Genomic DNA, 114,920 nt, shown 5'->3' on the forward strand with positions numbered 1-114,920 from the left:
CCAGAGGCCCATGTGCATCACTGAGAGCGTTACTGTGCGGCAATACTGGCCTCGAGCCTTGTAGCGAACGTTGTTAAGGTCAGCGCATGAGTAATCGAAGCATCCAGATTGTTCCATTCTCGGATGGCTACAGGAAAAAAATGAATGTTTAAGTGCATCTGTGCGATAGGAATAATCAGTCAGAGTGAGTGCATGTTTGTGACGTGTCGGTCGAGTATGGGACGGGCAAATATATTTTGACACATTGATGTTATAATCGTTATGCAACAGTTGGTATAAAAATTTTAAACGCGTGTGCTTTGCTCTCATTGATAGCGTCGGGAGTCCTGAAATAGCTGCAAGGTTCGATGGGGAGTCAGTACGCTTATATTTGTTATGGATGAACTGTAGTGCCTTTCTTTGTAGTTTTCTAGTTTTGCTATGTTAGTGGTTGTTTCCGGAAACCAAACAGTGTGGGCGTACTATAAAATAGGTCTTATGAAAGTTTTGTATGCTAGGAGTTTAGTAGATGCTGGTGCGAGTCGGATACATCTTCTAAAAAAAAAGTTATCGTAATGCTGCCGATGTTACATTAGCGATGTGTACGTCCCATCTAAAGTCAGCGGTTAGTGTAATACCAAGATACTTTTGCTGGGAGACTTTCATGAGTGGCGTACCGTGAATGCTGTAAGGGAAAGATAAGTACTTTTTTCCTGGTTACTGACATGCACACTGATTTTTTAGAATTAGCGGTCATCTGCCATCTGTCACACCAATCCACCACAGCGTCAAGTGACTGGGAAAGCGCAATGTGGTCTTCCGGACTTTCTATTTTCCTGTACATGATGCAGTCGTCTGCAAATAGCTTAATGTTACACTAATTCTGAGCGGTTATATCGTTAATATAGATAAGGAAGAGAAGTGGGCCAAGAACGGAGCCTTGCGGAACTCCCCAAGTGACCGCGGTTATTTTAGAAGACATATTTTGAAAGATTACAAATTGAGAACTGTTAGATAGAAACTCTTGGATCAAACCCAGAACTTCCCCCCGCCCGATCATGCATTGCAGCTTTGCGATTAGTTTGTTATGGCACACGCAATCAAACGCTTTGGAAAAATCTAGTAGTAATATATCAGTTTCACTGCAGGTATCGATGCTGAGGGCCAAGTCATGATCGACTTCGATTAACTGAGTGATAGTCGACAGCCCTCGGCGGAAACCATGCTGGTCAGGTGATATCAACTTATTATGCTCTAGAAAATCTGTTAGATGTTTTGAGATTATGTGTTCGAAAACTTTACATGCTGTGCTAGTCAGTGAAATGGGCCTGAAGTTTGATGCACTACTGATATCTTCTCCTTTATGGATCGGAATGATTTTCGCCAGCTTCCAGTCATCCGGTAGTTTTGACACAGCAAGTGATTTGCGGAATATTATGCCGAGATATTTGCTGCACCATTCGGCGTATCTTTTCAAAAATGCATTGGGTATGTTATCTCGCCCGCTGGCTTTCTTCGGGTCGATGTTCAAGAGAAGATTGAAAATTCCGTCATCAGTTATATTTATTTCTCTGATATCTGAAGTTCGGGATGTTGCCATCTGGGGAATAACGCCATTATCGGTGGTAAATACGGACTGAAAAAAGTCATTAAAGTAATTAGCCTTCGCACTGTTTTCCTCTGGAGTCTGTTCGTGTCCTGCTGTGTTTCTATTGCGGAAGTGGTTCCAGAACCTGTGTGGGCTACAAGTAAGGAAGTCAGGCAGCGTAACACTAAAGTAGTATTCCTTTGATTTCATCATTTTATCCTTGAAGATTTCAACTGCACTGGCTAATTTTTGTGTTCTGTCGGGGTTAGTACCGTTGGACTTAATAGAGCGACGCAGCAGTTTCACTTTGCGTTTTGCATGAATGACCTCTCGCGTGATCCACGGGTTCTTTGTTTTAACGCGCTTGTTTTTTGAGGGGACATATCTGAATATACAGAAAAAGATGATTTCCTTGAACTGAAGCCAGAGGGAGTTTACATCTGAGCTTGCTTCAGATGCTGCTTCGGCAAACATCTGAAACTCGTGTGCAAGATTGATATACTAGCGTCGTCGGCTCTATTAAAATTACTTACAGTCGATTGGGAGGAGCGGGTTATTAGAATATTGAGTGGTAGCTCGCAGACAGGTATACTGTGATCAGAAATTCCGTCGATTATGTCAAGCTTAGTCTGGTGTGTTGGGAAGTTCTCGCTTACAAGTATTAGGTCGAGAATGCTTTTTGCTGTGCCTAGTATGCGAGTTGGACGGGAGACTGTTTGATGTAGGTTAAAATTCAGCATTAAATCAATGAGCGCATCTGAGGCCGGATCAGTATGGTGCAAGGTATCCCAGTCAATATCCGGAAGGTTAAAATCTCCCATGATGATTAGTCTAGAGTTCCGTACGTGCACCTGCATATAATCGTGTACAGCACTCAAGCAATCATGTCCGGAAGAGGGGCTCCGATAAACACATCCTACGATAATGCTGACGCCATCACATAGAATCTTGCAAAACACTGCCTCTGCTCCCGGGGTGTCCGGCAGAGGGATAAAGGAAAAGTGGTTCTTTATCAATAATGCAACACCGCCACCCCGGGAAAGCCGATCTTTGCGCATCACTGAGTAGTTCGGAGGGAAGATTTCTTGACTACCAATATCACTCGAGAGCCACGTTTCTGTGACAGCCACAATATCTGGATCTTGGTCAATGTGGACAATTTCGAGTTGCTCTACTTTATTCACTACACTTCTGGCATTTATGTTCAATAATTTTATTTTTTTGATTGTGCTCTTCGACGTGTCATTCGGGGGCTGGAGACGTTGTCGTTTTGGCTTTCTGGGGTAGTGGCTTTGTCGTTTTTTTTTTCCCAAATGGCACTTTCACTGGGTTTTCACTGTCCCAGACAAATGCTTGACCATTAATTTACAATTTATTAAAGGAAAGGGACACTTTGTCGCCATTGTCCCGGTTAGGCTTCGAGCTGTCCCACAACTTTTTCCGAATATCTCTAATTTTCCGCGAGAAATCTTCGCCAATGAACAGATCGGAATTTTTAAGCTTGAACCCTCGTTTCAGTATTGATTCTTTCTCTCTGTAGTCTAAAAGCTTCATAACAACAGGTCTAGTTTTGTTTTCAGCAGGCTGCCCCAAACGGTGGATACGCTCGATGGCCACTGCGTCGAGATCCAGTTTATCCTAAAAAATATCTTTATTTACCCTTTCTGTAAGTGTCTCCTTGATCTCTTCCTCTCTCTCCGATAGGCCATAGACAATTAAATTACATATTCTACTTCGGTTGTCCAAGTCGTCTATTCTTTCCTCTAACCTTTCTATGACTTCGCTCATCTGAGCGACCTGCTCCTGGCAGGAAGTGACCTGTTTCTCTAGTCTAGCAAGAGCATCGAGTTTATTGTCTATGTCCGCCAGCCGCTTCTCCTTTATTTCTTTTATGTCTGAGGCAATTTCTTGAAGCTGCGTAAGTATCTGAGCTGTGTCCGGTCCAGGATTGGCTTCGATATCACCCCCCAACAATAGCAGTTTGCGCAAGCTTACAGTACCATCAAACAACAGCCGCGGGCACGGCAGCACTAACAAGAATGGGTTGTTAGAGCGAATACAAACGCCGTAGCGTTTTCTCACCTGCACAAGAAACAAGAACGGATTGTTGGTGAACCGCATCCTGGTAGCGCTGCCGTGCCCAGTGGCCGCCGCGCGCGTGGCGTGGCAATATATAGCCCAGTCTGGTGGTGTCGCCACTTGTCCCAGATGCATGTAGTGGTCTGCGCATGTGGTCGCTGATTGTAAAATCCATCGGTGATCCCATGCGGGCGCGTGTAGCTGGTCTGGTGGGGGTACGTCGGCAGTGTCTGATCCGTGAGTCATTCTTGAAGGCAGCTGCATGCTTCTGTCACTGGCATGATCTAGCAGGGCCAAGAAAAGCTGCACAAGAAACAAGAACGGATTGTCGGTGAACCGCATCTTGGTAGCGCTGCCGTGCCCAGTGGCCGCCGCGCGCGTGGCGTGGCAATATATAGCCCAGTCTGGTGTTGTCGCCACTTGTCCCAGATGCATGTAGTGGTCTGCGCATGTGGTCGCTGATTGTAGAATCCATCGGTGATCCCATGAGGGGGCGTGTAGCTGGTCTGGTGGGAGTACGTCGGCAGTGTCAGATCCGTGAGTCATTCTTGAAGGCAGCTGCATGCTTCTGTCACCGGCATGATCTAGCAGGGCCAAGAAAAGCTGCACAAGAAACAAGAACGGATTGTCGGTGAACCGCATCTTGGTAGCGCTGCCGTGCCCAGTGGCCGCCGCGCGCGTGGCGTGGCAATATATAGCCCAGTCTGGTGGTGTCGCCACTTGTCCCAGATGCATGTAGTGGTCTGCGCATGTGGTCGCTGATTGTAGAATCCATCGGTGATCCCATGCGGGCGCGTGTAGCTGGTCTGGTGGGCGTACGTCGGCAGTGTCTGATCCGTGAGTCATTCTTGAAGGCAGCTGCATGCTTCTGTCACCGGCATGATCTAGCAGGGCCAAGAAAAGCTGCACAAGAAACAAGAACGGATTGTCGGTGAACCGCATCCTGGTAGCGCTGCCGTGCCCAGTGGCCGCCGCGCGCGTGGCGTGGCAATATATAGCCCAGTCTGGTGTTGTCGCCACTTGTCCCAGATGCATGTAGTGGTCTGCGCATGTGGTCGCTGATTGTAGAATCCATCGGTGATCCCATGCGGGCGCGTGTAGCTGGTCTGGTGGGCGTACGTCGGCAGTGTCTGATCCGTGAGTCATTCTTGAAGGCAGCTGCATGCTTCTGTCACTGGCATGATCTAGCAGGGCCATGAAAAGCTGCACAAGAAACAAGAACGGATTGTCGGTGAACCGCATCTTGGTAGTGCTGCCGTGTCCAGTGGCCGCCGCGCGCGTGGCGTGGCAATATATAGCCCAATCCGGTGGTGTCGCCACTTGTCCCAGATGCATATAGTGGTCTGCGCATGTGGTCGCTGATTGTAGAATCCATCGGTGATCCCATGCGGGCGCGTGTAGCTGGTCTGGTGGGCGTACGTCGGCAGTGTCTGATCCGTGAGTCATTCTTGAAGGCAGCTGCATGCTTCTGTCACCGGCATGATCTAGCAGGGCCAAGAAAAGCTGCACAAGAAACAAGAACGGATTGTCGGTGAACCGCATCTTGGTAGCGCTGCCGTGCCCAGTGGCCGCCGCGCGCGTGGCGTGGCAATATATAGCCCAGTCTGGTGTTGTCGCCACTTGTCCCAGATGCATGTAGTGGTCTGCGCATGTGGTCGCTGATTGTAGAATCCATCGGTGATCCCATGATGGGGCGTGTAGCTGGTCTGGTGGGCGTACGTCGGCAGTGTCAGATCCGTGAGTCATTCTTGAAGGCAGCTGCATGCTTCTGTCACCGGCATGATCTAGCAGGGCCAAGAAAAGCTGCACAAGAAACAAGAACGGATTGTCGGTGAACCGCATCTTGGTAGCGCTGCCGTGCCCAGTGGCCGCCGCGCGCGTGGCGTGGCAATATATAGCCCAGTCTGGTGGTGTCGCCACTTGTCCCAGATGCATGTAGTGGTCTGCGCATGTGGTCGCTGATTGTAGAATCCATCGGTGATCCCATGCGGGCGCGTGTAGCTGGTCTGGTGGGCGTACGTCGGCAGTGTCTGATCCGTGAGTCATTCTTGAAGGCAGCTGCATGCTTCTGTCACCGGCATGATCTAGCAGGGCCAAGAAAAGCTGCACAAGAAACAAGAACGGATTGTCGGTGAACCGCATCCTGGTAGCGCTGCCGTGCCCAGTGGCCGCCGCGCGCGTGGCGTGGCAATATATAGCCCAGTCTGGTGGTGTCGCCACTTGTCCCAGATGCATGTAGTGGTCTGCGCATGTGGTCGCTGATTGTAAAATCCATCGGTGATCCCATGCGGGCACGTGTAGCTGGTCTGGTGGGGGTACGTCGGCAGTGTCTGATCCGTGAGTCATTCTTGAAGGCAGCTGCATGCTTCTGTCACCGGCATGATCTAGCAGGGCCAAGAAAAGCTGCACAAGAAACAAGAACGGATTGTTGGTGAACCGCATCCTGGTAGCGCTGCCGTGCTCAGTGGCCGCCGCGCGCGTGGCGTGGCAATATATAGCCCAGTCTGGTGGTGTCGCCACTTGTCCCAGATGCATGTAGTGGTCTGCGCATGTGGTCGCTGATTGTAAAATCCATCGGTGATCCCATGCGGGCGCGTGTAGCTGGTCTGGTGGGGGTACGTCGGCAGTGTCTGATCCGTGAGTCATTCTTGAAGGCAGCTGCATGCTTCTGTCACTGGCATGATCTAGCAGGGCCAAGAAAAGCTGCACAAGAAACAAGAACGGATTGTCGGTGAACCGCATCTTGGTAGCGCTGCCGTGCCCAGTGGCCGCCGCGCGCGTGGCGTGGCAATATATAGCCCAGTCTGGTGTTGTCGCCACTTGTCCCAGATGCATGTAGTGGTCTGCGCATGTGGTCGCTGATTGTAGAATCCATCGGTGATCCCATGAGGGGGCGTGTAGCTGGTCTGGTGGGCGTACGTCGGCAGTGTCAGATCCGTGAGTCATTCTTGAAGGCAGCTGCATGCTTCTGTCACCGGCATGATCTAGCAGGGCCAAGAAAAGCTGCACAAGAAACAAGAACGGATTGTCGGTGAACCGCATCTTGGTAGCGCTGCCGTGCCCAGTGGCCGCCGCGCGCGTGGCGTGGCAATATATAGCCCAGTCTGGTGGTGTCGCCACTTGTCCCAGATGCATGTAGTGGTCTGCGCATGTGGTCGCTGATTGTAGAATCCATCGGTGATCCCATGCGGGCGCGTGTAGCTGGTCTGGTGGGCGTACGTCGGCAGTGTCTGATCCGTGAGTCATTCTTGAAGGCAGCTGCATGCTTCTGTCACCGGCATGATCTAGCAGGGCCAAGAAAAGCTGCACAAGAAACAAGAACGGATTGTCGGTGAACCGCATCCTGGTAGCGCTGCCGTGCCCAGTGGCCGCCGCGCGCGTGGCGTGGCAATATATAGCCCAGTCTGGTGTTGTCGCCACTTGTCCCAGATGCATGTAGTGGTCTGCGCATGTGGTCGCTGATTGTAGAATCCATCGGTGATCCCATGCGGGCGCGTGTAGCTTGTCTGGTGGGCGTACGTCGGCAGTGTCTGATCCGTGAGTCATTCTTGAAGGCAGCTGCATGCTTCTGTCACTGGCATGATCTAGCAGGGCCATGAAAAGCTGCACAAGAAACAAGAACGGATTGTCGGTGAACCGCATCTTGGTAGTGCTGCCGTGTCCAGTGGCCGCCGTGCGCGTGGCGTGGCAATATATAGCCCAATCCGGTGGTGTCGCCACTTGTCCCAGATGCATGTAGTGGTCTGCGCATGTGGTCGCTGATTGTAGAATCCATCGGTGATCCCATGCGGGCGCGTGTAGCTGGTCTGGTGGGCGTACGTCGGCAGTGTCTGATCCGTGAGTCATTCTTGAAGGCAGCTGCATGCTTCTGTCACCGGCATGATCTAGCAGGGCCAAGAAAAGCTGCACAAGAAACAAGAACGGATTGTCGGTGAACCGCATCCTGGTGGCGCTGCTGTGCCGTGCCGTGCCGTGCCCATATGTTACAACTCAGCCGTTACACATTTCTCGTATACCATTGTGGGATGCGAGCCAGTGGGCTACCGGATAAGGTGGACCACCCAAGGCTCTTGTAATTGCCATTTTTTAAATAAAGTTTTCAATCAATCACTTGCGGGTGAGGCGCGAGCAGTTCAGAAGAGGGCGTTTCACCACGCGCCTATGGGCGCATGCTGCTGATTAATTTAAACACTTTGCCCTGAGCTGCAGTGCAGAATAATACGTTAACTATATAAAAAAGCGCGGGAAGTGATTATAGCGCATTTCGCATCCATAGTCTATTCAGAAAGTTGTTTAATGATACAAGGTGCATGAGCAGTCGAGCACAACCCGCCAATGGATGAATAGTGCAATCAGACAGTATACACTGGCTCTCAGGTGAAGTATTACTAGGGTACTATTCCATAAGGTAATATTACTCAATAAAGTGCGCAAAGCCCCGAAAATCTGGGATCGCCACGCATATCCAAGCATAATGTGTGGAGCGGATAGTCTGCGATGTGAGCGCCTCCTCGCGGTGAGCTTCTCATTTATTGTGCAGAGCGAGCATTTCCGGCACCTAATTTCCGCTCTCGCTGCGACCAGGCGCCCGAATTTCAGACTTCAAGAACATCGGCCGACATCCTTTGATCTTGGCTCCGACGGTCGGGAATAGACAATGGGAGGCTATGGTGCTACGAATTTAGGTAACATGGAGAAGAAAGCGCAGTTTATTTGAGGGCCAGTAATTCGGAAGGGAAAGTCGCAAAATGTGCTGGAACCGAGATATCGCGGCATGTGCAAACCAAAGCTAATTTCAGTGCAGGGGAAGATTCCGCTCTAAGGTCCTGTAAACTTCTAAATGGCTGAGGTTAAAATGCCAGACATTCGATTAATTTCTTTCATATTGTTTTCCACAAGGGGTCTTAGTCACGCTTCAATTTCCCCGCAAATACGCTGATGTCGTTGGCATTTCATTAGGTCTGCTTTTGTTTATGTCACTGTGACTTTTAATTGGTAATATTTCTAGCGCTAGAGTAGAAGTCGGCACGGCTGTTGACGATGGACTTAAACCATGTTCCTCCAATTGCAATGCAGTTGTGTCAGGTGGCAATTAAAAACAAGCCCACCTTTCTGTCTCCCTGTTTTTCATTAGCTAGCCATCGCGTCTCAGTATTTTCAGCAGCCATTGAATAGCGAGATAACGTGGGAAATGTGTGTAAGAGATTGTCATCTTTGTTTTCTTTATTTACTTCATTTTCTTTGTTTCTATACTCTTCTACAGAGAAAGGTTCACTATACTGCCCGGAGCATTTCTATTATGTAAGCCAGCGATCTCCGCATGTGGCGCCGTACTACGGCGATCAAGAGAACAGAAATGTCCAGAGCGGTCTTGATGACAACCCAGTAATTTTACTAGCAGTAAAAAAATATGGGGCGCGCTGGCTGAAGTGGCCGCATTCTGATATGGCTACAGGCTTCGTTCCCTGCCGTTGCTGCAAAAGCACGCGCGGATAGCGGCGCTTATCTGCCATGCGCGTTTCCTGGGTGACAATCAGCTCCCCGACTGGAAACGGTCGGCGGTTGCTGGCTTTCCATTCCGCCTCGCTCGTTGCCGCCTTTGAGGGAGCACGGTGCGGCGAGAATAATACGGAGCACGCGAAAGGCGGCCAAGCTAGCAGAAACTGCATCTAAGCGCCACCTATCAGCACGACAAAGACACCCCTGGCTATCCGCGCGCAGCGAGAGTGCCTGCCGCCGAGCCCCCCTCTTTGCTGCAGCCCTGCCGTTATCACTGTTCGAAAGATGCTGAGCTGGTTCTGGCAACACCGCCAGGTGCTGCCTTCATCCAGGCGTGCTCACTTCAGCCTCGGTGGCAGCGCGGACTGAAGGGCCGAGATAACATGTAATGCCAAATCGGCCGTCTTGCGCCCGTTTACAGCGCGCGCCGCTCCTCGATGTGAGAAACGGAACAACGAAGCGCATGGCGCTGTCAGCAGAGTATCAGTCGATCATAGAGCAAGGAAGGGACTGCATGCTACGTGCAGTGAGGTTGATAGGCCTGCAGAAAAAGTGGGTCCGTGCTACCGGCGCCATCTCGCCGCGTCCAAATTAAAATAGTTCCTGTCGCCGGTGCTAGGCAGCGTGCATAAGCACGTTTCCGCTGCTCCGCGACCCTTCCTGTGCTCCGTATTATTCTGGCCGCACCATTACGTGGCTCATAGAAAAGTGGAGAATACGGCGCAGAATGCTGGAAGCCAGATGATTACACCAGCTGAGCGTGTGATCAGCGCCAGAAAGGATTGCTATGCAGCAAAAGCGGTGAGTGGAGCGATGAGCAATCAATCCCAGTTATGTCCGCCTCCCTGCGGTCTTAAAATGGCGCGAGGTGTGCTGACGTGTCTACCTCCGCGTCGATTTCACGTGTAATTGCAAAACTCCTGGCGAGCACATTGATGGCGTGCAGCGCAAGGGTGAGGGAGTGCGAATCTCAGGGATCAGAAGGGTTTCAAGTCGCGGGCACTTATTTACAACGGGCTGTTGTAGGAGTGCTTTTCGTACAAGAACCGAAGGCTAATATGGCGACGCGAATTCCGCTGAAGCGCTGCAGAGCGAACGAGATCAGGTTTTCAGGTTTGCTGCCGGACGCAAACGGTGCCGAGGAAAGCAACCGTCAACGAGCTAGTGGCGATTCGTTGGACATAAGGGGCTGGCGACGTCGCACACTCAGTATGCATACAGCAACACTGATTGGGAAAGATCGAGACTGAAATCCCGAGGATACGGTCAGAAACAGCCTTGTTTGTTTCGAGCTATTGTGAACTAGACTGGAGCAGTGCGCGCTTGAGTCACAGTAGTTGTCAGCGATAACGCGTGTGCACAAAAAAACGGCAATCCTGAAGCCGGAATTCCTCCAACTGTAACTAAATTGCTTTTTGTAGGTATCAGCGTAGGAGAATAAAGCAACGCCCTCCCTAAGCTCTAAGTTTCGAGTCACTGTCGATTAGCTTTTGTAGCAGTTTTGCTTTGTCAAGGTTATAATTTTGTAGCATTTTAATTTTTTAAGCGCAAAGGAACGCTTTGGGCTTTGAGGCAGCATGCACTGATATCAGGTTATTGGAATTTTTGCTTCTCTTTTTGAGAATCCGCCTTAGTTATCCATTGTCAATATAGATCTGAAAATAAGTGTCAGGGTGCAAAATGGGAAAGTATATCCACTATAACTGCGTACCGCTAACTTAGAGCGGCACCTGTCAATCGCACAGGTGAAAAAAAAATTGAGCCAAGAGTCATTGGAACAGAAAATGTTGCTAATTAGTATACATGAATTTTCGCTAAGAAACACAACAGCGAGAGCACTTGGGCTGCGTATTCGTCTAACAATGCACGAGTAATACACCTATTACTTGCGGAAATAGCTCAGCTTCATACCTTATCATGTATTTGCCTATTATGTATTCGGCTTCTGATCCAAATCTCGCTGAGACTTATCGCGGCTGCGGCAGCTCTATTTAAATGGAGGCGAAATTCAAAATGTCAGGGCAAGTTAAGGAAGGCCAGCTAAATTAAATTAATCCTCATCCCTGGCTATATGTGTTTAACAGTTTGTGTTGCTTGGGTAAGTTAAACGTCAAAAATGAAAAAAATAATTATAGTTACTTGCTTAATGTCCATTTTAGAATGTTTATGCGAATTGCAGGCTGTGGGTGCAACACCTAGATTAATAGTTGTGAACGCACTTTTGGGAGCAACGTATTGCTTGGGCTGTACTTTTACACTGTATTTACTACACGAAACATTTGACTGAAATTAACCCAAAACCTAGAGTGAGAACAATGGCATAAAAGACGTCAAACGACTAGCCAAAGCAACGTTTGTAGCTTTACTGGTAACAAAGTATGCACCAATTCGATCGGCTCTTGCACGTAGCCAACGCCTGTACCACTGGGCCGACCTCTTGGCGCATTGAAGAAAAAACATGGAAAGCAAGGTATCGAGTTTGGGTAAACTACAGAGTTACGATCGACCAGCACGGAATAAGAGATTAGATGCAATAAGTCGCGGCGAGGGATGCACTGGGGTCTGGGAGATACTGTGCCGATAAAAAAAAGAATCCGATCAGCGCGACCCCTCCTTGCTCCGCTGATTGCATTTCTTTTCATCGCGATTGTGTCTAGGCGGTAACAAAACCACGCTAGATTAGTTCATGATACTATTCTGGACTGTTCAAGTGCAATCATCGACGATTGTATAGCCCTTTTACAGCCCAGGTGCAAGCTCGAGCCGCCTCGATGGGCCATTGGTTATGGTGCTCGGTTGCTGACCTGAAAGACGCGTCTTCGATTCCGGCCGCGGCGGTAGCATTTCGATGGAGGTGAAATTCTAGAGACCCGTGTACCGTGCGATGTCAGTGCACGTTAAAGAACCTCAGGTGGTCTAAATTATCCGGAGCCCTCCACTACGGCGTCCCCCATAACCTGAGTCACTCTGGGACGTTAAACCACCATAAACAAAACTAAAGATGCGCGATGAAAAGAAATACGAAGAGCAGAGTGCATTTGCGCAACGGTGTTCGTCGTTCTGTTTATAATGATACTACGAGCACGACCATAATATAACCACATCAAATGGACCTCCACAGTCTATTTGCAGCGGCACGCACTTTCGGCACTGACCTTTTAAAAAGAAACACATTCTTCTAATCAACCGTATACTTCAGGCAGATAACTATTTGGCTAGTGTTTTCACCTGGACCCGTTGTTCTCTACAGAAGAACGTAGATTGGATCGCTATCGCGGTCGCATGCAGTTCCAACAAGATATATTTCTCTTTCACCCTCCTGTGTACCATGCTTTCATAGGAATCTCGAGGCTGGTTCTTTCAAGAAGATTCCATTACACTGCGTTCGTAAATGCTGCTTGCAAAACGCGACTTCCAATTAAAAGTAGCTGACTGCTTCCGTATTGTAGCGAACACTCCGCAGTGTGTCATTGGAAGCACCGGTGTGACTGCAAACACTCATCCACTTTGCAGATTTAAAGACTAGTTAGTTTTGAGGCCTCTCACATTCTCATCGTTACGCTTTAAAGCTGTGCCTAATTGAAGGGTTGTGCGACCATTCATCACCTGCATCATCTTTAAGTTTTGTGGACTTATTGTTCCAATATACGCGTTGAAGGAATAAACGTCACCCTCGCAAATCCGATAGCACGGAAATCAAACGCCGAGTGAAAGAAAAACCGTAAAGAAAAACTCGCAACGTTCTAAACTCAAGAAACAGATGTGGGATCAGTGCAGTCTCAATTTCACGAAAACAATGAATTAGTGGTGTTTACGCACTTGGTAATACAGATGGCGAGCGCCAGCTATGGGATTGCAGTCCCGTTTCAGTTACATTTATTGATTCTCAATACCACTCGTGCAGGCTGCTGTGGCCGTCCTCCAGATTTATTGCCCTAGGCACTTCTGAATCCTGCGAAAGTCAGATCGCGGGTACAGAAGAAAACAGTGGTATAGCAATGCTATTAAGGGGTTGCATACTTCTGCTTTCGGAGCCTCACCATCTGTTCCACTACCCACCCCCCTCCTCCCTTCCCTTCCCATTAAGGAGCCCCCATACGTTCACCTGGTCGCGTGTACTAGTTCTGACAGTTTTATAGAGCTGAGGGCGGTCGACAATTCTCCCCTTTGCAGCTGCAAGGTAGAGGCCACCTCGAAGAGCGGGAGGCATGATGTTTAATCCTGTTCGTTAAGAGTTCTTTTTGTTGAGGACTCCTGTTAAAAGTTCCTGTTGTTTAAGTCTTTCGCTCCGGCTTGGCTGTTTCTTGCGCTTCTCCTTCAGCTTTGAAGAATCTATCAGGAGCATTAGCACATAGTTTCTTTATATTTGCTTTTCTTCAACACGTCAGCTGCGGCGAAGAAGGCATGCGGATCGTTGTCTTTCGTCTTCGCCGCGGGCTTTTGCAGGATTTCAAAAAACTCTTATATCGAGGGGACATCCCAAGCAGCACCTTTAATCATCCCGATATTTCAAATTGATGGTCTCACTTTGGTCCTTTAGAGGATCGGCATTTGCCAATGAATTTCCAATATTGGGCCAATTACCAGGAAGAGGACTGTTGGATGGGTGTTTTCTACCTAAGAATTCCATTGTGAAAATGAATATCAAAATGTTTACTTTTTTCGATCTGCTCTTCATGCGTTGATCGTGTTTCACTGAATTTTGTTTTTGGTTGGTTTATTGGTGCTTAACGTCTCAAAGCGATTCAGGCTATGAGGGACGCCGTAGTGAAGGGCTCCGGAAATTTCGACCACCTGGTGTTCTTTAACGTGTACTGACATCGCACATTGCACGGGCCTCTAGAATTTCGCCTCTATCGAAATTCGAACGCCGCGCCCGGGATCGAACCCGCGCCTCTCGGGTCAGCAGCCGAGCGCCGTAACTACTGAGCCACTGCGGCAGATCGATTTATTTTTGGCTACACTGGCCTTGACACAAGTACGTGAGCGTGAATCGCCAGATTGATTGAAGGCATGATTGGCAAGGGGATTTTTCGACGCTAGAGCTGAACGTTCAGTCTTTTTCCTTCCATGTTGCAATTTTGTGCTTTTCAACTTTTGAGTAGTTTGAGTATTTTGCTTAGCTCTGTTGACGGTATAAGCAACTCGCACGAATTGTAACACCGTTTGCATTGATCCTTACTCAACCTGTAATATTGGTGAAGAATTGCGGGATTCTCCTTGAATTTCTTGTAGATATCTAATAACTGACCAGAATTCGAGACTCCGTAACCTCTAATATAAATCCAATGGGTCATGGACAAAAAATACACGGCCATGTAGAGGAGAACACCACAAGTAGAGTCGACACGAGGAAAACTGGCAACTTAATTCTAGAAATCCTTAAGGTTAAGAAGGCGTAGATATGCTTCACCCTCGGTGAATTTTATGGCTTTCTTTTTGCTCTTGCCAATAGTGTTCACTGATTTCTTCTTGCTGCCTCTTGCTATCTGCCTATGAACTGAGACTCGTGTTCGATATATTTAAATTGGATAGAGCGCCTTGCCTGCGTGAAATTCGCCGTTCTTAATTCCTACTTACCAAAAGCTTCTTATCGTGATCTTCCAAAGGCACTGTTTTTTTAATATTCTTTCCCTTTGCTTTCTTTCAGTTTCGAAACCAGAAAGCCCGCTTCGTGACAAGGAAACGTTAACAGCATTGCACTAAGGGATCTACACAAAAAAGGGCATAATGGCGGCACTGGTGATGTACCGGGATCTCCCGGGCGGTCCGAGAGAGATAAAATTTGCCTATGAGCTAAGCCGCCATGCCCTATGCGGGCAATGCCGCATGTTTTCCATGGCCATGTACAGAGACCCCAATGGCCATGTGTTCTGCGAAGACTGCTTGAATGCGCAGAGCATGCAATATGGCAAACACTACATTTACTGCCAATACGACGGAGAAAACATCGATATTCACATGGTAATGCACTTGTGTGTTTGGCAAGAGCTTTTACATCTATTTACGTGGCATGCGTTTTAAGCGTATCAATATTACATTTACTGTGAATTTAATAGGCGCACTGTGACGCATAGATGCATAACAAGAGACATACTATGCGTCTCTCAGTTTGAATATGAGCGAAGCACGGATGTACAGCCTTTGTCAAAAGTTTGGAGCCAGGGGGTTTGCTTCTGAAGCACACTGACTGGTTCGTAATGCATCTCCAGGGCTTCAAATTTGCTGAAGATAAGAAGATTTCTGGTCTTGCCTCCCCCAATGGGTAGGACTACCACGAATGCTACAGGAGTCCCACTGCGAGGCTTAGAAGCACACCCCCGGGGCTCTAAAATTTTGACAAAGACTGTACTCGAACGGTCAGTTGTAAATTAGCGAGCAGTACTTTTAATATGCACACGCAATTAAGTATTTGACATAAAATGCCTAGCGCTGAGATTACAGCCTTTCGAGCCCACGTAAAACTGCCTCGCGGCATAGAAAATGAGGAATTCGGAAGTGTAAAATTTTATAGTCCCGTAACCGGAGATTTGAGTTTTGCCGAATTGTAAAAATACTACTCAATAGCGCAATCGCGTCCTCATCGCGAATTTAAATCACTCTAGTTAGGTTGTGTGCAAGAAAACGTGCTTTCTGATATCAGTTAAGAAAAGCGTGCTGAATATCCTTGAGCAATCAAGACAATATTACCATTTCTTTGGTACCAGCACCAGTGTAAAATCTCCAGGTAATCACCATTGTAACGTGCAATGCATTGCCTCTTTTTCAATATTTCATACTTTGGTATTTTGCTTTTCCTCTTAAAAGAAATATCCCAGTGCGATATGGACCAAATAATTAATGTACTCTTAACCTTATAATAAACGTTTCTCAGAACGCTGTGGAAGGTTGTTGGCGGCTTACCTAAGAATGGAGCGCCTTGAAAGTTCAATAATATTGGCTAAGTGGGTGCCATTTGAAAAAATGGTAGTTGCTACTGTGCTCGACGTTTATGTCAAATCACTTAACCGTTTTTTTTTGGCGCGTGTTTTTTTTTTAATTTCGTTTTATTGACTAAGTGTGTCTGCAAATCCCTAACTTCCTTAAGTGATCACCAGGTTCTAAAGCAAGTGAATAATTGGCAGTCCACGGTTTCTGATGGCTTCCGAAGGTCAGGTAAACGCTTCATCTATTTCTATGCCAGCTACGTTGCTCGCTTCAGAGTTTAGACACATTGGATGCCTCTGACTGTTGACATGTCAACAGTCTGACGCTCCTAAAGGTCAGGAATACCTTTGCGCCATTTCCTGAGCCATTTTCCTAGCGGCTGGCATAGCTGGCAGACCTACCTTTTATAGCTCGACCTCTATCTATTGCGGTTGAAGGGGTGTAATGTGACAAGCCGTTGAGGCAGTCAAGCTCAGGTACTGAAGCACTGGAGTCAGCGAGAGAGGGAGGCGAAAACAGTCCTCGCCGGCCGTAGCTCTAAGTTCCTCCAAAGGTCCACCTTCTGGAGGGTTCGTACCGCGTGTTCCCGCACGTCCAGCGACTCCGTGATGACTGCGTGCCAGTATAATGTTCTAGTTCTAAAACACTTCAGTGCCCCTAGCTAATTTATCGCAAAAGCGTTTCGCCTCATCCCCTTTACCCTCCCGCCTCCTTGGCCGTGGCGGCGGCCGGAGTGCGGGGAAGTGTCACCTGTCTTGTGGCTAGGAGAAGGACGGCAGTCGGCTACACGGGAGGTCTCGAATCCGTCGAGCGAGCCTTAGGCCGAGCTGCTTGAGAAGCCTTACCGCATGGCAGGCGCCTGTGTGAGGCTCCCCTAAGCGGAGTGCTCCGAGTATGAGCTCTTGTCCCCGAAGGCGCCATGTTGGAAAGGCGAGCAAAGCCGGCGCCAGCGTTCTCAGCCCACCTGCGGACCAACATGAAGCGGTCGCAGCGTGAGCAAGTGAACTTAAGGCCTTTGGGCCGCTAATCCTTAGCTCTACCAATTTCAACTCTACATCGTGAAGCAAAATGGATTTTAGACTTCTTGGCCCTGTTATCCATCCAATGGTTTGCGATTCTCTTGTACGGGTATGAAGACGTCATGCGAGAAAAAAATTTCGCCCATTTCTTTTGTCATGCATGTGGTAATGGCGTCTTCTCTCTCTCCCGCTGCACGTTCGCAGTGCGTACGAAGGCTAGCGAATGGGAAAGCGTAAGAAAAAAATAGGAGAGGGTTTGAAGTTCCATGTGCGCAGCTGGCTGGCATCGAATTCAGAAGACGTCTGCCAGACTGTACCATAGAAATGAAAGCCTCGTAGGTTATTCGCCATATCAAAACACAATACTGCGAGCGTCTTGGTTTTAAATGAATTTTTCGCCTAGAGACAATATCAAAGCATTTTGTTCACATTTTCACTCCATTAAATTTCTTATTCTGAATGCGGGACAAGCCAGTACCACTGAGAAGTGCACGCTGAACGCGATAGCTAGAGAGTATACGGCTCACCCCTTCAACGGCACGGTGGGTTCGTGTTGACGTTTCCTCGTATATAAAGAACAGTTGAGCACACATATAGACACCGCTAATTAGTTCCGTGCAGGATATGTTAGGGCTCATGTGCACATATGTAAGATTATACACGTCCATCTCGACACAGAATAAAGGTTGAAAATTACGTAGCACTCACGTGTAGTACGACGAAGCAGTGGAGTTCTCCTGTACAATGAGTGCAGGCCGGTTTTTGAGGTTGCAATTTGTTGCAGATGTACCAAGACCTCGATATCGCGACGCTGCTTTGTGACCTGTTCGTGGAATGTCCAAACAAGCGAGACTGCGGAATGGACCTTCATCTCAAGGATCTGAAGGTACGTGATGTCATTGCACAGGGGCAACGAGCGTTATACGATTGTACAGCCTTTGGCAGAGGTTTGGAGGCCAGAGGATAGGGATGCGGTGCGAATCCGAGCCGAATGGCGGCACTGCCTTCATCCAAGCCCGCTTGCTCCGAGGGGATAAAGGGTGAGGGGAAGATAGTGGCGCGCTGGTTTCGCGGAAGTTTGTGCGGCGTTCGCGTTGTCGATCCATTCGTGGTAACTCTGGGCGAGGGCGCGTGCATCTAGCCAAGGCACAGCGCATGGCGCAGCGTAACTCTTCGGGCACTCTGTAGCCGGCGCGCGCAGCGCGAACACCTAAGCTGCTGCGTCCGCCCGACAACTAGTTGTAAAAACTGTTTCGCGTTGTAGTTTCCAAGCCCTGAAGAATCCAAGTGGTCCTGACATCTTCAGCTCAAGAAACAACGGCCTCACGCCAGTTTCGAGTATTACAACGGGAGGCGCCCGTTTTTATGCTCCTTACCTGCTCATGGCGTTTATTTCCAGCCATAAGATCCGAGAACTTACCTTTTGCTTGTTTCTAAGCACCACATACACACTCATTAAATGTCGCTATGTCCAGCGCACTGTACCGCCTTTGTCAAAAGCTTAGATACTACGGTGACCGAGCCAGAAGTGGGAGCAGTGCAGTCTTAGTCCTAAGGTTCTGATCAATGGTGCCCTGTGCTTATCCGCTTATGCGCTTATCGAGAGACGCCATTTGAAGCTCACGCGGACATTTTGAGGTACTCACTACTGTAGGCGACGTTAGGCCGGCTCGAAGTGTATTTCATCGCTTCTGAAAAATCGACCTGAAGTTGCGCATCCGGGTGTGAACAACGGCCTGCTTCAAGCTCTCTACTTCTTAAAGTGTTTTAAACTGTGTGTTACGTCGAGCAAATGAGCTCGCCTCCTTCCTGCTGTGGTTTTGGAGTGCATAGGGAATGGGAAGCGCCAAAAGCGCTCATCTCGTTCTAGCATTCACACTGAATTGCCGCAAGATGCCTAACATAACGCTGGCCGCCGTTCGTGATGAGCGAGCGTTTCTATTCATTGCGTTCGTTCTCTGCAAAAAGCAAGATTTTTTTTCTCTCGCTTGAATAAGATCAAGAGGCTTATTCACCCGGGCAACGCGACGAGTGGAAGAATCTTGTATCGTATGCTGCCGCCTCAGAGTTAAAAAAAAAAATTTGAAACAGCCCCAGCATTTAGAGAAAAGTGAAGAACACTATTATAAATGTGCGAGGAGCAAACCAAAGTTGGCAGGTGGCGAGCTAGTTTCCTCGACGTATCACAGAGTGATGGCGCTTGGCTGCTGATCTGAAAGACGCGGGTTCGACCCCGGCCGCGGCGGCTGAATTTCGACTGAGGCGAAATTCTAGAGGCCCGTGTACAGTGCGATGTCAGCGCACGTTAAACAACCCCAGGTGGTCGAAATTTCCGGAATTTACTACGGTGTCCTTCATAACCTGAGTCGCTTTGGAACGTTAAAATCTCCTAAATTAAACTATTACATCCTGGTAAGTAGGCTACAAAACTGGTTCATTTTGCTACAAAACTGGTTCATTGCAGACTCACTATATTGAATGCCAGGCGGAGGTAAAGTGTCCCAAGTGCGGCGATGATGTCCGATCCAGTGAATGGGAAGAGCACAAGAATACCTGCGCACAAAGAAGCGGTTCCAGAGCGACTTCAAAGGTGATGACAGTGGTGATTGGTTTCCTAAACTGGTATATATATATATGTATATAAAACCATACCCACTGAGATGTTTTAGTTTTCATAGGTTTGGCCACGGCTCACAACTTGCACAAATTGCTCATCAAAAGATCACCCAGCTGAGGAACGTGACACCGCCCCCCTCCGCAAACTGTGAAGGAGATCATGCTTCGTACAGCACAACATGCATGCAGCATGCGGCATGTGCAGCTTGGCATTATTCATACCACGCAGTAAAATGCAAGAAATGAGCTCACTGGAGGCACTTTCCAATGCTGCCCTGCAACCAGAACCACTGCCACCTTGATATACTTTTCTTTCTGTATGCAATTTTACATTGATTCTCATGCACAAAAAGAAAAACTCCTCAGGAATATATACAGCAAGATATTTTTGCACTGAGCGAAAAGTGCAAAATGTACACACATTTCTACATACCCGGGTAACACAGGTAATCGGCTCAATAATGGAAGCGTATGGGCAACAGCCGTCCTACAAAGCACCAGTGTGAAGCTATCCGTTTGCAATAGTGGACCGATTAACTGTGCTGCTTTGGTAGATGGTTCTAACAGGACGCAAATTTAGTAGTGCGATAACAGAAGGATATGGGAAAAATTACAGCCTCAATGCGCTTCAATTCTGGCAGCAGAACGTTACGGCATAGCTCGAGCTGTAAAAAAAAAAACAGCAGGAAAACGTTTAAAACAGTGTTATCTACACTCACTCAGCTTGAATAGGGGAGTAAACACCATAAATGTTGTGCAATTCATAATAGGAGGCATAATACATAACTCAGTCAAAACTGAAGCACAAGGACGTCAAATAAAGTTCTGTTTGGTCCATAATCACGTGGGAATCATCAAGAAAGAGAACGCTGATGCATGCGCCGCACGTGCCCGTAATCAAAATGTTAAACAAGTCAACACACCCCATAAAGACTACATGAATTTTGTACAAAATAAACTGAGCGAAAAATTGCAGGCTGCGTGGGACAATGAAGTTAACAAACTGTACTCTGCAAAGCTCGTCCTGGGTGAATGGAAGACTTCTAGGCACCAGGAGCATTTTATAGAAGTAATTCCCTCTTCTCCGCATTGGACGTACACACCTTACACACAAATTACTACTGATAAAACAAGAAAACTCTTCGTGCAAAATCTAGAAATGAACTAGCACTTAATCACAATTTATTCTCATGCGCCAAAGTAAAAGAAGTCAGAAGAAAGTAATTTATTCAATTTTTTTATCAATGCATTATTTTTCACGCAACGCCTCTCTTAGGTGATTATTGCGATGTTAACATGTCTGGTGTTTTTTGCTTTTAAAAAAAGGAAGGCCTTTTTGAGCAACTGTAAATTTTGACCTACTGCTTCGTTTTACTCTATGACAACCTTAGCGTCAATCGCATGGCCTAGTTCTTTATATGATTTATTGAGAGCCCCCAGGTAATTGCCCAGCCAGGGATGGTCGCTGAGGTTACCCGACATTCTTTAATGCTGGCACTATTAGCCATTTCTAAAAATTTATTCGCTTTGGAAACAGTAGGTAGCGGAAATAGCTTTTTACAGCCTGTAAGTTACTGTTGTTTCTCTAATCTTTACAAAATTTCAGAGGAAACAATTATTATACACATTGAGCTTTGGGCATGATAGCCTTACATGCTGATGCACCTGTAAAGCCAACACAACAACGCACAACACATCGTTATTCATAGCAATGCGACATTAGAATTCCTTTTTTGCTGCGCTTGCACGAGACGACGGCATTCGCGCTAAATAAGGCACCTATATTCTGTTCACCTGCATACTGTTTATAATGAACCCGTTAGAATTTCGTTAGGGTCTGAGCTCATAATATGACTGCTACTAATTCTTACTTATGTAATATGCATTTTAAAGTCTTCAATGACCAAGTTAACTTGCAGAGCACAAGAATGTCTTGGCCAGCGGCTCAATAGAAATCTGAGCAGGTAAGATCGCAACACAGCTCCAGTGTTCCGCAGTACAGTAGGAATCGCATTTTGTACCATCCTCTGAAAATTTTTTTGATGCCATCAGTTTATGCTTGATTGACTTCCATCGTTTACCAAAAATTTCAGCAGTACATTTTAAGCGGTGAGATAATCGCGGAGATACCAACATAAAAGGATTAATTCGTGGACACGCCTCGATGCGAGGCAAAAAGTGTTGTTCACACCTACTGCCGCGACTCTTGTTCCCTGAAGAGACCGGACAGTGAGCAGAAATTGAATCGTGCAGAGAATTGCATGTTTAAATCGGAAATTCTTGTGTGGTTCATGGGGAACGAAACCCGGCATCGGCGTTGACCAGATTACCCGTGAATCCGTAAATGCGTAAATCCCGTAAATCCGAGATTACATCACTCCGGTAAGAAAGAAAAATAAGATTTCCTCCGAAGGTGCTCCGAACTGCATCCAGTATTTTCAGATTGCGAGACGAGCACGCAAACCACAGACTACAAAAGCACGTTAGTTCATGGCGAACAAAAATGAAGCTAGTATATGGTTGCCTTACGACTTTATGCTATTGAGAAGATTCATCAGAAAGGAAAAGAATGTATATGAATAGAAAATAAAAACAAAAAGCATGTAAGTAGCCTTAGGTGCCCTCCGTAAATTTTTTTTTGTTAAGCTTGATGCCAAGCGAGTAGCTCGCGCTGCCATGAATGCGAAAAATTTTTAGACCCATTCTTACCAAAATTTAGGCATTAATTATTGAAATCTTCAATAGGTACAGTTTTGCCCTTCAGCCGTCCATTCGGCAATGCAATCAGCTTCTTCAGGTGTAAAATAATTGTTGTTGGAAGGGAAATAAATGAAATCTCGCCTAGCCTCCCGTTATCTCCCACCCTAGGATAAGCTTTATTTGAAATGAATTCATTTAAAGTACCAAAATTCACTTTAACATAAATAGGTAAATTACTTTAATTTGCTCAATAATTAAGCTCTCACGGCGAACGCAGCACACTCCGCGGTAGAATGCAAGGCTGTAGGATTAAAGCAAAGCTAAAACAGCTGTAGATTAAAAAAAATGGTGGAAACCACTCCGATGGCTGTCTAAGAACTGCGAAAGAAATTCACATGTTGCCACGACTATAAGTTTTTGTACAACCTCGTAATTTCTACATTTCAGATTTTCGTTACTCATCTGTGCCTGCAATGTTCTTGTTGCTTTTGGTTCGGTTTCCAGTATCGAGACTAGCGTTTTGTGTAAATTAAAGGAGAAGCATTTGGTGGTCTTCAACTGGACTCCGCTAGTGAAGACGTAGTCGACCTCCATGTGTTTTTTTGCACCTAGTCTGTTGCGCTTTTGTCACATTATAGCCCTTACTTGTGTGCTTGATGAACCATTTGTTCTGCTTTGTGAATGCCTACGTTAAGATGCCCATATCACCAGTGGCTCCTCTGTGTCCTTTCAATTATTGTTGAAAGGTATTTGAGAACCATAGCATCGAAACAAGGTTGATTTAGCGGAATTAATTTATCTGCTTGTTTGTGGCACAGAGAATTACTGCACTGCCACGCGAACCACAACGATGCCATTAAACCTCCAGAGGGACTGCTGAGCGAGTTGGTTGTGTATACTTCAATTTCCCACAGCGCACAGTATCACACTTACATGGAAAGAAACGCAGCCCAAATCACTGTGGTGCGTTTCCGTGCTTGTCTTTTATGTTTGCTGTGGGGAATTGAATACATCATACTTGATCCCTGCGAAGCACACATGGCTTACTCCCTTTAGAGATATTCTTTCATTTTCATTATGAAGGGGAATTAAGATTTCACTCGTTCTGCAATTTTCGATGTCACTGTTTTTGTAAAGCTCAACTCTCGTCGTTCGCACGATATCCGACGCAAACCACAGCCGATCGCACACGCTGCACTGCACTGCTAACAAATATTTCTTGATGTGCTTCGTAAAGTGCGCTTCAGCCCAGGCAGTGCGCGGTTGTTCTTTCTTACGACGTTGTATAGCCACACGCATATTTACAAGCCTGGTCTCGGGTTACTTGGCTCTTTCACTGGTGTGACCTTGTCGGACGGCCTAACAAGGAGCATCGTCAAGTTCGTTGCGTAGCGGTGACGGTCGGGAGCTGCACGTCGACGTTAAGTTTAATTGAGCTCCTCTTGCTATGGGTCCTGACAAGCGACCACCACCCACAGACATTTCTTTTTTCTTATGTCTGTCATTTTTTTTTCAGCGCCTGCCGCTGCTCCCACCGGCCGCTTGCTCGTCGAGCGCGTGCATTAGCGGCAGGCATATCGCGAAATCGTGCGGAGGTAGTTAAATAATGTTTAGCACTAACATAAAAACATGCGTAATTGAAAACACTAAAGTGCAAAGTATCCTCTTCATATCGTACATGTTTCTCAACGGGCGGTCTTGCCTTACTGCAGCAATACCTTATGTGAGCGCCATGAGATATGCCTTCGCTATCTTCATGATACGGAGTGCAGTACGTTCTTCCGTCATCCTGTGCTCCATAGCCTCATCAGCTCTTCTTGTCGTAACAGCACACTCGGGCAGCATTTTCGAAGCCGAATGTTTCGCCGTATCTCTCTCTCACGCAACACTCTCCTATTTCAGAATGTTTCCACTACGCAGCAAGCGGAGCGACAACCACCTTGTACACCAGCATCAAATCCCGATGCTCCAAGCTCTATAAATACCAAGAGGTTTCAAAATGAATCAGGTGCTGGGACGAATCTGTACCCTCATGCCGAGCTTGAAAACGCTGCGAAATACACTTTAGGTGATGCGCAATATCAGAAGTTCGTGCCGGCCGAGAGAGATGCCTCGCTGACAGATCAGGTGAGTTGGCGGCCCAGATTTTCTCGGTCAAATCTGGTAGACCATTTTGAGTGTATCGGTAGCAGTTCACTGCGTAAGTCCGACCCGAAACTCTTCTTGGCACACATCCCGGCAAATTTCCCTGCACACTTTCCGGCATTATTGCACGGCTTTCCAGTGAGAAGATATCGAACTATAAATGGCAGATAGCGGCGAACGGTAGAATTGTTGTGAAATACACACTCTCCCCTCCTGCTTTTCCTGACTGAAGGGGTATTCAGGATGCGCTGAATATTTTTGTTTAGAGGTGGATATAAGAATAAAAATAGAAATTGCTTGCAGTGTAACTCAAGCGGGGCAATTAAGAGTTGTACAAAGTTAATATGATTCGGACAAACTGTTAGCCCGTTGAATGTGAGTCACAAAGTTAAAACGATAAATTTGTGCTTGATGGAGCAGCGCTCAACATTTATTTGAACTAGTCGCCCGTCCTGTTCACCTGAGCCACTTCAGATGAACGTTATTTTCTACGTCACTTCAACCCCTCCTCACTATTACACCTCTCACTTCTACAACAATGTGCCACCGTGGTAGCTCAGTGGTTATGGCACTCGGCTGCTGACCCGAAAGACGCTGGTTTGATCCAGGCTGCGGCAGTCGAATTTCGATGGACGCGATAATCTAGAGCCCCGTGTACTGTGCGGTGTCAGTGAAGTTAAAGAACCATAGGTGTTCGCGCCTTCCGGAGCCCTTCACTACGTTGACCCTCATACCCTGAGTCGCGTTTGGACGTTAAAGCCCCATAAAACGAAAACCATAACACAACAGTCAGATGAGTCGGCCAGCTTCCTTCTTTCCCCTCCAAGGCAAACAAATTGGTTGGTACGTACCTGTCAAGCATCAAATTAAAGAAGTAATGTTTTTGTTTAGGCTCCACTTGGATATTGTTTAAACCTCTTCTTCACTTCATATCGAGGTACATCATGTAGATCATGCTTCTAAGTTCCTAAAAGGTTTTATGCGAAGCATATCAACGTAGGTTTCGGGCCTTCGCGCGACGCCCGGCGGTGGCCACCATGGAACTTCAAGTGACCTTCGAGTAGGTCACGCGACATGACGTCACGTGATGACGTCACACCGGCTGCAGATGGGGCCTCATATCGCGCCGTCGGTCGCCTCCCGGCGGTGGCCACCATTGACCTTGAAGTGATATCACACGATGTGACGTCACGTGATGACGTCACACCGGCTGCAGATGGGGCCTCATATCGCGCCGTCGGACGTCGCCCGGCGGAGGCCTGCACGCTTCGGTTCGCGCCGTCGCGCGCGACGCGGCGGCGGCGCCACCATCGCTGCATCACGTGATATGTGACGTCACGCCAGGGATGAGGCGGCGCGCGCCCGCCGTCGCGTCAGTCTCTGTGCCCGCAACCGCGCCAGCGTCTTTGCGCCGGGCGTGTATGCGGTCAAGATGCCTCCAAACGCTAAGGACGTTAATAATAAGAATGCAAAACGAAGGCTGCTTCGCATCCACTGGGCTTAACCTTGATAAGCCTCCAACTTTTTTTGGTTTACTTTCTAATGTGAATGAATTTCGGATAATTTAAGAAATGGTGACCTTCTTCAGATCTAAGACGCATTTGACAATGAATTCATTTTTTTTTGAAGCGTGCGTCATCGTTAAATGCATTTCTACAAGTGCGTCCTTTTGAGCAAGGCCATGTATACTTGGGGAGTCGGTTTTTAATTTATTGGTTCAAGCTGCAGCAGTTTAAAATACTTGCAAATTTGACGCTCTCATTTCTAGGCAAGAAGGCCCGAGACATCCGATACGGAAAATAGGAAAAACTGCCAGTTTTGTGGCAGAAGAGTGAAAGCTGCGAACTTCGAAATTCACTTAACGAGGTGTCCGAAATCCCCGGTTACTTGCGTTCACTGCGGGGGAGCCTTAGAGAAGGCCGATAAAAAGGTAAGCCACTTTTAATATCTCTCTGTGAGAAGAAACACTTTTTCAGGCTCGCATGGATGACATTTTTTGGGTGGATACAGGAAGGACATTTTGAAATTATAGCAATTGTATTTGGAGTGACTTGTTACGTGAAAATGAAACTACTGCCGGTATGCTAGGATAACTGAGTGAGTGCATTGGAAGGCAACACAACAGGCTTCCAGGAAATGTTGCCAGGAGAACCGATCACTCATATTAAATGGTTAGGAATCAAAATTAAGAAATATACCGGGACGGGGCAGTTGAGCATGGCACAGGATGTTGGCCACTGAAGACCGTGAAAATCACAGCAGTTCCTTGAAGAATTGGGGGCTCATTGAGTATCGCAGCGTTTAGGAGAAGAGGCGAGGCTTTCTGCGCCAGGATGACGAAAGAGTTTGAATGCCTTAGGAGATTTCTGACATGAGAACTCATGCACTAGCGGAGAGCCGTAATCATAGAACAGCAGTTTGAGGACATCGCCCGTATTTAGCCTCTGCTTGAATGTTGACTACTGCAGGTACTGACAATGAAGAGACGAAGGCCGCTTGAACGCGGCTTTGCAGAGACGTTGCAGAGACGTTGCAGCAATGCAGAGACGTTGACCCCTTGAACGCGGTAGCTCGCGGTGATCATCCACTCTGTTCATGCAAACTCAAAGAGGCGCAGATTCGATGCACGTGCGCGTCCGATCGCGCACTCAGTCCAACTGGCGTGACCCCGCAACCAATGCGGCCTCTCGATAGAGGCAGTAAGACGTGGTCGCCGGAGCAGCAAGTTTCCCAGGCACCTTCGGCGATGGATCGAGGTCTGCGTACGAGTTCACGACCTGATCTGACTGGCAGTAGCGGAAAAATTGCTTCTGGTCACATGTTCACTTGATTTGCATTGCGCTCAATGCCCATTCTCGTGCCGCGCACTTCAGCTCATTTGCATGCTCGTGGCCCGTGCTCGATCAACTGATTCTTTTATTTAGATCATCAAACACCCCATAGGCTCCATTAAGTAGGAAAATGTTTAAGCAGGGGTGTAGACAAATAATAAGTGAGTAGGAGCACGTGAGGAAAACTATGGAATTGGAAAAGTGCTCACAGTTGTGATTAAAATAAAAAATACCGCACAAAATATGCTAGTAATAATCACCTTTTCAGAATCGGTAATATAAGACATAGGAGAATTCAGTATAACATTTAATCAAGAATATGAAGGAATGATTGGTTTTCAAAACGTAGCTTACTAGCTAATATTAGTAACCCGATTGCGATAATCGTTCTACACTTAAGGACGTGTGCTAACAGTAGCTTTAAATGCATACGTGCCGCCAAACAGGCGCGTCAAACTTTCATGGGTAAATAGGCTTCCGGAGATGCCATAAAGTTGCGAAAGTGCGAAGGTTCTCTCTGGTTGCAATGAATATTGTGCAGCAAGCGCAGCATCAGGACCATTTTTCGTCACCTAAAACATGGAAGGAACACCAACGACTTCACTTCAGTGACACTTGAATGCCGGTATGTTGGAAGACGCTGAAACACGCCACTCGGTTGAGAATGGATTCGAGCAACTCGACCAGATATGACCGGTGCGGGAATGAATTAGAGGATATGAATTCATGTTCAGGGTGAAGACATAGAAAATGCAATATTGTTCGGTTTGTTTCTTGGCGTTTCACATAGCCGTGCGTACGCGAAGTCTTTACAGCGATTTTTTGTAATGTTGACTAAATGTTGACGACGTTTCGGCTGGAGGACCAGCCTTTTTAGAAAAAGGCTGGTCCTCCAGCCGAAACGTCGTGAATTAAATCTTGTTAGGTTTTTCAATTTCTGGTGACTTTATCTGATGGTAATCAACCAATATATATATATATATATATATATATATATATATATATATATATATATATATATATTGTCTTTAAGCGGTAACATATCAAGTAATATTCTTAATCGAACAGGAGCACAAAATAAATAAATATATAAATATATATATATTGTCACGACCAGAGGAGCCGTGAAGGTAGACGTCGGGAAGAACCCAAGACCGGGAGCCTTCTTTTTAATTATCGAGCCAGCTTCCACGACACAGAACAGAACAGCGCGCCACGAGAGCCCACCGCCGCTTCGTCGTCGTCTTCGACTCAGCGCGGAGGCCGCGCGGCGCGTTAGGCGCGTGCCAATATATATATATATATATATATATATATATATATATATATGAAAGAAGCCAACAGCCACAGAAACCAAGGGGCACAGGGGATTTTTTTTTTTTAATTAATTTATTTATTTTGTGGTGTTGATCAATTTAGAATATTACTGAACATGTTATCGCTTAAAGCTAATTGATTAGAAAAGCAGAAGAAAAAACAACCACTGTCGCCGTTGGGATCCCAACGTTGGGATCCCAACGTTGGGATCCCAACGGCGACAGTGGTTGTTTTTTCTTCTGCTTTTCTAATCAATTAGCTTTAAGCGATAACATGTTCAGTAATATTCTAAATTGATCAACACCACAAAATAAATAAATTAATTAAAAAAAAAAAATCCCCTGTGCCCCTTGGTTTCTGTGGCTGTTGGCTTCTTTCATATTTATAACGAGCCCCTCATTCCCCTCCCCTATATATATATATATATATATATATATATATATATATATATATATATATATATATATATATATATATATATACATATATATATATATATATATATATATATATATATATATATATATATATATATATATATATATATATATATATATATATATATATATATATATATATACATATACCGTATTTTCCGGTGTACAAGACGCACCCTTGTAAAGGCTCGCGCCGAACTTGATACGTTATCACATCGCAGCAAACTATCACGCTTGACCCTTTTCCATAAACTTTACCATCATGTTCTGCTCCATAACGATTTTTTTCAATCATCTGAATCTTTTTTTCCACGTCGCGACCACCCGCTGAAAGTTAAACGCATATCATGCCACACTTCTTCTTTTGCTAACTCTTTCGTACCACGTACTATAGTCGACTGGAATAATCTACCATCACACATCGCTTCTGAAAGGGATCTTAACAAGTTTCACGACCTTCTAACCCAAATGTCTGTTTAGCTTTACTAATTGATTGTACCACTTGCTGCATTGAGCTGTTTTATTATGTTGTTTTGTTCCTGCGATTGTTATTGCCTCTAAAACGCTATCTGTTCTTTTTTCGTGTAAATTACAATGTATACAACAGGTTTTTGTTTGTTTCTTTTGTTTTCTACATGTGCTTTTTGTATTTATGTTTTGCACCTTGGTGCTTGCTCATTCTTATTTTGCGTTTTGTGTCATTGCTCCCCCCCTATGTAATACCCTCGATTGAGGGCCTTTAGGGGTTTATTGAATAATAAAATAAATAAATAAATAAATAAGACGCACCCGTGTACAAGACGCACCCCAATTTACCCAGTTAGGCTAGTGAGGCTTAATTAAACATGCTTATGCGACCATCGCAAAATCCACCGTACGTGTGAGAAGTTCTTCAGCAACGCTAAGTGATCGAAAAAGGCAACACTCACGCCATACCCGCCCACGTTTTAGCACCAAATAAAAAAAAGCGAAAGAACTATCTTTACGTTCATAAAAATTATTTTTACATAAAACCTTCAAAGTCTTCACCTTCGGATGCGCTATCGGAAAGGCAACCCAGCTGCAGCATTCTCTTCGCACTACGTACTTGCAAAGGGTGACTAAAAAAACGTCGGCTTCTCTTGGCTGTCTTGACAATGGCGAGAAGCGCGACTGTCGCCATCTTTTATCATTTTATATTACCTTTGCTGGGGCATGGAGGATCCTTCCTCCAAGGCTTGGGGCATGGAGGAAGGAAGTTTTCCTTCCTCCATTGCTTGGGGCCTCCGAAACGGCCGCGTGTTTAAGATCCCGGAAGTGGTCAACCCCGTCGTTTCATGATAAAGTTCACCTAAAAAAGCTGCTAACGGCGGTCTCCGTATTGAAGTATTAACCATGTTACAACCGCGTTATTGGTAGTAATATTTTTTCGGTGAAAAAAGCTTGAACATGAACCTGAGTAATTTCTGAACTCGCAAAAAAAAACCTGGAAAATTCCCATATAAGAGGCATCCTTGTATAGGACGCACCAGCAAGATTTTTGAAAAAAAACCCGCGTCTTATACACCGGAAAATACGCTATATATATATATATATATATATATATATATATATATATATATATATATATATATATATAAGGAAACACGGTGGACCGTCCTTCATCAGGGTAAGGTTGTTTACAACCTTACCCTGATGAAGGACGGTCCACCGTCCGAAACCGTCGGTAAATAAATGTTTCTCTAAGAAGTGTACTTCAATTCTTTCCTTATGTTATCAGCAGTCGAGCAAGTTTTTTCATCGTAATATATATATATATATATATATATATATATATATATATATATATATATATATATATATATATACATATAAATAAAGAAATAGGCGGCAAGTGTGAGTCTATCATTACAAAAGTTTTGCAAGCCGTTTTCTACTTTCCCAACACCCCCAAGTTTTCTTGACAGCCTTAATCGGACGAGTTTTATAAATCGAAGTTTGGTGTTGACATCGCAGAAATCAATGCTAGAGGTTTTAGAACGTAGAATTAAAAACATGACCGATTGGTTATAATTGAATCCTCATGCGCGGCAAATCGTGTAGTGAAAGTAATTTGAGGTGGAGCGCATACTTTTCTGCAGAGCTGCAGTACTGCAGCGCAATATTTTTGCTGTGACAGATCTTTGCAACAAAATTACATCATAGTGATTAGTAATTTGATGCACCGAAAAAGTTGGTGAGGTTTTCAGTGGTTCTTGAAGAAAAGGACAGCGAGCAGATATGGAGCAGTTCGGGCAGAAATGAAGAATGAACGATACGACTGGGCTTGTTAAAGCCCTGAAACATTGTCGAAGAGACAGAAAACATATAGTCCTTGCACTTGCTCCTTTATTTGAACCAACTGAAGCAGGATGAGAAGGTTGAGCATGCTGGTATTGGTTCATAACCGATATGCTATAGTGCAAGAAGAATGATGCACTGAAAAGTTGAACATGCATTGTGATCTTTCCTCCAAAGTATCAATCATCAACCAGTTGGATTCGCCGGGTGGCGAAAAGAATTTACAGGTAAACTTTTTTAATGATAAGATAATTTCCTCCTTGTGGACACGCTTTCTGTTACGAATAGATATGCATTTGAGCCTCTCTGGCATCAATCGTTTGTAGCTCTTTCACGGCATGAGAAGAGGGGTGCTACGCGTCGCGTTCGTCGTCTAGGGCTGGGACACGTGATCAGGTAAGGCTAAAGTGCAAAGGTGCCAGACTCTCCCAAACGCCTCTCGGACGCAATAAGTAGTCAAGAGGTCAAGAGCGAAAAGAGAGAAAAGAGCAGCATGGGACAGGTAGGCAAAGTGAGCACGAGTTGTGAACGATGCGCGAAAGCGCGTTGCCTTCAAGCACCGACAAGTCTGCGCCCGCAAATTTGTAGCGACTGAGAGGTTTAGCTGTTAAAAAAAACTGTGCGCACCGCACACAGCTTAATGCTACGCGCCACATCACTCATACATTGGCGATTTTTTTCTTTAAACTAGACATTTAAGCTAGACATTTCTTAGAGACAGTGAGGACTGAGGCCACTGAGACAAGTGCCTCCCTGGTAAAGTTTCAAAGTTTCAAAGTTTATTTCCCATCTAACACTACAGATGGAGGAATCGTAGAAAAAAGCTGCCCTTGGGCAGCTAGAAAGGCCCTTAGGTTCAAGGCATTTACGGTAAAATGCTTTGCTGTAAGGCAGTTAGTTCAAATGTCTTTAGGTCGAAGCTATTTATGGCTAAAGCCTTTAGTGAAACGCTCTTTAGGTGAAAGGACACTTTCAGATTCACAGCACGCATGAATATTAAGTGCCCACCTTAAATTTATCATGTGGTTGTGGACGGCTTTTCAAGTGGTTTGAAAGCCATTAGGACCTCACAAGGCAGATATTTTTTTTTTATTTTCAGATCCATGAAGACAGTTGCAAATCAAACCCAGTGGACAAAGCGAAGGAGGTAAGCAGATTTCAGTTTTCCTGTGGCGTGATACCTGGCATCGTAGTCCGCGTTAGCGCACGTTGATGGCTTACGTTTGCAAAGCCGCTAATGTCTCAACATTGGTTATGTATTCTGCTAAACGTGTTCAGATAAAGAGTACGCATGCACTTAATTGCGCTTATTATTGCTTGGAAGTCTGATGTTGTTGGAAACGCTTCTAAATTTTTAGTGTGCTATAATTAGAAGTTAGGAGGGCTCAGTTTGTGACAACACATACGTACAAGCGCATAGGCGCGGACACTCACATACACACGTATACAAACAAGCATATATATATATATATATATGCTACATATATATATATATATATATATGTATATATATATATATATATATATATGTGTGTGTGTGTGGAGAAGAAGGAGTCACAACTTTCTGATTATCTTCATTTAATACCAACAGTTTCGAACGGAGGACCGTCCTTCATCAGGGACGGTCACATAACACGCGCACGGGCGCATGCACGTGGAAGCCCCCGGTCGCCAAAACCATGGAGCATAGGCGATGATTATTTTCTTTACGGACACTATGTGATAAAAGATTACAGTATTAACTCAGAAGTACTTGTATTTGGGCGTGTTGCTTCATAACTTTTCAGGAGGACACAGGGGCGCAATAAAAGACACGGACATAGAAGTAGACAGGGACGAGCGCTTACTATCAACAGGCTTTATTCGACGTAGACCGTTAATATACCTTCGCTTTAACCAAGCGCCACTGTGCGAATAACAAGCACGTGGGTACCAGAGAAAACCAAGAGAAATCCTAAGGTAGGCGTTCGCCTACGAAGTCCGACCATAACTAACCCTTTGACCTTTCACCCTTCACCGCGAACCTCGACTTTTGAGATCACCTTAAATGAGTTCAGTCAAGGTGGCGTCACTGTCAGGCGACGGAACGTCAGCGTATGGCGTGCATATAAACGCCGAATTGCAGCGCTTGCCTTATTAGCCATGGTGGAAAAGGAGTCGGAACCATCTGCCATGCCATGAGTCAGCTATCGCTGGAGCTTTGGGTATAACCGATGTTGAACCCAGCGAAATTTTTATTGCGAAAGCAATACTGCTGCACTTCTCTTCCGTCGGTGGAGGTCGTCCCTTCGCTCACGTGACAGCGTGACGTCACGACCAGAGGAGAGCAGGGGCCCCAACTCGTCTGTTCAGGCGTAGTCGTTCCTTCGCTCGGCGCTGCGGCTACCACGTGACGGCCTCCTCGGCCCGCCGCGTGAGAGCGCTCGCTAGGAGAGGATAAACAGGGCGCCGCAGGCGCGCTCCGCTTAGTCATGTCTGAAGAAGAGTTGTACAAGGCGTCGCTGGAGCGACGTGCTGCCGCAAACGCCGGCGCCGTGCCGAGGAGGCAGATAAAGAAGGGCAAGAGCGGTTGGCTAAGAAAAGCGCCTATGCCGAAGAATGGCGAGCCCGGCGGCGTTCTACGAGTTCTCTTTCTTTCAGTCGCAACAACGAGGCATCGCGCCGAACGGGTGGTGGCGTTCCTCCCTTCCTTTACGGTGCGGTTAGGGTGTCCACCGAGATGACTGCGCCATTTCCTTTCCTCAAAAAGCCGGTAGCCACGCGTGACCTGTAGACGCGGCGCACCTCGTTCCTTCAGTTGGAGGCGCTGCGCGCTTTCGCAACCTACCAGGCTTAACCAAAGCTACGCCCCCGCCAATTTTTTTCTTTTGCTTTGTATTCAGTTATCTTTTAGTAATAAAAAGGATCACCCTATTAATCTCCACAAAAATAAACATCCCTTTGTTTCTTGGTTTCGGAGACTGTTGGCTTTGTTCATATATAACAAGCCCCTCTATTTTATTGCCTTATATATGTATATACTCTGTTAATACACCACCCACGTAGACATGACAGAAACCTTAGTGTTTCTCATTTGCAGTGTTTGTCTCGTACTGTTTTGCATAAAGAAATTTTTGTAACTTTAATGTTTCGGTTTTCGTTTCGCGATCACGGGTGCTGTGAAAAATTCAGATTGTTTGGCCTAGTACTTCTGTTAACCTTCTCTAATGGGCGGTAAACCTATGGAACCCATCTGCTTTCTCCAGCCTTGAAATTTTTAAACACTTCCCTTGGATTATTTTTTTTCATGACGCATCCAAGATTTGCATGCTAGTTACTGTACTGGTGGTAAGTAACTATTATACTATTTATGAATGGTTGGACTGTGGCCAGCGGAAGAGGTTGAAAACAAGCGCAGCTAGCCTGATCAATCAAGCTTTCAAGAATTCGCGTAGTTATTTGTACGTATCAGACAGGTGAAATGTCAAGTAAGCAATGAATATGTAAAGAGCACTGCTGTATGGCGCATCCCAATCGTACGGCTTAATGGCTACCAATTTTTTACCGCCATAAGAGTAGAACTGTTTTAGTCAGGCGAGGTTCAGCGCTGGATGCCGCATGGCTTGTATAACTGCACTAAGAGCTTTGCTTGCATTTGCAGGAACAGAAAAAGCAACCAAAGAGACCCTTGACACCCCCTACGGGGAGGCGGAAAGACTAGTTATTTTCATTTAAACGCAAAACTAAATGTTTTTTGCATGACCAACACATATCAGAGCCTTTTCTTCAGCCCACATTACAAGGAGGGTAGGTTTTCTACAGCTTCGGTAGTGCTGACTAGAAACTGTGGAAACAATAATTGCATCGTTTTCACAACTGAAGAGTACATAGCTCGAAAGTCTAGATTGGATCTTTTAAGTGTTTTTGGTCTTATCACTTTTTACTGGCGGCTAGCTTTATATACCAAGAGCTACGTCTTTGATGTACCCAATGTACATCACCCTATCTCGCCCTATCCCAATGTGATCAATTACTTCAAAGCGAACCTGCTTCGTAACGGTGCGTTTTGTTGAAAAAAAAATGAAAATCTGAGGACATATCCAGAATTTCCAGCTTCTCTGCATCTGAAGTACGTGTTTCTGCAGTTTATGACTATCTGAAGTTGAAAGACCAGTTCAGTTAACTGGTGGATAACTGATTTTTTTTAAGAGGTGGGAAAAACACACATGCTTAAAGAAAAATGAATGACGCTTATGCTTCGCCTATAAGACCACAACATGTATAGACCACAACACATATATAGACCCCAACGCATATTAGACCACGACACATTCATTAGGTCCACTTTTATTTAGTTTGAACCAAAGAGCCTTCGAATGTCTTCTGCGTGTGCTCGCCTCGCAATCTGAAAGACCTAGGTTCGACTCCTCGCATCTCCACAAAATCTCTTTTATTTGGAAGTTATCGTGTTACCACGCCGACAGCGCCGACACCAGCTTTTCTGCGAAGTACGCAGTACATCATCTTGGTATTCTGTTGCGGCGAAGGAATGGTGGAAATGGACAATCAGAGATAAGAAAATGAAAAGCACACTCAGGAAGCACATCTGTGAGAAAACAGATGCAGCTCTATGTAAGACCGGCTGGCACCTGCTTGCTCTACGGATTTGTTTGTCTGTGCCGTTCCCGATAGCGGAATTTCAGTCGCGCCGTGTATAGTCCCGGACTTGAAAATAGGCGACCAGAGAATGTGAAAACCGCGTGCGTAAGAAATAAATTTCCAACAACTGAGCACCACTCAAGAAAGCGCACAAACTTCCGTTTTCGCATGGCCGCCGGGCGCCTTGCCTACCCGGAACCTCTGGTCTATATCTCGCACTACGGTGGTTGAGAAGGCAGGCAGCCATTTGCTGTCTGTAAAATGTGAGCTGGGCGGGTATCTGGGCTCCACAGCCCGTGGAATGCGCTGCGCGCAGTCCTTGATAGCACGTCCGCGCATCTGCTGAGAAAGCCAGGTTATTTCAATTTGCCGGTTTTTATCTGTTCTATTTTCAGCAGCAGTAGACACAGGACTTGTGCCGGCATGCTTAAGCTCGTGCCGCCTGTGTTCACCCTGCTGTTTCTATAAGAATCTCATTTCGCATAATGTCGATGATGCGCCACACTTGTGCTTTTTTGAATAAAGGTGATTTTGCGGATTCGCAACCGCTTTGAACTGGGTCTTAAGGAAGAATTGTCTCCTCCCTATTTATTCTGAAGGTCACAGTAACAGCCCAGCTTCGTTAGCTTGCGCTAGAGCTCAATAATCGTTCAATATTGAGCGCGCTAATATTATTATTGTGGTGAAGGTGTCAATGACAGTGCACATTGTTAGTCATGTAGCTGCCCCTAGAAGAATACTCCATGCCCATTTCCACAAACTGTGTCATTCGCAACGAATGCACCCACCTTCGTTTAAAGCGAGTAAGAGCAGATCTTGCTTTTCAAACGGCAACAGCTGTCATTCTCAGGAATCAAACATTTCCTGCACATCACGCATGGTTTAAGGGTCCAGGTGCGTGGAAGCTGCAGCAGTAAGCTCCACCCCTGCACTTTCTACTGCGGAGCCATTGTGCCTGGCTGCGCGCTTTGGTTGCCCACGGCGGCGCTGCGCAGACCACGTTCGCCTGTTCAGGTGTTGACTGCTATTCTGAACCGAAATGTATAGCCGCCCATAGTGTGACCTCTAATTCATCAGCGGCGGCTGGGTTGCGGCTTGCGCTTTACAGCAGTGATGCAAATTGGAATGCGTGCAGCTTGTATTAGAAACTTTGTCAATTGCAGCTAAAAGCTCGACTTGAACGCCTGGTTTCGTAACGGTTTCGTAAACGATTCGTTAACTGTTTCGTAAAGTAAGCTTTATACCCACTATGGCTGCTGCCAGGCATAGTTATCGTAATTTTTGATTGAGTACTTCTTACGCATCGCCCGTATAATTGAGAATAGAAAGACAGTACCTTCGAAATTAGGGGTTTAGGAAATACAGTGCGCAACACTTGGCTGGTTTGGCTTTTTTCAACGATAGGGAACTTTGTGTCGCTGACAGACAAAAAATGCAGTTGAATAACAATTAGTACAGGGAGCGCTAGTTTGCTCAAGCAGACAAGAGAATTGCAAAAGGAATCGAGCTGTGAGCAATTCTATACTACTGCACTGCAATTGCGTAATAAAAGCAACCTATATCGACATAATGCTCGCTTGAAGTGCATGCGTTTACGAACATGCCATGGTTTATGTACATAGGCGTGAAAAGTTTTTGGTGTTAGCAAAACACAAATTATATGTCTGCCTTCATACAGAGAAAAAAGGTAGAGAAGCTAGAATGTAGTTCAAACGTGGTACCCACGAAGGTGACAACGATGGTGTCGATGAATGACTAGTTGTCTCGACATTTATTAAAAAATGACAGTGTCATTTCGCTTGAATCGATGACCGTATTTGGGTGTCTGTACATCAACTGCAAGAACGAAGGAGTGCTTAAGCGAACAACTCTGCCACGCTCCTTGAATCTCAGATTAACTGATGATTAAAAGAAACCGCTGGTCATTACCAAGCATATAGCAGGTGCATATTATCTACAGCTTAAACAGCCAGTGAAAAGTTTTAAAAACATCTTTAAAGATAATGACATCAAAGCTATTGCGTCCTATAATATCGGCTCCGAAAAAAAAAAAGAATCGATTACGTAGTTCGTGAGCCGCCGCGGTGGCACAGTGGTTTTAGTGCCCGGCTGCTGACGTAACAGAAGCTGATTTGACCCCGGCCGCACAGGTCAAACTCGCATGGGTTCGAAATGCTTTGGGCGCATGCACTCTGCGATGCTAGTGCATGTGAAAGAACCCTAGGTAGCTTAATTTAGCCAGAACCCTCATCTGCAGCGTCCTTCATAGTCTGAGTCGCTTTTGACACGTTAAACCCCACAAACCTCACATCGGTCGTCTTTGTTTTCAACTCTCGGCTCTGGCGGGTTCTTTTTCTTAATAAAGAGATTTAGAATAGGTTGACCTTTACAGCAAGCTGGAGAAAGGAATAGCTTGGCGCTAGTGCGCATGCGCAGAACGTGAATACCTCTTTTGCCTTTTGGTTATCAGTGGACGCTAACCCGAATCCGGCTAAACAGCGTAGAGCCCGTAACGATGGACGTGGTTGGAAGAGAAGGCGGCATAAGTCGAAGCCAGGGCTTTGGTTTAAGTGCGGCCACACGTTCAGCCATCAATGCGTCATTGCCGCTTTACACTATCTCGTGGTAGAGCCAAATTAGCGTTGCATGAAGGTTCTCACTATTCTCCTGATACTTGCGTTAAAGCAATCAAGGGTTTAAATTCTCCAATTTTTACCTCTGGATTTGAAGAGTTGCTAAGCTTAGAGAAAACGCATTGCTCGTAGAGATAAAAAGCCACAAAATGAAGCATGCTCAATCAGGCTTGTGGTGCTTGCTTAAAAATAAATGTTAGAAATTATTTATTTCCTAGGAAAATGCATTGTTTTTATAATAATTATGGCGTTGTTCGTACCCTACCCGTATGCAAAATATGTGGAAATAAAAATAATTTCCCAAGATTTTAACTGTGCCCATAACATATCAGCCGCAGAGCTCTCCGGACGGCTGATGCAATCTAGATCCAGTAGGCAGTTTTTCGGAATAGAAGCTTTCGCAGTTTCGCACTGCAAGCGGCAAAACCCAAATTGTGGTCCGCTAGCTTGGCTCTCCTGTTCTAAAACTTTTTAATGTAACAGAACAGCTGTTAAATTTGAGGCGATTTGAAACATTTTTTTAGCATATCTGCATGGTTAAGGAACAGAGAAAAACAAAACGTTTGGAAACAGTTATCTTACTGTTTCAGTGCCACAAAAATCGCAAACTCCTGCACTTGCGAGACACATTAAACGGGTGTTTTCAATTGGCGCTATGCTCTGAGAATAATAATTCTTGTGCTAATGCAGACATTTCGCTCTTAAGCAGCACCCTATTCAATAAAACTACTGCGGAATTACGTTAAAAGCACCGGCGACTAAGACAGAGATTTTAGTTGCCCTTTAAGTTTAGAGCAGTTTGGAGCATTCCAAGAAATAATTATTGTCACCAAGTGCACCTTACTAAAAACTGTACACTGCCGACTCTTTCTTTCTAGAGCAAAACTCCACGGTCGACAGATATGAAATTGCTCTTTGCGAAAGACCGCTCAAGTATCGTTCAAACTCCAAGCCAAGACAGCCAGACATCAGCGAGTAGCACCACCTGGCGGGATTACATGTCCATGGGAGACTGGTTCAGTGCGTTCATTGTGATGGAAGAGTGGTTCCGAGCGAACAACACTTCTAACGAGGAGAAATACGCCAGCTTAGCTACAGGTCTCGTTGACTTGAGGCTAGATAGCTTCGTCTTGGACTTTTTGGAAGATCCTTCTGAAAAGAACCCCTTCGAGTGCTTATTGATAGCTATATTTGCCAGGTTTTGCCTCCCGAAACACCTTTCGACGAGAGGAGAGCCGATTACTTGGGATATGGTCTTTGAATACACACCTCCTGTTCTCTTCAAGCGGCTAGAAAAATCAGACAAGTCTTACCTGAAAAGACAGCCCGTTTCAACCAGCCAGATTGCCTCGACTGAAGCGAATGAAGTTGACGCCGACGACGCCAATGTGGAGCCACCGGTCGTTCACCCATCAAGCACCGCATCTGATCTACATTCAGCTGAAAGTACGGTTGATAATGAAGAGGCATGCAAGAAGAAGTCATCTCCAGATGGACAGGATACTTCCGAACTCACTGACCAGGTAGGTGCTTTGATGTTTGAAAGGGCTTCGCACCAGCATAAATTAAAGGCTCTCGTACAGCCGTGAATATCGGCGGCTGCGCGGGCTATATCAAGGAGAGCTTATTCATGTAATGCGAAGGCAAGATAACCTGGTAATTAAGGCTAACGGACTGGATTCAAAAGAAGGCAAGCGTAGCAGGGGGCGGATAAGATTAAGAAGTTTGCAGGGATAGGGCAGCCGCAGTTTGCAAAGGGCAGTGTTCACTGGAGAGACAAGAGGGAGGCCTTTGCCTGACAGTGGCCGTAGTGAGGCTGTTGATGATGATTCATGTCAAAATACTGGTGCACCTCGAAAGCAATTCCTTAAGATTACTGGTTATTGGTACAGTAAACTTCTCAGCACCATTATCAGTTATGACTAACGCATAGTCATTGTCTCAACATTGATGGCCTCTGTGAGCCTTTCTGCCGCACATAGAAAGTCTAGATAATAATTCGAAGGTTTAAGACTCAATATTGTGCGTCCTTCGGTGAACCAGTCTTGTGCTTCTTCTATATTCGATGCAGTCGCAGCCATTTGCACTAAAAAACACCTTAATAAGAAATATTTCAAACTGGTTATTTGAAACCGAACAAATTCAGTACCTCCAGCAGTTGAACAAATCAGCTTTGGAAGTGCGAAAATTGCCACCAGGAAAAGGCAAGAAAAAGGGTGACGCCTCTAGCCTTGCGATCCAAAATAGAGGTTGTAGGCCGCGAAAAGCACAGCGAAAAAATAATGGATGAAAAATGCGGTCGGGAAACTCGCGTTGAAGTAAAATATTCATGATAATTATCACTTGCATACCCTTCCATGAATTTTTGTTTATTAAATGATAGAAAGGAAAATTTTTTGTTTATTTTGAGCTTTTCTTTCTTGCAGTTTTGAGTAAGTAATCATGATCTATACATATCCGCCCCCCCATTACTGTAGGACAATCTACATTCACATCCTTTATCAGGCGCGTAAAGGTCGCGGTGACGTCATATCTTGAATTCAGAATACAGGAGACATACAAAATATTCCATGAAAATATTTTTTTGTTGAGTTTCCGTCAATAAAAGTGCTGATATAGGTTAGCGTAGGGTCGGTTCAAAACAAAAATACGGCAATATCGAGCGCTTTCTCTCTTACTTAAATTTTCTTTATTTGCGATGATACAGCCATTGCTCCAGTGCTCAAATTGAAACCATAACTGTAATGGAGAAGACATTCAAATAAATGTTCTATATGGCTTATTGAATCTATGTACGGTTACGCCTATTCACGTATTTTTCGCGTGCCATTACAAACAAAATAATTTGGTGTGGACAAATTTTAAGAATACCTTAGAATAACCCAAGCATTGTTTTTTCTCAAGTAACATGATGTGGTGGCATGGTTTAGATCTCACATCTGTTGAAAAACTTCACAGCGCTGGCTCAGTTTTTATAGCATTCGGCGGCTGACAAGGGTTCTATCCCTGCCATGGAAGTGAAATGAAAGTGAAATGTTGAGGCCCGTATACTGTGCGATGTCAGTGCACGTTAAAGAACCCCAGGTGGCCGAAATGTCGGAGGTGTTCACTATGGCATCCCTCATAGCCTGAGTTGCTTTGGGACGTTAAACCCCATAAACCGTAGAGCATTCATTGAAAAACTTGTAAGAAACAACTTAAACAGACATAGAGAACGACTTCAATTAAATATTTTTTTCAGCAAACATTTTCTGGTTTTTTCTGGTGGTGCCGAAGTCTCGTCCAGGTGCAAAAGACGCCTTGGTAGGTGAAAAAATAGGGTTTAAAATATTTCATCCAGTCGATTAAATTTCTTGATGCCCTTACATAAACAGGCTGGTACAAAAGCTTTCAACTGAATGGCGATTAGCATAGACCTTTGGATCGGTGATAAAAATTATTGTGCACGCATTCATTTACTTGCGTTATAGGGCGCTCGGCAGCACCTGTAATTATTTTCTTGGACTTTCTGAAATATAGAATTTATATCCGCTAAGAGTGGTCTGTTTCTGAGTTGGAACACGGTGAATTATTAATGCACACCGCCCTCTGTTGGTCATGACTGCACCTGTAAAGCGCTGGCAGGCTTCACATTTGCTTCACAACGATGTCTGGCAAACGCAACTGTAAGTAATTCGAAATTAAATCAGTTTATTTTCACTTACTTGTGAAAAGACAGATAAATTTTCTTCGTACATTCCCTTCATCTGCACAGCGCACATAAGTGTAATATTAGGGCAACAACGGCACTTTGAAATTTCTAATGGCTGCGACGCTGTCGAGTCTCACATATAAATGCAGACCATGTTTCATAAAGATACTCTTGTTGTCGTCTTAAGATATTTTGTTATGCTGGCTTATTTTATTTTACATATTGTTGTAGAAAAAGTCGCTTCCAAACTCTAACGGCGGAATAAATCTTCCTTTATTCCACTTTATTATTTTTTTTTCAGAACATGAATCAACAGAAACCAAAAGGAGATCGCAAGCCATCCAAAGGTGCAAATCTTAAAAATATCCTCCTAGAGTCTCACAGTTTCAAACCCGCTTTGAGTTCCTCTGACGAAAGAGGGTTTGAGAGCGACAGCAACGACACGAAAATGGCAGCAGGCACACGCGGCTCAGAATCGTGTCAAGAAGCAAGCAGCCCGCATAGTCAAGAAACAGTCAAGACAGAAAATGTTCTCAACAGTGAAGCTGTCTCATCATCCCCGGAAGATATGGTAAGGCATACCAGGGTTATTCATTCGCGACGCTCTCGAAGAAAAAAAAGCTCCCAGTTCTCGTCACGGGAAACAGAGAAGTGACAGCTGTAGTTGCCCGAAACTCTCCCTTCCCGCCCAACGGAATGACGTGTTAAGAAAAGCCACATAGATCTATTTACCTCTATGAACTTTCTGGAGAACATGACCCCATTTTCTTTGCTAGAATAGCTTTCGCATGGGCAGATGTTTGCGGCGCGACAAATGAGAGGCCTCATCAAACTAAATATTTTTATTGACGCATTCATCGTCAGTATTAGCATAAGTCCCATTAGAGAAAAAGGCTGCTCTAAAATTAAATTTAAAACATATACTAATAATGTCATATTAATTTTTTATTTTTGTACCTATGTTTATATTGCAATACGATTCTTTTCTAAGCATGCCCGGAGCAATATTTTGAATATTGATAGAAATAAGCCATAAATACAGCATTGGCCCGCTTAGTATAATTATTATACATTAAAAATATGCTAATATAAAAACTAAATGTATTTAATTATATTTAGAATACACTAAAATTATGCATTTATTACATTAAAAATATACTGGCTTTGGCTTAAAAACTGTGTACTAGTTGGTTTTACCCGATGAAATAGATTAATTTGTCAACAGTAGAACTAATGACTCACCCACCTATAAGCTAAAGAGAAAACACAGAGTTGTCATTAGATAAGAGGTCTATGACATTTCAAGGTCACATCACTGAAATGTGGCGGCAAAGGTGTCGACACGCAGCAAATGCCGGAAGAACAGGAAGAGCTCCAACAGGCGTTGCACTTCGCTTCCCTTATATATACCACCCCAGAGGCGACACATTACCTTTCCCGGTGAGGCGTTTTTTGCACAAAGACTGTGGGTCTCCAAATGGTCTCACAAGTGCCGAACTGGTCACATTCGAATCTGGGAGCGATCTAGAACAGAACTGCTAATGGTAACTTGCGTCAGGCGTCGGTCAGGAGTCGAACTTTCAACGAACAAATACATAGGCGTCTATGGTAGACGGTGAACCTTGCCAATCGGGATCCTTTTCGCTTGCATGTTCGGGCCCGGAAGCGCCCAAGGTGCCCTGCCGGGATTTTGCTATCACGTTCTTCACATGGAGTGCGAATAAGTCGTGATTACCTTTCTGTTAGAAGTTACCATAAAGGAAAGGACGAGAGAAAAGGCAGACTTTTCACTGATCCCCGAAACGTCATTTGGAGCGCAAGATTGTTCCACGGTAGTTGGAGGTGTGCCGAAAATATGTCGACTCGGACTGCTCATTTGTCAAAATTGAAGTATACTTTCAAGAAATTCCAACACACCTCCAACCAAAAACTTTAATTTGAAACCCAGCGTTTCGGATCCGGCTCGGCTACCTTTTCCGGGGCCACTGGGGGCAGTAGCTGGTGTGTTTAAGTATGCATGTAGGGAAGCAGGAGGTCAGAAGAACGAAAGCTGCGTTACGGAAGGCGTGGGGGAGGTCTACAGGAGCGGTTGGGGGGGGGTTAAGGCTTTGAGTCACGTTGGCGGGCTGTGGGAAGGCGGTCAATGGCGACTTTTCTTCTTTGAGCGGCAGAGTAGTACCCCTGTATAGTTTATTCGTTCAAGTGTACTTTGAACGAATTAATATTGTATCTAAGAAAGTGCGCTTTAAACACGTTGCCAACTTGCAAACCCGATTTCAGGCACTAGATTGTTCCACAGCAGACTGAAGCGTGCTGCAAAGAAGCTTATACAGATTACGCTATTTGTTCGAATCGATGTATATTTTGGACGAATTATTTTTTTATTTACGAAAGTGCACTTTAATTATATTGGCAACATGCAGATGCCATTTCCCGGAACGTGTTTTCATGCACAAGATTCTTCTACGGCAGTTAGATTTGTGCTGCAAATATATCTAGAACTGCCCGTTTGTTATAATTCAAATATACTTCGGGAGAATTAATTTTATATTTACGGAAGTGCACGTCTAATGCATTGACAAGAGGCTAAAACGGAAACAGAAACGGAAACGGAACGGAGTTCGAGTGTTCTGGACAGGTCTGTGGAAGATTGTACACCCTAAACGCTTCTCGAACCGTAAGAAACGTTACTTTGGAGCAGCTAACGAATCACACATTGAACATTATTGGTGCCGTTACCTCTCTGCAGCCAACACAAACGCGCAGTCAAGAACAAAAAAAATTAAAGCAAGATTTAACTCCGCATAAACCGATGTGACATGCGAACGATCAGTGACGTAAATGGTAGCGCCACAAGTGATACCGTGGCAGCGATATGGCGCACATCGAAACTGAGAGCATTACATGGGCAGCCCAGACCATACTTTTGGAAATGACCCGGGTCATATTTGCAGCTCGTCGTTGTATCGTGCATGGTCATTTAAGGCTGGACTTCAATTTTGGTCCAAATGAAATGACCAGGGCCAAATTTGTAAATCGTCATCGTGTTGGGCACACAGAATTGTGATTAGACACTGCTTTTTGGCGAAATCGTGCAAGGCCAAATTATGAGAATCGCCGGGCCAAATTTGCAGGTTGTCCTGGTGTCTGGCATGCCGAACTATAGTTGGAAATCGCTTTGGTCCAAATAGGCCAAAGACAAATTTTAAGGCTGGCTTGGGCCAAATTCTTGCCATTGATGTCACGGTTGCTATGCCAACGAGTGATGCGCGGTGAGATCCGCAATCAAGATGCACAAGCAAGATGCGCAAGAGAGATTTTTGCTCGCCTGGGACGACCGTATGTGTGCTTTTATACTAAAGCAAATTACCTGCATAGCCCACTTCCTGGTGTGTCGCTAAATGCCCCCCCCCCCCAAAAAAAAAAAAAAAAATTTCGCGCCATCATTAACCATCTGAAAAGTCTAGGAAAGTAATAAAATTGAAGGGGCAAGTCTGTATCTTTCAGTGCGTATGTAAATATACTGAAAGGTGTATTTTGTGTGTTTTTTCAAGTTATAAAACGGCGGATTTGCTTGAACCTGCTCATTAAGACCACATTGCACTGTATCCTCCAGTCATATATCCTTACGGCATAGCTGAAATAACTGAGAACCGTCAGACATCCTCCGCTGCTGGAGTGCCGCCGTGGTTGCTCAGTGGTTATGGTGCTCAGCTGCGGACCCGAAAGTCGCGGGTTCGATTCCGGCCGCGGCGGCTGAGTATCGATGGAGGCGAAATCCTGGAGGCATGTGTACTGTGCAATGTCAGTGCACGTTAAAGACCCCCAGGAGGTCGAAATTTCCGGAGCCCTTCACTGCGGCGTCCCTCACGACCTCAGTCGCTTTGGGACATTAAGCGCCCATAAAACCATTACTGTACAATTCCTAAAAAAATAAGGTGTATTATTATTTTTTCATGTATTACTATTTTTGTACAATGACTGGTGCAATATTTCAGCATTGGCTGTAATATGGACATTGGACATCTGTGAACTACCAGCTGATTAGAAAATATGCAAGGTACTTGATGTGTGTAAATCTGGCAAAAAATTATCGCCTATCAGATGTCGGCCAGTATCTATTATCTAAATCCCGTACAAAATGTTGCAACACTTACAGTTTTCACAAATTGCCGCTTTCCTGGAATCCTACTTGTCTCACAGTGCGAAAGTCTCATTATGCGAAACACTGCTGTTCTTACACACAAATTTCACGCAATTTTATACCGTCGCTCAAATGCCGATTGTAGTTTTCTAGATTCCGGAAAGGCATTTTATGAGATTTCCAATCACTTTTTGGCACTAAAATGGTGCAAGGAAGGGTTAGGCACTGACACTAAAATGTTTGCATTTTTTTAATTTATCTTTGGCAATTTGTTGCAGTCGGCGCCGTTATTACTCCATTCGAAATGTTCTTTCCGACGTTCCCCAGGGCACCTTTTTGGGAACCCTGCTTGTTACTATGTTTTTAGCAATTTGTTTGTGGGCTTTAACGTATCAAAGCAGCTCAAGCTATGAGGGACGCCGTAGTGAAGCGCTCCGGAAATTTCGACCACCTGGCGTTCTTTAACGTGCACTGACATCGCACAGTACACGGGCCGCTAGAATTTCTCGTCCATCGGAATTCGACTGCCGCTGCCGGCATCGAACCCGCGTCTTTTGGGTGAGCAGCCGAGCACCATAACCACACAGCTACCACGATGGCTTTCAGAAATTTCCCGAGTAATCTTTCTGCAGTACATTTTTTTGCCTGCGACTTCTTTTTTTAGGGAAATAAAAAGTGATAGCTTTGAGAGCATGGTTCAGTCCTGACTTTGCACTAGCGCATCATGGTGTAAAACTTGGCATATGGCATTGAATGCTATAAAAAGTGCAATCTTATGCCCGTTTCTGGTGTTAATAGTCATTTGTCCATACATAACCTTAAATGTATGTTTCTTTAACTAGTTAGAGCTTATTAATACCTCGGAATTCACATTACGTCTAACGTTTGCAGTTGCGCGCTCATTGAGATCATTAAAGAGAAAGGTAATCGCATGTTTGGATACCTGAGACAAAATTTTCGCGCAGCCCCAACAAAAATCAAAATTGAAGGTGCAGCGCAATACAGCATGGTTTATGCTCTCTGACTTTTAACGTAGATAAGTCTTAACTGCTATCAAGACTCTCTTGCGCCAACTTTACTTGCATCACGACCCAAAATTGCATCTTTCGTCTTTTCCACAAAATGTTTATCATGAGTCCATTCGCTACGAGCTGCTTCTCTTTTCACATAGTTCGCGCCACAAAGATCGCATATACAGGGTGTCCCAGCTAAAGAGAACCAAGCTTTTAAAAAAGGCGAGGTGCCCTAGCCCAGTGAGACCAGTTGAGCGTTGTTGCCATTCGCGTGTCCTAGTCTGCAGCATTTTTTTATTCTGCAAACGCACGTAATTATCAGAAACTAATTAGCTAACTTTTTAATTAATGCCTTCAGGAAGAAATTTTCAATGCAGAAATTGTAGATCCCATACAAAAAAAACCGTTTGCCGTGTTTGCAACGAAATGCCACTTATACAGCTTCTTTTATCTGCCTTAAAGGAAAGCCCGCGAAATACAAAAAGAACCACGTGATAGGCAAGCAGTTTCAGCGCTCTCAAACGACTGGACAAGCAACGAGATCGCTTATGTTTGCAACTCTGTCCCGAACAGGGTTCGGCGTTTTGAGGTAGTGGCGAAATATGCGCCAGGAACTGATTATGCGTCATAGAAAGTATAAACAGGCACTGCCTTTCAAGGTAGTGAAGCGCGCCTCGCATGGAGCGCTTTTTACGCGAAACCTCCCCTCGAATGATAGGCATGTGGCCGAGCCGCCGAACTTGCACCGTCACGCGCTGAAGAAGCGGTCGAATTAGCGCCCTTGCGAGAGCTGTTTGCGTATATCTCGCAACCATCGCAAAACGCCGAACCTCGTTCGGGACAGCGTTGCAAAGATAAGCGAATGTCGTTGCTTGACCGGTCGTCTGGGAGCGCTGAAACTGCTTCCCTATCACGTGGTTCTTTTTGTATCTCGCGGGCTTTCTTTTAAGGCAAATAAAAGAAGCTGTATCAGTGGTACTTGGCTACAAACACGGCAACCGGTTATTTTTCTATGGGATCTACAATTCCTGCATTGACACTTTCTTTCTGAAGGCAATAAATAAAAAGTTAGCTAATTAGTCTCTGGTAATTAATTGCGTTTGCATAATAAAAAAAATACTGCAGACTAGGACACGCGACTGGCAACAACCCTCAACTGGTCCACGCTTCGTCTTTTTTAAAAGCTTGGTTACATTTAGCTGGGACACCCTGTATGAGGTAGGCATATTGAGATGCAAAATTAAAACCTTCTTGGATTCTTTTTTTCCCTCATGTGTCATAAGACTGAAACCACATTCCTCTTTAACTGCGGGAATTTGTGACCCTCGTTTGTTTTGTTCTGCTGTTTACGTTTCTGATGCGTAACCTATTGCGTCCATCGCTTCCTGTAACTGTTTTCTTTGATTTGGTATTTTATTGTTCTCTGCTCTTGGCTCGCACCGTGAGTGTTTTGTATTACCTTATCCGATCTGTAATGCTTTGCCCAGAAGGTAATTTCAATAAATAAAAAGGTATAAATATCTTAAAAGCTCTGTTTTAGTCTCGCGTTAACCACGGGTAGCCTCCTGCAATTTTTCTTTTCTTCTTTTACGCTGTTAAACACGTTGCTTTTTTGCTTTGGATATCATACAAATGCAGTAAAAAAGATCATAAGCACGCTTGTATCTTATCGCAAATTGTTTGCTTTTTCCACTTGTTTTTCAGACCACGAAGGATGAGAAGTCGGTCGCAGAAAAAGCACCGTTAGAAACCACAGCTTCTTTTGATATTTTTGCTAAAGTCTTCAATCTAAAAACAAGCATGTCTTCAGAGGTAGGAGAGTCTGCCATCGAAACATCAGCAGTGTCAGCCGATGCAAAAAAATTAGGGCCGGTATGCGGCATGCCATCTGAACAAACTCTCGAAACAAACAGTGGCACGAACAACAAAGCACGCTTTACACCTTACACCCGTCATAATAGCAAGCATGGATCTTCCTTGCTTTCTCAAGAGTCAAAGAACTCTACAGAGAAGGCGGTTGTGACTAAGCGTAAAGTCTGCTAAAAATCAGAATATAACAAAGGAGGAGTATAAAGAATTGGATGACAAAAAGACAGAAGACGTATGTGCGTCTGACGGACCTTCGGCTGTAGATCCCCTTGAACAACATATTAGCGGTCAGGAGGAGTCTTTAAAACATGATCACCCAGAAAAGGACGACAGAGCCAGCGAGGCTGAGGTGAGTACTTGCCTTTCTGAGGCAAGAAGGAAAGAACATGAGGCCCACTCATCATACTCCGACCACATCTCGACTGAATCAAGGGCTTTAGTGGCTCCTTCTGAGGTACGCAATAGCGATAAAGCTAGATCATTATACATGCGTGGAATGCTAGAGGGAACGACAGAAGGGGCTCCACACTTAGTACCCAATGCTTCAGACACACATCGCAGTGGCGAATGCCGAAGTCACCGTTCACGCAATCCCAAAACTGTCCCCCAAGAAAGGGGTGGCACTGTATGCCAAGAAGCACAAAGACGCGTTCGCAAGGATGACGCAAGAAGTTCAGCAGCAGACAGAACACTTCATAAAGCAAAAAAAGAAAATGTTGATCAAGCACTTTTCAACCAACAAGGAAGCCAAGAAAAACCTACTGAAGGTAGTGAGCTGCTCAAGAAACAAGCTGATTTATATTCCTCAGAGACGGGTGACACGAACTACCATAGCACCTGCCTTGAATCACAAAACAAAAACCACAAGCATGAAGCTGACTGCCAGTCAGATAGTGCACACGGAAGTGTAACCATTGCACGCAGAGCTGAGAAATCGCCCGAAAAAGAGCGATCTGTAAGGCCGCTTAGTGAAGCGTCTCAGTATGACCAAGACAGGCCTAATGTCTATTCAAAAGCGCATCGTTCAAGTCAAGCGCAGAAAACGGTAATTAAGGCTGGCGAAGCATTCTCAAATTCATCCAATTCGAAAGCTCGCTCAGAGCGCCTTCAATCTCCAGCAGTTCCGGAGTCTTCGACCAAAAGGAGGTTACAGAATTTAGATATGAGTGAAGGGAAGGTGGCGATGAAGCTAACCTCATCTGAAGATCTGCCGCCAAAGCCAAATAGCGATAAACGCGCTACAGCACTAGGAAATTACCAAAGCACAACAAAGCACAAAGCAGGTACCGCTGCCCTTTCATTGCGCAGTAAGCCATATGAAGAAGTAAGCAGTCGAAACAAGGAAGGTCAACGTACCGAAGCAACAAGGAATAATTCAAGGCGTCGAGGTGATAGGTTCGCGGTGGACATTCCTAGCGCAGTAACAGGTATCGCTTACTCAGAAAGCCGAATGTGAACCCATGCCTCGTACTAACAATATGCGTGATCTAGAAAAATAAAGACACGTAGAGGAAGAAAAACGTGTGTCTTTACGCCGTGTGTCTTTACGGACCTGCTAAATGCGTTGGCCATGCACTCCAGCGCTCCTTCTAGTATTTCTTTTAACTGTACCTGTTTGAGAGTGCTCTAAACATTGAACACCTAAGGTACTACTTTTAATAAACTGATTGTATTATTAAAAAGCTCGCTGTACCTACAGCTATATAGTTCGCTGAGGAACCCTTCAGTGTACAGAGTACGCTGTGGAGTTTCACTAAAAGTGTTTCGAAGATCGCTTGTATAAACCGCACTTATAAATTAAGCTTTGCATTGATAGCCGAAAGTTTTGCGCGATGAAATCGCTTTCTTGATAGGGATTATAAAAGCTTACACAAGCTCTTTCACAGCAGCGCTCGTGTCTAAGCTCCGCTGAAAAATTTTCACGAATGCCATTTAAATGGCATGCCTAAAAATATCCATGACACAGTTTTGTCGTCAGCACAAATGTCGACTGTGATTTGTCAAGAAAATACATTTTGATGTGTGGCTAGAGGGTCCGCAACACTGCTGGAATTTTTTCTTACTTTTGCCTCACCTGAGAGAATACCAAAAACCATCATCAGCCTGACTGCGCCCACTGCTGGGCAAAGGCCTCTCCCATGTCTCTCCAATTAACCCTGTCCTTTGTCAATTGCCACCACTGTATCCCCGCAAACTTCTTAATCTCATCCGCCCACCTAACTTTCTGCCGTCCCCTGCTACGTTTGCCTTCTCTAGGAATCCACTCCGTTACCCTTGAGGACCACCGGTTATCTTGCCTTCGCGTTACATGCCCTGCCCATTTCTTCCTCTTGATTTCGAATAGGATATCATTACCCCAAGTTATTTCCCTCACTCACACATCCCGCTTCGGGTGTCTTAACGTTACGCCTATAATTTTTCTTTCCATTGCTCGTTGCGTTGCCTTTACCTTAAGCTGAACCTTTTTTGGTAGCCTCCGCGTTTCTGCCCCCTAAAAGAGCGCCGGTAAGATACAGCTGTCGTATACTTTTCTCTTGAGGGATATTGGTAAACTGCCATTCATGATATTAGAGAACCTGCTATATGCGCTCCACCCCATTCTTATACTTCTAGTTATTTCCTTCTCAAAATCCGCATCAGCAGTCACTACCTGCCATCAGCAGACGTGATCCCTCACCACTTCCTGTACCTCACTACCACTTATGAGCTGCTGTTCTGTTGCGAGAGCGTTGAACAGTACCTTGGTTTTCTGCATGTTAATTGTTAGACCCACCGTCCTGCTCTGCCTAACTAAGTCATCCTGCTTTGCCGTTTATCTTCTAAGTGACTTAGCAAGGCAATGCCATCAACGAAATCGAAATTACTTGGGCATTCTGTAATAAATCTTATGATCAAGCGGTCCCAATCGAGTCCTCGGAATACTTCCTGTAAACAGTCAATGAAAAGAACTGGCCAGATCGCGTCTCCCTGCCTGACGCCCTTGGATATTGGTATTTTATTGCTGACTTTATAGAGGACTATTTTAGCTGTGCAGTTGCTATATTTATCTTCCAGTATTTTCCCATAAGGCTCTTCTAAACCCTGATTCCGCACTGCCTGCATGACTGATAATTTTTACACTGAGTCAAATGATTTCCCGTAATAAATGAAGATTATATAAAGGGGTTGGTTATATGCTCCACATTTTTCTATCCTCTGATTGCGTGTGCTTCTCATACGCTTGAGGTCATGAGGCATTGGGTATATAACGCGGCTAATTTTTCTAGCACAATCACACCTGCGTCCTTCATAAGTAGCGGTAGCATGGTTCGACAGGATGCCGGCAAGCTATCTCAGGATACGGAAGGTCGGATCAAGAAATGAGAAACCATGAACACGTCTAACGCTACGGATAGATAAGAACTGGCAGGGCTATCAGCCATGAAATAGGCGCAAGGTAGCCGACATAAGGAAGTTTAATATGTAAAGAATCGAGCATGCTCTAAAGAACGTATGCAGCCTAAAAGCAGAGAAGAGGAAATTAGGAATTGGTAAAAACAAGATATATGCGTCAGGAGCCGAAGGGGGAAATGTCAATGGCAATATGGGTAATAAAGCAAAAATAACCGAAAAGTTTTACACAAATCTATACAGCAACCAATGTAATCAGACCCTAATAAGAGAGGCAGTAGCGCGCAGCAATGAGTCATCCCGTCAATAAAGAAAGCGGAAGTAAAGAAACCCTTAGGAGCAATGCAAAGGGGGAAAGCAGCTGGTGAGAATTATGTGCGGTAATGAGTACAGCCGTCATTTTGACCACAGCTGTATGCTCAAAATCCCGCGGATGAGCTACTTTACGACCGAAATGCCAAAGAAACGGGTATTAGGGACATGGAACATGTTTCAAACCTCGATCTGCCGCCCTGAAGGATTAAAACCGAGTGGGCAAAAACCGACACATTCAACCCGTAAATGCGCGCACGACCCGATCATTCCACAACAGAAACGTTAAGGATTTCACGTGCAAAACCAACGTGTTCAAGAACTCTTTTTTTCCCTAGGACGACACGTATCTTGAATGCACTGGACGACCAAACTGTTGAATTCCCCACTCTTGATTGCTTCCCAGACGCACTCCTCAGTAAAAAACAAAATGTATTGTAATCTGCTCTCAGCCTGTTCTTGTGCCCCGTGTTCACCTCTTACGCCCTCTACTCATTTTCTTTCTTTCTTTTCTTTCCGGTCACAATAAAACTCTGTAAAAAGAACCGTGGGACCATCTGTTGTCTTGAAGTGCGCTTTCTTGTCATGTGCATATATTCTGTTCGGTCGTGGCCACCCACTCCTGCCCAAGACCTTGCATAAGGTTGGCAGTACCTGTAAAATAAATAAATAAATTCTGACAAATTTATTCTTGCATATTTTTTAGCAGGCGGCTTTTCAAGAACTAGAAACCGGCATAACAAAGCTCTAGACCTCTCGCTTTTCTATAGCAGCACAAACCATGCCTCTTGACAACCCTTGCAGGCCCCTAACGCGCACGAATACCCGTGCTGATCAAGTCATTGTTTAACGCACTTTTCCGAAACAGTAGTGCATTCTTCTGTACGCGGTACATCAATTAGATAACGGTTTAAATAACTGTATCAAGTAAGTACAGTTTTTATCTAAGAATTTTTTCACTCTCCTGGGTATTGCCGGTAGCGCATGCACAACGTACAATAAGCAACGGACACTGTCCTTCGCCAAATGCATGTGGCGAGGTTTTTCCGTGTACCCAACCGCATCTCTTTATTTTTGAATGAAACAGCAATGGCGAAAAGTTCCATTACGGCAGCATCATAATGCGATAAAGGAAGCTATATGTAAACGTGGCAGCGGTTGCGCGTTATGAGACGGACCAAAAATAAAATGCCCCATGATGCTAGACAGTAATTAGCGAGTTTTCAAGGAGCACAATGTCCACTTCTGTTTTCAACACCCTAAGTTTTTATGGGACGCAGATGTTATATTTCGACGAGGCAGTTTTGGTGAACCGCCGAACTCAGAGCTCTTGGCGCTCTCTAGCGACAACTCAAAGTACTTCTGTAGGCATTCTAATTCAGCGCCACATTCTAGCACATTCCTTATTTCTATAAAAAAAAGCAATTTAACAAAGCGTATTTATACCAAATATCATGAGCACTTTCTTTAAAAAAGGAACGCCGTATGTTAAATAATGTTAGAGGAGTATTTTAACTTGGCGACGCTGTAATAGGACGCAGAGTTTAGTTATTCAAGTGGTCCAAAGATTTCAAAACGTACCAAATAAAAGGACAAACCGATTTAATATAAGTTGGCAATCCTTTCAACGAAACAAGAGCGCCTGATACTATTGGCGCAAGCCCATGCCTATTCATGTCCCGTGCAATATCATAACGCGTTTTGATGAACTTGCGATAACTTGAGGGCGCTGCTGTCGGTAGGAGAAACTTAGGTGCAGCCTTCCTTTGTGTTAGCGGAGCGATAGCAGGGACACCAGTTCCGCCCCTTCTGCGACTGTCGTCGCGCGTGCATCCGCTCGCTGTTAGTTTCCCGCCCGAGTGCGGAATCGGTTTTTGACCTTCGTACTCAGCCGTTATCACAGCGAGCGCTTGACGTGATATGGCTCTGGGCGGTCGCCTAGCAACTTTTTGGATGGCTGCCATGAGGCAGTGTGTGCCCGGCATCAGCTCCTTTTGACAAGGCTCAGCGAATCTTCGAAGGGTTTCTTTTTTTTTTCGCCTTTCTCTCTACGTTCACTTCATAGCAAGGCCTGCTTCTGCAGTAAAGGTACGTTTCGATTTCTTCTATACCATTTAAAGGTCGGATACAGTTCATTTTGAGCCTGCATAGAACTTTAACTGCATACAGGTCGGATGACTAGGTGCGGGCGTGCTGGAATATGCCTCATTCCTCATTTTCATTTGAAACGAAGGCTCTGAAAGTGTCAGTGTTGACTTTTGCGCATTTATTCGCTAAAGGATATTGTATGAATTAATGACTGCTCGTTAATTTTCACAGCCCTTTTTGAATATTGGAAGTCTGTAACCTTGTCTGCACTTCCAAAGCACAAAAACTTTTTATTTACTTCGGATTCTCAGTTCTTTCTTCATCATATATGCTCTGAGTTATGATGATGTTGTTTTGTAGATAAGGACCTGAAAAATAAAAATCATCGTTGCATTGTACCACCGCCCGCAGGCTTGACAAGAACGTTGCAAGGCGTAGCTTGCTCAGATATTGGCGCTGCTGGGCGTTAGGTTCTGGTTCCGAGACCATGCGGCATGGGGTTTTCGCAGCGGTTAACAACAGCGAGTGGCCCCCAGCCACACCAAAGTGGTCTCGGACCCACCGGCCTACGCTCAGCGGCTGTGTCAGTCCAATCCATGGGCTCTAGCGTTCATGTCAATTCTGCGGGCAGCGGTATGCGCCGTCTGTATTTCCTTGAAGAACCTTTTCCACACCTACATTTCTGAGAATACAGGCTGCGTTCACAATGTAGTAAAGACATCGAGTGTGCAGTGTGCGCAAACTCGCAGTTCCCCTAAAAATGTCATTGTATTTTTTCTGTCACCGAAAAGTATCGGTAAGTGTGATTTCGTTTTGAATCGAACAAATCAAAACCTAAACCGGTTAGAAAAGCGAGGTAGCGGCCACTGCTTCCTCATGGTTCCAAAACCAGTCATGCCGGTTGTTTCATACTACGCAGTGTCTGAAATTGCACAACTACTCGACCAACATTTAAGTTGTACGAAATGTAAGAGGGCGGAGGCGTTCGCGAATATACATTTCGGCGCAAAAAAAATGAGGAGGCTTAGTTTAGTGCATTGAACGCACTTAAGAAGTCTTATCGCCCTCGTGAATCATTTGCACGACATGGAGGAAAACCCTTTTTAAGACTCATGAAAGAGGAATGGTCTTATAAAACAAATCAAACTTGCACTGCCCGCGTTTAAAGCCCAGCGATGATTGAGGGACACAGTGTTTCTTGTGCTCAAAAGGATATCATTCGTTCAAATGTTGGCAGCAGCAAGCTCATTTCAATGCGCGCTATAATTACATCGATATTCAGAGCATTTAAAGAAAAGCGGTGAGACCCAGTAATTACTTGCCGTACTCCTCAACTTGCTTCCTAGCAAAAATATATAAATCCCGCCCTGTGTCTGCTCATTCTTGATTCTATTCGCGATGTGTACAATAACAGACGCGCAAGCTCTCGCCCTCACGCTATCGTGTTAAGGTTCCCGAGGAACAGAAAAACCGGTGCTTCTCATAGTTGTTGCAAGAAAAGTGTCATTGATCGAGAGGCTGGTGACGTCGGAGAGAAATAATTTTCCCTTAAAAAAACTGGTTGGTCAAGTGTTGGATTCAAACCCCTGTCTCTTGTTTCACGGGTCGTGCGCCAACTGTACATAATGCTGACAAGGCAAACTTGATTGTCCCCCAAAGCCTTTTACGGTTGTCATCAAAACGGCCATTTTTTTTTCCGAAAACAAAATCTAACTTCCAAAGCAAGTATCTGGGAAACGACTATCCTAAGTCGCTTTTCAAAAATAGTATTCACGTCCCTAGTACGCAACCTAACTATAAAGGGTTCCGTGTAGGTGCCGAGTTCATTAAGTATATCTCGGCTACTTGAACTGGCGCACAATATTCAGCGGGAGAGATCTTGAGCACGCCGCCTCCAGTAACATGCGGCTGCAGATTAAAAGTATTAAGCCTGTGCCTTCGTCGTGCTTCGCAGCGCGACTGTATAGCCAGTCATTTACTAGGGCCATGTATTGATTAGTGTTTCGAAATTGAAGACAGGCGCACTTTTTATGCTCGCTACTACCTTTTCACAGTGCCGGAGCTCAACATGAGCTAAAAGATTTATTGTGATAATTACATTCGGTGGTTTTCCCGTGTACATTGTGTTGGTGGTGAAGTAAACAAGTGGTCCAACCAGGCGGATTTTGAAAACATCATGCGATATAGCGGCTACGTATTAATGCGTAGCGCATGCGCCCTGTCACATAAGTGTCCGTTGTTACGTTCTTCTGGCGATAACAGCCTCTGTCGCGCGGAGCGTATTGCTGATTGCTTGTTCATCGTGACGCGTATGAAAAACGCTTATATCGCGGGCTATATAAGCGCCACGACAGAGCGCTGCGCCGCTCTTTCCTGCCCGGCTGCAGAGATGGAATAAAGGCATTCCAGACAACCTTCGATGTCGCCGCTTGCTCGTCGTTCGTCGAAATGCCCAGAAACGTAACACCTTTGAGTTCCTGTCGTATGCAAGCGTGAATTATGTTTCACTGTGCTTTCATTTGCCAGGAAGGTTACGTCACGGTGCATGCGAACTATGAAATGACATCAGACAGCTGGCCACACCTGTTACGTTACAGGGCCTTGGCAACTAGCGGATGTATTATGTAATTCTGCGGCCCAGTGAACGAAAATGATACTCTTAACGGCTACCTCCACTGCTCAGTAATGCACGGTTAGGGAACAGCGCAGGGACATCACATAAGGGACATTCAGGGACAACACACGGGCGCTGTGCTTGAATATCCTGTCTTTGAATTATGTCTTTGAATGTTCCTTGTGTCCTGTCCGCTGCTCCCTAACTATGCAAACGAACCAACCAGCCCGCCAACGCGCTGTTCAAAATGCTCAATAATGCCGATGAGGGTGAACATTTCTTCAATAACATCATACTACCGCTTTTTGACACGCACATCTATCTAGCGCCAATGGGAGCCGATGTGGACTACCGAGATTTGCCGGGAGGCACTCGCAAAGTGAGATTCGCCGACGAGCTTCCGCGTCGTGTGATGTGTTCAACATGCGGCATGCTTTCGATGGAAATGTACCAGGACGAGCAAGGACATGCGTTTTGCAACGTGTGCGTTGCTATGCAAAGTCCGGCCGCTGTGATATTCTGCAAGTACGAGGACAGGGACGTCCCCTTGGATCAGGTGGGCCTTCTTTGCTGGTTCTTGCGAAAGCGGAAGAAGCTGTTTAGAAACATTTTGTTCTTCTGCAATTTCTGTGCTAGAGGCGGAATTGTCTTGCCACTGCTTTTTTTATCTTTTTATTGCTGCTGTTTTTTTTTCTATGAGCCGGTGCAGGGCCATCGATGCACTTAATTTCTTCATAACCCATACCGGTGGTCAGATGTTGAAAGTGTGTGTCTAGTGCAAAAGTGGCCAGAGGGAGGAAAAACAGTTCACCGCAGTGGTGTCCGACTGGTTCGAACACCCACCTCGCATGCGGAAGGCGCGGAGTTCGATCCCCAGTGCCACCGGGTACCCACTGTTGATGCAATGGGTGCAAACTTTCCCCTGTCTGGGGCTCGGCTTCTTTGGAGTGGTGCTGGGCCTCTCAATACCTATTGGGAAAGGCGTGTTTAACCTCATATTGAATCAAAGAAAAAAATCTTCTGCCTTTGCACTCTTTGGCCATAGGTGTCTACCATCAGAAAAACAACTCAAAGAATCGATGAGACTTCCACAAAGTTATTTCTTGTGTACTTTTGCATCTTACTTGTGATATCACACCGATTTTCTTTGCCCGAACAATTCATGCGCAATGCATTTTCTGTTCTTCGTTGGGCTAAATTATTGAAAGAAAACCCGTGCGCCCCAACACATGAACGGTGTTTTGAGTCCTTACTGCAGAGGCACAACTGTTGACTGTTGGCTTCCGTCATCTATTGTGTTTCTAGTAATGCGAATTGGATCTTTATCACATACTTTCAGAACCTAGCAATGTTTTTCAAGAGAAAAATGTGATTTATTTACTCGTTTTCAGCTCCACGAAGCATTCGATATTGTCCAAATTATAAAAGACCAAGTGGTGTTCTGCCCGAACGAGGAGCTCGGCTGCACGGCTTACTCTCCTTTACGGACAATAGAGGTAACCATTCTTTAATATGCGGCGTCATTTTCAGACGACGTCGCGATGCAAGCCGTGTATTTTTTCTTTATTCTACTATGCACTTGCACGATATATATGCAATCGTTAATCTTACTCTTCATCTTTGTTAGCCTACCATCGTTCTCGCTGGTCCACATTTCACAGCAGCATGTACGAGGGTCATCTCAAAATTAAGGTCTCCAGTTCTTGTATAAATCGAAACGAATGCTTATTTTAAACAATTTACAAATCACTTAAAAAGCAGACAATTCTTGTACTTTTCCACATAATCACCGTTACGGTCTATGCAATTTTGCAGGCGCTGGGGCAGTGTTTGTGTGCCCATATCATAACAGCTCGCCGCCATGCCGTTGAGGAAGCGTTTGACCGCATCTTTCACTTCGTCATCATCGCTGAAGAGCCTTCCAGCGAGATGTTGTTTTAGCTTTGGATACAAGTGGCAGTCGGTGCCAAGTCCCGACTGTAGGGTGGGTGGCTGATGACGTCCCATCTAACCTTTTGCAGGAGAGAGACGGTTTGGCAGGCAACGTGGGGGCGAGCGTTGTCGTGGAGAAGACTCACGCCCTTGCCCAGTATTCCTCTTCTGCGATTTGAAATCACCCGTCCGAGTTTCTTAGGGGTCTCAAAATACCTGTCCGTTTTTAATGTGATGCCAGGAGCCATGAAGTCTACCAACAATACCCCTTTTAGATCCCAAAACACAGTTGCCATTACTTTGCCGGCAGATTGTGTTCGCTTGAATTTGAGTTCGCTTGAAGAGGAGTGCCGCCACTCATGTGATTCTTGTTTGGTCGCAGGTGTGAAGTAGAATGTCCAGGTTTTGTCACCCGTACCAATGGAATCCAAAAACGCCTCCTTTTCATCTCCATAACGCCGAAGAAATTTGCGGGAGGAGTCAACGCGTTGCTGTTGATGGTCGTCTGTGAGCATTCGCGGAACCCATCTTGCGCACACTGTCCGATATCTCTACTTTGCTGTCAAAATCCTAATAACAGTGCTTCTAGAAACGCTAGGAACCCAAATGCAGAGTTCGTCCAGTGTGATCCTCCGATTTTGCCGCATGATTTCTTCGACTTTCGGTACTGTCTCATCAGAAATGGACCGTCGCCCGCTTCCTTCTTCGCCGTGAATTTCAGCGCGACCAGCTGCGAACTCCCAACCCAACTTGCTCACGTTTTTCACATCCTTGTATGACTCTCCGCATACCTCCGTACATTGACGATGAATTTTGATTGGTTGAACACTTTTTGGGTTCAAAAATCGAATAACTGCGCTAACTTCGCATCTGGTGATAGTGGCAAGCGGGAGCCCCATTTCAAATGGCCGCCGTGCCAAGACAGACCGTCCCTTTCGCGCTAAGTCATGGCTTGTTTGGAAGGCGGGGAACAATGAGCACAGCAGTGTGGCAAGCAGCCACGCAAATAGTTTCCCAGCGAGCGCAGCCCTTTGGAGACCTTACTTTTGGGATTACCCTGGTAAATGGATAGGGTGCTGCAAGGCTATCCGAAATGCATTTAATTAAGGAGATCACGAAGTTTTTGTATTTTTGTTTCAGAAGAACATATTGTTCTTTTTGCGTTCAGTACAGTGCCGGTTAAAAATTGCGCGTTGTCTTTTTTTCATTTTCACCCGCCAATTTTAACATGTTTGAATTCAATGAGTGTAAATTCTGATCAGCTTCGACAATAAGGAAATCATATGGTAGGCTTTGGTCAGGGAGAAATTCGGATAAAGTAAACTTAGAATGTAGCCGCATGGCTGTGCTTGTGTGGATTCTGAGAGCTCATTTGTTTTCTATTGCTAATCTAGTGCAGACAAGTGGTTCTTTGTAACGAGTTGAACTAACAGGATTCGACTTTGAGCTGTCTATCAAATCGCTCCTGCATACCATCGTAGCAGCCCTTGTTAGTTTAGCTGCTAGAGCGACTGCCCGGGGTATGCGTTGGCTCCGGACTCTGTTGTACCCTGGTCAAAACGTACAATGTTCTCGCTGGCATAAAGTTTCCTTGAAAGCTGTATAGCTTTCCTTTCTGGATGTTTTTGCGGCGCCCAGGTGGTTGTTATTGTGGAATTAGTTGCTCATTATAAAGACTAAAATGACTAATGCTAGAATGTGGATCCTGCGTGGTTTCTGTTTTATAAACTGAATATTGCACACCTCCGGAAAGAAGTCGAAATGCATCTTCATTACCAGTGTGTGATTTGCATAAATGGCGAGAGGAATATCTTAGCGACGTTAATTTAAGGGAATGTATATATACCACCCACAATTCTGAACACCCAAATGACGCCGTTAAAAGCGTTTTTTTTGTTATAAATATTTACTAGGCTCCTTTTGAGCAGCTGTGGCTAGCATTACTATGAGATTAACCACTTGAACTGCTAGATTCTGAAGCGAGTGTCTTCCTGTTTTGGAAGGAGTTCACCTGAACCACGGAACTTTGCACGTAAAATGAAACTGTTTTCATGCTACTGCTCGAATGATCGTAGGAAGCCTGGCATTGAATTGGTCTCTTAAAGCCCGGTGCCCTAACACACAGCCTTGAGAGAGGAGCCATCGTTTCTTCAGCTGCCCCATTAAACCCAACACACAATTTTTTTAGGCGAACCCGTAACGCTTCTTCACACCGCCTTCGAGCCCTTAGATGCACGCGCTTCGCGCGCTGGCGAAGCCATATGTAGCGTGCATCTGCTCGAGGGACCAAATCGATAGCGCCTTGCAAGCAATGTTATCAGCTGAAAGCGCGCCCTCTCGCGTTTAGCGGCACCTAAACGGTGGACAACAGCAGTTCTTAAGCGTGCTGTGGAATAATTATAACGCCAAAGGTTGCCTACGTCAGCACCACTTTATTCAGTTGTTGGCATTTTTAAAAGAATAACAACAATTCGTGACGATTAGACATACTACGCTAAGGCTTCGTATTTCAGGCAGGCCATCGGTAGGATGGGATAAGGCTAACTAGAGGAGACTGAGTAAACTACTTATCAATCGAACATGCGAGAAGCTGAGCGGTGAAATATGTAATGAGATCGTTTGCAGGATATACATTTTTCAATCATGACTTTAATCTGTTTTGTCGGAAATATTTCCTTCCAGGATCACTTTCTCAAGTGCGAAAAGACAAAACTATTATGCAGACAATGTCAACACCACATAAAAGGAGTCAACTGGAAGCAGCATAGCATCAAGTGTCCTCGTAAAATTGTGCAATGCTGCTACTGTGTAACCGCGTTCCCGCAAATAGATCTTCAGGTACGTTTCTATCGTTGTCTACTCAGTTTAGGCGGGTTGAGCAGGCTTGCATCGGTTTATAATGGCTCGTCATGTGTACAGTTCTCTCCAGTAATTCATAAAACACAAAAAGTAGATGCCCATAACCATGTTTTGCTTCAGGCTTGATAGGTAGCCTTGGCGTCTTTTTTAATTTCCGCTGCATTGATTATATATCGCATACAGGCATGAAAAACCGCAAGTACGCGAAACTCCGCAGAAAAAATTAATGTCTTCGCTATATTCTGATTTAAAAAAACGTTTTTTTTATTACCCCCTACATGACAAGCCACTCAAGCACGAATCTCTAATCAAGCTTGACCTCCGGGAGGATCTAGATAGCTATTCACTGAATGGTTCGTAAGGAAGATAATAAAGTGTATATGCATTTATCGCTCTACTTCCCCGGGAATAAAAACATCGGCACTGCGTGTCATTTGGTGGTATCTATCCTGTCGAATCAAAGAGCGAATAAACAACAAGACTGCATGTTTACGGTATCTCCCATGCTATCCTGTTTCTCCGTTACCGCTGGTTTATTCGCAACCTAACTAAAGAAATATGCAGTTGTCATCTAGGTCATATGGCACTACATACGGCACTGATACTTAGACTGTTGGAGTGGCAGAAATTAGTAGCTACCTTCCTCCAACATACTGAAACTCAGAAAGCCGGGCTGAATCACGCATGCAACGATATTCCTATCTGCTGGAAACTTCCGTTAGGGGAAATCTGACCTGCAATATCGCGCCGGTTGTATAAGCAGGGCGTATATTGGTAAAAAGCGGTCAGAGTCTTTAATTTTCTCAAGTATGCTCTCACCACCAGTCTCTCCTTGATTCAGGCCGTCGCGGTGGCTCAGTGGTTATGGTGCTCGGCTGCTGACCCGAAAGACGCGGGTTCAAACCCAGCCGCGGCGATCAAATTTCGATGGAGGCGAAATTCTAGATTCCTGTGTATTGTGCGATGTCAGTGCGCGTTAAAGAACCCCAGGTGGTCGAAATTTCCATAGCCTTTCACTACGGCGTCTCCCATAGCCTGAGTCGCTTCGGGACGTTAAACCCCATAAACCGAAATCATCTTCTTGATTCAGAACAGAACTCGAGAACCCTTACTGCAGTTTTTGGCAGTCAACGTGGTGCAAACATTGGTCTGTAGTTTGGCCGTGGAGATGGTGCCTCGGGTGAAAGCAAAATTCGTGAACGCACGTCTGCTGTGAAATGTACAGGCGCGGACAAAAGTAAACGGAGCAAGCAATTGTGTTCGAATATTTTTCACGCGTCACCTAATTAAAATTTCCAGCAGTGGTACGCGCATGCTGGTAGCGGAGGTTAGTGGGCTTACATGTAGACAAACAACGCTTCTTCATTACCGATGGGGAAAGCGTGATTGCACATCGAACGCAATGACGTGCTCCGTTTACTTATGGCCGAACCTATACGTTAACGAGCCCAGGTGTTAGATGTTATTCTGGAACCCTTCTCTGCAGTGTCTGTCATTGCGTATGTGAAGCTTTGAAGCAACTAAATCCCACATACCAATACTGATAGTTGAGAGCATGACTAGCAGTCCTTCTAGAGAAAATGAAATTCCTAAGGTGCAGATCTGAAAATACAGCCTAGAGTCTATCGGCGTACTTGAGGACCATAAGCGTTATGTGAGCAAGGATATCGGACTTCGCGAGTTAACATCCTTGTGGCGCGCAATTTTCAGACGCACGAGGCAGTATGTGCAGAGAATCCATACGCCGTGAGACCGGAAAGCCGACAGCAATCTTCCTCAAGCAGCTCGCCTGTGGTGACACCTCCCCACCCGAAAAAAAATGTTACTGTTGACGTAAGTATGCGAGCTATGCTTTCATGTTGTTCTTGGCATGAGCTAACGAAACAAAATTCCTTGTGTGTGTGCACTGTAGGACCAATTTTTGTGGCGCGAAGTGCACTTTGATAACATCTATAACGCGGAACATACCCGGCAAACTTCAGGAGCAATACATGACAATTATGGCTTGCTTTGAGCTCTTTGTCTAATAGGTATCCTCAAGCTTACTTCGACTTCCCAGATCTATAAACTGCACACCGCTAAAGTAGGAAGTCATTGGTGCATCAAATATGAAAATACGCTTATCCGCCTCATGGAAATTGCCGCCCTCTCTTCACTTCCAGTATACATGCGATATCAGTGCACGTTAGAGAACCCCAGGTGGTCGAAACTTCCGGAGCCCTCCACTACGGCGTCCGTGTACTGTGCGATATCAGTGCACGTTAGAGAACCCCAGGTAGTCGAAATTTCCGGAGCCCTCCACTACGGCGTCTCTCACAGCCTTAGTTGCTTTGGGACGTTAAACCCCCTAAACCAACCAACCAACCATTTGCCCAGTGCGCTGAGGAAATTTTCCATGCGGTTCACTGACTTCTCAATAACGGAATCAATGCGGTTCATTCCGGAAGGAGCAACCACATGGCTGGAGAAAGGTCTTTCAGAGGAGCTTTTCACTTATGCGCTAAGAATGTGTTATGTTTAATAACAATATCAACTACACACTCTCGGTCTTACGCTTTAAAGGTTTTGTATTTATTTTACCGTTAGCTCGCATTCTAGAAGACGTCCAAATGCAGAGCACGTGTTCTGTATACCGAGAAGCGGGTTTTTTGGTTGCGAAGCTGCTATTTTTGCTTAACATTTCCCGAACGCCTATGTGAAGCTACACGAACAGTGCAGCGAAAGGATGTCCAAGACTGAGAAACGCAATAGCCAGTATCTTCATGAAGTATTTCATTTTGTTCGTATTTCTCTACTATAGAGGACGGTCGTAAACTGAAGTTTTACGTTCGGCGTTTTAATGTACCCGAAGGTTTTCTTGCACCACATTGGCTCGTTGCGGCATTTTTAACCGCTATAGATAAATACCATATATCCGAGCATTCCAAGAATGCAGAAAACAAGCGGATCTTAATGAAGTAAGGCTTGGCGAAGTAACGGTTCTGCCGTTATTGCCCAATTCTCGCTGCGAACCCGAGCGTGTTTACCACGCCTGTGAAGGCAGCTCAAAACTTAATGCAGGGCTGTAAAACAATAACTGCGCGGCGTTAACCAAGTACATTCGTAATATTAATTGCTGCAAATTTCATCGCATTTGTGGTCCAGGTGTCACTAAGAATAAACTTATGTGCACGGTGGCATCTTAGAACCCAATGAGTCATATATTTGAACTGTTTTTCAACGTTAGTGGACAAGATTTTACTCCGTTCGTTTCAATTCTCATTTTTTTTTCTTTTCTTTTCGGCATGTCTCGGCGCAGCTCACAGCCGCAGCAGCATCTAGTCCTGTAGGGACTCAGCTGGAGAGATCACCAAGGTGTATCCAGAAAGCAATGCTTTGTTTTTGCTGCCTTCTCTTCTTCTCATTTGCCTGCTTTGCGTTCGCTATGCGGATAGCAAGGAGGGCAACATATGCATTCTGGAAAGTAGTCAAATTGTTTTTTTGTGCAGTTTTTCCGCTCGTATTTTTGTCACGGAATCCCTCGAATGAAGCAGTGTGTCGTGATCGCCAAGCCCGTGGCTTTTACTAGTTCTTCTTCAGTGAAAGAGTTTTTAGCTACAGTGAAGAACACTTTCCACCTTTGCTGTTAGCTCACTCGACAGAAGTGCGTGATACTAAGCGCTGGATGAAAAATAAAACAGGCCCATTGACTGTATAGTTTAAATCGAAGTTTGGGCATCGGAAATGGAAGACACCACTGGTGAAACGGAGGCTTCATAGCTGCGTGCTGCAAGAATCATTACAAACTTGTTTTTAATTCGCCATCGCTCTGTGCCGAGGAAAATGAGTACACCGGTGTTTTAAAATTTTGCAAATAAAGTTTGAAATTACTGTTCTGATGACGTTGTAAAAATGCGCTTGGTATTCATCATGACACCCGATCAGAATTGCTTTCCTTCTTATCTGTCTATTATTGGGTCACTGAAACACTTTTTCTGAAAATTGGGCTTGCTGCAGCGTCTTAGTTTTTCATGTTGCATACTCAAATATCGAGCCCAAATTATGCAAAAACAAGCGCGAATCGTCTGTTTTTGGCAGAAGTATGCAGCCGGCGCCGCGGGCCACACTGTGGGTCGCGGCGCGGCTTTTTAATAGTCAAGAGGTTGTGACGACACATTGATGACCGGAGAAGCTGCTAATATGGATCCGGCGCTGCGTTGAATGCAGATCGCAGCTTTCAGTGGTGTTGTAAAAGCGAATATGGCGACTAGTTTTTCACTGACCTCCAAACAAAAGGATACTACAGTTTGTTCTTTCCAAGTGTCACCTGAAACAAAAAGGACGCAATAAAAAATTATATGCCTGCCACAAGGATACGCACGCGTGAAAGACGCGTATGCAGCCCACCTTTAAGAAGCGTCAGCCGAGTAATATGAGTTCTGGAAGCTCAAATTGACTTCTGAACTATGTAATGTGCATACAGTATCATTTGAGCTCTCGCTGGCCAAGCTAGCCTTGCTTACTCAATCTGCTGTTGATGGCAACGCAACCATCTAAAAGTAAACTGCAATAAACTCTGACATCATTCTACATTCATCATATTTGAAGCCACCTTTTTTTAAAGGGACACTGAGGAGAAATTGAAGTTGGCTTGTATCCACAGAATACCAGCTCCTGATTACAAAAACGCCACTCATACTGACAACAAAGCTCTTGTAACGTAGAAAAGAGCAAGAACCAAAATACAGGTATCGCCGCCACAGGCCAAACTCGCAAGTACAAGCGTGATGAGATCATAGAACAAAACAGTGTTGCTAGAACGAATGGTTCTAGCAACACCAGGAACCGAGAAGCCATGCATCACTGAGGCGCAGCCAATGCATGCGCAAATCTCCTTGACGTCGCCAGATGGCGCCACGTGCCCGGCTGCTACGCGCGCTCCTGAAGCATCGGGACAAATGAGCGCCTGTTTTCCGGCGGTAGGCGGGCTCCCGGTATTCCGCTAGCGGTAACAAGGTACACGGTATGCTAAAGGTGTCTATTTGCGAGAACTTCGTTGACGACTTCGAGAACGAGATCCATCGTAACGCTGGCAAAACGCCAGTGCAAACGTAATCGAAGCGACTGTAGCGACGGCCGCAATAGCCGATAGATGCTTCAACGTGCGGCCGGCGGTAGCTTTCTTTTCGGCTGCTGCTAGGCCGCACTGCTGGCAGCCAGAAATCACGGAGTCTGCGTTACGTCATGTGCACGTCATGTTTCACGTCTCTTAGTCCTCTGTCGTCATAGACGAATCCCAAGTTTGAATCAGAGCGGCGGGAAAAACTTTTTCAACTTCGAATCCAAATTTCTTAGAAATAAATGCATCTTTCGCTGCCGGCTAAGTGGCAACAAAGCCATGACATGCCGAACTATCTGATTTTACTATAAAAAAAAATATTAATAGTGCTCTCCTCAGTGTCCCTTTAACTCATTCAAAACCGAAGCCAACAGAGTTAGTGCTTGCTGAAACTTCCGCATTCTTCAAAGTAACACATTCTCGCTACCTGATTTTACCCGGAAAAAGATGTTCCATTTCATTTTCGTGGTCGCAATAGGACACCAACGACGTTCTTTTTATCACTCTGAGTGTCGTTCCACAGGCACCGAGTCGAGGCGCATTGCAAGAGGCTCAAAACCAGTCCTTCGTGCTATTTTGCTGTCATGCCAGTGTCTTGAATGTCAGGTTAGTAAAGGTCGTGACGGTGACTGGTCTCAATACTTTCGGTAGGTATAACATTCTCCCCAACTTGAATGTCAGGTTAGTAAAGGTCCTGACGATGACTGGTCTCAGTACTTTCAGTAGGTATAACATTCTGCAGGCTCTAAATCTAAATCTAAATAGGCAGGCTCTAAATCAGTAGTAGACGGGCATACTTTTAGATCAGAAGCGGCTATATCAGAAACTACTAAATAATATACACATTACTATCGAGTTCAATACGTCAATGCCATCAGTTTTTTATATAAAAACGGTCTCTTATGTCTCTAAAGGCTGTTGATGATGGCTTACCGCACGTCCCACTCGGACTAGGAGTCACAAAAACATCACGTTTGTGTACGAGGGAAAGAGGACAAAGCCATACACAGCAACATTTTTATTGATGGCGCGCATGTCTGAGTGTTCTGTTTCACAAAATAGCACTGGTGCCCCGGAGTTCAACGAGTTTCAGTGCCCGCCATTGTCTTGCACAAAACAAAATACGATGCACCTCAAGGTGCGGGTGCAAATTAGTCGCGATTCATCTAGAAGACTTAGATTTTGGGACTTCAGCGCATTTTGCTGTTCCTGGACACTGTCGTATAGAACAACGATTAAAAAAGCCTCTACAACGCGCGAAAAGCTAACCAACGCAGCGAGACATGGTGTGCTGCAGATATCACCTGGTTTTACATGCACGGATATAAGCAGCTTAATCCAGCATTCGTCTCAAGGAGGATGGTATCAGATTCTCGGTGAATAACATTGCTGTGTGGACGGTCGGGCGGACGGACCATGCTCGGTTAATTCCCCTTTTTTATTTGTCGGCGCTATCAATTTGTCTAATGATTCTCATGTTTTAAAATATATTTTATAGTCCTACACTTCTAACCTTGAGTCACCTCTCTGCTGTTGAACCGCCAAGCTTCCAATCCCTTTTTGCTAGCATCAACCGCAGATATACTCACATGGTCATTATCTATAAACCCTAGGGTCTCAGGGAAATTGACTGCCTTCATCGACACCCGGATACCACCACATTCGAGTATGAATTGTTCAATTTTTCTTTCTATAGTTGCACCACGCGCAGCACATGCGTTAACTTCTTGGTTAAATTTCTTTTTGTAGCTGCGTGTTCGGAGGCACACTGATCTGGCTTCAACGAAGAGGGCATCGCCTCTTGTGTTATCAAAGAACGATTCTTTCCTTATCTGCCCTTTTCCGATTTGGATATAATTCTACACAAAGCTTTTTTTTCTTCTGAATTAATCCAGTTTTTACCTTACGCTTTTACTTATCGTTTAAAGCTATATTTCCGTCCATGTGTCCTGCATACTTATTGGTTAGCTTCCTAGTCCTTTTCCGCCACCACGAGTCGATGCTCTTTATAAGTATTTAAAAATCTTAGCTGCCCACATGTTGTCGACCAGTTTCCCGAGGCGTTCTCCATAACATAATTTACTCCGAGGTTCCCGTGCTTCGAACGACGCCCACGGCACATGCTTTTCTACTGCTTGGTGTCTGGCTTTGTCGCGGGCACCTGGTGCTAATCTTACAACAGCTCTCTGATTTACTTCTAATCTCGACTGATTTTCTGCCCCTAAGCACAGAATCACATTCCCGAAGGTAAGGCGCGGTGCTGGTCTCCCTTTCCAAATATCTCACTTCGTATTTGTAGTATCCCCATAATGCCCCATGTTTTATTATCCCGGCATATCTTCGCCCCTATACGCCAACAGATTTTCGTGCTTTTCCATGTACATTTGTCCTTCGTTTACTCATACCCCGCGATATATTTATTCGTCCACTGTGGGTATTTTATGGTCTTGCATTGTACGCACCTGATCAGTTGTACCGTCGAAAATCATCACAGTCGACGATTTTCCATCCTGGTGGATTTTCCCGGCAGTAAAACCCAAATTCAATTAATGTACCCAAGTTACACTAAACATTACTTACCCAAGTTTCACTACTATATCGCAAGTAGGGATAAGCTTTTAAAAAGAGTCTTTATGGCGACCACAACCAATAGATCTTTCTTCGCTGGACATGTGAAAAGCAAAGCCTTTCTCGTGCTTAACATCTCACTCAGGCGGCTTGATTTTTTCCGCTTTAGAAGTATTTAACTATTTTCTCTCTGACGTTGAAACTATTATCGGTTGGCTACTTGGTCAAGAGGCCGTTTAACTGAAGCTTTACTAGACCCAGTCACGAGATTTACTGCCGCAGTTTGTACGTGTTGTGCAGGAATCACAAGAACAACCCGCTATTATCTAGTCATACTGCCTAGAAAAACGGACGTGCGACTTTCCTCTAAATTACAAATGACCATGTCAGTGAAAATGCGTAAACTACTCTGAACAACTAGGGCCGCTAGTTAGAGCCCTCGCCTAGCCTAATGTTGGCTATAATCACATTGATTCCAAAATGAAGAATGGATAAGGTTTGTTTTTGTGATGCGCTCCTTATCTATATATATATATACGAGGTCTGTACGTTATCAATCAGTTGATACAGAAAGCGCACAATATAAGTATCTCCTTATAAAACGCCTACACAGATTACGAGAAAGCACTTGACTCAGTACAAACTTCAGCAGTCATGCAGGCTCTGCTGAATGGAGGCGTAGAACAGCCTTATGCAAAAACACTGAAACATATCTATAACGGCTCCAAAGCCACCCTAGTGCTTTATAAAGACCGCATCAAATTCTAATAAGGAACGGTGCCAGGAAAGAAAACATGTCCTCTCCTATGCTGTTCACCGCTTCTTTGCAGAAGGTAATCAGAGACCTAGATTGGCAACAGTTGCGGTTAAGAGTTATGGAATACTTCAGTCACCTACGGTTCGCTGTTAACATTGCCTTGCTAAGTCACTCATGGGGTTAACAGTCAACACAGTATAATCAATGGCTTAGGCAGGCAAAGAAGAACAGTGGGTCTAAAAACAACCTGCCGAAAACTAAAATAATGTTGAACTACCTCAAAAGCGAACACCAGTTTACGACTGCTAGCGAGGGGCTGAAAGTGATAGGGAATACGCCTTTTTAGGGCAGGTAGTTACCGCACATCTGGACCACAAGAGTCAAATAACTAGAGCCTTGGTGAAGAGCGGATTTGCACGTACTGTCTCATTATGAATAGCAGATTAACAATGTCCCCAGCAGGTAAGCTTGTAACAGTTAAATCTTAGCAATACCCGCGTATGCGGCAGAAACGTACAGGCTAAAAAACGGGTTCAACTTAAATTGAGGACAGCGAAGCAAGCTATTGAAAATATGTGTAACATTAAGCGATACGAAGTCAGCAAGGTGGGTCAGGGATGAAACTCAGGTCATTGACATCCTGGTAGAAATCAAATAGAAATAATAGGCTTGGTCAGGGCATGGATTGCAAAGGCAAGATAACAGTTGGCTATTAAGGGCAGCGCAATGGATTCCAAGAAAAGGCAAGCGTAGCAGGCGGCGCAGAAATTTACGTGGGAGGACGAGATTAAGTTTGGGGGTGAGGTGACCGCGGCAGGTTACATGGGAGGATGAGATTAAGTTTGGGAAATGAGGTGACCGGAGCAGGCGTAGCACACGTAAATTGGAGAGGTATGGAGGCGTTTGCCCGGCGGGAGTCTCAGTCAGGCTGCTACTGATGATGATTGGACTATGTCACGTCCCCCTTTTCAGGACTAAAAGACATTAAGACAAAGAAAATTTGCGGTAATTTGTAGCCACGCAAATACACGTACAAGAGACAGAACCTTATTTCTATGCTTGCATCGCGGCCGCATCCAAGGGCTCTTAAGCAGAGTTTTTTATGAGCTGAAATTTGAGTGGCCTAATCTGGCGCGGGCACAGGCTGAAATCTGCAAGGTGGGGTTTACGACTGAGTGTACGCTACACAGGTGTGTGAAAAATGTATTTCAAATTGGTGCCAAATTTGCTGCATACGAAATTCGTTGGTAAAATTAATAATCAGCGCGTCATAATATTAAACAAAGAACAACCGCATCTCCCTCGCAACGTCTTTAAACAAGTTTCTGTATCGTTGAAATGTAATAGTTGGATTGAACATGTACTTTCTTGCAATAATATTGTTTAGGGGCCGGCTATAAAGATTTGGTACATAGGAAACGCTTCTGAAAACTTCGTTACATAACTCATTTTAAACATAGAATGGTGTGATTAGTAGCAAAGTGTAGCAAATTGTTTTTATTCTTCACATCTGGCCCTATCTACAGCGTGCCGCTTTGTGGACAGAGGGGTACAGTTGTTTTCAGATTCCGTAAAATGTTATCGCACTTGGTTCAAAACTTTTAATGGTCCCAATCTGGTTCTTTAGAGAGTTTCACTAGCTCCCTGATTTTCTTTCTTTCCAGGAGCTCGTGGATGATCAGGATTCTAGCCCTACGTCGGACCACGCTGAAGACGGAGCTCTGAAGATCTGGAGTCCTAATATTCCACGCTTCCTAAGGAGTATATTCGGATGCCTGAATATCTTTAGAAACACTGGCGCGCCATCTCTGCACACTAATACATTTATTCGTTCTTTTGCAGTTCCCTTTCTAGGTTTTGTGCTTTTTGCACTTTATCTAAAACGCAGGAACCAATAACGTGTACTTCTTTTCGTTAAATTATTCTTGTGAATAAATGCGCTTGTTGTCCTCCTATAATGTTCTAGCCAAATTTAACCATTTCAGTATTTCAGCCGTGTACTGTGCAATTACTGTTTTACTTCCTCAAACATATCTTATCTTACTCTATGGACTACATCGCTGGCTAGCATTATCTTTTGATGGCGTAGGCTCAATTTGCTCACATACGAAACTGTGAATTTCTAAACCTGCCGTCACCAAACAGTCAGAACGCAAAAACGTCTGATCCCGAGATAATTCTAACTTTGGGGGCAGCTGTTCACATTGTCAACCCATTAGAAAGATGGGACGCGCACATGAAACAATCACAAGGAAAGACGGCACGGGAATCTTGTGATTGTTTCATGTGCGCATCCCATCTTTCTAATGCAATATGAACCAACTTGCCCAACAACGCATCCTGCTGAACTATATCGTCAACGGGCAAATTTTTTCAAATTTTCGGGCTTTTTTTTTAAGTTTGCGCAAAGAAAAGAGCGTATACGAAAACACACTTTCGGGTTACAAAGCCCTATATATCACCAGAGGAAAGTAACGAGTGTACAAAATGCCTACCTGACACTTAATTCTTTCCGCACTTGGAAAGTGTGGTAATATTTGTGCTGCATGCATTCTACTATGTAGGCGGTAGCAATTGTTTCCCGTAAGCATGAGTTTCTTTCGCGATTAAGTTTCCTGCACAATATGGTTACTTCTAATCAGGAGGTATTCTGTAAATGACAATGAGTCGTTTACAGAATACGTCTATAGAACCTATAGAGGCTCCGTACAAGTCATATAGGCTCATATATTTCCTGTAGGTGGAGCGGAGGAAGTATCGGGATAATATTTTACTTGTTCAAAAATATATGCATTCTTAAATGCAAAAATTCGGTCATTCACAATTATTCTGACTTTCTGATACCGACCGACGAAGGTACAAGGTCATTCTGCTACACTCGCTTATGATAATTTAAAAAACTACCAGGACATGCGAGACTTAACCATAGATGACCTTAACCCCCTCTGTAGTTTGCGAGGCTTCTCCACCTTCAACCGCCCGTCTGTGTCGTACAGGGTCAGTCAAAAGTTCCCAGGGCACATGGTCCGCTTTTTATCGGTATATCCTGGCATTTAAGATTCCGACAAAGTTATCAAGGTTTTCATATGGCAGAACGGTCCTTCTATTCTCTACAGATATTTTGAGCTTCAAGGGTATCTCAAAAGCCCGACTATGCTGCTCAAAAGCAAACCCTGTGCACTTGGAACTTTTGACTGACCCTGTACATGAGTGGCTAATGTTTCGAACTGCTGAGCGAGGTTATAGGCTTGATTCCCAGTTTATCGGGGCAGTTGTCGATTACAAACATCTTTATTTCTTCAATATTCTACGAACATGTGGGTGGGCCGCCTAGTCCGGTAGTCCACTGGCTGCTGCTGCTGCGCTGGCCCTCCCCACCAGCCAGTGCTGACGGTCAGGATCATCGGTGAGCAGAATAGCCTCCCACTGCTCCTCCGAGGGGTTTGGAATGGGGTCAAGTAAGGCATTAAATTGGCATGCCCAGACCATATGGTAGAGGTTTGGTTTATGGTTTATGGGGTTTAACGTCCCAAAGCGACTAAGGCTATGAGAGACGCCGTAGTGGAAGGCTCCGGAAATTTCGACCACCTGGGGTTCTTTAACGTGCACTGACATCGCACAGTACACGGGCCTCTAGAATTTCTCCTCCAAAGAAATTCTAGCCGCCGCGGCCGGGATCGAACCCGCGTCTTTCGGGACAGCAGCCGAGCACCATAACCGCTGAGCCACCGCGGCGGCCATATGGTAGAGGTTAGCTACCTCTCCACAATGTGGACACTGCGGAGAGTAGTGTAGGGTACCACAGGTGTAATTTAGCTGGTGTTGGGTATATTCATCGTGGTCGGGGTAATCATGAATGAAGCGGGAGCACTCATTGGCGAGCGTCGTTAGACCCGCGTTGAGGCCGATTCAAACGACGGTCCGTTCGCCCGCGGCCCGCGCACTACGTGTTCATGCGTCAGCACTTCGAGAGGCGCGCTGTCAGCCGCCATCCACCCATCCATCCAGCGTGCCTCTCAATATGCTGACGCATGAACACGTAGTGCTCGGGCCGCGGGCGAACGGACCGTCGTGTGAATCGGCCTTATGCCGCGCATCCGCGGGCGCACCGGCGTCTTCGCGGCGATAAGGCACCCCAACCCCTTGGCCGTTGACGAGAAGTCAGATAGGCTTTAGCGCCGAAAATGTGGCACTCACAGGCTCACTGGTGGTACCAGGCCATGTCAGGCGTTGAAGGCAACTCGTGGATGGTAAATTACGGTGATCCATATTCTAATCCGCCGCAATCGAATATTGTCAACGGAGCCCATGAATCGCACGTCCGCTCGTGACGAACGCTTCTTATCGGGTCAAATAAAGCGAAAGCGTTATGGACTGTGTTTGCGTGCTTTAATCTATTTTCGTTCCCATTTGAATGCGATGGGCTGATATGATTCTTTGTGACACGAGTTCGCACCTCATTTTCAGCCTCAGTATCCAGCAACTTCAGTGAAATGCCATCCGCGCATAAAAATGTAGCACAGTCTACTGTAGACCAATTACATGTTATGACCGGAGGAACACCAATCACATCAAGCAGCTGTGTGTTTCCTCACGAGGGAGGTATGAAAAACCTAGACGTAAAAATACAGCTTCTCTGCAGCCACTTCTGAGGTTCAGAAAGCAGTGTAAACCTTGAAATCATGTTTACCTTTCTAAACGACCCTCGAGTTCACATATTAAGCTGTGGAATAGATTCAATGGCTTTCTGGGTTGGTTTATTGGGGTTTAACGTCCCAAAGCGACTCAGGCTATGAGGAACGCCATAGTCGAAAATTTCGACCACCTGGGTTTCTTTAACGTACACTGACATCCGAAAGTACACGGGCCTCTAGAATTTCACCTCCATCGAAACTCAGCCGCCGCGATCGGGATCGAACCCGCGTCTTTCGGACCAGCAACCGAGAGCCATAACCAGTCAGCCACCGCGGCGGGGCTCAATGGCTTTCTGCCGGCGCGGTCGCTGAGTTGTTTTGGGGCTTCGCTAGTGAAAGACGCGGGTTCGATCCCGGCCGCTCTGGTTGAATCTCGGTGGAGTCGAAATTATAGAGGGCCGTTTACTGTGCGATGCCAGTGCGCGTTAAAGAACTCCAGGATGTGGAAATTTCCTTAGCCCTTCACTACGGCGTCCCTCATAGCGTGAGTCACATTGGGGCGTTAAACTTCCACACTCTAAACACTCAGTCGCTTTCTGTCCCTTGATACATACGACATCACTAACTTATGCACAGGCTGCTTCCAACCACCTCTAGAATGGATTGTTTTTTGCTTAGACCTCTCCTCTAACTGCTCCGTCGGCTGGTGTACTGAGGAAAAGTGTGTCTCTCCACCACTATAGTTTCCTTTTTCTTTATTCCGATAAGAGACCCTTCGCCTTTCTCCCATCGCTGCTTTGAGGGTTAGGACCTTATGCAAGACGATCAAGACGCGGACAGCATTTTCTTGCTTTCAGTTTTACCTCAAAACAATAATGCTCCCAAGAATTAAAAACAAACATACCGGCGCACGAGGCGCCGCAGATGTTAGCATCTTTATTTAACGTCAGTATAAATTGAACAAGCAAAGGAGTATAAAAACAATAAATTACCTATAGAGGGCATATTTGAGCTGACAGCAATATCACAAGTAATTTGCCGCGGCCCTGCGGCTCTAAAACCACAGAACTAACGTCACGGTTGGGCAGCGGCGGTATTAAACACAGTTCTATATACAAGGGGCTAGTATCTGCGCCGTAGTCCACTGCGCTATATAATAGCAGCGACCGAGTAGACCTTTTTCGATGAGAGGGCAGTCTTCCGGGCTTTTAAGCCTATCGTGACCATTTTTTTTCCCTTATGAGGATGATGATGAGGTCCTCGGGCATTCCGAAGATGCCAATAATTCTTCGTCTTCCCTGGAAACAAGAAAACATGTTGCCATTATTGTGTACTGTTCTCTAAAATGCTTGCGTCGGAATAGCAACATGCACATTCCTGCCCCATGCAAAACTGTCATTCACCCAGCGAATATCTTGAACCCCAAGGCATATTTTAAGTCGCTTGTCAGAGTGAAACACCCGGTTGAACAAAGCAGATTTCCCGGAGTGGTGTACAAAACTCCCTGCAAGGACTGCAACGCTTCATACATCGGCGAACCAGGCAATTTCATTAGGCGCTTGAAAAAACAGAATGACGTGGCCAAAGGCCACATGAAAGAAAATGCCTTGGCTGAACACTATCAAGCTGCATCACATACCACCGATTGGGACAACGCCTCAGTAATCGCGACGGAGGAGTATTTATCTTCCCGCCTATTTCTAGAGTCACTTCACATCCAACCAACATCACATGTTTTAAACCGAACGCGGGGTAATCTTCCAGAAATTTAAGCATGCTCATTACGCCACCTGCACCGTACATAAGTCACCACCTGCGTCCATCCGCGGCATTGTGAACAAGGGCCAGTGCGGGCCGCGAAACGTCAATTGTTCTTCATTTTTTTTTTGGCGAGTGTTCCTCTTTTCTGACTATTTTAAGTCACTCGGCTGGAACAAAAGATCTTTAAATTCCTCGGTTTTAGCGATAACATTCAAAGGAAGTAGGTCGCAGTAGGCATTAGTCGCTAATTGTTCAAAGTAATCGCACATATCGATAGTGAAATAATTCTAATCTCCCAGGCAGTTTTTTTTAAGAGTGAAAAGTATTTTTGTTGAGCCTCATATAAATGCTAAAATTTCACTCCGGATGATTCACGAAATTTTCTTGTCAGTTTAAAACCGCTTGAACTCTCGAGTTTGTAGAAAGATGCATAACATGTTTTTAGCAGTGGCTGCGTAACGAGACTTCTCTTGTGTTATGCACTTTTACCGCTGTGCTTTGGGAGTAAAAAAAAAAGTTTCCATTAGCACTTAAAATTTATTTAACTATTAAGTGATAACTGATTCTGCAGAAGGCTCCAAAATGTCAGTCTCAACACATGCAATCACAACACGTAAAACTCGAAGAATTCCTGTGAGCGGAAGCAGAAAACACATAGTTTTGTTGTATAGATCACCAGTTTTCAGTGCGCAAAAATGTAGTGTATATGTCCACAGTTGTCCGTTTGATTCAACATGTTCAAACAGTTCGAACATGTCGGCAGGTTCAAAAAGGACCAATTATATTGTTCCTAAATATTCAGGAAGATTATTTTAATATGTTATGTGAAATATATTTTAATATATCTATATAAGTTTAACATATTTTTCAGGACGATATTTTAATAGGGTACCATGCGAAAGTAGCTACAGAAGTAGCATCGTATCGAAGCTACTTCCATGCTTTGTAGCATCGTTCGAAGTGTCGAAGTACGAAGTAGAAGTTACTTGCCGTTTTTTGAGAAACTGTCTGTACACGACGTATCCCACGAGAAAACCAAAACACATTACAGGAACCACTATCATCAATGTGATCGTTGTAATGCTGAACCAGTGTGGACTTGGTTTTGCTGAAACACGCAAAAAGAGAATAGATTAATAGAGAAAAACACTCAATATGGTCCGTTCTCGATAACATATCTCGCCGGGAAATCTCAAATTTCACCGTTTAACACACTCAACTTGCCAACGATATATTCTGCCGCTTAGAGTTCAGTCCAAGGATTTTTTTTCTCTTAAACAATTAAGGAGCTCAGTTTTCACGCCTCATGATTTTCTCGCGCGAAATAGTTTACTGTCCATGTTTTGTTTCGACTCTGTCGTCGTTTATGCTTTAGTTCAACAGCTATGGTAAATTGGTTGTAATAAATGTACAGGTTGCAGTTAAACGCGCCAAAGCTAAGTCAGGCATTGCGAAGTTGTAGCACAATTCAGCTACAAGTTGTGTTAGCCAATTTGCACGAGTTTGACCAGCAGTTATCGCGCTCGTGAAAATCTAGCAGCTGTACCGAAGCGTAGAAAGTACTGTGATGGCACTCAAGTCACTAAAACGTGCGGCTACAACCGGCAACACTTACGTCCGTACAGGGTCTTGACGTCAATCAGAGCAGCCGGTCCTTCTTTTATCCGGTGTGCACCATTGTTGAAGGCCATTACGACAATCCCGTAAAGGCAACTAGGGGCTAGGTTGCTGAGAGTGAGTTCTGTTGACTTAGTAACCACTTCAAATTCGAGTGACTCATTCGTCACGCTAACCCTGTAGCCGTCAATTGGGCCTTTAGCCTCTTCGGGACGCGACCAGGCGATTCCCAAGCTGTAGCGAGAAACACTGGTAGAGTTGAGTTGACATGGCGCGGTAGGGGCTGAAAGAGAAGTATAATCAGAGGTATTATATTGGAACTACAAAAAAAAAAAACTTGTCCCAGCCCGCACCACTAAGTATCGGAAGCTTCTTATAACCAGACAATGGGGATGATAAGAGCAATGATAATATAAGGTTTTTAAAGGACGTTATGATGGTGGGTGGGCCTAGCACGAGCTCAGCCCTTCCCGCCGTAGCCGGCGTCGCCCTCATGTGAGGCTTCAGGAGTACACGCCTCAGACCACTAACGTTACGTTATACAATATAAGCATAAGAAGTCTACCTTCAACATTCCTTGAGAAATTCGCTGTCCTGCTGCAGATAGGGGGAAAATAATTGCCTTTGTAGAAAGTGCAGCGAGCCGCGCAGAAACTTGTCCACACGATAACCTAGTGATGCTTAGCTTTACTCAACCATGATCTGTGCTCAGATGGTTTGCTGAGCTTTCTAGCCTCGGCAATAAACCTTCCCACGAATATAGTGTTCCCTGGCGAAAAAAAAAAATCATTCCTTTAGGAACAAAGCACTTGAGGCATCAGTTAACGTTGCTGGTAATTATGAACAACGTCTAAGTTTCAGTGCAAAATTCGCTCAAGACCCCTGTATTGAAAAGCTCATAGCTATTTAACTGGTCAGGAAAATTGCGAAATTTAGAACGCTCGAGTTTCTATTGTTAGGAACGACCACAAAATTCTCGAACTTGTGCTTACTGTCTTCACTTCACCAGTACGCTTTCAGACTTATATCGCATTTAACTGCTTCGACTGAGGCTCCAATTGCCTGAGCTTGAAGCCACACAAGCCAATTATTCTTGAATAAAGGAATGATAATTACAATGCTATGCGTAAAATAAAATATGGGAAAACATAGCTGGTAGCTGAAAGAGTTTAGAGCAGTGGCTGCAACGGATCTGAAGGCTCCACTTACTTCCGACATCAGTTTGAAAGTACGCTTTTTTCGGCGGCCCGCATGTGCCCTTGGATGTGCAGGAAGAAACCAGTGCAGTGTATTGGTGCCACGTCTCAAGACCACCCAGCCAAATGCTGTTGTTAGTAGTCGACGTGCTGACAGTGGTTTTCTCGAGCTGGACGGCATAGTAAGTGACATCATGTTGCAGATCAAAGGGCTCAGTCCAGTTCAGCATCACTTCGTGCTCGTATATATCAGCAACCTCTGGCATTGGCGGTATCGGTCCTAACAAAAAAATAGGGGATCAAAAAAGACAGAAGAGCTCAGCACTGGTACATTGTCCCTCGACTCCAAGCTTATCATCAGACTCTCAGAGTAAAATATTCAGGGTGTGCATAGTAGCGCCTATTTCCTGTCACGCGTTTGCCTGTCATGTACGCAGCCTTATCGTAGCCATCTCTTTAACTGCTATTTCCTGCTTCATGTACAGCTTATGTAAGACAAGGCTGCTTGCCAAATCGGAAGGTAGGTGATGCGAGATATGCACCAGTGGACAACTAATTATTTTCGACCGCCTGTCTCTCTTTAACTTCCGTACAATTTCGCAACACACGCCCCTTTTCATTGCCTGACAAAATTTGCTTGCAGTAGCCGGAGTAAAAAGTTTGATCTCAACACAGCAGTGGAGCCTCAAAGCCACCATGGCGGGCTTCGATAACTGGAAAAACTGGAAGGGTGCTTCGCTGCGCTAAACCCCTTCAAAGCTAATTAATGCACATTTCTTAACTCCAATATCACAGAATTGAATAGTGACAATGAGATCAGGCGCGTATCTGGCATCACAAATCAAAAGATTAATACTGCTATCGCCTGCATTAACTTCTCCGGGCATAAAGATTTGATCATCTTATAACGCCAGCCTGGTAATAGTCGAAGATGGCGAAATTATAAATGGCGTCTATAGATTCTTTCTGTTCGAAAAAATTTAACTTTTAGGACACCAGGAAAAGATCAATTCCTGAAACACACGTATCTGCGTCGCTCCATTACAAGTCCTATAAATCAAGATATAATCATGTCACTTAAAGAAAATAGCATTTACCTCGTCCGATGCTTCTGAACTCCAAGCTCGCTGCAGGTCCGGCTTGTTTCAGACCGTAAGGATTCGCAATGTTGTACGCCTGGACGTCGACCTTGTATTTAGTGTACTGTTCAATCGTCTTCTGAATTAGAGTCGTAGTATTACCAGGTACTTCGGTTATTACCACTTTTTTAGTCTCCAGGTTGCCAGTGCTGACAATATATCCATCAATTGGGCCATTCGGGATATCAGGCCGTTCCCAGTGGTAGACAGCTACCTGTGGCGAGGGTTGGTGTAGTCTGAGGTTCTTTACTGCTGACGGTGCTGGAAAAGGCAAAGTGTTGCTTGGAACAAATGCGCAGTTGCCACTGGCGACAAATAACAGAACAGAATACAACCACATCCAGGAGCTACTGGTTTGTTCAGCAACTGTTATTACCAAAACCCTTTAAGACAGAGGCAAATTTCGACCCTAAATAAGAAATGCACTGATGTCTGCATTATAAAGTTTCTAGACCCCTGCCTCAGATTTAATCTGTGAACAAGTGATAAAAGGCCGCTCAGCTGGAATTCAACAAACGTTTTAAGGTTTTGCGGTCTGCATTTCGACTATCAGCACCGTCAATATAACATTTAAAAAGGCCACATACACTGCTACTTGACGAACATGGCCTGTAATATTGGAAATACACTCACCTTACCATTATTCAACTAAGTATTGAGCAACTCGTCTTAAAACAAATAACTTACCCTAACAGCTCGTGTAGTTGCCATTTCAGGCGTGATTAGCTCTTACATACCCTGCGTCCACCGTAAGGCTGTTTTTGTGTGTGTGCCAAATAACTCTGGCACGAATGAGGAGAATTTTGGGAAGCGCTGATCACAAGCGCTATTTCACGTGTAAGCAAATAGATTGTGCACGAAGGGCTAAAGTAATCTTGCAATTAAACTGACTTTTATGAACATACGACTGAATGAGCTGTAATTTTTAAGGCGAACCAGTTGCTATACAACCTAAATCTGTATGCGAGATTTCATTGAAGCACCATCGTCCATTTGCTAGGTCAATTCAATGCATGCTACGGCTGTTGAGCATAACTGTACGCTCTTTGAAGCGAGGCTCTTTGATACCAGCGCTGTCCACGAAGTTCACATTTTTTCGTAAGCCGTTAATGCCGCTGGGAAAAATTCGCACCATGCGAAGTTATTTCTAAAATGCCTCATTGATCATTAATATGCTAGCAGCTTGCATCTGCATACCTCTAAACTAATCAGCAGCTACTGAGACATGACAAGATATCATGCATTCTAGATGCCTCCAACTCATCAGCTCACATGCACTGCCGAATAAAAATGCAAGGCGAAGAAAACAAACATCAAGAAATTTTAGTAGAAGGAGACTAGATATTTGAATGATTAAAAACCTCTTTTAAAATATGATGACCCCGATTCAAAATGGTAGAAAATGCGTATCCACTTCTCCCTGAACTGATATTTTCGTATTTCTTCGTGCAGTTTTTCTCGCTCGCTATTCACCCACGCTCAGTCGTCACCATTGTCATCATCAGCCCGACTACGACCACTGCACGCCAAAGGCCTCTCTGATGTCTCTGCAATTAACCCTCTCCTTGCCAGCTGCAGGCCCCGTATCCCCGCAAACTCATCATCCCACCTAGCTTTCTGGCTCACCCAGCAATGCTTGCCTTCTCTTGGAATCCACTCCATAACCCTTAAGGACCAGCTGTTATCTTGACTTCGCATTACATGCCCTGCCCAAGCTCATTTCTTCATCTTGATTGAGACTAGGATGTCATTAACCAGCGTTTGTTCATCCACTCTCTCCGCTCTCTTGTCTCTTAAGCTTAAACCTATCATTTTTCTTTCCATAGTTCGTTGCATAGTCCAACTTAAGCTGAGCCCTTTTTTTTTAGCCTGCACGTTTCTGCCCTGTAGGCGAGTACCGGTAAGATACAACTGTGTTACATTTTTGTTTTGAGGGATATTGGTCAACTGGTATTCATGATCTGAGAAAGCCTGCTATATGCGCTCCACCCGATTCTTATTCTCGGGCTCTGTAGTCGCTTAGAACTCGGGAACTACATGTCAAAGCGTACTTCACACAGCGACGGGGAGAAGTAGAGGCATTTTAAATACTTCTAGCTTTACCGCCTGATTTTACGAGGAGGAGAAAAAATAGGCTACTTCAGTCAACACCAACAAACTGCATGTTACTTACGGCTCACATTGGCCTTTGATGTTGTAGGCGATCCTTCTTGACATTGTCCGGTACAATTCTTGGCGACCGCCTTTTGTTGGGCTACTTTGGGAAGAACTTTCCTGTGCACGGGTGCTGCATTGGCTTGTAGCGTTGCGAAATTCTTGAAGCTATCGATAGTATAATTAGGACCAGCTTCATCGGACGATTCAGGCTTATGATTATTGAAGGACAGCGCTACCGACGTCTCGCTAGGCTCCGGCAAATCCGCTATTCTTGATCCTCCTGGGAAACAAATAGATAATCGATGTTTCAATCATACAATCTATTATAAGGTCTAAAAGTATGGTATGGTATGGTATGGCCGTGTGAAAAACATTAGCTTGCTCGTGGCACATAACACAGTAAAACCTAATTCGTGGGTTCTCCCCTACGCCTACCTACACAGCTCTCCTAGTGCCGTTACAATATAAAGCTCTCGATATGAGCACTTCATGAAGATTACCTTAGCTTAAATATGCTGTCTTCCAAGTGGTTGTTATTGCATGCTCGAGTTATTCGAGGTAAAGTCCATTCAAGGCCTCCAGCGGCCAATATAATAGTCTTTTTGTGAGAGAGGGAAGCGAAAGGCCACATGAAATAAAAACTGACAGCATTGACATTTGTTACAGAAGCTGTGAAAATCAGCCAGAATTTAATAAGATATTTTTTTATTGCACGCTTCTTTCTCACCTTCCTTAATGACTTCCTTTATCGTACTGTCTCGCTGTGCACCGAATATAAGAGTGCGACAGCTCCACTCGGTAGAATTATAATGAGGACAGAGGTATGCTGCGAATTAAATCAGAATTGTCACCAGCGCGAAATTCATTCTATAGTATTAAGTTTCATGCATCGAGCAGCATACGTAGAGGTGGTGAAGTAATACAGGGCAGCTGAGTCTGATAATTGCTCGTCTGCTATTTGAGCGGTGTTGGGGTGCAGCAAATCGCATAACCACGAACCTATCACATGGCTCATGTAACACTTTGTTATCACAACCATGATGTCGTCGTTAACATGACTCTTTACGATTCTGATCCGTTCCTTGGCTAACCATTATGATCTAAATGGTATCATCACCATGTGACCTTTCCGACAACTCTGATACGTTTATATATTTGTGAGATGATCGTCGAGTTAAATCAGTAGGCGTTCACAACAACCTGCTACAACTTACAGATGACGGTTCCAAGAAATGCAAAAGCTACCTTCGAGATAGTTGAGTAGACCTTGTGCTTTGAAATAAAGACCCAGCACAACTGTTAGCGCACATACGCTTTCACTGAAATGATCGAAAGAGGCCTTCATCAAAGAGAAGAAAATTTCTCAATAGACAGTTGGAATCTTGAACAGAAAAACTTAAAGTAAAAAAAATATGATCGAGAGATACCTGTGCGTTGTCTGAAACTTCAGTGAGCAAAACAATTTCGATATAATTAGTTCACAGAGATCTCCCACAGCAGCACCGCTGTAAAAACGAGGGCGGTGTATGTTAATCACCCTATCAGCTTTCTGTCCATGAAATCTGCGCGCACAAACTTGTAGGTGCTTTCAAGCAACGCAGTCGTGGGCAGTTTCTTTGCACGTGCTGTCCGTGAGCCGTTTAGGAAAGTTGACCGCATGTCAAGATTGCGTCCCCTCTCCACCCGATGTGACAGTTGCACGAAGAGCGAGGCTCGGGTTGCGTGGATTCGGTGATCACGTGATGATGGGTGAGCGTGCGACCCACCCGAAAACGAAAGTACCACGTGCTATATGCATGAGATGTATATAGATTCAAGAATTCGCCATTCTGCGTTCCTTTTCACTCAGTGCATCACTTTATTTAGACTTCCACTTCCTAATGGCTCTTTAAATGTTGACTACAACCTGTTTTTTTTCTATATTATTGAGATTTTTCTTTGTTTTCATGCTATTTTCTTTTGAACAGTCTCCATGATTGGAAGCATCGGTTTTCTGACGGGCTTTTTTCACCACGTTACAACTAACTATCTATTAATTTACTCGACGTACATTGCATAAAAAACGTAGCATTGTTTGAAACTAATTCCGCATGTCTGTCGCCAGGCATTTAGAAGATGACATATTGCAGAAGTAACATACTATGACCTTCTTTTGCGAGCTTCAAGGCCAAGGGCTCCGCAGTTAGATATTTCAGGAGAACACGTACTTAATGAGCAAAAAAGAGTGTTACTAGATTCTAATTTAACGCATCTCGCATTGATGTTCTTAATTTTTCATACACTTGTCAGCCTGCAAGTCTGTGCTCTTCAAAAATGTAGCCAGTCGAAAACCATGGTTCCATGTGTTTCGAGGCTGCCATTAGGATTTTAGGAAAGATTTCCTCCTTTTGAAACAGACCTACTTTTCAGAAGTGTTGCGTTCTCAAATGCAAATAAGAACTCGCGCCAAAAGTAACCTGGCAAGGGTTGCACAATGAATATGCACTCGTCGCCTTGCTGGTAAGATTTGTAATCACAGTACGCAGGTGATGTGATGTTAAACTAGCATTTCGACTTGCCAAGAAAAGTTTAAAAAAGTTAAATTTATATACCTGAACCAGTTTCTTGGGGTCCATGAGAAACCAGGCTGCCGTCTTCTGTCTGCCAGGAAAAACAAAAAAAAAACAAATTAGCTTGACGCTAGTTGTTCCCGACCCGTCTTGTAGTAGCTGCCGCCGTCGCAGACCCATTCATGAGCGCCAGAAACATTAAGAAGGAGCTATCTTTGAACGTCTCCTGCAGGGCCCTGAAGAGGAGGTTGTGCAAGAGCGGAAAAAGAACTGTGTCCCTGTACACAAGCTCATCGTTAGGGAAGCATAGTGACATGCAAGCCTTCACATCGCTCGTACACATGGGCAATAAGGGAGTAATTACTCATTGGCATCCACCCAAGCGCAGCCATACGGCTACAAAGGAAAGCTATACAGCTTTCTCAGAAACTTCGTAGTTAAAGAAAAATTCGTCCTGGTCCGGGGTTCGAACCCGGAACCACCGCCACACCGGAGCAGTCGCTCTACCAATTGAGCTAACCGGGACGGCCAGCTTATGGTAGGGCGAGAGCGAATTGATCAGTAACTCGAAGTGGGAAGAGTGTTGGTCAAATGTTTTAGGGGAATCCCCCAAGGTGGAGTAGATTTGTAATAAGGGAGTAATTACTCATTGGCATCCACCCAAGCGCAGCCATACGGCTACAAAGGAAAGCTATACAGCTTTCTCAGAAACTTCGTAGTTAAAGAAAAATTCGTCCTGGTCCGGGGTTCGAACCCGGAACCACCGCCACACCGGAGCAGTCGCTCTACCAATTGAGCTAACCGGGACGGCCAGCTTATGGTAGGGCGAGAGCGAATTGATCAGTAACTCGAAGTGGGAAGAGTGTTGGTCAAATGTTTCCCCTAAAACATTTGACCGTACACATGGGCAGTGGAGTTCTGCCGACAGGTTTGAAGTTCTCTTCACGGACGGATTCGCCTTTTTGACAACGTGGGACCAGAAGGGGCACGTGTGGCGACCCGTGTAGTGCAGGTATAGTTTTCAGTACTTTGTAGTGCTCGCAGCCGCAAAAAAAAAATTATGCCCTCCATGGCATGAATCTGAGAAGTTCTCTAAGTTACTTTTGTTTTTATGTAGCTTTTATCTACTTCTAGAGAGCGGTGCTTATTTTAAATTTAGTTGTGCAAAAAATGCATTTAACTATTACTGCATATTTATGGTTCCGGACAAGAACAAACACGAATAGTCATAATTACGTCCTCATATAATAGAAAATTTCAAGTATTATTAACTCTACAATACAAACAATTTTCTAGCATCACTTGCCTCAAACGGTTTCCCTCTCTCATATTCCCTTTCGTGCAGTTACTTGCCAGAGTACTTTGCCGTTGTTTGGGGGGCAAAAAGCAAGCAGGGAGTGGAAGCACTCGTAAGAATTTGCGGACACTTTGACGCGGTCACCTACTGCCAGAATATCAAAACCATGCTTCTGCCATATGTCCTGGGTGCAATCTGTCGCAGCAACATCACAGCCAATCAACGCAGTGGTTGAGGATCACAGCCTACCCTTACGTGAGTGGCCACCCAATGGCACAGATATGAACCCAACTGAAAACATTCGGCGCATTCTAAAAAAGAACTTCGAGCCACAAAACCTCGGTGGCACAACGGCAGACGGATTTTGGGATGCAGTTAAAAAAGACTGGGAGAAACTGCGTGAGCATCCGAAATGCGTAGTCCGACTTTACGAACGAATGTCTCGTAGAATGCAACAAGTGATTGCCGTGGAGGGAAAGTAGACAAGGCTTTAGAGCGAAGGCGCAGTACTTTTCATTACTGTGCTGAGCATGCAACACAGTGTTGGTTATTCGACGAATAGACAGTTTTCTCGCGCCTGATTACCTTTGTTTCTCCAGGATTTCGGACGTATTGGCGTTTTTCTGGGCTGCAACTCAATGCAATGTAACATCATCGTTTGCAAGGAAAACATGTCGCTTTTTTCCAGTTTCCCATGGCGTCCAAACGCGCAACGTCTGTGAATTGAAGAGAAAGCCTAAAACCAAACAAAAAAGCTCTAAATTGGGGTTCAGTGATTTTTCCCTAGCCGCTTGCACCCATTAGGCGACAGGCATTAGGAACCTAAAAGTGGTTTATTTACTGTTGCCACATACAGTGGACGCTCATCATGAACCGGTAACATCACGCACTGATCAGCTGTCCATGCACACAACATAGCATACCTCGCTACAGAATCGATAAAATCTCTCAAAAAAGTTCTAAACCTGCAATTTTTGCGAGCAAAAGGACCGAGCGCCAGTTATTACCGCCTTCATGCGTTTCCAAGGGTCGCCGAGCAAATATGTAAAAGCAAAAATCACAGCAGCGCAAAAGAGTAATTCCGGCGAGCAGAAAGACAGGTCATGACGAATCAGTTCTACTGACGCTTTCATATTTCCTCTACGCCCGCTTATTCTGTTATCGGTGTCCTAAATGGTAGAAGGAATGGGCACGTGGTGACCGCCGGCCACTGCTAACGCCAATGACGCTGCCAATAACGCTGCCCTGACATTTACGAGCTTGAGTGCAAGCAACGTGCCGCTCTCAGCCGATGTCGACATAGCAGCATCCTGCGGAACATCCCAGGGAGAAGAGCAACCCGCGTGTGAGGCGCCAGCCAGTAATTCTTGCAAGCAAGCATAGTGAGCAAGCTACGACGCTCATGCGCTCCTCCTTTCTCTCGAACCGGGGGAATTATCACTAGATAGCGCAGCGATGCCGTTTCGCCTGCTCCGGCCAGTGGAACCGCGTCCGCGGGGCGCTGCTGTCCCCGATAGTAAATCGTCAGTGAAGAGTACGAGACCGGCTAATTCGCGTGCGTGATATTTCAGCTGAAAGTGAATCGTGCTGGTAACTGCGACGTTCACCAGGACTCGGTTCACATCATCGCTTGTAAAGCATCGAATTCATCTACTCCACGTAAGTCTGCATCAGAAACTGCATGACAATGCTCTCGAAGGACGCCTCGACTTCTGCAATTTACTTTTTGCTTAAACAGGCCGTGACTGTGGATTCCTGAATAACATTTGGACAGAGGAGGCTTACTTTTGCAGAAATTCAACCGCAGTTATGCAGAATATTTATTACCAGCCTTGCTTGAATCCCCATTAGATGTGCCAGCCCAAACAGTAAAATTATGAAATACTAACACAGGCCTCTTACACGGAAGCAAGACTTGAAATTTGCTGATAACCTTACTTTTGGCCTACCGCTTGATGTGCTGAAGGATAGATGGTTACATTGTCAGGGGTTCGAAGACAGGTTATCTGGTCAGGCATTGTAGAGCACGCGCACGAGAAAACGCATGACATCAACTCGGACACCCCGGAAATTTTATCCAAAGAGCACAATTTGACGACACGCCTTTTTCTTCAGTCATTCATCCAAACGACGCTTGATACTGTCAACCGGAGGGAAAGGACGACGACACCCGTCTACATGCAATAATTAAGCCATATTCTGCGCATTTACGTTTCGACTGCTTGTGCTTTTAGCCTCGATCATTGTTAACAAGGATCCCCTACGTGTTCCGGAACGTCACTTTTGCTTTTACTTGCGAAGTGACTGTTTTATACATGGCTACAGCCCGATGGCGCTCCAGCTAATCCTTCGTCACGCACTGCATAGCTTCCTGACAATGTTCCAGGGAAGGGCATAGGACGCTCTAGTCCCGTTGCGTGACCCCATTAGATTTTTGTACAGTAACGTGAAAAATGAAGCCGGTACAGCGTAGCCAACTAGCGTGGAAGACCTCAGCGCAGAATTATTTCCGCTTGTTTGGTTTGGTTTAGTTTATGGGGTTTAACGTCCCAAAGCGACTAAGGCTACGAGAGACGCCGTAGTGGAGGGCTCCGGAAATTTCGACCACCTGGGGCTCTTTAACGGCCACTGACATCGCACAGTACACGGGCCTCTAGAATTTCTCCTCCAAAGAAATTCGACCGCCGCGGCCGGGATCGAACCCGCTTCTTCGGGTCAGCAGCCGAGCACCATAACCACTGAGCCACCGCGGCGGCCTATATTTCCGCTTCTGCTGCCATTCAGCCTGGAATGAAGAAAATGGGTAGTTAGGCATGTAGTACATGCTCAACATATGACACCTCCGTGGCCAGTCGGGGGCAGCAGGTTCAGCACCTTTTCTGTTTGTTGTCGTGAAGCCTAGTGCTCTGTTTAACCTCTTGAAACAGCCTAGTGTTTGCATAAAGGAGTGCCGGTGCAAGTTTTGTCGAAAGCTGCGTTTCTCAAGGTATCAAAGACAAATAGTTTTTTCGCACACATGAGTCCGTGGCAGCCAGCTGCTTTACTCTGGTCGCGATATTTTCTTGAAATGAAGGAATGCTCTCAACGGCCGATGCAAATTATTAGTGATCTTTCCAACGAACGGCAGAATGCAAGCGCTTCTTCTACGCGCACTCATAAGCCTTGAATATCTGCGAATAAATGTGTGCGAGCCTGCACATGCTTTTTTTTTTCTAAAGCGCAGCATTCATGCATCAGCGCACACGCATGTTCGTCGCCAACGTGTGCGCGATAAGAGCGCAGGATCTTCCATGTTTCTTGCGCAGTAGAAATGCGGCTATACTTCGAAATATACTGAAAAGCATCTCAGAAGTACTGCATGCACTCAGAACCACCTCTAATTTGGCTCATCAAAAAAAAAAAAAGCACCCGAGGTGGTCATCATGCATGCAGTACGCGAAGCAACTGAACACAAGGCCGGATTTTAGCTACTGTTATTCCAGTGCTCGTTCCCTCCAGCGAAGCTGCCGCATACAGATGCGGTGTGCAGGTAAACTGGTATTAACGTCCGGCATGCTTCCGCAAGAAAAACGTTCAACCAGCTCATATGTGTTCAGAATTGCACGTGCGTCCCTCCCTCTCCCTCCCCCTCTCTCTCCCTCTCTCTCCACTCGCCAGGTTTAGCTCACAGGCAGAACACTACAGTTGAAGTTCAGGCTATAGGGTGAAACGTATTCGGGTACTACTCCGCTTACAACCCACACGCATGAATTCACGACCATAAAAACCGCTACGACCACATCAGAGACAATCACACGGGCTTTCTGCGGGCATATGTGGTGTGGTCAGTAAAAAAAAAAACGCGATAACCAAGCGCTCAGCGACCGCCACGATAACTAACGCGTGTACAAATTCCCACTTTCATTAGCTACTTAATGTTATTTATTAGAGCTCGACTGAGGTTCTCATGCTATTGAGTACCCTAAAAAGCTTACGCGTACACTACACGAAAGAGCAAAACTCATCGAAGGCTACACGCTCGCGGTGTCGTATTGTGATTGTCCGTAAGCACGGTTAGTTTGTTCTGCCGTCGATAACTTGCAAGTTAGGAAAATTCAGTTGGTCTTTGAGGTTATACTAAAAACTTTCAATAATTCATCTGAGTTACTTATCTAATAACGCTATTATAAAAGAACTCAGCTCAAAATGACGACAAACATTAAGTCATCGGTTTCATCGAGCTGCGGTTTCGCACTTTTGTTTTAACTTTTGGCTCAAGTTTTGCGACGCACACTGAATATGACGCGTGGCTAGTACTTATGAAAACAAGGAAAAAAATTGTGGCCATCCAGTCGAGCTCGCTATCGAGTAATTGTGTTCTCATTCCTAGATCGGTGCATTGTTTTTTCAGCCGTGAGGTGCTATTGGAAAGTATTAATTCTTAGTTAAGGAAAGGGGGAGCGGCGGCAGGTTTGCAGCATTCCCTTTTGCTTCTCACTACATCAATAATAACGCCCGCGAAATCAAAATCAGGTTAAGGTTTTTCACGATATTGCAGCAAATAAGGTCCTATCAGAGCCATCTCTCTGCCCGAAGAGGCGCTAATGCTTTCGCAATTAAAGTCTCACTAGCCCTGCACGTACAAAACTTTGCTGCTTTAGCAAATGCGCCAAATCTCCACTATTTACTTAAGTTTTTACCATTTCTAGGTGCATTTTGTAACTCTTGTAATGGACTAGTCTGCCCTTAAAGACAGTTAGTTACCTCCCATCTGCATATGGTCCTTCGAACACCACTTCACTCCTTTTATTTCCATTAGGATATTTAGGTGTCTTCTCTAGTTCATACTGTTCCCTTTTTGTTTCTTTTGCTTGAGGCGAAATGAACTCGTTTCTTACAGATTCTTATAGAGATCTCGATAATTCAACCACGAGATACGAGAAATTAGAACTCAACAAATTCAAATTGAAACTGGGCCGAGAGGTAGCTAGGCGCGCGGTTAGCCCCAGAGGGGACACGGCGGCGGATCCTATACTGCTCATCGCGCGCGCATGTGCAGGCTGCGGAGCGCACAATCTACATTTCCGATCTAAAGTAGTAGTGCATCGTTAATTTTCAGCCGTTCTGTGACTCAACTAACAGAGGAATATAAATCTCCGTCTCGTTACGCTTCCACATACAAAAGGGATTACAAGAAAGCCAGATTTTGCCAAGTCGAGAGAAGTGGCAACGCATTTCAGCGACTGACTCCGACACCATTGCACGTCACATAGTGTGGCCATGTCCATAAAAGTCACTGGTGCGCGCTCCGATTCTTCGGAAGTCAGAGCTGTCTCAGAAAACTGACTTACTCAGGCTTATGGCTGACCGAAGGAGGTTACGCATATTCATCATCCTTTCATGCATACAATGAACTGCCTCCTTTAAGAAGCTTTTTTCAGCACTGGAAAAAACGAGGACACAAAAAGAAAGGAGTACATAGGATAGGCGCTGTCCTGTGTACTTCTTTCTTTGTCCTTGTTTTTTGTAGTGCTGAAAAAAACTTCAATAAACCATGCTTCACCAACTACCCCGACGTGTTTTGTTATGTGAACTGCCTCCTTACTGGTAAAGCTTCCCACGCCTCTTACTACCCCAACTTTCAGTGCCCTGTGGCAAAACGCACGACGAAAAAAAGACCTAGTAGACACCTCTAGTTACTACTTAGGCCCGAGGCAAGAAGAGCATTCAAAAGGATCGGTGAAAATAAGGAGTAGTGAGGGAAATCACGACTCTGGCACCAACTTGCCGTGTCGGCGGCAGGAAAGAGTAGTCCGCGATGGAAAGGGGGGACAAAGAATGCGATCAGCCGCTTTCGCTGATAACATTGCCATTGGTGATAATGACATACCGCTTATGCACACGTCCCCAGCAGCACTGTGATAACATTCATTCTAAAATCTGCGTCACGACATTTATGTGGTCGGCTGTCTTGCTTAATGGAACGCTGCCTACTACTGCTTGGCTATTAGCCGATGCGCTGCCGTGCATGGAAGCATAAATTGTCAATATTATGTACCAGGCGACCGTGGCGTTTAAATACCTTAACCGCTGTGTCACGTCATGAGGCCTTTATGAGGTAAAACGGGGAACCGGTTTGGGGATCATGTACTTTCATGTAATATAGCCTTGCTGAACTGGCGTAGAGGTAAGTACGGTTTAACGAGGCAGCTTCCTCGGTAAAGGCATAACAAGGCAACCATTACAAAAAAATTAGCAAAGAATTTGACGCAAACACAGGCTGCAGAATTTGAAAAGAGAAGTCCGCGGAAAAAAAAAATGCTAAAGTGGGCCGTATGCGATCTCTGGTGTGTTCTCCATATCCTCGTCTAAACCACTACCAGATAACGTGTGTAGCATGAGCCGGTGTCAAGAAACGATAGGAGAGTGCATTCAATAGCCAGCAACAAGGAGAAAAAAACATACATTCACGTGGACTGTAATCCACCACCGGAAAAATTGTTTCCGCCCCATTCCGTATGTGAAAATGTCTTCTGTAACAGATTTCCGTCCTTTTGTGAACAACGACAAGGCATATTCTTTGTCGCAGCAATACCGCATCATGCACATTCATCCTGTGAACATCTACTGCAGCTTTTAGAAAATTGGTCCAATCAGCATTCACAATAATGCTGCCAGCAATCAGATCAGTGAGAACGCTTTCAACAGTATATCCCGTGAGCGAAGTGGCAGGAAAACATCGGTTTGGATAAAACTAAGAACTAGGGCACTTCGTGAGAGTTAAAAATTGGAACACACTGCACGCGTCGATAGAAGTACAGCGTGGTATTTATGGTTTAACCTCACAAAGCGACGTAGGCACTATGGGAGGCCGTAGTGGATAACTCCGGGTTAATGTCTACCTCATAATCTGCTTTAACGAGGACTGACATCGTTTGGTACACGGGTGCCACCCGTGTACCGAGCGATGTACTGAGCGAACGACAGAGGATTTACCGTTCACCTCCCTCGCCGTGTTGTCGAGGTAGCCGCGGCCGGCCTAAAGCCGCGTCCTCCGGCTCACTGGTAGACGAGCGCCCTAAAGACTAACCGACCAGAGCGGGGCCTCAGTGAAGGGTAAAGCGAATGAAAATTTGGTTAGAAATATGGTCGTCCATACCTGTTCCTTAATATTCGAACACTGCCCTGAGTTTCGCTGGGTTATCTTTACAAAAAGGAAGTTGCGGTTGTAGCTGTTGTGCAAAAGCTGGCAGAGTTCGCATTTCCAGTGACAAGTAACCTCTGTTGATGGCCTCTTAGGCATCGATTGAGCGTGTATCTTCGCTTCGGTTACGTAAAGTATTACCCTTTGACACGTGTAGCATGGCTCCAAATAAAGTTACAACTTTTCGCGCGAAGGCCAATAAGTTGTAACATGATTGGAGCCGTCACTATCGGGCTTAAAGTGCAAAGTCGTTTTAGTACTTTGGCAGCATGATGCAATAGCTAAACCTGCTTTAGGTGTATCTCGCTCCTCAACTTCGATTCACATGTGGCACTATGTGCATTTCATCGCAGTTGCTTTCACTCATCTTGGAGCTATTGAATCATGCTGCTAAAGTACTAAAACGACTTAATTTTAAGCTCGTTAATGACGCGACGTTTTTACTCTGTTTCTCTCCGCTGTCGCTCATGTTTATCAGTTTTCATGTAGCGCGAGGGGCAAGCAGAATTCATAGCGAAGATTCTAACCGCGCGTACCAGATTCTATGCAGTTCTAGATTGTTGTCGATGCTTTGAGCGCCTTATCTGGAAAGTTCCTCGTAACCTCTAAAATAAATGCGGCTGCGGGGGTGGTGACAGATCGACGAACGCCGCATACATTTGCTGCTGCTGTCGCGGCCTTGTTTCTGCGCACAAGTTGGCCAAATAGTGTATGCTAAGCCAGCCTGCCCCCCCTTTTTTTACATTGTTATTGCGCCTACGGAACAACCACATGACAGTATCGACAACTTTTTCCCTATATGCAAGGAAAATAACCACGCCAAGAAAACCTTTCAGCATATATCAATGGTAAATTTATAATTTTCCAAGGAGTGGCTTCTGAGCTCCTTAAACCAAAACTGTCTCTAGTCTACTCAGTGAAGCTTTAGCCGGCTGCTACACTGTACCCAGCACTTAAGGTATGATTAATTAACTGGTGTCCTAGTCATGAGCGCCACAAAAAAATCTATGTGCTTGACAGCTCCTGGATTTAAAATGGTCGCGCTGGCTTTGCTGGCGAAAAAATAATGGAAAAGAGTTCTAGAATAGAATTAAGTTAGTCTGTTTATAAGCTAACTGATGAGTTTTTGTATACATGGTTGCCTCTTGGTCACAGTTGTTGCAGCAGCTGCATAGTTGTGCTCATCTTCGAGCCTGTAAACATGGCATGGTCTGCAGAGGCATACCTTTCACCCTCATTTTGGTTTTGCATGGCAAAATAGTGCATACATGCTTCTCCCGCGTGATATTTAGACAGTAAATTCCGTCGTTAAATACGAATAAAATCAACGTAGTATTGTTTACTGCCAATCACCTTCGGTGCAGCAGAGGGCGTGCTCGCTTTGCACACGGCTTTTCTGACAGGGTAGTGATGCCGGCAGCCACCATTCAAACTGATAAGTTCCTTAATTCACAATTCTGACAAAACTACGTCTCATGGCGTTCTCTCTGTGATAAACAAAATTAGTCAATTTTTTCGAGCAAATGTGCTCCCCTTTTAGCTTTGAGCAAAGCACTGCATGCACTTAAGCCTATCAATTCGTCAACTACACTCGTCGTTATTAACGAATGTCAGTGAAAGGCAGCAGATAAAAGTGTCAAAGCCCGACAAACAGAAGCTTGTTTTTCGTGTTTTATCGTTAGTACATTAGATAACGAAGGGAGCGCGTCCACACACCTTGAACAACACCGATAGCTCCTGGAGTTTCCCTCGAAATAGGAAATTTCCGGCTTGGGCCTAAGGATACGGCAATTTTTTTTATGTTCGCACTGTTGATTTTCGAATAATGTGGCAACTCGCTCAGAAATACTCTCCCGCAGTCTTAAAAGTAACCTACAGAAAAGCAACGAAAATATCAAAGACCACACCACACTTCACACTCACCGGTATCGCACGATGTCTTTCGGCAGGTGACGAAGTTCCAGCGCAAACGGCAGCCAAGAAAGCTGTCAGAGTCATCATCCACGCATCCATATTTTATAAAGATGCCGCACGCACAGTACAACACCAGTCTCTTCCTCTTGTAAAGCCTCGTTCACCCACACAGCGCTCCTGCCCCTGTAATCGACGAGGCGGGGGAGTGTTTCAGCAACACCTGCGCATGTGACAGCGGGCCGACAAACTGTCCTCCCAGCGAGCCAGCAGTGGTGCTCGCTCCGATTTACCACTGGAACAGCCGGGTGCAGCCGCGCAGCCGTTCAAGTAGTTCTCGAAGCCGCTGACCTCCACACCCACCTCCTCCTTTCCACACAGTCTTGTCAAGAGTACAGGCACGGCGGCGGCAGCGATAATAGCGGCCAGCTCATCCGATTCACCGCACGTTGTCGCACTTGGCCGAGCACCTCGGAAGTCTGCGCTCGGTGCGCTTCGCTCGTGCGCCACTGCTCCCAGGGGGGCGTCGCGCTGGACGTTCTAGGCACGAGTGTACGCTTTGATTCCATCGTTCTATTTACAGGAAACGTGTTGTTATCGCTAGCAGTCCTTCGCAGTTGCCGCTGATTACGCAAAGCCATCTCAGGCTCGTTTGTAACAGCATTCCGCGTGTATATTTGCGGGTTTTGCGGCGCAAACACGGACAGGGACAGACGACGAGGTGTGCAGGCCTAAAGGGCCTCAGCTAAGCTCTTCAGTGAGGGAGGCGCAATGTGCTTTAGTATAGCAAATTTACCGCAGTCTTTTAAAATGCGTGTGCTTCTCAATATGTCGACATCTCCGCAAGGCCGTGTGTTTTGTTGAACCTACGGAAACGCGAACGATGACGGTGAAGTAAAAAAAAAAAACAGCATGAAAATGTCACAACATCTAACGGGTACCTAAGAGAATTCTCATTTCTCAAAAGCCTGCCATTAGTGCATAAAATAATAAAATATTAAGAGACAGTGAGGGCAATTCTATGCAATTTTTGTTCTCTTTAAAAAGTAAAAAAAAAAAGATTCTCTGGTTCTTTCTAAGAAAGTTCATGACTGTCCGGCAGGGAATGACGCATTTACTGGTGAGAAAACTGAATTGAAGAATTTGTGGGCCATTCGATTTAAACTTCTGAGGTCTGCCCAGAAATGGACCGGTTGCTACTGTAATGAAATGAGTGGTGCTTTAATTGAAAAAAAAAAATATGTAGCATCTCCAACTCGTGCCCCAAAATTTTTGTGGACACAAGAATATCACTTGCAAAATCAGGCCGGGCGTGGCAACGCCCGATTTAGCATATAATATTGTCACCAGGAATCGGGAAGCACAGCCGTATTCTCAGACGAGGCTTCGAACCGCCGAGCACAAGCTAGACGAAGACGACGCTCCGCCACGCGCTGGCAGCCAAGTTTTGGCCACCAGGTGGCGCCTGCAGAGTGTCAGCAGTGTGGCATTGCCCCCCTCCCTTCCAAGGGGCATCGGCTCGATGCCGCACGGGCGGGGGAAAAAAAAAAAAGAAGAATAGAGGGAGGGCGGAAAGTTAACGGCGGGAGAGTCTCCGTGAAAAGGGGACTAACGGGAGTAATACGGCTTCATTCTGGCCACGTGGACTACCTCGGACGTCGGTTGTCGAGAGGACCGGACAGTTCCTTGGGGAAGCACCTCGTAGGTCACCGCGCTGAGGCGGCGTAACACCTGGTAGGGACCAAAGTAACGGCGAAGAAGCTTCTCAGAGCGCCCTCGCAAACGGATCGGGCTCCACACCCAGACTTGGTCACCGGGGGTGTAAATCACCTCCCTGCGGCGGAGGTTGTAACGCTTGGCGTCGCGTTGTTGTTGGCGCCGGATTCGTTGTCGAGCCACATGGCGAGCGGCTTCGGCGTCACGAACAAATTGGTCAGCGGCCACGACAGAAGAAGGAACAGGGTCCGGAAGGAGCATGGCGTCCAGCATGGTCAGGGCTTCGCGACCGTGCACCAAATGGAACGGAGTGAAGCGTGTCGTTTCGTGTAGCGCAGTGTTGTACGCGAACGTGATGTAAGGTAGTATCCGGTCCCAGTTCCCATGGTCATCGTCGACATACATCGAAATCATATCGGCGATTGTCTTGTTTAGCCGCTCAGTCAGCCCGTTCGTTTGCGGATGGTATGCTGTAGTCTTTCGATGGCTGGTGCCACTGAGACGAAGTACCTCGCTCGTAAGTGCCGACGTGAACGCGGTTCCCCTGTCAGTTAATACGACTGTAGGGGCTCCGTGACGAAGCACAATGTTGTGAACGAAGAAATCTGCGACTTCGGCTGCGGTACCACGGGGAAGGGCCTTGGTCTCACAGTAGCGGCTAAGATAGTCAGTGGCAACAGCAATGTACCGGTTACCCATGGAAGACGCCGGAAATGGACCGAGTAAGTCCATGCCAACCTGTTGAAATGGGAGGCGCGGGGGATCAATAGGCTGCAGGAGCCCGGCTGGTTTAGTCGGCGGCGTCTTCCGGCGCTGGCACTCACGACATGTTCGTACGTAGCGTTGGACGAGCGCAGCAAGCCTGGGCCAGTAGTACTTGTGACGTATGCGCGCCAACGTGCGGGAAAACCCGAGGTGGCCCGAAGAAAGGTCGTCGTGGCACGCACGCAAAACTTCGTCACGAAGCGCTGTAGGTACTGCAAGCAGATAGACAGTGTCCGTTGGGCCGTAATTCTTTTTGTAGAGGACACCATCACGCAAGCAAAACGATGACAGTCCGCGCTTGAAGAGTCGAGGAGGAGATGGAGCGGTTCCTTCGAGGTACTCGATGAGGGGAAGCAGTTCGGAGTCGGCCCGCTGTTGGCGGGCAAGAGTGGATGTGGTAACAGCACCGAGGAAAGCGGAATCGTCGTCGGACTCGTCCGCGGGGCAGGAAATAGGAGCGCGGGACAGACAGTCAGCGTCGCTGTGTTTCTGTCCGGACTTGTGCACGATGGTGACATCAAATTCTTGTAAACGCAGGCTCCATCGAGCAAGCCGCCCCGAGGGATCTTTCAGATTCGCCAGCCAACACAGTGAATGATGATCGCTCACAACCCGAAATGGGCGGCCATACAAGTACGGGCGAAATTTTGTAATGGCCCACAGCACAGCCAGACATTCCTTTTCCGTGGTGGAATAGTTGACTTCGGAACGGGATAAAGTGCGACTGGCATAAGCAATCACGCGTTCTAGGCCATCTTGCCACTGAACAAGAACCGCACCGAGACCAACGTTACTGGCATCTGTGTGTAGTTCCGTGTCGGCCTCCTCGTCGAAGTGGCCAAGTACAGGCGTACATTGGAGACGCGACTTGAGCTCCGTGAAGGCTCTTTCTTGGTCCTGGCCCCAGAAGAAGGGTTCAGCGTCTTTGGTCAGGCGGGTCAGAGGCTCAGCTAGCTTCGAGAAATTAGCAACAAACCGGCGATAGTAGGCGCAGAGGCCCAAGAAACGACGTAGGCTCCGTTTGTCTGTGGGTTTGGGGAAGGCAGCTACGGCGGCCGTCTTTTCGGGGTCTGGACGAACGCCTTGAGCGCTGACAATATGACCAAGAAACTTCAGCTCATGAAACGCAAAGTGACATTTTTCCGGTTTGAGAGAGAGACCAGCGGAACGTATGGCCTCGAAAACAGCACGCAAACGTTTCAGGTGCTCATCGAACGTGTCGGAGAAGATCACGACATCGTCGAGATATACGAGGCACGACTGCCACTTCAGGCCAGACAGCACCGTGTCCATCATTCGTTGGAATGTGGCAGGGGCCGAACACAAGCCAAAAGGAAGCACCTTAAACTCGTATAAACCGTCAGGGGTAATAAAGGCGGTCTTCTCGCGGTCGCGTTCGTCCACCTCGATTTGCCAATACCCACTGCGGAGGTCAAGGGACGAAAAGTAAGTGGCATGGCGCAGGCGGTCTAGGGAATCATCAATGCGTGGCAGAGGGTACACATCCTTTTTTGTGACGTTATTGAGGCGCCTGTAATCCACGCAGAACCTGAGGGTGCCATCTTTCTTCGTGACGAGGACAACAGGCGATGCCCAGGGGCTCGTGGATGGTTGTATGACGTCGTCCTGGAGCATTTGGGTAACTTGGCGGCGGATGGCGTCACGTTCTTTTGAAGACACACGATAAGGTCGCTGACACAGGGGTCTTTGGTCGTCCGCAACGATAATTCGGTGCTTGGTGAGCGGCGTCTGTCGCACCTTGGAAGTTGATGCGAAACAGTCGCGGAAGGAATAAATGAGATTTTCTACGCAGCGTTTCTGACTGGCCAAAAGGTGCGGGTTTACATCGGTCGGGATGGCTGCAGCCGTCGCGTCGTCGAGATCGGACGTCGTGGACAAAGAACACTGCCGGGTACACTCTCCAAGCTCGTCAAAATAAGCGACGACCTCTTTCTTCGTTAGATGTTGCGGTTCACAGGTAAAGTTGGTGACTAGGATGTCGGTACGACCGTTAGTAAGTTCTACGAGGCCTCGGGCTACACAAACTTGCCGCGCGAGTAGCAGCGACATGTTCGCTTCAGCGATGCCAAGGGTGCCGGTGCTGCTATCACATTCGACTGTGACGAATTTGCTGGCTCGCGGTGGAAGCGTTATGTGGTCGGCACATAGGCGCAACACTACTCTGCTGGGCTCGCTGTTTGTGTCAACGGCTCGCTGGGCGGAAAAAGATACCATGAGCTCCCGAAGGTCTATGACCGCACCATACTCTCGAAGGAAATCCATGCCCAGAATCAGATCTTTCGAACAGTCACGTAACACGGCAAAGGAGCCAGTGAAAGTAAGACCTCGGATCTGGATACGGCAGGTGCAGACACCGATCGGCGTCACTACATGGCCACTGGCGGTGCGGATCACGGGTCCACACCAAGGCGTCAGAACCTTACGGAGAGTCGTGGCGAGCTGACTGCTCATCACGGAAAAATCAGCGCCGGTATCGACGAGTGCGTTCACTTGATAACTGTCGGCGGTAACTAAAATTTCAGCTGAAACTAATCGTTCGCAGCACGTCGGTGAGGTCGTCGGATCGGGTGGTCGCTGCCCGGGTCGTCGCGTCGAATCGTCGGGTGGAGGCTGTTGACTCTGTGCAGTGGCGGCGGCCCTACCCCCGGAGGACGCCGTGTTCAGTTTTCCCGGCGAGGGGACGTGCGTCTGAACTGACCAGAGGTGGAGGGCCGATTGGGCGAAGTAAAGCGCCTCGGGGACGGCGATCGCGATTGGCGCTGTTGCGAGGTCGTCGGGGGCAGCACGTGAGCGGCGAGGTACTCATCTATGTCCTGCGGTCTTTCACCATAGCGCGGTCGAGGCGCGTCCGGCGGAAATCCTCTCAAACCCATACGCCTGTACGGGCAATGCCGCAGAATATGGCCAGGCTCACCGCAGTGGTAGCAGAGCGGGCGATCGTTGGACGTGCGCCACACGTGCGCTTTGCTGATAGGAGGGCGCAGATCCTGCTGCTGCTCGACGGGGCGCAGGTAACGGTGGGGTGGTCGAGGTCCGGCAACGGGGCGAAACGCTTGCGGCACGGGGGCAGGTCGGCGCAGGGCATCGCTGTACGACATGACGTGCGGCTCTGGTAGTGGTGCTGGTGGTGACTGCACCGCTCGCTGGATTTCGTCACGGATGACGTCCGCCGTTGAAGGTATACCTGCCGACGGAGCATCCAAGCGGAGTTGTCGCAGTTCTTCGCGGACAATGCTCCGTACAACCTCTCGCAGCGCCTCGTCCCCTGGGCCTGGCAAGGACGTGAAGTAGTGAGTGGCCGCTACATTCGCCTGACGGCCGTATTGGGCACTCCGTTCCTGCAGCGCACGTTCCATGCAGGTAGCTTCCTTGGCGAAGGCGGCGACGGTTAGCGGAGGGTCGCGCATGAGGCCAGCGAACAGCTGCTCCTTCACCCCACGCATAAGGTGCCGTACCTTTGTAGCTTCGGGCATGGCAGGGTCGGCCCGATTGAAGAGGCGTGTCATGTCCTCTATAAACATGGCCACGCTCTCATTGGACTGCTGTGACCTGGAGCGAAGGGCGATCTCAGCATTTTCCTTCCGTTGGCTCGAGCTGAATGTAGCGAGCAACTCGCGGCGAAAAGCTGCCCAGTTGGAGAAGGACGCCTCGTGGTTCTCGAACCACGTTTTCGCCGAGTCGAGCAGTGCAAAATACACATTCAACAGTTTCCGCTCGTCGTCCCACTGATTGAATGCGGCCACACGGTCAAAACTGGCCAACCAATCCTCTACATCCTCGAACCGGTCGCCGTGGAAGGATGGTGGCGACCGAGGTGCGAGTAGGACGAACGGCGTAGCACTGCCGGAGCACTGACCTGTCTGGCTGCTGCCAGTGGTGGATGTCATAGTTCGCACAGGCCTGGTCAGTGGCTCGAACTCGGGTTGCAGGCCTCGCAGGCGACGGCTCGCTTTGTGGACGGGTGTGGTGTCCGCGCGTTGGGGAGAAGCGTCACGGCTGTCGTCGGGGTCAGCGTACATGGGACGGTACCCCGCACCTCCACCAAATGTCACCAGGAATCGGGAAGCACAGCCGTATTCTCAGACGAGGCTTCGAACCGCCGAGCACAAGCTAGACGAAGACGACGCTCCGCCACGCGCTGGCAGCCAAGTTTTGGCCACCAGGTGGCGCCTGCAGAGTGTCAGCAGTGTGGCAATATCTTAGTTTTTGAGTGGCATGGTTACTTTGTGATTAAAACGTGGCACCCTATAGACACAAGCACAGCTTGAATTTGTCCTCCCTCTGCCTTTATAACCAAAGTGTTACATCTAGTTACAAAGTGATGGAAGGTTAGTATTCCGACTCAGTGAGGGGCTATCGCATGTAAATGTTTGACTCATTGACCGTCACATGTGTCTTGTTTCCTAGGTTTTAAAAAGCGCTAAAACGCTTCCTTTATCAAAAAACGGCTGTACTGAGCACAAGGGGAAAGACGCCATTAAGGTGTATTAGGAACGAATGATGCAAAATTGTCTGTGCGATATTTATCACTCGCGAGGCAGCCGCACTGATTACGTGACTGGATTAGATAACATCACCTGTGATCAGACGGGCTGACCTTCTTTTTCACTGCCGAAATCCGGTACATTTTTTTCTTCTAGGTTACAATAAGTTACAGCTTTAAAAATGAAGCCGAGGTGAATGCTTCTATTTTTTCCCCGAATTGTACTTTCTATCATTCGGCTATTCCGCCCGAGCTGGAACAGCCCCAATATGCTGTCTTCGTTCATTTGTAGAAGACTAAGACTTTTTCATGTCAGTTATACTTTTCATTCCTGCCTGGTTAGTGTTTCTCGGAGAAAGCATGAAATTATTTCAACTCTTATAATTGCTGCTATCAAATCTTTTCTTCCCATTCATCAACACCGAGCAGTCTAAGAGGTTGATGAAAGAGTGCACTCAATTTACTCATGCTATAATCTTCCTTACTCAGGTTCGTTAACATGGCTTCCTGTGCTATTTAGGTTGCTATACATTCCTTAATATGAAGAAAAAGAACATTAATTTTTACCTGGCGCATTTAATCATGTTAACGATTAATGATAAAAAAACATCCTCGGCGGTACAGTTCACTGGGCTAGATTCTGAGCAAAATTCCCTACTCACACGTCCTTCTTGTTGTTTCTTAGAACTATTTGACTTTTGTGCGAACATCTATTGCGTATATCACACCCCCAGCTTTTTCTTGAGAGCACTTTGAGTATAGCGCCGCCGCGGTGGCTAAGTGGTTACGGCGCTCGGCTGCTGACACGGAAGACGCGGGTTCGATCCCGGCCGCGGCGGCCGAATTTCGATGAAGGCGGTATTCTAGAGGCCCGTGTGCTGTGCGATATTAGTGCACGGTAAAGAACCCCAGGTGGTCGAAATTTCCGGAGCCTTTCACTACGGCATCCCTCATAGCCTGAGCTGCTTCGGGACGTTAAACCCCAATAAACTAAACTATCTATTGAAAAAAAAGGATAAAAATTATATTTTTTAACAAAAATACACGTTTACGTAGTTAGTGAGTTAGGCCTGCTGCTTTTATTTAGTAGCGCTCCAGTGTTTCATAAAAAAACTTCAACAACAGAAAAAAAGGCGCAAAGAAAGATTTTACTGTGGCACTGACAAAATACATGTGCGAGAACCTTCTTCTAGAAAGGATGAGTTGAATAAAACATCGAAGAATTATTTGTATCCTTCAGTTACGTAATTCGATGCAAGAAAAAATTAGCCCTGGTTGTGCTGTTCAGCTCCTCTTATGCCTCACTATACTACGCTTAGGAATCTATAACACAGACCAAGAAAAGTAATACCTTTAAAAATGTATTTTCCTGACGGGAAGATAAATTAGCTATGAAACGTTCTTTATATACTTTCGCAGTCCTGCGCGAATTTCTGAAATTCGCTTGCGTCAGATATGTACACTGGCGCTATGGTGAAGATTATCAGGGAAGACATTACAATGAAAAAGGTTTTGAATTCGGGAGTGGCCAGTTTATCAGAGTAGTAGTAACTCAGTGAAACGAGGAGTCAAGAACTTAAGTCCATGATTATTACCGAACAGCCCCATTAGTGAGCGTTTCGTTAAAATCAGCAATTTCTATACAGCAGAATTAAAAGGGCGTGAACTGAAGTAACCTTTCTTGCTTATGTTAGGCGGGGGCATTTGCCTCTTTAATTCGGCTGTCAAGCAAGCGGAATGCGCTCATTTGTCTCCTCCTTTTGAAAAATACGACAGCCAAGCAGGCAGGCATACTGAAGTGTATCAGTGCTTTCCGTGATTGGTTTCCACAACACACACCACATTCTAAAGCAATTAAGATACGGCCGCCAGTACCACATCGATGCAAGATGAATGCTTCCTAGCTGGCGAATAGAGGAAAAGCTGAAAGAAGGAAAAATTTGTTACGCTTCAACCGTGTTGGAATTTTTGTTCCATTTTTTCCCCACCCGATCCGATCGATCAGGCAGAGAGGGTGGTCTGATGTTCGTGCTCATTCATATGCAATGCCAATCGCGCGTTCTTTAAGCGCTCGCTCGGCTCCAGCGTCCCATCAAGGAAAAAAAATATTGACATCTAACGTGTTTTTTTCGTGGTCTGTATTCAAAGCGGTGAGAGCTTTGTGGTAACCATCCTACGCCAACACGAGTGAGAGGTACTCGTCGTTTTTTCTATGGAATATATTTTGGGAACCATGGTCAGTAAACGCAATTCTTCTCATGACTCCTAACTGGCAGTTAGATTTTTTTTTTCAAATATAATTAGTCTGTACTTATTCCAAGTCACGCTCGAAAAGCGCACATCACGTTGTTGATAAGAATTAGCACGCAATTTTGTATCCGGTTACGTTTTTGGTTTTAAACTTCTCCACTCCGATCTGGTTTGATTTGGTTTGGCTTATAGGGGTTTAACGTCCCAAAGCGATTTTGACTATGAGCGAAACAGGGCTCCAGAAATTTCGACCACCTGGCGCTCCTGAACTTTCACCGACATCGAACAGTACACGATCCTCTAAATTTCGCCTCCATCGAAATTCGAATGCAGCGGTCGGGAACGAATCCATGTCTTTCGGATCAGCAGCTCAGTGCCATAACCAATGAGCCACAGCAGCGGCTCCGATGTGGATTTTACGGGTTTTGGACCAGCTACTGCAATGTCGTGTTGCTTAAATAACACCATATTCTTGAAATACCAATTTTCTTGAAAAATGATGTTGCTCATTTTTTTGTGTATTTATAACCGCCCGCATTCTTTCACCATTTGCAGGAAAGAAATTTTGATTGTAGCTAGTGCCGTTCAGAAGTTACAGGCTAAATTGTTACTTGCACCGGGCTGAATGAAATGATCAGAAAATGAGGCGAGCTCCTACACGCACAAAAATGATGAGGGAAACGCTCAAGAAGAGCAGTTTTGTAGTTATGAAGCATTTTAGTGCCCTAGGTATTTGCTTTCTTGTGTATATAGAAAACTTGTGTGCATAGGACTTGCAACGTTCATTGTTATTTCTCTTAAAATGTTCATTTCTGTCTTACGCCAAAATAAATGGCTTTACAACGAATGAAGATTTTCTCTTAAAACTTGGTACACTCATTTATTACATACAAGGACGTGCAATAGAAAAGGATTATTGAGATTCATTAGAAGTCTTTATGTTGTGACCGGTTATTTGAACATCGGTGCTTTTGGAAAACAAATATGACTATATGCTTTCAGTTTTTTTTTGCAATAATTCCCGGCGAACTCACCACAAATTCTTTATTCTAGTTCATTGCACAGCTAATAGTTGAACCTGCATAAAGTCTAAAGCATGACGGTGTGCATTAGATCGTTTGCAAGCTATCACTACTGGCGTGAAAGGCAAACTTAACCGCTTTTGAAAAAAAGATGTGAATAAAAATAGAAAAAAGTTCCGAAGATTTATACCCGCTGGTGATATTAACATGGTATGCCTGACATTTCAAAACAGTGAAAAAAAATTATTTAAATAAATAAAGATTTTTCTGCAGGATTGGTGTCATACTTAATCGGACCACATAACGTCCTCTCTTGCGCGGCACGCCGCCGCGGTGGCTCAGCGATTATGGTGCCCGGCTGCTGACCCAAAAGACGCGGATTTGATCCCGGTCGCGGCGGCTGGAATTTCTTTGAAGGAGAAATTCTAGAGGTCCGTGTACTGTGCGATGTCAGTGCACGTTAAAGAATCCCAGGTGGTCGAAATTTCCGAAGCCCTCCACTACGGCGTCTCTCATAGCCTTAGTCGCTTTGGGACGTTAAAACCCCATAAACCAAACCAATCTTGCGCGGCACAACGTCACGTGCTTCTATTGGGGAAAAGGTTTAAATCGCTGCTGCGAGCAAGTTCCGTCCTACATAGATTGAGCACGTTTCTTGGTGGAAATTTCCAATTAATTTCATAGCATTCCTGAAGTTTCGCATCAGTGTATGCATGTGCAAGATATGCTTCACGCGTTTAAGTAGCCCTAAAGCCGGTCACAGTTACAACTGCACGGGATATAGAATACGTGAGTTACTTCAGTGTACTCATCCATATACTTGCAAAGTGACAATGAGCTAACAAGAATTACAAAAAGGTTTCTTTAAACGGGTTTGCCTCTAATCTCCAAATGCACTCATATCTCAGCATGTCTGTCTCTGGCGGATGATTCCTGGCCTTGATACCTATCCCATGCGGTAACATTATATGTAACTCCTATACATCGTCTTGGTCGCTCTAGCAGACCGATGAATTTCAATATATTCTGCTCACAAGAAGTTTGGAAGAAACTAGAAATAAGACGCTTATTGAGAACCTTGAGGGGAAGACCGGTTAATCCGAGGGGCATAGCGCGATGACAAAGCTGCCGAACAAGTAACCCCACCCATGCCAGAGAAGAAGTCTTCATTTCGGCGGGCGGCTGCGGGATGGAACTGAAAGTATAACCCTGATAACAAAGCTGTGACTTTCATTTCTATGCCAGGGCGTGAAACACTGGTCTACAATTGTCAGTGCGCTGCGTGACCGCCTTGCTGATTGCGAAGCCTCCTGTAATGAATATTAAACCGGGAAAGCTCTAGATTGCAGCAAAGAACAAATTCCTGCATTGTATTGATGATGGCATGAAAGTGAGCTGCGCTTCTGCTTAGTATCTGGGATGTGCCAAAGCACGTTGATCCACGTCGTCTTTTTATAGCTGGCAACCGGATGCTCTTCTGAACTGGAAATTTTTCAGTATTGGTAGTTCCGTCTTTTGAATAAGGATTTTTTTTTTATTCCGGTGTTCATTTCGTCAAGGCATAGAAGGGTAACCATCATGAGAAAGAAACAAGGGTGATGGCTGTGAGATGGCTGTCAGGAAAAGGCGGCTTATACAGCGAAGTCTGGGAGTGGTCGATTATGTGGTCCCGGCGTCTGTGCATCATATAATGCATAACTATCTAACGAAATACCAGATGGAGTCATAGGCCAGATTCCCGTCGGTATTGAAGCTGGGCAGAATAACCACAGATGATGAATTTCAGTTGTCACTTTCTGGGAGTAGCATACCGGATAACTGGAGCGGGGAATAAGCCTTCGAACTGAAGCTAGTTGTGAGTGAAGGCCGGAGCGAGAGAGACCTAACTATTATCCTCCTCGGTGCGACTTCTTGGACGAGGGTGAGTCCTAGGGGAAGGTTAGCGCACGGTGAAAGATCAGAGGGCGTATGTAGACGACAGGGTTCTCCTTCCTCGTCAAAAGGAGTGCGATTTGTTCCGTGTCCTGTTTTATGACGAGCAAGACGCTATGTGTACTCCAGCACTTCTAGGATTAAAGGTTCAGTAAAGGGGAACATCAATGTAATGAAGACGGCAAGTTGGAGACTTTAACATTGATCTTTTGACAAACAGCTCCCCGCGACGTCTTTTTTGTGAAGCCATTGATGCATTTCTCTGCACCAATGTTATTCAGTCACCAACAAGAATAACCTTAGAGAGGGACTCATTATTAGATTTATGTGTTACAAATCATGAGTTATCAAGAGTGCTATCAAGTGTGCTTACATTTGATTTGAGCGACCATCTGCCTATATTCTGTTTTTTTCCTCGGGCGATAAAAAAAAAGGAAGCAAGTACCAACTCCCCAGATAGTATATCGCAGTTTCAATCAAGAAAACTTAGCTAGGTTTAGATCCATGATGGAAAGCACTGCCTGGAGCGAAGTTTACATTGAGTTAAATGCTAGTATAGCGTACAATATCTTTCTTCAGTTAGTAAAAAGCAAATATGATACCACATTTCCTTTGACAGTGGGAAAAACTCACAAAAAGTCTCGAAAGCCGTGGGTTACGAGAGAGTTATATCGACGAATTCAAACCCGTGATAGGCTTTTTGACAAATTCATCCAATCAAAAGATCCAGTCATACTTAAGGAATACAAAAAACTTAGAAATAAGTTAGGCTCTGATATTAAAAAAGCTAAGAAACAGTATTATCAGAATAAATTTTCAGCAGTCTCCAATTGCCCTAAGAAAATATGGGATTGTTTGAGCGACCTCATGGGAAGGGCGACAACCCATATTCCCAGCACATTAACATTCAATGGTGTTGAATACAGTGGCGCTGCTTTGGCAGACAAGTTTAATGCTCATTTCCTATCCTCTGGCGAATCATCTCAGAAGCAGGATAGAAATCATGAAATTGCTCAGTATATTGCCTCTCCAATTGGTAGTTCCATATTCTTGAATCCTTGCAGCGAACATGAAGTATTCACATTTCTTAGAAGCCTAGACAAATCCACTGCGGCAGGCTCAGATGAAATTAAGGCCGAGCCTATTATTGCTGTTGCCGATCTAATTAGCTTGCCCTTGCAGCATATATGTAACAACGCGTTAGTTCAAGGTATTTTTCCAGATGGTATGAAAATTGCCAGAGTGGTTGTTTTACACTAAGGTGGCCCTTATGACAATATAAACAACTACAGACCTATATCTGTACTCCCTTTGTTTTCTAAACTGCTGGAATATTTGATCAAAATCAGACTGTGTAAGTTCTTTGACGACAGACAAGTTTTTGTTAACGAACAGTTCGGATTTCGTGAGAAGAAGTCAACAGAAATGGCATTGCTTAGTATAAAGGAAAAAATATTTTCTAATATGGATGACAAACAATTTACAGTTGAACTTTTTTTAGATTTCAGGAAGGCATTTGATTCAGTTAAACATGATATTTTATTTTATAAGCTACCGTTTTATGGCATTCGAGGAGTTGCCTTAAATCTGATCCGTACTTATCTTTCCGGTCGCGTTCAGTATACATGTTTGAATGGTCATCAATCACAACCTGGTCAATTAATATACGGTGTCCCACAAGGGTCTATTTTGGGTCCAGTATTTTTCATTCTTTATATCAACGATATAAAAGCCATCCCTCGAACTCCCACAATAATTTTATATGCAGATGATACCAGTGTATTTGTTTCTGGCATGCATCTTAGTAATATTCAGGCTGAGGCAAATGCATGGTTACAAGAATTGTCTTTATGGTTGAATATAAATAAACTAGAGTTAAATGTTAATAAAACAAAGCTTATTGTATTTAAGGCACGTAACAAGCCTGATAACAGTGAAATTAATCTTACATTCAAAAATAGCGTAATTGAGCGTGTTTCTTCCTACAAATTTTTAGGCATAATCTTTGAAGAACACTTGAGTTGGACCCTGCATATTAATAAGATTCATGCCAGCATATCAAGGTCATTATGTGTATTATATAAACTTCGAGACCTTGTTCCGAAATGGCTGAAGTGGCAGTTATATTATACCCTAATTCAATCACATCTTCATTATTGTTTACTTGTTTGGGGATCTACAACGAAAACTAACCTCACGAGGCTGATAACATTACAGAAAAAAGCAATACGATATGTCGAAAACCTTGCATACAATGATCATACAGGTTTGTACTTCTCTAAGCATTCTATTCTAAAAGTCAATGAATTATTTGAGTTGAAACTGCTTTCTTATGTGTTTAACGATTTCAAACATCATCCCACTAAATATGTTCAATTAAACTCTAGTAGTGACGCGCCTTATAAATTAAGGCACGTCAGTTACAGAGTACCATTCGTAAGGACTAACTATGGAACCGAAATGCTTTCATATTTAATTCCCAGTCTTCTAAATAAGCATACACAGGCCATAGAAATTATTCAGAAATCTGTTTCCCAAAAGTCATTCAATAGAAATGCTAAAGCTTACCTCCTTTCTCGCCCGAATGATTAAAATTCTTGATGTCCCTGTTTTTCCGTCAACTCTTTGAATTCTCGTGTTTTTCTTGTTGTGATGTGCCTTGTAAATATTTACTTTAATTATGTCATTGCAAAAGTATGCACCTTCCTCCTACTTTTACCTTGTATAATTATGTGTTGTTTTTTGTAATGAGAGTGTATGAAGCTCTTGCTTCTTTTGCCGCTTGTTCTGAGCATTGTGTCGGGTGCTTGGGCCCCGTTAGGCAGAGTGCATCTGCCTTTTGCCCCTGTATCCGAGACCTTGTTGTCTAAATAAAGATCTATCTATTATTCCTCACGACCGCTACCGGGATTTTTTGCTTGCGGATAAAAATTGAGTTGGCAAGAAAATCGAATATGAAAATATCGAAACTCTTCCAAATTTAAAAAGCCCGAAAAAATTAAGACGTTGCGTCATCTGTGTTCAGCATACACGTATTAGGTCATCCACCAAATTGAAGCGCTACTTCCCAAGGCCACAAACGAGGCCAGAAAGTGGAAGGAGCATGTCGGCCTAGTCAGCCGGCACGACGGCAAGGTGCAAGCGAAGGATGCCTCAGCCCGCTTCACAAAAGTAGATGCTCTCTGCTGCATTGCGTGCGGCTAGGTCTCGGCTCAAAGCATGACTGTAAGCAGAAAGACTCGGTAGGTGCGAAAAAACACTGCGTGCATTTCGCGAGGGTAGCCGCTCAAGCCACAACAAACTGCTCACGACGCTCACGCATGTACAGTCGGGGACAAAAGTCTCCGGACCACGTGTTCCTCTAACGAAGCCGATAGCTCTGCTATTATTCGGCGGCTGGACACCACACTTGTGGAGGTAAAAGTTAATTTTTTGTTCTTTCATCTCCACAAGTGCGGTCTCCAGCCTCTGTCTGATAGTACAGCTTTAAGCTTCGTTTGAGGAACACGTGGTCCGGAGACTTTTGTCCCTGACTGTACGCACCGGCGACCACGATTCAAACTCATACCATCGGCGCGTTGTGTGCTGTCGTGAAGAGCATACGTAATCTTCGAGGGATACTCAAAAACAAGCATTGAGTACCTGTGCTTTATGACTTCCATTCGGCAACACATTTCAGTGAAAAATAGCACGCGCATTGATAATCACGCTGCTCGCTTTAAGGTCGGTTATTCCTTGTTTGCTGGCTAACTATGGAGCATTATCGGAGCCAACACTGCGATTGAATCTACTGCCGTCATTGTCACTTCTGTCTTCTTGAATGACCTCCAGGGCTTTGCAACCGGAAAATAATCAGTGTAAATTCCAGCAGGGATGCACGCATAACCTCGACGAACAAACATCAGCTGTTTGAACGCTGCTCTCGCGGAAGCGTGTTTAGAGTTAAAACCAATTTAGCGGCACATCTGATCTGTATGCTACAGCTTCGCTGAAGAGAACGAGCACTGCAATGAAGGGCGCTCAAATCCGGCCTTGCGTGCCGGCGCTTAACGTATTGCATACAAGATGACCGGCGCTGAGAAGCTATTTTCTTTATTGAACGAAATGAGAGGTGATAGTGCGTGTACGTGCTACTTTTCAGATATTCTGCAGAACTTCTACTGGCATAAAGGTGTCTTCCACAGAGCAAAAAAACGATGAAGGTGACGCTCTCGCATGGGGCTTCACGTGATGACGTAGTACATTCATGAGCCTAACTGTATTAGCGCATATTAGAAACAAAGGATCGTTTGGTTTGGTTTATGGGGTTTATCGTCCCAAAGCGACTAAAGCTATGAGAGACGCCGCAATGAAGGTCTCCGGAAATTTCGACCACCTGGGGTTCTTTAACGTGCACTGACATCACACAGTACACGGGCCTCTAGAATTTTTCCTCCAAAGAAATTTAACCGCCGCGGCCGGGATCGAACCCGCGTCTTTCGGGTCGGCAACGAAGCGCCGTAACCACTGAGCCACCGCGGCTGCAGAAACAAAAGAAACAGGCACTTGGCAGCTTGAGAACTCTCGAATCTTGCAGAAAGTACCGATTCCACGGTTGAAATCAGAATGAGACCACTTCTCCTGCCGCCTTAAAAGCAGAAAAAAGCTTGAATGCCATTGAAAGCTTTCGTTTCCGAATTTGCTGTGCAGAACGGCCGCATGCAGCCTGTGGTGCAAAGAATTCGAGGCGAAGAATTCAGCTCCAGCTTTTGCGTCCAGCCTTTCTCTGCTATGTATGTTTACCTCTGTTTTAATCATCCCATTTTTTCTCGCCTGCAGGTAGATCACGAGAAGGGTATACAAAGCTATAGAATTATAAAATACAGGCGAAAGCCAGCAGTTATCGAAGCCAAGGAAGATACGGGATAGTTTTTTTTTTAATTCGCGATGTTCATCAATGGAAGAATAACAGGGTAATTATTTCAAGGATAATGGTTTAGAAAACAGATGAAAAAACAACCACATCCGGCCGTGGGATCAGAACCCACGGCATCCAAATTTCGCGTCCCGTACTCTACCAAGAGAGTTACGGCGACGGCTACCCAGTCTTCTGCTGTCAGAGGTATTAATGTGTACTGTAACCTAACATAAAGAGTGTTCAGCAGTGCCACCCCAGTTCATGGTGGCGGACGTAGTACGTCCTGCATTAGCGCGAGTGGCATGTAGGATCGTGATTGAACGGTGAGGGCGGAAGCTGTGCGCAAACTCTCTTATGCCACCTAGGGCATCAAGACTGCCAGAATCGAGGCTCTGCTTAATCATTGAGCAGACAAAGGAAAGGAAAAGAGGGGTGCGTTATGACATACATGACGCAAGCCAGCAGTCACCGAAACGAAACAGCCTACGGGATGTTTTTTTTCCTCTGGAGTTTTTGGTGTTCATCAATGGGATATTAATAGGGTAATCATTTTAAATTTATTTGAAAACATGAGAGAAAACCACCTGCCACCGGTGGGATTCCAAACCACAGTCTCTGAATTTCCTGTTTGGTGCTTTACCGACTGAGGAATCATTTTTATCAACACAGCGACAAATCTGAACGCACACAATACAACGCTGGCTCCGGAAATATTTCGAGTCTCTTAAACCAACGCTAGTGAACGCAAAGCGTTTATTCAGAAATATTTTGTGCTTACTTTGCAAATAAGCGGCGTGCTACACGCAGGACACTATATGCATACATGGATTAATTAGAGATGACAAGCATATTTGTATCTCTTTCGAACAAATTCTTGATTAAAACACAGGTTCACAATAGCCCCTAAAGCGGGGAGGTTTCAAATATTTAGTTTTACTTAAGAGCCCGTAATTAGTACAGTGGCATTTTTTCGCAAATATTTAGTCTTCAGTAAGCGGAATACCGAGATCTTTACTTGATGCGACTGCATAAAAGAGAAATGAAAAAACAAGCCTATGATAGTTTTCTCGTCTTCATTTTTATTCGAATTCAACTCCCATTGTAGGCCAGGAAGAAGAGGTAACCTTCACTTTAATGGTCCTTTGCACTTTGCCAGTCAAATTTGCACATTTGCTTCTTTTCTGTTGTCGCGGCCATCATGCGCTAGCAGTGCTGAAAAAGTATCGCCAAGTAATATGCAAGAAAATTCTCGCAAGGTGCCTCCAAAAGGTTTACTTATTCGGTTTTCTTTTCTTGCACTGTCGAAGAGTGATTAATTCGCTCTTTTT

General features: G+C 45.4%; 4 protein-coding genes and 1 pseudogene across 8 annotated transcripts; 2 read left to right on the plus strand and 3 right to left on the minus strand.

The window, feature by feature from the left end:
• Positions 1-2,780: 2,780 nt before the first annotated feature.
• On the minus strand, positions 2,781-6,310 carry LOC149329823 (uncharacterized; annotated as a pseudogene).
• A 6-nt stretch (positions 6,311-6,316) lies between these two features.
• On the minus strand, positions 6,317-7,210 carry LOC149329824 (uncharacterized; the record flags this gene model as incomplete). Its single annotated transcript, XM_089559311.1, has 1 exon — positions 6,317-7,210. A coding segment is annotated over exon 1 (894 nt), but the record flags the coding sequence as incomplete, so codon positions are not given.
• Positions 7,211-9,233: 2,023 nt separating this feature from the next.
• Positions 9,234-53,834, plus strand: LOC149329825 (uncharacterized). Of its 2 annotated transcripts, XM_089560510.1 has the most exons (10): positions 9,234-9,946; positions 14,796-15,109; positions 17,876-17,977; positions 19,556-19,681; positions 24,310-24,534; positions 26,321-26,482; positions 32,556-32,603; positions 39,606-40,250; positions 42,720-42,989; positions 49,280-53,834. In XM_089560510.1, exons 2-10 carry the CDS (start codon positions 14,876-14,878, stop codon positions 49,616-49,618), a joined length of 2,151 nt encoding a protein of 716 aa, XP_089416636.1. In that variant the 5' UTR covers positions 9,234-9,946; positions 14,796-14,875; the 3' UTR covers positions 49,619-53,834. The 2 variants fall into 2 exon arrangements, with proteins under 2 accessions (XP_089416636.1, XP_089416637.1); XM_089560511.1 differs by lacking the exon at positions 19,556-19,681.
• Positions 53,835-54,858: 1,024 nt separating this feature from the next.
• Positions 54,859-73,289, plus strand: LOC149329826 (TNF receptor-associated factor 6-like). 4 transcript variants are annotated; one of them, XM_089560526.1, is made up of 7 exons: positions 54,893-55,234; positions 58,175-58,404; positions 59,240-59,344; positions 62,463-62,618; positions 64,350-64,472; positions 65,938-65,993; positions 72,727-72,922. In XM_089560526.1, the coding sequence occupies exons 2-7, from the start codon at positions 58,180-58,182 to the stop codon at positions 72,785-72,787; spliced, it is 726 nt and encodes a 241-aa protein (XP_089416652.1). In that variant the 5' UTR covers positions 54,893-55,234; positions 58,175-58,179; the 3' UTR covers positions 72,788-72,922. The 4 variants fall into 4 exon arrangements, with proteins under 4 accessions (XP_089416653.1, XP_089416650.1, XP_089416652.1 ...); XM_089560524.1 differs by lacking the exon at positions 72,727-72,922 and having other exon boundaries at positions 54,889-55,234; positions 65,938-66,517; XM_089560525.1 differs by lacking the exon at positions 65,938-65,993 and having other exon boundaries at positions 72,727-73,289.
• A 3,295-nt stretch (positions 73,290-76,584) lies between these two features.
• LOC149329827 (netrin receptor DCC-like) lies at positions 76,585-97,052 on the minus strand. Its single transcript, XM_089560528.1, has 8 exons — positions 96,519-97,052; positions 86,158-86,206; positions 83,583-83,846; positions 81,368-81,670; positions 80,284-80,550; positions 79,073-79,357; positions 78,448-78,565; positions 76,585-76,994 (listed from the first exon to the last, which is right to left on the minus strand). The coding sequence occupies exons 1-8, from the start codon at positions 96,606-96,608 to the stop codon at positions 76,934-76,936; spliced, it is 1,437 nt and encodes a 478-aa protein (XP_089416654.1). The 5' UTR covers positions 96,609-97,052; the 3' UTR covers positions 76,585-76,933.
• Between the last annotated feature and the right edge of the window lie 17,868 nt (positions 97,053-114,920).

Source organism: Amblyomma mixtum, chromosome 9 (assembly GCF_055824585.1).
Source record: "Amblyomma mixtum isolate Tamu chromosome 9, ASM5582458v1, whole genome shotgun sequence".
Lineage (NCBI taxonomy): Eukaryota > Metazoa > Arthropoda > Arachnida > Ixodida > Ixodidae > Amblyomma > Amblyomma mixtum.

Coding starts and splice junctions, on each gene's coding strand:
- LOC149329825 (XM_089560510.1), top strand. CDS start 14,876: ATGGCGGCACTGGTGATGTACCGGGATCTCCCGGGCGGTCCGAGAGAG. Junction 24,535..26,320: donor ATGCCTCGCTGACAGATCAG/GTGAGTTGGCGG, acceptor TCTCATTTCTAG/GCAAGAAGGCCCGAGACATC. Junction 26,483..32,555: donor TAGAGAAGGCCGATAAAAAG/GTAAGCCACTTT, acceptor TTTTATTTTCAG/ATCCATGAAGACAGTTGCAA.
- LOC149329826 (XM_089560524.1), top strand. CDS start 58,180: ATGGGAGCCGATGTGGACTACCGAGATTTGCCGGGAGGCACTCGCAAA. Junction 58,405..59,239: donor GGGACGTCCCCTTGGATCAG/GTGGGCCTTCTT, acceptor ACTCGTTTTCAG/CTCCACGAAGCATTCGATAT. Junction 64,473..65,937: donor AAAAAAATGTTACTGTTGAC/GTAAGTATGCGA, acceptor GTCTCGGCGCAG/CTCACAGCCGCAGCAGCATC.
- LOC149329827 (XM_089560528.1), bottom strand. CDS start 96,608: ATGGATGCGTGGATGATGACTCTGACAGCTTTCTTGGCTGCCGTTTGC. Junction 83,847..86,157: donor ACCCCAAGAAACTGGTTCAG/GTATATAAATTT, acceptor TTTGTTTCCCAG/GAGGATCAAGAATAGCGGAT. Junction 78,566..79,072: donor CGTCAAGACCCTGTACGGAC/GTAAGTGTTGCC, acceptor TGCGTGTTTCAG/CAAAACCAAGTCCACACTGG.